Raw genomic sequence first — 143,637 nt, 5'->3', positions numbered from 1 at the left:
CATATTATTATTAATACAGTTTGATGAGCACAAACGTATGTAAATATGTCGTGTGACGTCTCGAAGGTTGTTTGTCCTGGATGTTTTATCATCACACAGGTTTGTAATTGATGTTGAGTTGTATAATTTCTACCAAAGACAGATCAGGACCTTCTTTTTTTCCATACAAATGGCTTCAGTTCTTTTTTTTTTTATGTTTAAGTGCATGTATGTATATTCAGTCTTTTAAAAAGAATAATAAATGATTTGCTTTTGTGTCGTTTAAACTTGAGGGAATAATTCTGCATGTGTAATGTATGTATTTTTCTCTTTGTGGTAAAGCTCCAGTGTCTTTATGTAAGCATCATAATTTACATGATTATAACTTTTGTGCTATATGTCCTAATCAGTGGTTAAGCTGATAAAGCTCACTGCTTTACAGCTGCCTGCTTGGCCACGCCCCTTCAAACCATCAGCGTTAAGGGGGAGGAGCTAAAACTAAACACTCTACAGCTCTATCTGTACAAAGTGAATGTGTTCACAAAAAGGAGTCACAATTTTTTAAAAGATTTACAAAATTGAAATTCTGAACTTCCATGTAAGTACTGCTTTCCCGGTTTCCTCCAAACTCCCAGAAACATGCAGGTAGGTGGATTGATGACGCTCGGGTACTCCGAGGTGTGAATGTGTGTGTGTGTGTGTGTGTGTGTGTGTGTGTGCGTGTGTGTGCGCATGGTGACCTGCAATGGACCATCTAGGGTATTCCCACCTCGCCCCAGCGTTCCCGGGATAGACTCCGGATCCACCACAACCCTGACCCGAAGATGTGTGTAAAAACTGCATAGATTATTTGCTGCTTGAAATGGTAAGGAGTAAAATGTTCACATTTTTATATAAAATCAGAATGCTTTATTACACCATTAGAGGTGACTTGATTAAATCATATTTACCACAAAAGCAAAAAAATTCCTTCAGGCATTCCCGTCTGCTTTGGGAAACTCTTTTCTCCAGACGTGCTCCATTTTCGTCATGTGAGCTCTGGAGGACTTTGAGAAGGTGCTTTTGGCTATGTGAAGCGGCACGCTCTTGCCGCTCAGATACAGCTTGTTGGCGCACGCAGGAATCCAGGAGTCCGATCCTTCAGCATTCCGGATGCTCGCAAAGGCGAAAATGTATCCGGTCATGAAGGCGTCAAAGCCGGCTCGGTGCGTTCCTCCTTCCACCTTCCTCTCATTGGCTTTAGGACTTTTGTTTGTTGCGTCAGGTGTCAGATCATGTGTTTGAGGAGCATCACTTTCGTTCTTGTCAGGATCACTGTGAGACTCTGCGGCTGGGGTTTCACTGCTTGGCATCTCTTCGTCATGAGCTGCGAATTTCCCATGAACTTTTTCATCTTCCTTCTGTTCCTCTTTCTCTTCACCATCTTCATCCATATCCTCCACGTGAGCCTTCTTATCCTGCGGCGGCCCGTCTTCCTCCTCTTCTTCCTCCTCCTTTGCAGCCTTCTTCTTCTTCCTGCGCTTCCTTTTTTTCCGCTTGTCCTCTTTGCTTTTCTCGTCCTGCCGGATTATGAGGTCTGTGTCATGTGACATGGGGCAGCGAGAGCCACTGGGGCACCATCCGTAAGCCTGCCGTAACAAACGCAACAGGAACAAAATGACCTTAGGATACATAGAGTTTAATTTATCATTATGGATATGAATTAATTTATTCATAAATCATTCGCCGGCGCATTAAAATCCAGATAGATCCGAAAACTCCTATGTTCGTTCCCGAGTCTGTGTAAATGTACATATAAGGAGACTCACAAAAGTGAACCTCGATTTATTGCCTTCAAATCGTATAATCGTCTGTGAGTTTTCTTTTTATATGGATTACGCTGGAAAGTTTATATCACTTATTTATTTTAGTTACACACTAATGTAATCAACAATTTTTGAATCTTAATCATTTCATGTTATGGATTGAAAGAAAACGATCCAAAACAAATCAATAAATTAAGACAGAAGTATCTTGAGTTGTTGTCGTGGAAACACAATGGCAGATTAGGTCTGGTGAAGCTTCTGGGGCTTCTTCTGGACTGTGCTGGAAAAAAAATCTGAAACTTTAAAGCTTTAAGCTACTGAAAGCAGAGAGCTGAAATTATAGCAGCTGTAGAGAGACTGCAGAAAAATCAGTGCCAGTATTATTTTACATAAAAAGAATTGTGGATTCTGATTGGTCAGAAGATTATTGCTGGTTAATTTTCTGTAACAGCAGAATGTTACAAGCGTGAATTTCATAGGCCACTAATCAGCCTTTTTAACGACTATCGACTAAGAACTCTATAACGCCTGAGAGGAACTTACCGAGAACTGAATGCAGATGTTCAGAGGTCCATCACTGCTGTGGCTGTCGATGCAAGGCCTGTAGTCCACGTAGCTCTGCAGACGGCCAGTATAATTACAAAACTCCAGAAACACATGAGGTCTGTCCTGAGCGGTCTCGATGGATCTGCTGTTGTCCAGCTTACTGAAAACACAATATACATATGGCTCAAAATCCACATCATAAATCCACTAGAGCTCCAGGAGAACATTTACATCCTTCATGAAGCAAAGAAGCTCTGTACGTTTCTAAACAAGAGCTCTCGGTTTCCTGCAGACTTCACTTTAAACGGCGTTCTTGGCTTTTTCTTTACAGATTATAAAAAAAAAAAAAAAAGTCAAGAGTCTAATAGGCTTCATCCTTTGTAAATAAAAGTGGTTAAAATATACCTTGTGTTTAAAGTGTATATGAAATCAAAACTGGAGCTTTCTGTCCGATTCTCATTGTTGTAAACACAGATAATGACAAATATGTGTTTTGGAAATATTCTTATTTTAATTTGAAACCAGTTTTTTTTTTTTTGTTTTTGTTAAACAGGGTTGGTTTTTTTTTTTTTTCCATTAAATAATGAACATACCACTTCTTATATGCGTACTCCAGGTAAGACGCTGTGAAGCGTAGTTCGTACTCGGTGGCGTATTTGGTGTCGTAAATGCCGGCGGGGAACATCTGCGACAGATCGGCGGTGAAGGTCCCCAGTTTCTCGGGCAGGTGAGCGTAGAAGCACTGGTACAGGAAGATCATGTCGATCAGGCCGTTATGGAGCACCAGAGGCTTGTTGGCTCTCAGGAGCTCCACGAACAACGTACGCATGTTCACACCCTGAGGTTCTCCACCCTAACACACACACACATTCAGTTTGTTTAGTTTCTTGAACAAAAAATGATACTCTTTCCCATTTAGCATTTTTTTCCTCATCTCAAATGGCAAACTGGGAAAAATTTGGGTTTGATTAAACTTTAAACTCACTTATTGTCTCTTTCTGTCTATGTGTCTACATCTCATTCTCTCACTGTCTCTCTCCCTCTCACTCTCTTTCTGTCTCTCTCTGTCTCCATCTCTCACTGACTTTCTCTCTCTCTCTGCTTCTCTCTCTCCCTCTCACTCTCTTTCTGTCTCTCTCTGTCTCCATCTCTCACTGACTTTCTCTCTCTCTCTGCTTCTCTCTCTCCCTCTCACTCTCTTTCTGTCTCTCTCTGTCTCCATCTCTCACTGACTTTCTCTCTCTCTCTGCTTCTCTCTCTCCCTCTCACTCTCTTTCTGTCTCTCTCTGTCTCCATCTCTCACTGACTTTCTCTCTCTCTGTTTCTCTCTCTCTCTCCCTCTCTCCATCTTTGTCTCTCTCTGCTTATCTGTCTCTCTCCATCTCTCTCTTTCTTGATTTGTTTGTGTAGCTCTCACTCTGTTTTTTTGTCTGTACCTCTATCTCTCTTTTTCTAATTTGTCATGCAACATTAATGTCACATTAAATGTAACTATGAATGGATAAAAACATATGATTTTCATATTTATTAAAAGACAGCATATCATAATTATTGACAAATCACTGTGGTATAAGAGGAATAAAACACATCGGAAAAGCAGGACAGAACGACACGCAGCCTCTCAGCCTGCAAGCCACTCGCCTTATCGTTGCCCTTGTCGTAGGGGACGCCCTGAGCGTACTGCTTGTTGAAGTCGAAGCCGTGCTGAACGAGGAACTGCACTGACTGCGGCTCGATGACGTACTCCTCCGCACACAGCAGCGTCAGGTTGTACACCTGAACCAGGTACGTACTGTCCGCCTACAGACAGAGTCAAAAAACCTTCAGTTACACAGAACACCAGCAGCTGAACAGGGTTTAAACATAAAACACTCACTTTGCCTTCCAGTTTCTTGTAACAGGCAAGTCCCAGGGACAGAATAGAGCGAGTCCGGGCAGCGTGGCATATCGCCTTATAACGATCCTCAATCGACCTACAGGAGGGAAAAAATGATTCAAGTATCGTCTGAAAGAAGACGTCTGTTTCTCATATCGCCTCTAAAATGTAACGCAAGTCTACGTCACCCAGAATCTCCATAAATACACGCTCAAATTATAAATCTCATAATTTCTAAATAATAAACTATCATAACTTCCTGTTTTTTTTTAAATTCCATCTTTCAGCAAAATATTGCATCTATTTTACAATCGTTTATTTAAAAATGACATGACGTCTCAAGCATGTACAGTATCTACAGAAAAGATTTTGAGCCAGATAGACTTCTCTTATTTGTTATCAACATTAGCTTCATCGCTGCAAGAAACTCCAGACACAAAACCCTTGGCTGTGTGACCTCATTTAAGGTTAAGTGGAGAATTGTGTAAATATAGAACTATATATTGGTATCATTTTCTCAGCTAGCTGATGATTGTTTAAAACATCAAGAGGGCTAGTGATGACAGCTGATTGAAATAAATCGTTTGTTATTCTAATTTATCTTCATATAATTTCACAAAAATAATCACATCTCCATCAGTACTTTGTTTTGGCTAAAAAAAAAAAAATTAAAAAAAAAAGTGTCATATTGAATACACGTCCTTAAAGGAGCCGTCTGTAATTTTTTAAAACACTCCGCTGCTGTTAATTGCAACTACGACAAAAATATTAACGGGTCTTCCTCTTTCCCTTTATTAAAACTACTTATGCATTATGTGCTACCTTTTGCAGAAGAAAAAAACATCTTTTATACACATTTGTATAATTGTGCTTAATAATCATAGTATTTTTTTTATCTTACACTATATTACCAAAAGTATTCGGTCACCCATCCAAATGATCAGAATCAGGTGTCCTAATCACTTGGCCTGGCCACAGGTGTATAAAATCAAGCACTTAGGCATGCAGACTGTTTTTACAAACATTTGTGAAAGAATGGGCCGCTCTCAGGAGCTCAGTGAATTCCAGCGTGGAACTGTGCCACCTGTGCAACAAATCCAGTCGTGAAATTTCCTCGCTCCTAAATATTCCACAGTCAACTGTCAGCTTTATCATAACAAAATGGAAGAGTTTGGGAACAACAGCAACTCAGCCACGAAGTGGTAGGCCACGTAAACTGATGGAGAGGGGTCAGCGGATGCTGAAGCGCATAGTGCAAAGAGGTCGTCGACTTTCTTCACAGTCAATTGCTACAGAGCTCCAAACTTCATGTGACCTTCAGATTAGCCCAAGTACAGTACGCAGAGAGCTTCATGGAACGGGTTTCCATGGCCGAGCAGCTGCATCCAAGCCACACATCACCAAGTGCAATGCAAAGCGTCGGATCCAGTGGTGTAAAGCACGCCGCCACTGGACTCTAGAGCAGTGGAGACGCGTTCTCTGGAGTGATGAATCACGCTTTTCCATCTGGCAATCTGATGGACGAGTCTGGGTTTGGAGGTTGCCAGGAGAACGGTACATTTCGGACTGCATTGTGCCGAGTGTGAAATTTGGTGGAGGAGGAATTATGGTGTGGGGTTGTTTTTCAGGAGTTGGGCTTGGCCCCTTAGTTCCAGTGAAAGGAACTTTGAATGCTTCAGGATACCAAAACATTTTGGACAATTCCATGCTCCCAACCTTGTGGGAACAGTTTGGAGCGGGCCCCTTCCTCTTCCAACACGACTGTGCACCAGTGCACAAAGCAAGGTCCATAAAGACATGGATGACAGAGTCTGGTGCGGATGAACTTGACTGGCCTGCACAGAGTCCTGACCTGAACCCGATAGAACACCTTTGGGATGAATTAGAGCGGAGACTGAGAGCCAGGCCTTCTCAACCAACATCAGTGTGTGACCTCACCAATGCGCTTTTGGAAGAATGGTCAAAAATTCCTATAAACACACTCCTCAACCTTGTGGACAGCCTTCCCAGAAGAGTTGAAGCTGTAATAGCTGCAAAAGGTGGACCGACATCATATTGAACCCTATGAGTTAGGAATGGGATGGCACTTAAGTTCATATGTGAGTCAAGGCAGGTGACCGAATACTTTTGGTAATATAGTGTATTTTGTTATCCAATATATTTTACATACTTTCTCTCTCTATTTCATCTTATCTATCCTGTACGCTGTCTTTGGGGCCTTTAAAAGCATTTATAAATAAACTTCTATTACTATTATAACTTGTATATTAGACTGGGGGCGGAGCTAATTTCCGGGCTGGAAAAAAAATGTAAACAGAAGCCTGAAACAAAGAGTCTAGCCAAATTTATTGCATGGCAATATTACCGACTGCGTTTTCCCCAAATGAATCTTAGAAATTAGATGATTGTTTTAGGTCTAGGAATTTTCTGAAACTTTACAGATTGCACCTTTAATACTCACTCTGCTAGAAGAGCTTTCCTCGCTCCAAGACCACTGAGCTCCTGGAAGAAAGGGACACAGGAGGTACAAAAAAAGATGAGGGGTTAGTGAAGGGAAAAGTATAAAAGTGTGAATGATTTAGTGAGTGTTTAAGGCTCACCGTGTCCAGGGCGATGAATGAGGAGGTTTTAAAGGCGAGCACTATAGCAGGCCATAATTCTTTAAAGTTATTACTCTGAACATCTATAACAGGAACAACCAGTGAGGAGCTCATCATTTACTGCTTATTAATTAAAATAATAATAATAATGATGATAATGCAGCACAGCCACTATAGTGACTTCTCTGACATCTGTCTCTTATTAAAGCTGATTAATTTCAGCAAATGCACCTTTACTATTTAATATAAATAACTGTTTCCTTGCGAGCCCCTGACGCGTGTGTGTTTGTTGTGTCTACATTTTTCTAAACACACATTTTAGGATTATAATTATATACTTCTTTTCACTTAAATCTTCTTCAGAATTTAAAAAAACAAATAACAGCTACGGTTTTACTCTACAAAATAAATAATAACCGCCTCCACGCTTGACTTTCTCTCCATGTGAGTTTCGTTTGTTTGGTCGTTTTTCAAATCCCAAACCACACTTTGACCTCAGAGTGCCCTACCTAGGGCGTAAAAACACGGTCTCTCTGCACTATATAGCGCACTTATGTAGGGATTATGACGCCATTTGAGATTCGCTCTGGGGTCCGAAAGAAAGCAGACTGCGTTAGATGCCTTCACTTTTTAAATGAAACGAAACAACGTTTTTAAAGTCTGTTAGTAAACATTAATAGTACACTGATAGTAAAACGGTAACGAAGACTCATTGGGGACGTGGCAAATTATGAACGTTTATATTTTCCGTCATTAAAAAACATTTGCTTCAGGGAATAGTATGAACAACTAACAGCAAGACGTCATTAACATCGCCTGTAGAAGAAAACACAGGCGCCATTTTGGCTCAAAGAAACTCAGGGTTGCACTTCTTTGCAAAGGCATATTTGTCTTGTTTAGCTATATATAATCTGACAAATGAGTTTGTAATGCATGTTATTAACGACAACAAAATTTTGTGCTCTTTTATGCAAACGATTATATGCCTGACAGACAGAATATATTTATCTAGCGACGTGTCAGGGTGTTATTAGCTAATTGTTGCTAACCGTTATTTTTTTCCTAACTGTTTTCTGGGAAGTGCGATATGATTGGCTAGAATTTCATTCACGTAAGCAGGCCGCCAATCACACGACGTTTCAGAGTACCACCACCCAATCCTAGCGCACGAGGGCGGGATTTGTGGGAATACGGGTAGAGGGGGGAATATCGCTAAGCTAATTTGGCAAAAACAATGGGTGGATGTTCTGCTCCGAATTGCTCCAATTCTACAACCATCGGAAAACAACTTTTCCGTTTTCCAAAAGATCCGATTCGGATGAGAAAGTGGCTGATCAACTGTCGACGGGACTTCGTGCCAACCCCATGCTCCAGACTCTGCCAGGCAAGTGGAACCATCAGCGGGTGGAAATGTTTTCCAGTCGAGAGCAAAAACCTTAGATGGTGCAACACGTCAACTCGTCCGCCATATTGGAAAGGTCCAGATTAGCTCACAAGCTAATGCAAGTCAATGGATAGGAAGCGCGCATGCTTTGATCAACCGACTGTAACTCGAAATATGTTTAACTTTTTTTTTTTTCTAAAATTGCTTCATAAATTTCTATACATCGTGGGTGTTATGAAGTTTTAAGTATACAGTGCATATAATGTACTGTCATTCTTTTTTGTATATAAATGTATTATGTATTAAATATTAAATGTAGGAACAAAATGATCAAAAATCAGATAAGACGTGTTAAGTCACTTAAAACGCAGCTATAAATCCGCATTAAAGTTCACCTTGAATAGAAAATCCTAACATTTTCTGAGAAAACCCTCGAAATTCAAGTTGACCCTTCCAAGATGGCTGCACTGGTGACGTGTTTAGCATAGGCTAATATGGTATTTAGCTGTCATAATAATGCTCATTCTGGGCTTGTTCTGGAATAAATCTTTTCTCAATGGTTTGCAGGATCATTTTGAGGAGAGCCAGTTCGAGGAGATCGCCAGGTCACCAACAGGAGGAAGGAAACTGAAACCCAACGCAGTTCCCACACTGTTCAACGTCCCAAACCCGCCTTCGCCCATCGCCCAACACACACACTCCACCCTCCCACTGAAACCTGACCCAGGTAAAGGGCTTGCTTTCACACTGGGGCATGTGAGGAATTAACAAAAAATTAAAGAAATATATCAGATTTATCCATTATATCATAGCATCTGATTACGACGATAAAACCAGGTACTACACGCTAGAAGCAGTTGAAAGTGCAGCATCAGTATGTCAGTTACAATAAATAAAGTCAAAAAGAAAAATAAAACAAAAATTAAAAATATATTTAAGTTAAAACAAAAAATTATTTGTGCATAATTTGTACAGTGTTATTACTAAAATATTCTCTGAAGTCAAAACAAAAAAAACTAGCAAAAAATTCTGTACGTTAAGAAAATCATCTCCCGCTCAGGTCTCAGAACTGTAATGCTGAAAAATGATTGTTGTTGAATTCAGCAGAGAAAGATTTGAAGGTTGGGGATCACGGTTACGCTCGCCGGCAGCCCCGAGCGGAGTTTGAGGAAGACGAGCTGCAGAGAGCGGAGGAAGAGCGGCCATGTTCTCTGTGCCAGCACTATAAAACCCAGCTGGAGCAGCAGCAGCAGCACACGGCCAGGCTGCAGAGAGAGGTCCGCTCATTTACAATTTAACTATAAAACAAAAACCATAAAGATGCCCTGGATGAAAGAAGTCAGACTCACTGTGAGCGGCAGGAGCGACAGCCAATCAGAAGAGAGAGTGAGAGAGTAAACAGAAAACAGAAGCGAGAGAGTGAAAGAGTCTGATATTAAACTACAAGAAGAAAATGGATTCAGGTGTGATGGAGTTTTAGCTTGAACGGATTTATAAGACTGTTGGGGCATTTGTATCTTTAGCCAGTTGTTAAGTTGTTTTAGCTAGCTGGCTAGTGACTAGCTATTGATGAGTCTGATATTTCTGGAGCAAGAGCAAGTCAATCAGGTCTTCTCTTCGCTCTTGGTGTGTGTGATTTTAAAAGTTCTGTGTCTGTTTATCTTCGAAACTGTTCTAGTTAGCACGCTTATAGTCCAAGTAGTGGCTAAGCTGTGTTTTCGGTGTTTTTATGTACTTTATGCATTTAAAACTGTTATATTAGGAGAGGCAATCAAAGCTTTTGCTCACGTTTAGTGTGATTTATTTCTACTGATCTCTATCTTTTCACTTGCAGCTCTGTTTTAGCTATTACCAGCTAGAGCGTTTTTCACGTTATAATTTTTATTTTAAACTCGGTCATATCAGGCGACTTATAACCGATCAATTAAAAACTGTAGCACCTCCGTAAACCAGAAGGGACGACGAGAGCTGCCGGTAATTATAATCTTCAGAGTCACGAATACATGGGAAGCGTCCCAAACCACATTCTAACGTTCTGTTTAGCCTGTTAGATAGAGAAGGACGCGGAACATCGAATGTTAGAAAATGTTCTTCTCTATGTCGCTTGCAGTGACGTTTTACTTACCTCACACCTTACATCCTGCAGCTTACGTTTTAATATTATCTTGATGTTGTATGCGGTAATGTTTTGCACACAGCATCGTGATGGTATTAAAAAGACGTTCTCGAGTGACTGTGATATTACGGTTGAATATAATATTGTCCAGTACACGCTCATGTTGTTTTTTTTTGCAGGTGGAGGAGATGAAGAAGCGCTTGCACAGGCTCAGCAGGATGGAGAAAGGACTGCAGATGTTCCTGTACGAGGACCAGATCCGAGCTCTGACCCTAACCAAGCGCTCGCGCCGCGCCGTCTGGTCCCACGAGACCGTCCTGACCGCGCGGAGGATTCGCTGCGCCGTCGGAGTGAAAGGATACGAGTTCCTGCGAGAACTCGGCTACCCTTTGCCCTCATACCGGACCCTCTGTAACAGACTCGAACCCAAAATGATGATGAGCACGAGCATGCAGGAGGATCTGGCAGAACTCGGGCTGGGGATCATCACTGCCTGCGACAGTCCGGATGAAAACGGGACAAGCGATGAAGGACTGATCGGGATGATGACATAAGACTGGCTTGTTGTTTCTGGCTTGAGAGAGACAGAGAGAGAGAGAGAGTGTGTGTGTGTGTGTGTGTGTGTGTGTTCTGTTTTTGACTGAAACTACTTCGACTTACCATATCAGCACATGGGCTTTAGCAGAACATTTGAATTGTAGATTTATTTGTTTGTCATTCTGTAAATGTTTATTTATTGTACCACGGCGCTGTTGAATTCTGGATTCTGATTGGTTGGAAGGTGTTGATTAATTTCCTGTAACAGCAGCTCTGACAGTAGTGCAGCTGCACATCACAGGTGTGTTTATAAATAATTTGCTCGTTCTAATACGTTATCGTCTCTATAGTAACAGCTCTTTCACTGGGACTTGTACAGCTGAAGCTCCACATAATACACATTGTTGAAGTTTTCTGTAAGGAGGCATTCATTTAACATTTATGGAAGGAGTCTCCAGTGTCAGCGCTCTGTAACAATCAGAGGTAAAGCTGTAGCTTTAAGTTTTCCAGCATCTTCATGACAGAGTAGTTTACGTTTTATAAGAGGGGGGAAAAAAGAGAGGCTTAACTTGTTTCACAGACATTAAATGTAACTATAAGTGAATAAAAAGTATGATGTCATTTTTTTATGAATAAAATCTGTAATTGTTAGTAAATTGCTGTGGTTTAAGACGAATAAAACACTTCTGTTATAGGAAAATAAATCATTTCATTGTGGTAACAGTAAGTCCGCTTCATCACACAGAGCATTGTTGATTATTTTCCTATAACAGCACAGTATGTTTTATTTCTTACATAAAAAGTGTACACTGTTTTCTCTTTATCCCAAACATCGATCAGCAAAACCATGTTTGGTGTCTGGAGTTTGCTTCTTTAGTGACTTGTTGTTAATGACTCAGAGGTTACTGAAGAGTTCAGGGAACTGGAACTGATTCACTTTTCCCCTCATATCGATCAAACGTGCTGTAACACGAGGTTCTCACGTCACACATACGCCACATACGTCACTGTTTCTGTTTAGAGCTGAAGGTGTACGAAGGGGTATAGTAGCATCTGTTCACAGTTTTAACAAGAATAAATAACACAACACTGAAGTTGTAGAGCAGGGGGTAATTATTCAGTTAGGAGAAACGGATAGAAGCGTGCCATGGTAGTAAAATAATCAGCGATGGTGTGAAGCGGAGCAGAGATTACAGGGTCACATGGATTTTTTTTTCTAATAAAATGCAAAATGTATGAAAATTTCCAAAATATAGATAACATGGTTGACAGATGATCATCACAAATAGGTTTTACACAAAATAAGTACAGAACACTTACCTGCTCTCTACAGATTACTTTCCTTCTAAGAAAATGATGTCATTCCTCCAGAAGACAAGATTTCGTAAAAGAATGGATGTTAAGGAGGCGTAACAAGGAAAAATAAATAAATAAATAATAATAATAATAATAATGGTAAAGCATAAATTATAAATAAAGAAAGTAAGTGAGTTGACAGCAAATTTAAGGATATACAGTATCAATTTTTAAGAGTTATATTTTTATTTTAGCATTATAGAATAGAATTATATTTGAATTATAGTTGTCTTGTTATATTTTATTTTTATTATATAATGATCGAATATGATAAGGACAGGTATGATTACACAATAACTGCTGAACTTTTATATTATTCACAAATTTCATTACTGGCTGAAAATCATTAATGATACATTTTATATTTAATAATACTATTACATTTGTCATTTGTGCACTTTATTAAAGGAAATACACTACAATGTTTTAGAAATACATCATAATTTATAAAAAAAAAAAAAATAACTGTAGAGGTTTTTCTGAAATTTTATGTTTGCTTTTGAGACTTTTTTAGGATAATGACCCACCAAAAAATTAGAAAGAAAAGCACGTGTTACTGTACACGTCAACTCTGTTACCCGGGTTGACCTTACTGATCATCGGTACTGATCGGTACTTGCAGTACTTCGTAGTCTGGTTATAGCACACATCTGTGATTAGAATTCGAAGCATGCTTGCATAGGATTTTGTGTAGGCCTTTGTTTTTCACAACCTTCCACCTGATGAGATTAGCAAATGTTTAGCTCAAACAAACAGTGACATGGTCAACTGTCCCCCTAAACAAATGTACAAGACAAATCTACATCTGCCTCGGATCTTTTACACTTACACTTTCATCACATTTGATGTATGATATGAGTTTTAATCTTCGCCCTTTTTTTTCGTTTTTACACAGTTCTACTCTCACCAGATCAATGATCACGATAAAGTATTGAAAACAGATTTTCCCTGAATGTCAGGATCCTGGTGTTGTAACAATACGAAGCCCCTGAACTCCTCCTGTATTGGTTCAGTGTGTTTGTTCAGGGGAAGTTGGCCTTTGCCTGGAGAAGGCTTTAAAAACTTCGGAGTAAACAGACGCCACTTGTTTTTCTCCCAAATGCAGAGCAAGTGAGATAACCGAGGTATGTACTCAACTCTCTGTTTGATCTCATACATATAAGCATGCAAAATGGCTTATTATGGTACTTTTTAAGAAAATGGCCTATTTTTTCATCTATCTGTAAGATGCTTTTATAAGTGTCTGTTTCGTAGGGTAGAAGTCGAGGGATTTGAGCTCACATCCTTCCGTAGGGAAGGGACAGCCACAGGGCCATGTGGACACTGTTAGCTCTGTGCTTGGCCTCGCTCCCGGGCCTGCTCTGGACTTCATCACTGTTCGTGGAGAGGGACAGCAGCCAGTCAACCATCTGTAAGCTCGCACCACACTGGGAGATCGATGGCCACTCTCCCATGAAAGAGCTGATGGGAAAGGTGGTGGTGGTAGCGCTGCTGAAAGCCAGCTGACACTTCTGCCTCACGCAGGCTGCTAAGTGAGTTTGGATTAAAGTAAATTATCTAACTAGATATTAATAGTGCGCACACTGTTTCAATTCACGTACTACATTTATGTTTATACATATATAACATATTAATAACGTGGTGTTGTGTAATAAATCACTTTACACTTTTCTGATCCCAATAAATAGTAAAACAGTAATGTTAAAGATTAAATGACTTTTTTAGAATTCAAAGGCTGTTCTTTTTTGCAAGAAATAATAATGATAATAATAATAATAATAATAATAATAATTATTATTATTATTATTATTATTATTATTATTATTATGATGATGCACAAATATTATATTATATATAATCCCACTTTTAATTCTCAGTTATCTCAAAAAAGGAATTTGCACAAAAAACTAGATATTAAGTGATGAACAAAAACAGTCTGTATTACAATTTTGGTATTAAATGTTTACAAAACCTTTTTTTTTAATCAAGATACATTTATAACTTTAGTGTATATTATATAAAGTGTTTCCCCTTAGATTAACCACAATATAATTTTCATCCATCCTGACTAGGTGTTGTAGGAATGGGGCTTATTTTTCACAGGAAAAGCTTGGCATTGATGACATTATGTATAAGCCTGTTTAATAGTATGATATTCAGATATTTTTTATAATCTCATACACGCCAATGTTATTCAAAAAAATATTCTTACATAATTTATCAGGGAAAATTTTCTAACATTGGCAAAGGACTCACAATTTTGCAGTTTAATGCATAAACATAAAGTTAATATACTTTATAAAAATGATTAACCTAGTGAGGACTTACAGAATCATACATATTGCATAATAGTTCAGGAATTTAGTTTAAATTGCATCCTGTCGCAAATAGCTAATCGCAGGTCCATTCCTAGCTTTCCAGTTTAGCAGTTATTTTCTCTGGATTATAAACAAGCACTCTGCATAGGTTCTGTACTTTTATTTATTCACTGTTGGATTTATAATACGCATTTCTGTTGTTCTATGAATTTGTAGGATTTTCTCCTTTTGCCTTTTTATTGTTTTAGCTTTCATTAAGTAATGATATAAATAAACATACCACATATCTTTAACCCTTGGTATCAAAAAGGAGCATAAGCAGGCGTAGCCAACCTAATAGCCAACGGTTATTTACATATTTTGAATAAATTAAGATGAAGTGACCACATGAATGAGTATTTGCCTTTTAATTTTTCTATCCACTCTTCTTCTTAGATGTGAATGATTTCTGCACCTGTGTTAATTTAATCCGATCTGTAATGGAACGTTGTTGTGACTATAGGCTGGGAGACCTGCGTGATAAGCTGGAACTGGGAAACCTGACCGGCATTGCGTTTCTGATCGTGAACGAACAGGATGCTCACTCCAGAGCCATGTACTGGGAGCTGAAGAGACGGGCAGCAGAGGGCATCCCCGTGTACCAGCAGAGCCCACTGCAGGCCGACGTCTGGGATACACTGCAGGGGGACAAGGACGACTTCTTAGTTTACGATCGGTACAAGTCAGACATGAAATTATAGAAAGTTTCACAGCCTTTCCAAATTCTCATTTTGTACCTGGAAATCTGTCTGTACTCGATGCAGAGCGTGTGATAGTGATGTGAGCTGGTTAATCATTCACATAAAGCCAGGCCTGACATCATGAGGCCTCTTCCCGAATACTCACACCTCTTTCCTCTTTCTGTCTGCGTGAGCAGATGCGGCCATCTGACGTTTCACATCATGCTGCCATTCAGTTTCCTGCACTACCCGTACGTGGAGGCGGCCATCAGAGCCACGTATTTCCGAAACATCTGTAACTGCACGGTGAGCACATCTCTCTGGACATCTCAACATCCAGGATGTGATGTAATGAAAATGCTAATCACATTTCCTTTTTTTTTTAAATAGCTTGATTCCAACTCTACTCAGCTAGCTAGCAGCAATGTGACCACAGGTAGAAGTTTAGAGCAGAACACGACTGCAACCGAATCACCTAACAGCAACAATCATCATTCCCACCACCACCACCACCACCATCATCATCATCATCACATTCACATTCACCATGACCACAGCCAGAATCGTTCCTCCCAAAATCCAGTCATCACACAGACCACCAGCACAACGACGGGGGAGGAACACACTCACGATGACACAGAACATGAACATACCCTCTTTTTTTAATACAATTTTTTATTTTCATGTCACTGTATGTGAACAAATAGAGTGAAATAACATGCCTCATTTATTATTATATAACACTGAATTGGTAGCTAAGTTTCCTTTGTTAGGAACATTTGCCTTGCAGCTCCAGTATAAAATAAAAAAGCATACATAAACACCAAAAAAATTATCAGGAGATTAGCTATATTTGTGATAAAGGAAAAGAAATCATGCCTGTCATTTATTCTGCTTTAAAAAATTTTGATGTAGTTTCTCAGCAAGTCTATAACCAGCTTTCAGGAGGAAAAACATCACTGAAGGATCGTTGTGAATAGTCGCTCCTCTTGGGCCCCTCCTCATTGCTCTTAATGAAGCATGCACGTCAAACCCGGCCTGGGTGTGTGCACGCAGATGCTGAGCCGAGGAGTAATCATGTGGAGCACCAACACACGTTCTGTCCAAGATGGCTGCCTCTGAGAACTGAGGTTTCCTATTTAGCTGAACGAGGAACTGAAATCGACACGCTGGTGGTCAGTTATTATATTGTTTTATACGGGATCTCTAATTATATGGAATAATCTGAAGATGCATTGAGAGAAGGGATGGTATGTCATATGTGTTACAACACAAAATTATATATCTATATTGTTTTTTTTTTAATAAACAAAAGACTAGGAAAAATCCTTCTAATAAGTCCAATTTAATGTTTCCTTTTTTTAAAAAAAAAGTAAATACCGTAATGTACTGATGTAATCACACTGAGAATTTTTTTTTCTTTAATAAAAATATTCTACATAAAATCAAAAATGACCTGTTTATTCAGTCCGCATATTTGCAAGTTTTTGTATTTCCATTTATACCACAGTGCTGCTGAATTCTCAATTCTGATTGGTCAGAGGGGGTTGATTAATTAGTGCTGGCTGTACAGAAAATCACAGGATTATATTAATTAATTAGTTTCTATAGTAACAGCTCATTCACAGAAACTTGTACTCTGAATGATCCATATAATCTGGGACTAATCATAAACAAATTATTTATTTATCAAAAAAAAAAAAACAACAACATATCACTGATATGGTGACGTTTCTTATAAGGAAATGTTTATTTAACATTTATGGAAGGAGTCTCCAGTGTCAGCGCTTTGTAACAGTCAGAGGTAAAGCTGTAGCAATATGTTTTCTGACAAGGGAAAGCCTTCAGAGCTACTATAACATAAATGATAACAGGAAATAACTTGATTTGCAAACGGTCCATGTAACTATACATGGAAAGAAAAAAGTATGACCTCATACTTTAATTTAAAAAAATAAATAATCATTGGCAAATTGAATAGTAACATACTAGCATACTTGCACAATTGCAATCTCTGTGCTGTACTGTGTTTTTCTTTTCATTTCTTTAGCTCTATTTCTCAGTGCTGTTTATCCTGTCCTGTGCTGCACATCTTTGTGTATCTCCTGCTCTAACACACACATTTTAATCTCATAAAAGGATTAATGACACAATGATTCTGGTGCATTAGAGCAGAAAACAAAATGTGCAGTCCAGGGACACGACAGAACTGGAACTGGGAAATGTGGTGAAGTTCTTCCTGTAGCTCTCACTGGTCATGCAGTTCTACTTAACACCACCAGGTAGTGTCTTGCATCAAATATCCACCACTGACTTAATTAATACACTGAGTGTCTCTCTCTGTCTCTCTCTCTCTCACTCACACACACACACACACTCTTTCTCTTTCTCTCTCTCTCTCTCTCTCTCTCTCTCTAGAAAACAATAAGAAAACTGCATTAGACGTACATTAGCCTACTCAATACTGCACTATTATGATGAGGACGTTCTGTCTATTACACACTATCTTCTCATATTACTGCATTATACACCTAATTGTTAGTACGCAAGTATGCTAGTATGCCGGTGTTCAAGAAAGTTCCCTAGTGTGCAAGTATATGAGTATGAGTGTACGATAGAATTCAAGTATGCAAATAAACAAATATGCAAGATCAGGTATAAGTATATATGCTAATATGCATGTGTGTACTAGTATTCAAATGTGCAAAGTATGGAGGTATGCAAGAATGGTAGTGTACAAGTATGCAAGTACTACACAGATAGGTATGTATGCAAATATGCCTCTAGGAATGTCTACCAGCATGCAAATAGGTATGTGTGGTGTTCTAGAAGGCAAGTGTGCTTGTGTTTAAGTAGGAAAGCAAGCTAGTTTGCTAGTGTACAAGTATGCATGTATACTAATATGCCAGAACAAATAGGTATGTATCCTATTATGCGTATGTGCTAGTATGCAAGTGTGCTAGCATGGAAGTGTGTTAGTATGAAGGTGTGCTAGTATGCCAGTATGCAATATGCTATTATCTAAGTGTGCAAGTAGGCAAGTGTTATAGTATTCTAGCAATAAATATGCTAGAGTGCAAGTATGCAATCTGCCAGGATGCAAGTGTTAATATGTAAATATGCTAGTATGCTAGTATGTATATGTGCTAACATGCATGTATGCTAGCATCTAAGTGTGCTTGTGTGCAAGTATGCCTGTAAGCAAGTGTGTTAGTATGCAAGTATATCAGTATCTTAGTATGCTAGCATCTAAGTGTACAAGTAGGCAAGTGTTCTAGTATTCTAGCAATACATCTATTCTGTACTCACTGTGTTGTGTTGGCCAAGGACAAAATACACACTACCTGATCTCCAAAACTCTTGAAAATAGGTATTAGAGATTTTACTGAAATGATTCTTCGCTTGTCAGAGACAGGTGTGTGAAATAGTGCACTTACTTTTCAGATAAAGTGAAAGTGTGTATAACTATCAAAACACTTAAAGAGCTTCAGGGCAGAGAGATTTTTTGTTTATTTTATTTTTCCTCCTGAGCTGTAACCTTGCTCCATAACACACTGTACAAATCCTTTTAGCACTAATATTATCCTGCTACTGCTGTATACACCCCTACACACACACACACACACACACACACAGCAACTGCTATTATTTACAGTCAAGTGCACTTACTCTTAATGTTCAGTATAATCAGGGCTCGAGTTCTTGTACATACTGTGAAATATGCACATATATTATACTGTTTATACATACTGCATAAACAAAAGTAGAAATTCTTAAATATTTGCATTATTTATTTAACTGAATTTAATTTATGTTTATCAGTGATTAAATTTTACTATTTTGGATGTAATTTTAATTTTTTTAAAACTAAAAATTCTAATATGCTAACATGCAAGTGTGGAAATATACAGCTGTGCTACTGTGCTAATATGCTAGTACTCAAGTGTGTAAGTATGTATGCACATTAGCCTCCAAGTATGCAAGTGTGCTGCTCTGTAAATGTACTAGTATTTGAATGCTCTAGTATGCAAGTGTGCTGGTAAGTATACACGTTAATATACAGGTCATCTAGGATGCATGAATGCTAGTGTGTAAATATATACTAGTATTGCAAGTATGCAAGTATGCTATTATGGAAATTTGCTGATATACTAATATACTAATATGTAAGTGTGCTAGTAAGCATGCACAATAGTATGTAAGTCTGCTAGTATGCAAATATGCATGTGTGCTAGTGTGCAAGTTTGTTAGTATGGAAATGTGCTAATAAGCAAATATGGAAGTATACAAGTTTGCTAATGTGCTTATATGCTAGTATGCAGGTGTGCTAGTAAGTATGTACTTTAGTATGTAAGTCTGCTGGAATACTAGTATGCATGTGTACTGGTAGGCATGTACGTTAGTGTGTAAGTCTGCTAGTATGCAAGTACGCATGTGTGCTAAGGTGAATTTAGTGTAAGCTGGTATGCTGGTATGCAAGTATATTAGTATGAAAGTGTGCAAGAGGTAAGTGTACTTATAGGCTACTATGCAAGTATGCAAGTACACATGTTAGTGTGCAATGATGCTAGTATGTAAGTGTGCTAAAATGCTAGTATGAAAGTGTATTCGTATGTATGTACAGTAGTATGCAAGTCTGCTAGTATGCATGTATGATAATGTCCAGATGTACTGGTGTGTAATTATGCAAGTATGGAATTGTCTGTCTATGAAAGTATGCAAGTGTGCTAGCATGTGAGTAGACTAGTATGCACTAATCAAGTACAGTGGTGTACAAGTAATCTTGGCAGAAAAGTGAGCAAGTGTGTACATACACTAGCTTGGATTTATGATCATATAGTAGTATGCAAGTATACTAGCATACAACCTGATGCTCTGAATCCTTTTGTCCATGATTATAGAAAGCAGAAACCACATCAGCCATGTTGTTTGAGACACTGAACAGTGATACATTTTGAGGTGAGTGTGTGATGACTTAGATACAGTTTGCCACCAGTTTACGATGCTAAACTGGTAGTTCTAAGCTTCCCTTATTTGTTAGCAAGATTAGCCTCAAAGCCCCTGTGTAAATGTTCCTTTGTGAACTCGTTTATCTCTGCACCATTTTCTGTTCTGAAGGTGTGAGGGATGAACCACACACACACACACACACTCTCTCTCTCTCTCTAAGTGTAACCCCTCACCCTCACCCATCCCCCATCCCCTGCATCATTAGGGACCTCTGTAACGCTCTAGCGATCAGACTAAATTGAAATAAACCCAAGTGGACTTTACTTATCTAATCTCCTCACCGCCATGACACTTCATCTGTCTCACAAGTCCTAGGATCAGCAGCATCCAATCACAGCTTAGTGAAGGGTTTTGACCTGCCCACATCTCCACTGCCTTTCACACAATCTGTGTGTGTGTGTGTGTGTGTGTGTGTGTAAGATAATGTAGAGAATGAGGCACTCACTGTCTTTTGTCTGTCAAATTATTCAGCATCACTAGCATGTAAGAGTGCTAGTGTGTCATATACTAGGATGTAAGTGTAGTATGCAAGTGTGGAAGTATGCAACTATGTGCTAATATTTTAGTATGTACATTACCATGCAAGTACACGTGTGCTAGTGTGTTAGTGTGCTGGTAAGTGTGTTCATTAATATGCAAACATGCTTATGTCATAATATGGTAGTAGGGAAGTATACAATACACAAGTATGCAAGTATACATATTTGCTAGTGTGGAAAAGTATTGCGAGTGTGCAACTTAAAGTATGCTACTTTTGGTGTATACTTTGGAGCATACGGTGATGCTGCTGTGCTAACATGCAAGTGTGGAATTAGGCTATACAACCATAATTGGCTAATTTGCCAGCAAGTATGTACAGTACATTAGTATGCAAGTCTGCAAGTATGATAGTATGTAAATATACTAGTATTGTAAGTATGCTAGTATACAACTATGCTAGTATGCAAATGTGCTGGCAAATATGTATGTTAGTATGCAAGTCTGCTAGTATGTATGTATGCTTACTGTATGCTTACTGCAAGTATGTATGAGTGCAATAAAAGTATGCTTGAATGCTAGAAACTGTGGAAGTGTGCTAGTATGCATGTGTGCAATAAGTATATACATTAGTATGCAAATATGATTATTAAATATGGTAATATGCTAATAATATGCTAATATTCAAGTACCCAATTATGCTAGTATTCAGGTATGTTAGTATGCAAGTCTGATATGTATGTAAGTGTGCAAGTATGCAAGTAAACTATGCTAATACGTACATGTGTAAGTACGTTTGTTAGTATACAAGCGTACAAATAAAGTAGTACTTATGTGTAAGTGCTGTAGTATACAATTGTGCAGGGAGCAAATCTGTTAAATATGTACATGTGAAAGAATGTAATTATGTTAGTATGCATGCCTGCTAGTGTGAAAGTGTGCAAGTATACACTAGAATGAAAGTATGCTAGTAATGAATTTGCAAGTAAACAACTAAGCTGTTCTGTTTTCTTGCATGCATGTAGGTATAGAAGTATGATATGAGTATGGGTTATGCTTTTAAATTTTTATACTTTTGTTGACTTCTGAATGATGAATGAGAAAGAAATAACGTGAAAAAAAAAAACTGTAAGAATTTTTGAGAACTGATTTTAAAAAAAACAGCTTGATAATGAACTTCGTGTCAATCACGTATCTGGTGACTGACAAGCCGAGCATCTTGCTTATTTTTTCCAGTGTGTGTGCTGCTGTATGGAGGAGGATAGTCAGAGAAAATAACCTATTTATTATGTTGAAGAACCCTGCAGCTGTGCTTGAAAAATGCAGCTCTAGCACCTGAGTGGCATGTGTCACAGCAGGGCTGAGCTGCTTTTCCGGAGGAGGAAGGTAATGATACGGAATTGCTGCCAGGAAGCTGCTGGAATATTTCATAGACTTTGTCCGAAATGATGCTGGCTCTAAATGTCAAGTGCAAACTTGTGTTTCTGATGGCCTCTCTGTTTTCTCTTGAAAAGCCAGCAGAGTTCTTCAATTCCCATCCTGTGTATGGTTATTAAACCTCCACTCTCATGCAGCATGAAGAATTCATTGCACGCAGGTGAATGCTCGAATGAGCTGAAAGTCTGAGAGACCTCTCCTGTCTGTCGAGTTAACGAAGGAGACAGGAGTCTCTCTCTGTCCTGTCACACCACTGACAGAAGGTGCCTGAGGAGTTTTTTTTTTACGCCTGCCTAAATGCGAGTGTCCCACAATGCCGTCGGCGGTGATTTACAATAGGCCGCCCGCCTGCATGAGTCCCGGAGTTGTGCGCGGTAAATAGCTGACAGTTCTCTGGGTGTGCCGCTAAATGTCACTTTCCCCCAGAGATGCCACATGAAGGCCGTTCCTCAATGCGGCTGTCACTTTAAGTGTGGGCCATTCTTTGTGGCCGAACCCTTTGTCAGGGTGTGTAGTGAATGTCCTTCTCAAAGAAGTGCTCTCGAAGAAGAACAGCACAGGATGAATGTCTGCCAACCTTCCTACCTCCTTCCCTCACTCATTCCTCCTCAGTCGTGATTTTATTTTACTTATTGTGTAAGGAAAAGAGCCCAGTTCATAGACAATGAGGTGGATATATATATTCAATTTATCAATTTATTAAATTTTATTTGTATAGCGCTTTTAACAATGGACAAAGTGTACATATATATATATGTACACTTTGTCCATTGTTAAAAGCGCTATACAAAATGGCAGCTGGCAGAAGGTGTGTGTATATATATATATATATATATATATATATATATATATATACCTTCTGCCAGCTGCCATTTTCGCCAATGGAGTAAATCCAACTAGAATACTTTGTAATGATTTTGCAGAGTTTTTCATTTACTATACTAAGCTGAATCTGAAATGTTTCCCTATTAGACACATAGTGCACTACCTAGGCCATAGTAACCATTATTTCATACTGTGTAGTGCGGTGCACTGATCTAGGAAGTAGGGCACTGGCTCCCAAATGGTTCCCTAATGCACATATATTGCCCTAGGCATTTTCTCTTACCCAGTGAAGTGCAGTTATATAGGGAGCAGCGAGCCATTTGGGATTCAACCATCCTCAACACTGCAAAGCCTGGAGTTTCGAGTTATTTCCCCCAGTTTCCCTGGAGAATCCCAGACTCTCGCTTGAAGCTGCAATTACGAATCACTCAGAGGGCCTGGGTCATCTCACACTGGTCCTGGTCAGTAATCACACACACGCACACGCACACACACACATACACACACACACTCGAATCGTCAAATGGGATTTAGGTGAGGGGCAGCTTTCAGACAAAGACTGAGTCCAAATTCAACTTAGTGCTTAGTGAATTTCTCTCTATGGAATTAAAGAGACCTGATTTGCCATAAACAGGATTGGATTTAGACCGAGATACGCTTATAGCATAGCAGATAGTTGTGCATTTATGGATATGCTTTCACTGAGGATATATGAAACCTCCTTTGCATTAAATTAAAGAAAACTCAAAAAGTCGAGGTTGAAGTCATTTCTCAGATATCGTCAGAGGGGAATTTGAATGCAACTAAGAGATGCAGCTTACCTGGCCTATTTTTTTAAGGATGAAACTGGTATATTGTTCTCAGCCTTCAGTATTCCATAATACTGAACCTGTCAAAAAATTACCAAAAAAAACCCAAACAATTTAAGCAAATGGCAGAAATCAAAGGCACATAAAATGCAATTATGTCATATAGAAATTGGTCTGTTTTGTTGTTTTGCAAAGTATCTGAATATATACAGGTACATCTAGAATCTGTTCATACATTGTATTTAAAAAAGAACAATCGATGATGTAATAGTTAGCAGGTTAGTAGTAGTTAAGTGTAACGTTAGTTAGTGTAAAATAGGCTAAACCTTACAGCAGTTAATTATAAATCACCAGTTATAAATCAGCACATTTCATTTGACTTTTCACCACACTAAGGACCCTAGAATTTGAGATGAAGTTAAGGGTTGCTGTTGACCTCCTATTTCACTTCCTGTTTCCTGCTTCCTCTTTTGTACTTCCTGATTTTTGAGAGTTCATATATTTCTAGCGTTAATGTAGAATTCAAAATTGTTGCTTCCTGTCTTGTATCCGGATGGAGATTCTCCACCTAAAAAAATGTATGTGTAAACACATCTGAAATAGATTTAAATCTGATCATGTCAGCAGTTGAACTGAGACAAGTTTTAGCCACACGTTATACAAGTGTAAATGTGTCTCTCCAAACCACATTTACCAACCAAAACCCATCTCAATAGGTGACACACATGCTTCATGTATGTTGAAGCTGGCGCCTTTATACATGTTAGAGAAATTATAAACACCATGAAAAATCAAGAGAGCATTTGAGAGGCATTTGAGACATATTCAAAGATGGTTTCCAGCTGCAGAGGCAAGGAAAACAAACATGTAGAGGTTATGGGTGAGTCACATGATGTTAGGATGTGGTGTTACGGAGGTGGAGATAAGGGCTAGTGCACTGGGGTCGCTGTGAAAACCATTTCATCATGGATGGCAGGAAGATGTGCTGAGGTCTGGGGTGATGGTGTTACAAAAACAGTGGACGGTAAGCTTCCTCTCTCTCACACACACACACACACACACACACAAGCTTAGCAGGCCATGATGAAGCACTCATTTTGCACCCTAGTGACACTAGCTTAATGTTTTCTCTCCTCTGATTGATTGGGGCCCCAAAAGGCATCATGAATGTACATATCTTCAGCAGCAAATGTTATCATATAATATAGCATTTATCCACTGGATCAAGTTTTCATACAAAATACCCTAAAACAGAGATGCAATCCATTCCAAACTCTGAATTAAATCAAACCATGGCTCTCAGGGAGACCTATGATTTGAACTTAGCATCGAACCTTAACCATTAAGCTCAAACGCTGAACTTCAGCTTTGAAGAGATCCAAATCCTATGCTAATTAAAGATCTAAGAGATTTAGTGTTGATCTGTTTAGGTGCCTAAACAAGCTCGTTCATGCGTGACTCTCAATTTATTCATTGATCATTTATCTCACTTGGGACCTCCCTGAATGCTGTTTGGGATTTACCTTATTTATTTGTGAAAGGGAGAGCCCCATCTGTGGGAGAAGGCAACCATTTCAGCGCTCCCAAACAAGCCACTATCAGCATCACTGAGAGCTTATCAATCACCCCGAGACCTGGCGGAGCGAGATTTATGGGTTTGGTCAGCCAGAGGAAGGACTGTTTGAGGAGGCAGGAGGTTTATAATAAGGAGGAGGAAAATACCAAAGAGTGAGTAATAAAAATGGATTCGGTAGTGATGCATGTGAAGTAAAAAAAAAAGAATTACTCAAGATGCAGGTGATCTTAAAGGAGGGTCATTTGATTAAATTCATTCAAATTGGCTTTGACTCAATTTCCTGTATTCACTTACGTTATAGCAGCTATAAACAGTCTTTTTCCTCACCAGCCTCTCTTTTTTCCTCTCTTTAGTTATTAAGACCATAGCTACAGCTAAACCACAGCTACATCTTTACCTCTGACTGTTACAAAGCACTGACACTGGAGACTCCTTCCATAAATGTTAATATATATACAACAAATATACAACAAATATACAAAATTAATCAATCACTTTCTGACCAATCAGGTTCAAAATTTCAGCAGTGCTGTGGTATAAAAAGAAAAAAAAACGATTTGAAAAAAGCTATTTGAAAATTAATATTGTAATTTTATAATGTTGTTGTTTTGGTTGTTTTTTTTTTTCAAGTCTTTTTGGCTTTTAATCATGAATGAATATCACCAAACACCAAAAATATGCTTGCTTAAATTCTAAAATTATACAGATGTAACTAAAACAAATTACAATGAAATAATAAAAAAATATTAAACCTCTTTACGTCTTCCTAATAAATTTTTTTATTTGCTTGTTTTTTATTATTATTTTTTAAATAATATTTACATGATTGTAAGACATTTGAACTCATATTTAATAAATATTGGTAGCCCATTTTGAAAATATTTCACAATGCATAAATATCACAACAGAAAATCTTCATCAAGGCTTAAAAAGCACAGAATTACATATTCAAAGTGATAAATTTGAAGACACAATACAGCAGTGCAACATGTTACACAGTACAGTGATGTGTGATTATATATCTGTAGATTATTGTGATAGAATTACATTTGTAAGATTCCTACAGGCAGCACTGAAGATCTAAGCCAATGTTTTTCCCAAGCTGTGATAAAAGGTCATTTTTCTGAACAACAAATGTATGATTGCTTACAGATTGGCTCGTGTTGTGTGCACAGTTTTGGTTGGAGGTCCTCTTTTGCCCAGTGGCTCCATTTCTCTACTCTTGGACTAAAAATTCTTGTGGACCCAGAAGACTTGAAGCTTTAAATATGCATGAGTGTTGCAGCGAAGTTTCAGATACAGGGATTGCATCAGTATGAGCTCATTCTGCCTGGCCTTTGGCTGTCCCTTGGCCTGCACATCACGAGGGATGTTGGTCTATACAGTTTCTTAAATTTGCATTGTGCAGTCCCCCAAGAATCCTGCTGTTATTTTGATTTTTTTTTTCCAAAATTTGTCGATTGTCAATTTAGTATGCACATTTAGTTTGGGTTAAAACAAAATGTATGCTGATTTCCCTTTATCCCAAAGACGGTCAAACAGTGTAGGCCTGTTTGCCATTTGTGGTTCATTGAGGTTAGTCAGTCATCTATTGTATCAGATAGCCAACCTAGCTAGTTGATGAGGCTTCTTACATTTTGTTATATTTTAATATAGAGTTATTGATGTAATTAGGTTTTTAGTTGTGATTTTATTTATTAACTTTATGTTTTATTTACTACTTATTTTATGCTGTAAAGCACATTGGTCAGCTGCTGCTGTTGTAAATGGTGCTATATAAATAAATTAAACTTGAAACTTGATATAAACTGAGTATTCTGAGCATTTGAAGCATTACAGTGGTAGACTGTTGGTCGAGAAGATATTAATGAAGTTGTGCCCTTCCCAGGAACACTGTGTGTGAAGCAGGAATACAGTCCATCACTGGACACCATGCACATACACATTCACACCAAGACTCAACTAAGTTCATTATTATTGTGCTCAATGCAGAGGGAATATTATGTTTGCCTGCTCTCCATGGAGTAGCTTGTCTATATGCTGACCTCTTTATGCTGGTCAGGCTACCTCCGTGTCCTCCTGCTTTGCATTATTCACAATGAACCAGCCATGGCAGACCATCTCTCCAGGGTCCCCTCACACCTCCATTCGAAACTTCTCAACAGAGCACACATTCTCCAGGCTCACATACAAAGGGCTTCATGCACATGCGTATTTCCCAGGTCCCTGACAGTATTAAATATTAATGTTGGTATAATTTCTGAGGGTCCCAAGGAGCTGAGGAATGCAGGCCCTGCAGTCATTGGTGAGATATGTGTTTTTCCCAGTGGCAAGACGATTGTCAAAATCAATTTGGTATTGAGTAGAGAAACAGCTTTGTGTTTGAAAGCTTATGACTTTATTTAGGCTGGAGACACCGCATACATGCGTTCCAGTTGAAAGCGAGCTGTTTCGGTAAACCGCATTTTTGGCCAGCTGGTAAAAAGGAGGGACGAGGTATAGATGTACCCTTCAAGGTACCTTATTTTGGGAAAATTTGAGGGCATTCTGGCTTATATCCTTCTCAATGAAGGCAAACCCATAATTTATTCTCCAGATAAGAGTGCCATGAGAGTCTTATGTACAGTACAGTATGTACTAGGGTTTGCACGACTACTAATTTTTACTACTTGACCAGTAGTTCTAAAAAAAGTAGTTTTTCATAGTTTTTCATCTTTTTTCATTGTTAAAGCAAAAACCTATTGTTTTTGTTGTTCTTGTTTCAGGACATCACTATTTTAGCCTGTTTTATTTGTGCAGAAAAAAAGAGTATGTCAAACTGAACTTCAGTTAACAACCATACACAGACTACAAATTAAATTTCCAACTTGTTTAGGACAAAAAAAAAAAACTATAGGTGGAATTCCTTTAGGAGCAGGCAGAAGAGGAATTAAAAAATATGAATAGTGACTACTTCACTAGTGTATGAAACCCCTAGTATGTGCCAAGTTGCTAATTTTACACCGGCTGGCGTTTCTGTGACATTTCTACTGAGTCAGTTATGGCCAAATAAAAGTCTGCCCCTTCGAGACAAACAGCAGTCTAATCTCACCCAAATGCAATGTATGGCCTCTTTTTCATAAAGTTGTGCTGTACAATAAGTGTCTTGTTTGTCATATAGCTAGCTAACAGTCATTTATATACTTGTATTTGTGTTCGTAGGTGGTCAGAATTCGTTTAGCACTACTCCTGTTGCTAATTCATGGTCCATCCTCAGGTAAGACAGCATGCTAAAAGTTATATGATGACACTGAAGTGCATCCCAAATGCAATGCCTGCAGAAGCTACATTTTGGCTAAACACTTGCCCTATTTGAAACTGCCTCCAGAATAGAACAGAGCTTCTGTTTCTTGCTTCTTTGTGCTTACAGTATTAGAGCTGTGTTGATTAGTGGGGGTATGGTGTGTGTTTGTGGAGGTGCTGGTCTTGAGATCAAGCCTCCATAAAATGGTGCAACCACTGCTCAGAGTTTTCTGCACATTTATTCTCCATTTTGGCCACTGTCATTCATGTGCTGAGCACCAAGAACCACTTTAACATCAAAGCCTTGTGCACATGGCCGCCTCGCTTGTATGAGCATCCTTTTGATTTTCTGTTTCACTCTCTTTTGCACTCTCTCTCTTTTCCAAGCATCCTTGCCCCCATCTTTTCGGTCACCTGGCGCCTAACGGAGGGCTGAGTTCTCCACCCGAGGCCGTCGTGCCACCGAATTACGTTGCTGTTCCACGTTATTAGATGTGACACTCCAGTGAGATAATGGAGCCTTTCTTCATCCCCATTTGAAACCCTAATCACATTTCTTTGATTAATAGGCGTTGATCTGCATATCAAGGGCTCTTGTTAATTTACTCCAGCACAAATCCCCCACCCCTTCTTTACGATGCGCTTTTGAAACAGATGAAGGGGAGAATAAGAATGATATAGATATCTGTTCTCCTCATCTCCTCCCTCCTTTGCGTGCTGGGATGAGGCATCTAAATGCAAAGGCTGGAGGTGGAGGATGGTCCTGGAGTGATGAAGCTTCTGTCTGATGAGGTTGGATTGTAGACATACAACATTTTTTAGCCACATCATTGCTGTACAAGTATTGTATATCCAAGACGGTGGTGCGAGTAATACCGCAGCCTCTTGAATGTTGGACCACAGTCCTAAAGGAACTATGGTAAATTAAAATAAATTAAAAAGTGTAAATTTCACTTAAATAGTACCTTAGTGTCTTTTCATACAACAGAAAATACTACAAAGCCCCTTTCTAGTCGCCTCTTGATATAATTTTGCAGTGCCTTGCACAATAATTCTGCTGACTTGGTTTATTCCAAGTTTGTTCTCTACTCCCTTTCACTGTAGGTGGAGTGTTTTAGCGTACTCATCATTCCAGAACCAGGCCCTCATAGTGACCTTTCCAGCTCGGTGGAGCCAGTCAGGCCACAGGAAACCCAGAGCTACACCTAGCTCTGCCTGGGTCAGTAATAATACTCAGTTTATGGTACACAGAGGGAGGCAGTGCTGTGGGTGAGTGACGTCCGTTTGACTTTTTTGCAGCAGTTTCTCAGTGTTATGCCCATGACATGTGAGGAATGCATTATTTGAGTGTGATAAGGGGTTTCTGAGCCAGCAGTGTGGCAATGGTGACCACATACGGATACTTGGCTCATGACTGGGATGGTGAGCATGAGAGGCTCTGGAATTTCTTCCAGGCCCATGGGAAGCTGGAGAGACATTTTCATTCCCAAGGCTGAGACAAAGGGGAGGTGTGGATCCACCCGTGCTTACGCTCACACTGCAGTGATTAGCTAGCTCTCTAGCACAAATCATTACTGCTTCTTCTTGTTTCATACTCCATCATCCATGAAGATGCTCCCTGGAATTTTCAGAGTGAAAAAAATGAATGGCCACATTGTCTCTTGAAAAGGCATTAAGAAGAACTTCTTGAGAGCTCTGACTGCTGGCATAAAAAGACCCTGTTTGTGTCATAAGAAAGGGCTTCTCTGCGTTTTTACCTTGATTGAGAAAGACTGGCTACCAGCATGAACAGCAAACAAACAAGCAAGCAGAAAGGCATTGATGGTCAACTAGCATATCAATAAACCAGGTCTAAGCTGTCATTCTTCAGCAAGGTCGCTTGATCACTTGAGTCAGGTGTGTTGTCTGAACACAGTTTTGTCCCCAAAAGACCCTTTGTGCAAAAGATTAGGGACTGTTACCTTAAGCTGTGATAAAGAGATTCCTATCTTGCCCAATCAGCTAACAAGGCATTGTTCTTTCAATCAGTATAGCTGTTAACAGATGTTACCTTTAAATGATGTCTCTCAGTCTGTCCCTCTTTTATACACATGATGTTAATACACGGCTCATAGCCAGAGGCACAGTAAGTTAATTAACCAGCTCATTTCCAGAACACCTCTGAGGAACTTAGAAGCTAATTTATGGGTTAATTAATACGATGGGCTAAAGGTAAACATCATAAGAATCAATTTACCAATGCCGACAGCACCAGGGGATACGAGACTACCTGCTCCTCTGCAGATGAAACAAGCGATGGGCCTGAAGCTGCCGAAGTGGAAGATTGTTCTGAAATAAATGGAGGGCTGGCTCAGTTGGCAGCTGCATAGGCAGCGCAATCACAGCTTTGTCAGCACAGACAATTAAAATCTTAAATAGGCAGTGCCGCTCAGTCAAAGTGGCCGTTGTCTCAGGAAGAAAAAACTGTCATCAGGACAGGTGCCAAAGTCCAGGTGTGGCAGATGGTCCTCCTGTATAATGCCAAGAGATGCCTGTCTGTCCAAGATTAAACATCAATAGAGACAAAATTAGATAAAAAAAATGGGGCTCAATGTTCGAGATGATAAACAAGCTGACTTGTTGTCTTCTTGCTTGCAGAGAAGATGGCAGTGTTGGTGTTTTTCCTTTAATGCCTGAAAGAGATCCATTTCGGTGATGAACTACAGGGCTCCAGAATTGTGATTACAATCATGCCGGCTAAATCACTTTGCAGTCAGAGAAAATAACCTGCCTAAGATAATGAACGGGTGAGTCTTTGGCTTGATTGGCACTCCGAGTATGAATAACCTGGAATTATTCGTAATAACCATGGTAACCGAGTGGTAATTGCCAGAAAATTCTCCCGTCTCAGAGCCATGGTCGGAAGGGGTAGAAGAGAGGGAGAAATTAGTCCTTGCGCTCAGTTAAACCTCCATTAATTGTATGCAGTGTGTGTATGTTTATTTATGTCACAAAGGACACCACTGCCTCCGACTCTCAGGGATTCTTTCTTTCTCCCAGAATGAAGGCAATTAGCGTTTAGGCTCGTGAAATGTTTTTCCCGCTCTTGCAGAATACAATTCAGATCTCAACTAATCCATAGATAAAAGCTGTAGAAATTATGTAAAGTGTCGACATTTAAGTCTTCGCATATGAATGCCCTCTCTTTCCACTTTCCTAATAATAATACACAGCTTTACTCTGTGAGGAGGTCCTGCAATTTTAGGCGCTCAATCAGCTGTGGGTAGAAGAGATGCAGCATTCATGAAATCTTGTCTCGCTGAAAAAGCAGATGGCCAAGAGGAAAATCTACACGCTCAAAGGGCTTAGTTGTTATACAATGGCTCAACCTGAAAGCAATGTGAGTAGTGCCATATAGGAGCGTAACACACACTCTGCTCTGTAGATCTAATTTCCAAATTCGGATGAACCTTGTCCTGGAAGCATGCACCTTCTTTCGACTGCATGCCGAGCTCAAAGGTCATAACAGAGGGAGGTGAAGGAATCTTGTGATTAATAAAGATACCATGCAAATAAGCATTCTCTTCCCTCGGTATGAGATTTGAGGCGCAGGAGAATGGCAGGCACGTGCTGAGTGGGAGAAAAGGAATGACACAGAGCGAGGTAGGGAAAGACCAATGACGCTGACAATCTCAAAGAGCCTCAAATGTTCCTGCTGACTTGCTTTAAACCTCTCAGACTTCACGATCTTTCGGGTCGCTTGAATTGTTCATGAGGCCAACGAAGAGCAAGCCTGAGGCTAATATTCCTGATGTTGTGGATGGGGCCCAGGGTCTGAGCTGAGGCCCTGCAGGAGCCCTGGTTCTCTCTAGGGGACAGTGCAGGCTTTTGTTCTCCTCTCATGCCTGGCATTCCCCACGCAGACCAGCCTCAGAGGAAGCCCGCGTTGACGCCGAGGCACAGGAGCCTTTTCTACTCAGCAAAATCCAGCCCCTGGGCACAGCCCATTCAGAGCCAGCACTCTAAGATCTCTTTAATTAAGTACGACCAGAGCAAAACAATGGGAGTAATACAAGGTGGCTGTAAGGTGCTACCAGCATGGCTGGAAGGAGAACAGGGGGATATGTGTTGTCACTATACTGGGTTCAAAAAGAAACTTTTACATCTATAACTCCCCAAATCAGCAACATTTTGCTGCCATTGTTTGCCTCCATTTTCTTTGAAAAATCACAGCAAATCAATTCAAAGTTCTTGACTGATCACTTTAATCTAATGATGGGTGTGGTCTCTTCCAGGATGTCTCCCTGCCCACATCCACAGGGCACAAGGGCTCACTGAATGATGTGATGAGGATGAATATAATGTGAATCATATACTATGGCCTTGACAGGCATCAGAACTCAACATCTTGGATTTTGGAGTGAACACCATTAAAAAACCAACTAAGGGAATATGTTTTAGAAGAACAGTGTTCATCATTCTATTACAGTTCCAGAGATGTGATCAGCTTCTCATGGCTTGTGGTCATCCAGCACCTTACTAACACACTTTATTTTTTGTTGGTAACTACTGTACATAGTAGTTATAATAGCATAAGAAGTACAGTAAGGTAAACTAATATTGCTGTTTTAGCAACAACCAGCCAACATATAAAGATCAACCTTTAACAGACAAAAGAAAGTGAAGATTCTCAATGTGGAGTCGATGAACCTTTTTATTGCCTTCTGTCTCCATAGCAGGCCTGCAGCCTGTCTGTGATTGGCCCAGCTGGAAAAAAAAAATTGGAGCAGACATTTCATGACTGGATGTGCGCTCCCTACAGAGGATTTGTTTAATGGAAATTTGGTGTAGGGAACATCCCCCTAAGGTCCAAAGCTGGAGCAAATCACAGGGATGTGTGCAGTAAATGTGTGATTTTACCCACTGCTGGCACACTATGCCTCCACCAAAACCAAAAGCTCATGACACACACATACACACACACACACACACACACACACACTTCCTGTATAAGCTTCAGCTGACCTTGTTTAGCATCCATTTCGTGCTCTGTTTAACTGAAAGAAGGTTTTATATTTTAACTGTGCTAAGGATTCAGCTTCAGGTGATAATGTTTTATAATGTTATATACTCTAAAGGTGGCCATTTTGGTTTTCAACTGGTACAGCAAGTACAGGAGTTTCAGGCACACTTTGACCCCTTGACTCAAAACATAGAAGTTAGCATGATCTCTTTTCCATAAATCTGACTATCCCATCACTGGCAACATTAACATTTTTGCATCCAGCAGGAGAACAAACATTCAGGATTGGGGATTTAAGAGGGGACGAGACATGAAGACCGTGAAGAGGTGAATGAGCGAATACATCTGATGTAGATGGCAACAAGCTCCGACAGCTCGACAGAGGATGGAGGAAGGAGCTTATTTCATGGCTGATTTGTTTTAATATCTGGTGTAACGGCAGGAGAGCGAGCATGGGGTAGAAGGATGGAGAGAAAGAACGAAAGGAGGAGGGTGACAGAAGGGTCAAGATGAGAAGAGAAAGAGAAGGGGGAACGGCGAAGACGGTGACGATCTGAAGGGACAAGTTAGACATACGGGGGAAAACAAGTGAGGAAAAGGAAAGAGGCGATGAAAGAAAGTAGAGTTCCTCGTTTAGCGTTCCAAAATATCTCTGTTTTGTCCTCCCAAAAGAACAAAGCGGCAAAAGTACAAAACATGACAAAACATCTGTCACAGGCTTCAAAAAGCATGTCTCACTTCTTTTCTCACAAGGGAGCCCAGAGGAGGAATTCAGATTTGACAGTGACAGGAAAACGGAGTGTGCCAAATTTCCAGAACTTTCTGAATACTTCTGAGGTGTGCAGCTCTCTGAAGCAGGACTAAAACGATGCAGGAAAGATGTTCAGAGATCATTTTTTAAAACTTTCTTTCTGCATAACCTTGTACAGTATGACAACTTTATTCAAGTCCAAAGTCTTTACTTGCTCCTTTTTGACAGCTGAGCTTCATGCAAGTGCATAAAAACAGAGGTTCGTAGGAAGCAAAGCTGGAAATTTAAATTCAAATGGGCTTCCTTCCCATTTCTAAGCAAGTTTTTGCACCAAGAAATTTTTACATGCAAAGCTCAACACAATATATAACAAACCCAGAGACAGTATACACTGTAAATTACAATATATCTTCTGTATGCACGCTTTGATTTTCAGCCCATTCCCATAGATGAAATAGGTTCGTGGTGTTGACATGAGCTTGCATTTGTCTCTCCTTCATCATTTTGTTTCATGTGTAACTGAGCTTTTTGGAAGGACTGTAAGTGCCATCTTTGTTTATCTGTGCCATGGCATAGAGCATGGTGAGGGAAAGCAAAGTGGCGTTGCTCATTTGATGCTTGAATATACTCCAAAAACAAAGAGGCAGGCCTTTTTTTCCCACTGATCCAAGCGCTGTCCGTGTCACAGGCCTGCGTGCAAATTGATGGTGTCATTATCAGTGCAGTGATGCCACTTATTACTCATGTCAAAGTGACAGCTGGTCGCTATGGCACCTGCTGCGCCACTCGGTGCCAAGTTATTATTCGGGATGATTAGTGACATCACTCTTTCAGCTCTGCTTTCACAGCAAGGCAGGGTAGTAGTGGAGACAAAAATTTAGTTCCAGTCCTGAATCTATCCATGCAAAAATCGATTAAAAATCTCGGGTTAAATCTGTAGAACCCAAAAGCTTTCTTCAGTTTGTCCTGCTGGAGAAACTATTATCTCTAGAACATCAGAGTAAAACTATGTTTTTGAACTAGTACTTATCCCATTTTTCCTAAAAACAAATTGAAAATGAACATTTTACATGTACATGAAGAAGCCATTTAAAAAAAATAAATAAAAATACTGCTACAGTGGAGATTCCAAAACATAAAAAATATGTTTCAGAAAATCAAGTCACACCAAGCACTTTTTTACTAATTGACTAACGCATTCACTAGTTGACTAATACATTCACTAGTTGACTAATACATTCACTAGCTGCTGCTCTGGGAGCTGTCAGCTAGTCAGTGCAGTGGAAAAAAACGTTGAGGTAGGCGGTAAAGAAAGCAGCCTAAATGACCTTTGTTAACTGGAAAATATGTACACATTTATTGCATGCGATTTATTTATTTTCATCATTAACAGTATAGCCACAAAAATGAAATGAAGCTGGAAATTTATTTTGTAAACTGTGAAGGGCTAGTCAGCTAGTAAAAATTTGTAGTCAATTTGTAGAAAAAATCTATTTCATTGCCGATGTGTCCCCATGATGTCCCACTATAATGTGGCTTCATATAGTCAAGTCACACAAGCAGCAAAAAATACTTTTGATTTTCAAATTTACATCGAAGGCAAACAACTTCCTCATCACCAGAGTAAAACCAATCTTTATTTCATCTGCATTACTGATCCTAATAAATCTAATCGGCAGGCTAGGATAGTAAGTTAGCCGATACTATGTGCTCTGGCCAGCACATTTTCTTAAAATAAATAAATAAATAAATAAAATAAAAAAATAAAACCGCAAATGTGAAACCAACTTCATAAGAGACATAAATAGCTGCTTAGAGCCACCCAGCCACCAGGGGGTCCCGTATGAAATGGGTTATGATGGCTGTGTTGTCAATAACTTTTGATCATGAGGAAAAGAAACTGTGAAGCCTAACATAGATAATTAAAGATTTAAAAAAGAAATCTGGAAACTAAATGGTGTTTTTGGTGTCATGAGCAATATTTTGCCATTTGTTTTGGTATTTGCAGAATGGAGGAAGAAAACATTGATTTAGTCTAACTTAATTGGAAGCTTAAAGAGTTATGTCGTAGCTAGTGATAGCAATCACAGAACTTTTGATAGCTGTTGCTATGAGTTAGCTTCTGATAGTACAGTACAAGAGCTAGCAAGCAATGTTAGCGATTTTACATTCTGCTGTCATTCCATATGAAATCATAACAAAAGTATAACTGTGCAACCCCAAACGGTCACATATTATATAGTATGTACTGTATGTATGGCACTTAGCCTCGCCGGCTGTCACATGCTAAAGTTTGATGTTTGCTGGCCTGAAAATTTCTGTAAAGCTAGATGGAATTATACTAATGAGCGATTAAATGACTGTTGGAAATATGACAGTGAATTTTTTTAACAGCTATTTCTTGTCAGAAACAAAACATTAAGTAAAATCAGTTTCAAAGTGTGTAGAATACTTGTACGCAAAACATAAGAAAACAAAGGATGTGAGTATTTGATTCAGACATGACTTGACCCCTTGCTATTGTCCAAATAAGCAGCATTTGTTGTATTTGTTGGGACTTAGTAGAGAAGTTTCAGATTCAGGAAAGTTCTGAGCCTATTTCGAATGTTAGCCTTCATAAGCGATAGAACAAATCCTGCCTGCATAGCTCAGTGTGAGAGTGTGTTTCTTTGTGTTTATATGTGTGAGTGTGTATGAGCTGACCTTGGTAGTTCATGAACCAGACTCTGAGTCACTGTGAAGTAAAGAGAGAGCCTGCTTTGTATCCAACCACCAATACGCTCAGATATAATCAGCTCTTTTCACTGACGGCTCTCAGACATTTGTTAATGACGGCATGGTGCTGTGCTTCCATTCAGATTTTTAAAAAGATTCTAAGAAGTGGAGTTTAACTTAAAAAAGTGCATTTATACTCTTTTTAGGAAGTGAGAGTGCGTATGTAGACAGTGTGTGTGTGTGTGTGTGTGTGTGTGTGCCTCTCTGGTTCCTGTGTCTGAGCTGCTCCACTTAGCTAATGGTCCTTGCAGTCTTTTCCCTCCATGGTGTCATTATTCTGCCTTCCACATGGCTGGCGCGCTAATAAACACACTGTGAAATGCATTATGGGCCAGGGAGAAATTTGCGGGAGCTAAAGCGTGCCTTCTTTTCTCAAAACAGTCCAAGCTCTTGTGCTTATTGTGTCTTTCGAGCGGAGAAGGCTTTTTTTTAATCATCCGTGATTGGAAAGTCAGTGAGGCCGATCTTTTCTCCATCTGCTTTGTAAACAGATCTGTTAAAATCTTTTGAAAAGCGTGAAATGACTCTTCTGCTTGTAATTCCTCCTAAATGAAGGCTTGTAACCCGCCTTCTGGTTGGAGCGATCGCTGCTCTGTCCACTTCTGCCACGTCTGAATAATGAGGCCTTAAAATGGTGAGACAGATCTACCTCTAAGGACGCTGATGGAATCAGAGCAAACTTGATTCTTTTGGTTTATTTGGTATGTAGTGTGGTTTGGTTTCACACTGCAGATGATTAAAGGAAGCAAAAATGAAATAAAAAATATTTTCTGAGGGAGGTGTAGGGCTAAAAATGTCCTCATAAAAATCTTTCATTTGTTGGTCAGAAATACAATGATGGAAAAAAGTAAGAAAAATGTGAATAGAAACATCACAAAAACCACCCGAGCACAGAGAACACAGAGCCAGCGTTTATTTTCTCTTTTTGTTTGTTGGCCCAAATCTTCAGAATGCTTGAAATTTCTGCAGCTCTGTCTTTTGGCTCGGTTTAACAGCTCACATCTACAAAAAATGCTGCAGCCCAAACATGTGACATGTTTGATTCACTTCCTGCAAGTGAGTCGATTCAGAGTCGCAATCAATATCCCTCGTTCAGATGCTCACAGACCGGTTCTTTTGGTCCAAACCTGAATGTGATTGCTGTGATCTTACCTGCCTAAAGGAGCACAACGATGGGGAGAACACACTAGGGTTCTGTTCAAACTCAATAAACACTACATATATGAGAGAGGACCCTAAAATGAATGGAGTCCTGTATCACACATGAGTTATCTATATGCTCTTCCCTCTTCCTTTTCCTATCGAAGGTTCTTTTCCATTCTCAACCTTCGTTCTTGAGCACGGATGTGAACATATATGTAGATTTCCATGATAGGATGCACAGTTTTTTCTGGAAGCTCCTGGAAGTTCATCCTGTTCACTGCAGTGGAAAGAGGTGGTGTTAGAGTGTGACATATAGGCGAGGTACATCGAAGGGACATTCCAATGTCAACATAGGGCATTTCCTGCATGCTCACTCACAGCCATGTCAACAATAACACACAATGGCTCTGTGTGTCTATGTGGGAGTGTGTGTTTAATGGCATTGTGGAAAATGGGTCCTATGAAAGATGGGTACAAAACCTTTAATTAGGAAGACTGATGGACACTGACACACCTTACTTACCTCATGTTATCAGTCATGACCGGGGGCCATGAATAACTGCTCTTTTCTTTTCTTTATCCCTCTTGTTCTTGTTTCTAACTCCATCTCACCCATTTTTTTCCATCAGTCCCGTTCTCTTTAATAACACATACAGACTCGGTCATTAGTGGACCGTGGTGTGCTTTGAGGCACATAATAACACCCCAATGCGGGAGCCATCTTTACGGAACAAAGGAGCAGGACGGTGCCATCAGTTTCTCGATTGTAACCAAAGTTAATTGCTGTAGAGGATATTCCCAGTGGTTGCGCTGGTGTAAAACTGATACTTCAGCCGATCTGGTACAAACCATCTGGTGGCTTCTCCAACAGACAATGGTATAACTTGATGGGGGTTGATGAAGACCATTTGGCCATGCCCAGGGTATCAGCTTTTAATGCAGTGGTCCAGAACACAGGACAGGAGAGCTCCTGAGGTCTGCAAAAACTCACGGGGGAAGGGCAAGCGGCCAAAGGAGCATCATCCGGAAGGAGCTTCTTATGAATAGTGTATGATTTATGATCTTTAATATACAGTGCTTTTAGAGTGCCACTGGTGCACAAGTTTAGGTACAGATAGATTCCCAGTGAATTTTGTGAATTTCTGTACAGGTGCCTTTCTTTGTGCGGAACTACTTCGTCATCTAGGACAGAGATACTCAAAGTGCTAGACAGTAATTAAATGCAATTTCACAGCACGGTCTGATTAAGGACTTGTGCCATTTCGTTCGTGAGAAACTCATTAAGCTCTCCGAGCTCTTGGACAAGTGTACTTTTGCGGAAAGAGATGCTGAGTGCCTCGATTTCTCCCCGTCTACCTCCTTAACCGCAATAAGCATAGCAAAGAGGTCTGAAAAAAAACAAGCACACAATAATATGAACTAAAACTCTTGCAAATTAAGGACTCCAGGCAGCAACCGTGATCATGCTGACAAGAGTTTGTCATGCTAAGCGCTTTTCTACTGACATGATGCTGGGGTCTAATCAAAAGAAGTGATTCTGGGTGGTAAGATCAGTTTGGTTCCAGCATCAAATTTTAATTGTCTGGAAGCAAGAAGCAGTAATGCTGGAGCATAGGGATGTGGCTATTTAGTCACCAAGAAAAGCAACCTGTGTTATTTTAATGACATCTAGTGAAAACAAAGATTCCTCTTGAAAATTGTTTATATCATAACTTTAAATCAGTGGTCCAGGGGAGAACTAAATGCTTTAGTGGCACCTGCAATAAACTGAATGGGAGCTACAACACTGACGTTAATGTTAACGAAACTATCTTTTAGCAGCTACACACTTAAAATGCCTAGCTAAGAGCAATAAAAATGTAATATATTACAATGCATACTATATTGATTGCTCATTTTTATTCTCTGTTCCATTATTCTTCTATAACTAACAATTAAAACAAGTGTTTATTTATAGCCATGTAAGGAGTTTGCAGCCTAACCAGATCAGCTAGCATTATTGCAACTAGCAAGCTGATATCACTAGCTACACTATATGGCGAAAAGTTTGTGGACATCTGACCATCACACCCATATGTGGTTCTTCCCCAAACTGTTGCCACAAAGGTGGAAGCACACAATTGTATAGGATGTCTTTGTATGTTGTAGCCTTACAATTTCACTTCACTTGATCTAAGGAGCCCAGACTTGTTCCAGCATGACAATGCCCCTGTGCATAAAGCGAGATCAGTGAAGACATGGTGTGTTAAGGTTGGAGTGGAAGAACTCAAGTGTCCTGCACAGAGCCCTGACCTCAACCGCACTGAACACCTTTGGGATGAACTGGAACACCGACTGCACCCCAGGCCTCCGCACCCAACATCAGCACCTGACTTCACTAATACTGTTGTGCCTGAATGGACATATCCCCACAGCCACGCTCCATAATCTAGTGGAAAGCCTTCCCAGAAGAGCGGAGTTTATACTAACAGCAAAGGGGAACTAAATCTGGAATGGGATGTTCAAAAATACATATGGGTGTGACGGTCAGGTGTCCACAAACTTTTGGCCATATAGTGTATGTTATGAGTAGCTACAATTATGAGTAGCTATGTTACAATTGCCCCCAAACACTCACATATTTATCTTATATCCTTGTAAACTCACAGTTATATCGTAGTTATAACTATTCCAGCTGTAGCTGTCAGATGTTAGCCTATAATATGAGGCTAGCGCTGTATATGTCTCAACGAAGAGTCTGACAGCATAGTGTCTCGTCAGAGTTAAACATTACTGGCGATAAAGTCTATGGGCAAACCCTCTCAGGTGCTCTGAGGTCAGTTGATTCAGTTAAATAAAGTCCACATTTCACTGTGCAACAGTGTTTTAGTTGAAAAGAGAAATTTTAACAGAGGGCCCAAAATTAGCGTAATTACAAACTCAGTGATTTAGATAATAGTTGTAACTATGAAAAGACCTTCATGTAGTATCAGGTTTCTACATATACAAGTTTCTGTGACTTGGGCTTCACACTTCCAATGACCTGGAATTGTATAAATCCTTTTTTCAACAAACCCACGAGGCTGTATTTAGCCACATGGACGTTGTGAACACAATAACATTTGATCGTGTCGGTTGACCATCTGTACATTGAAACGATATTCAAAAGAACTACACGACGAATCTGAAGCTAGCAGCTGTGTAAGCTAACCTTCCCCCCAGCTCCATTCCTCTGAGGCTGGACTCTGTGTGTGTTTGTGGCTAGCTCTCAATGCTATCATCAGGAAAAGCCCCAGGCCTCTGTGCTTTTACACTCACCGCTTCAACGGCCATGGTTCAGTGTGGTTGAGGAGCTCCAGAAGCTCCGGTTTCAGCCGCGCCGCCCTGAACGGCAGTCTGTCAGCAGAGAGAGAGAGAGCAGGGAGGAGACCTGGAGAACACATAGCCTGGCAGGAGGCTAACAATGACCGCAGTTAGAGTCAATACAACCACACAAAGACACTTTGCTTAAAGAATAGTCTCATCAGTGTCATGGATTCTTCCTAGCATGATTGATTAGTTGGTTTATAGCTTGGAACCTTCCGGGCTAACCAACTAATATAAAATAAACTGTGTATGATCTAGAAAATTTCATCATTTGGCCTGGAAAGAGGAAAGTTTTAGCCAAGTGTATAATGGTGTTAGTAATGTATCACTAAATGAAATATAAAATAATTATGAAACCAGAGATTACTTGGTAGCCTCATTAGCATTCAAGGTTTCCAGTACAGTGTTGCAGATATACAAGGCTTGGCCAGACTAATTCCTGCTGCACTTACTTAATCAGAGAGCTTTGGAGAGCTGAAGAGATTAAAGGAAGAAAACAGAAACTTAAATAGAGTTGCAAAGCCACTCCAAGGGAAAATTCAGGTAAGCTGCCAAATCAAACAAAAACCAAATTCCAGTCTCAGCATGCGTTGCTGTTATTGCGAGTTTTTGCAGTGTGGTTAGAATTTTTTTTTAAATCTCTCCCAGAACTTTAAGAGCTTAAGATTAGGTTCTCATCTCATCCAACCTTATCTCATTATCATTCCTCCAAAGCTTTGCCCTTTTGCTGGTATTTACTCTATTGTCATTTCGTACTTATTTGAACATGCAAATGAGGTGCGATGGAGAGCTGAGGCATCTGCCTCGCTCAAAAACACACATCGTGCTTCTCAGGAGTGGCTCCCCCTCCCTCTGTGTTCACCCAGAGAGTACTCCCATCAGCCACCATGGCAGCGTGGAGGCAAATGAAACCCAAAGGCCTGCTGTGCGTAAAATCGCAGCCTAACACCATTAGAGACATTCGAGCAATCACACTCGCTGGGCCCAGGAGAGACAACAGGAGTTTCCACTCGGGCTGTTTCTGAAGCCATTTGGGGCATTTTTTCTGATGAGTGTCTTCTATGAGCCTCAGCCATTTCCTGTCTTGGAAAGGACAGAAGGAAAGCATGAGAGAAAAACATGGAGAAATAAGATATTCCATGCTTATTTGTAATCAAATAAGCAACAGCAATGACAACTCACTGATGTCCTGGGTGTTGTAGTCTCTCATGGGTGTGTAAAAATATCCCATTTGTTGATGAATAGTTAATGCATAAGGAATAAAACCCTCCATATTGTGCTGTTATAGGAAATCAATCAGTAATGAGATGGTGTGATGAAGTGGATTTACTGTTACCACCCTGATGTTGATTATTTTCTATAATGTTTTACTCCTCTTATTTCTCTCATTTATTCCATAAATGTTAAATTATTTTTCACCATATCAATGATTATAAATGTTCTCTTTGTTAAATAATAACATGCTAATTAATTAATCATTTTATTATTAGTATTAGATTATGTGGCGTGTCCGCCATACAAGTCCCTATGTAAGTTGTTACTATAAAAATTACAATGTATTAGAACAAGCATGTTAATATAAACCAGATATAGAAAATGAATCAACAATTTCTGACCAATCAGATTTGAGTTTTTAACAGTGCTGAGGTATAATAAACATGGACTATCCATTCATATTCATCTACTTCAAAATAAGTGAGCGGTCTGGATGGCTGTTGGGAAATTCTATAAACACGATGCATTTTGATGAGAACACACTGCTCAATCCATGCTGGACATTGGCAGAGATGCTGTTTCTTTTTTTAAATCCAAGCCAAGTACTATTGGTGGTGAGGTTCATAGGAAGTAAACGGAGGTAGGACTACCAAAGCCATGCGATTTGTCTGATGAATTTGATGGACGTAGTTGCCTGGATTTCTCATTTAACCACATCAAAACACTTTTTTTCATATATAAAACAATGAGAAAATCCTATTTCAGTTGAATTCACAATATATCGTCACAAGTCACATGTCACTTTGTTGCTTGTTAATGTGAATACATGGTTATACACTGAGTGTCAATGACATGTAGGTGTGCATCAGCATCTTTAACAGCCTTTCTTTTTCTTCTTTATATCCCTTGCAGCTACATCCCCCTTCCCAGAGGACATGCTTGTGGCTTTTGGGTAAATAAGGCTCTAACCCAGCCAATAAAAGAAACTGGCCTTTAGAAAACCACCATCCGTCACCTGAGATCCCTGACTGGTCAGTCTTTCTGTTTGTGCTGGATCCTCTCTCACTCTCTCTCTCTCTCTCTCTCTCTCGATCTACTCCATCCTGGACCTCTAAATGGCTCTGGGCCAGAGGAGAGAGAACAAGAGAGGAAGAAGATGAAGAATTTGGGAGACGCGTGAAGAGTAGCTAAGAGCTTCTGTCACCTCTGGTGTGAACAGCCCAAAGATGTTGGCTGTGTTTTAAATTAAGCTTCTGTCAGACCAGGAAGTGAGACATGCACACTTGTGGGGAAAAAAGCCTTGTGTGGTAAAATCACACCCTCTAAACGCTCTAATAGAACCCAATACACAAATGTCTCACGCAGCACGGCGCCTCAATAAACACCGTGCTGTCAACACAACAAACGCTTGGTCTGGAAGGAGCCTAGCACAAAGCTTAGCTGTCAGCTTAAACTGTTCAAATGAGAGAGTGAGAGATACGGAGAGAGAGGGAGAGAGAGCGAAAGAGAACCTGTCACCACAGGCAACAAAAGGGGCTAAGCTTTATAAGTTTTGCATGCCAAACTACATGCTATCTGCCCCATTGTCTGCTGCAAAAGTCTGTTGTGGTGAGACCAGCATGCCTGCTAGGCATTAGCAGAGCCAGGCGGCGTGAAACAAAAGGTCGAGGTAATTCCTTTTCTTTCACACATGGGCGAGTTTTGCTCCCCACTCAAGCCTGACTCTGAGTCACTTTTAACAAGAGTTAGCGCTCCTGATAGGCTGGAGACAGCAAAGGCCCCCGAGGGGAGGAGGGGTGGCCGCGAGCCTCAGTGAGATAAAATCAAGCACTACAGGTGTAGCTGGGTCCTTTATCAACACCGCCATTGTTCACCGTGCCAACTGCCGCTCGGCTAAAACCCACACACCTACACACACAATTTCAAAATCACCCTTCTCCCTCCTACTCGATCACACGTTCCCACCCCAGAGGGATCGACATGACGTGCACCTGAGCTCCGAGCCCGAGGCTGACTTGACATTCTTAGACACCGTGTCATCCAGAAGTGCCGGAATGAGCCTGCCAAAACCTAACACGGCCTGCAGGAAGGTTAAGGAAGAGGAGGGGCCAAAGCTGTTGACATTGGGGATGTGACAGGAGTGCATTATGAGCCCTAGCTCTTTTAACGCACCCTTGTTGACTTCCTCTGGTGACTTAAAAGTGTTTATCACCTACACTCTTGGAATCCTCTTTGGGGCTAACGGCTCTGGATTTTTAAACCATTTCTGTTTTAGGGTTCTAGATAGACTCTTACGTGCTCCCCTACAAAGGACAAAGCAAGGGTCTCTCACTTTAGGGTGCTAGAACATTTTAAAAAGTGTATGAATGTGTACATGGTTCCACGAAGGTTTTTTTTTATTTATTTCTTCTGCTTGAAACTGTCCTTGAAAGGCAAACACACTGTTATAATGCTCTACATAGAACCTTTAAGTATTCCCCTAGGTGGCCAAATATGGAGTAGTGTGTACACTATGTATGGTTAAAATGGTTCCTTTTTTTTTTTTATGTTTTTGTATCGTTAAGTATTAAAGCTTTTTAAATGGATCCTACATGGAAGTGTTAACACTTTGTTGTATGGTTCTAGAGTCTTAGCAGTGTGCTATCTAGCTATTCAAACTTCACTATATGGCCAAAAGTTTTTGGACACCTGACTGTTATGCCAAAATATGCTTGTTGAATATCCCATTCCAGATGTAGTTCCTCTTTGCTGTTATAATAAGCTCCACTCTTCTGGGAAAGATTTCCACTAGATATTGGAGCGTGGCTGTGGGGATTTGTGTTCATTCAGCTACATTAGTGAGGTCAGACACTGATATTGAATGAGGAGGCCTGGGGTGCAGTCGGTGTTCCAGTTCATCCCAAAGGTTTTCAGTGCGGTTGAGGTCAGGGATCTGTGCAGGACACTCGAGAACTTCCATTGCAATCTTGGCAAACCATGTCTTCATGGCGCTCGTTTTGTGCACAGGGGCATTGTCATGGGTGAAAGGAAATTGTTATGCTACGGCATACAAAGACATTCTATACAACTGTGTGCTTCCACCTTTGTGGCAACAGTTTGGGGAAGAACCACATATGGGTGTGGTGGTCAGGTGTCTACATACTCTTGCCATATAGTGTAGCTATTAACAGAATGGCTTGGGAAAAAAAAATTAAATTTTTTTGCAGTTTTCCAACTTACTCCAAATGCAGCCAGTCAGCCAAGGCATGTCCAACATTTGCTTCTTTAGTTTTGCAATGGAGCTACGGCTTTGTTAATTTTGAAAAATCAACTGCTAAGTTGGTTGTGCAAGATGGCGGCCCCCATAAATAACATTCCAGCATTCGGTTATATGGTGACATTTTTGTTCATATTTATAGACTACAGTAAGTCCCGCTGTGTCCTAAACCACGTCAGTGAGTCTGTGTGACATCACTGGAGAACTATATGTGGTTTGAGGAAGATATTTACAGCAAAGATTTTGGGAGAGATAGACTTCTATTACTTGATAACTACAAGTAGCTCGAGTGTAAAACTGAAAAAGGTAACATCAGACAGTGAATAAAGAGGGGAATTTATGCCTCGTCTACGAAATCCCACTTGAGCTGATGATGTAATGCACCAGCTGTTATGATGGTGAGGTTTAACCAACGTTGACAAAGCGTGTTAAAAATAGTCCTGGTGGTAAGAATGTGCTGTGCATCCTGTTAACAAACACCAGAAATCATTTTTGAACCTGACAGCAAGTTAGAGGAGATCATTTATTTCCTTTCAGTGGATGAGGATTGTCAGAGATGTCTCATGTGTCAGAGCCGGTGAATTGTGCCTTTATCTGAAATAGATGGACAGAAGGATTGTGATGGGTGAAAGAATGCAGGCCCCGGCATTGTCATATAGTTATTCCCAAAGAGACTTTGATGGGATTTTTCTTCTCTGCCCATCAATCTTTTTCCAATTACCTGTCTTGTCTCGCTGAAATCTATCATAATCGTCGCCTTGGAAACTGGTGGCATCCTCCATTAGGTTTTGGTCTATTGTTTGATTTGTGTAGACGTGGCAACCTGGGGTTTATAGAGTGCGCCGCCTGTAATGATCCTAAATGCTTCCTTTAAGAGAAGGAGACACTTCATTCGCATCATCAGGAGACTGACAGATAGTTGCTTCTAAATTTAAGACTGAAAAAATCAATAAAGGAGTGTTTAGGAGTGTGAACATCACACATGAAGCATATTCATATCCATACAACAGCCGTTAATGGAATAGTTCGTATTTTATACATTTTCTCATATTCCCTTTAACCAAGTGTTGTTTTGATCAAGACTTTTGGTGTTTTGAGTCTAATTTTTCTTCAGGTTTGGACTAATGCTGTGTTCCAGGCAAAGTTGCAATGTGTAATTACTTGTCTACAACCGGTAAAAGCCACCTAAAAACGCCCACTCAACTTGCAATTGCAAATAGTCTTCTCAACTACCAGTTCCTTCCCTGTTTACAGAGTGACGTCAAATCAACATGGCCGCTCACACTGTGAACAGTGTAAACTACCCCTTCTCTACTTTTAAATGAGTTTATAGCAGTATGGAAGCTAGATCAGGTAATATACAGACACAGTACTTGGTTAAATCTATAACATTGACCATACTAATCACTGTTTTTAGAAGGTAATCATCAACATTAGAGTTATCACTAATGTTAGCCAGCTAGCTTGTAGCTAAGCTACTCGCTATTGTACTGTACTGCAATTTCATTCCAAAATATTGCATACATATTTGAAGTTCACTACAGTAGAACAGTACCAGTAGCCTGTAACTGTAAAAGATTTACTTGTTCTGACAGAGCAAACAAACAGCATGCTTTTGTGGAGATGTCCATGTTTTTTTCAACATGTGGGACTTTAAAAGCACATAAGTGGTCTTTAATGTCCAATTATATACCTTAAATTATTTTTAAAGGTCTACTATATTCACTTTTCCACTTGAAACATACATACTAAAGTTACAAATAGTACCTACAGTGACAGGTTTGGTACTTTTTTTTCTGCAAGAGTGTATGACACACTGGACAAAAGGATGTCACAAAGCAAAAAATATTATCTTCTTCCTACGCACAAAGTTTGGTGTCACACCACACCAGCATCAGATTCAGACAAAGGGCGTGACTTAAAGTTTGAGGGTGGAGTTGTACTTTACAAGTGATTCAGATAATGATGTTTTTTTTCTGATTTTATGCAATTTTATGAAAATGTACAAATTGTGTTTGAGCTGAGTGTTTGATGAGTTAGGTGTTAAACTAGTGGTTATAATCATCTCTTACTTTTTTAGAAACAGGCCTGATATGAAGCAGCTATTCTCATTCTTTCAGAAGCCTCTGTTTTAGAGGAGTTTAAAGCATAAACTCCTCTGTTCTGAAGATGTAGGAAAAGTTACAGCTTTATCTCTGACTGTTACAAAGCTCTGACACTGGAGACTCCTTCCATAAATGTTAAATAACATCTCCTTACAGAAAACTTGCACCATATTGACAATTACAAATCCGTTTATGTGGAGCGTCCACTGTGGAGCGTCTGACTGGAGTCCCTGTGAATGAGCTGTTACTATAGAAACAATAACATATTAGAACGAGTGCATTAATATAAACCTGTGATTTGCAGCTGAACTACTGTCAGAGCTGCTGTTAAAGAAAATTAATCAACACTTTCTGACCAATTGGTTTTGAGAATTCAAGAACACTCTGGTATAAGGGATAAATTATGATTTTTTTCTTTAAGGACACCCCTGTACTGAGGTTCCAAGGTACTTTGAGGAGCACTGAATGTGACAACACCCCTCTTCCACACACACACACACACACACATACAGAGGACTCATCTCCTGTGCGGCGCGCTGTCAGTTCGTCATCTCTCACTCGGTGCGCTCGACTAGACAGCAGCGAGCATGCTGGGATATGTCAGCCAGCAAAATGGAGTCTTCTCATTAGCTCTCCCCACACCTGCTGTTTCTCTCTCCTTAAGAGTCACTGAGCAAACAAACACAAACACACACACACATACACACACATAAACAAACACCTATACAGCTGGATACCTCAACAAGTCAATGTAATGGCACCCTGCTGATGTGGAGGCTCAAAGCTGCAGATTCCAGCCAAGTTCTCATCACATCACTTTGCTTCTGGTTCATCAGAATTACACATTCAAAAAGAGATATACAAATAAAAGTGGAACTATATTATCATCTGAATCACTCTTACTATACACATCCATCTTGAAACCTGAAATCATCCACATTTACTATAATGTGTAAAAGTAAAAAAAAAAAAAACTGGGAACTTGCACACTGGATGCTCCACATAAACTGTTTTAAAATGTGTATAATCATGATATGTTGATGCTTTCCCTAAGGAGACATTTAACATTTTTGGAAGGAGTGTCCCTCTGCATTTTCAGATTTCTGCCACGGGAAAGTCTTCAGGACATGAAAAGCTGCATTTTTTTGTCATATTAACTTCAAGAGAGAAAAAAGAGAGGCAGGTGAAGGAACGACTGTTTATAGCTACTATAATGTAAGTGAGGAACAGGGACTAACTTGTTTTGTGGACATTCCACAACATTAAATGTAACTATAAATGCATAAATGTATGACATGTCATTCTTTAATAAGTAAAATAGTTAGAGTTGGGAAATTGCTGTGGTATAAGAGGAATAAAACGCTTTAGGACGTGCTGTTTCATCACTCTCATCACAGCACCCTATCGTTGAGTGTTTTCCAATAACACAATAGCACAACACTGGATGTTTTATTCCTTACTTATTAGATTATTATAAGATATGTAGATTGGTATTCCTTTTTCTAGACATTTTTTAATAATGTCAAGACTGAACTTGTAGAAAAGAAAGCAAAATTTTCCAACAATTAAATAAGAGAAATCCAAGCTTGAAATTAGTAAATATCTCAAATTATTCATTTTATCTCAGGCTTATTAATGTTATATTTGTTTTATAATAATCTAATAGTAAGAAATTTTTGAAAATTTTGCTTGTATTCAAGATACTTTTACTTTATTTTTTAAGCGTCTCTCTCAAGAGAGCAACAGTGTCACCTTGGCACTAGTGGGATTTAAAATCACAGTCTACTGAGGTTATACAGTACAAGAGGAAAAATGCATAGTGATTCCACATAAAGACTTTTATATAGAATCAGGTAATTCTTTTGAATCAGTGCCAAAACTTGAACCACTTCCAAGTTTGACTCATCACTTTAAATTGTATTGTATATGATCCTCCAACACAAAAACCCCAAATCTCCTTTAGAGACATGTAGTTCAGAGCAAAGGCATCATTGATTGAGATTACGAGCCAAAGGCCACCCATTGTGGTGAGAGAGAGAGAGACAGAGAGAGAGACAGAAAGAGAAGAGTCTCTTTTCACTTCCTTCACCCCACTCCCAGCTGGACTCCGAAACTCTGTCTTCAAAGGTCTGAGGAAGCTTTAAAGCTCCCTCCTGTGTTTTTTTTTTTTTTCTTGGAGGAACAATGAGGTGAAGGCGTCTCAACAGGCTGAGAAAAAAGCAGCTTGTTGGCTGGGGAGCTGCGAAAGGCAGGGGATCGTCACGAGAAAGAAAGACACGACAACAGTGGCCCGCAGGAGTGTCTGCCAAGGGCCAGGGAGGTGAGAGGCCCTCACACTTGCTCGCCTCTGTGTGTATTTGTACGTATGTGTGTGTATTATGAAGTTGTGAATGGAAGAGAAAGAAAGTGAAATAGAGCCTATCTGAGATGTACGGGGAGGGGTTTGAGGCTAAATTTTAAAAAAATGTTCCATGTATATCATATACTATTCTCACAAAGAAAGGGAAAAGGAAATCATGATGAGCCCTTTATGATCACATCTGTTATGCCCTATTCTGACTGGATTAGTTTTACATGTGGAGTTGTAAAATGTAATTATTTCAGGAGTATCTCTGGGATTTCAGTTTTTTTTTTTTTTTAGGGACCACGTGTGCACACATCTGGAAAGATTACTAGAAAGATATGAGTGTGATGGTCAAGTGTCCACATACTTTTGGCCAAATAGTGTACATCCTAATTACATGTTATGGTCATGTGACCTACCAAGCACAACTTACATGACCATGTGCCCTACAGAAAGCACTTATAATAAAAAAAAGAAAAAAGAAAAGTACATTTATAGTACGTCCAGCAAAATCTAGAAGCAAGAATTGTTCAAGATCAGGAAGCGAAAATCATTTTTTAAACAAAGATATGAAAGATTTGAAAAGGAAAAATCTAGGCTGAGATTTATATTCATATAGAGACACTCATTCATATTCATATCCATACCCATAATCAGCAACTTATCATCAGACACCATTCTGATTACCAATGAATTTTTTTAGCATTAATCTGGCCATGAGAAGAAGAAAAAAAATGTACATGCCCTAGGCAAATCTATTGTTAATATCGGCATCCTGATGATGTAATATAAGCAGTACTTCCTGTAGATTTCTCGTCAAAAGTGATGAAAGTATGTCCTGCGTTGCACAATAAAATTATGCAATGCTGAGGTGTGTGTGTGTGTGTGTGAAAAATGCAGGTCTACATCTAGACAAAGGGTCTGACAGCTTACACTAACTTTACAGACACATTAGTGGATGTTGATTTGACTGTTTCAGAAAGACAGAGTGTTTTTAAGGGTGTGAGTGTGAATTGAATTAGCAATTCATTGCCCTTGATGGCTTGTCTAGGTCAATGACCATGTTTCTCAAAGCTAAAGGACTTTCAGCTCTTTGTGAAAGGTGATTAGGTGACATCATAGGTTGACAGGAAGCGGCCACTCATCCTGTCAAATGACAAAACAGTGGAAAAAAAAAGCCAGTAGGCCTAATGATAGTCAGCGATAAATAGCTGATAGATAAAAGTCTACAGGGTGACATTATTAATAGCCTAGAGATGAAAATGAAACATTTTAAAAAGGGCAATGTGGAGCAATGAAGGATTCATTCAATCAACCTTATAAATTGAGAGGAAACTGCATATCCCCGTCAAACATCAGAGTGCATTATGGGTACATCATTTGGACACTGATATGAATATTATCTATTATTTTTTGCACATAATCACAACTTCCAAAATACTGTATTCTATACTGAATAATGTGCTGTTTCGGACATTTATTTATTTATTTATTTATTTTTAATAATACCCAGAGTGTGATGGAATAAAAAAATAAATAAAACAGCAAACTGGAGGGACAGCTAACACTTAGGTCATTGCATGCAGTGTGTTATTATAAAGATTTTTTTTTTCCTAAGAAAGCAATCTTCCGTGTTTTTTTTTTTAAGCCATGCCCATATAAGGAGGTCCGGATACGCCAAGGCAGTGGAAAAAAAAAGACTGGCTTTAAATACTTTCAGTGCCAATACAGGACGAAGACCATTGTTTATTCCTTTCACGCGCTTGTGCGCGCGTCGTGTGTACTGTAACATACGAGGTGCAAACTTCTGACCCGGAAGTACGATATTTACAAGAGGTATCCTCACTGAACGTGGCATAAAACCGAAAGAGTTATTTACGACGGGTTGTCGTGAGCCTGTCAACTCGTGCAACACGAGCGCACACACACACACACACACACACACACACACACACACACGGAGTCCCTGCGGAGGCTGAGCGTTGGTCTGCGCGGCGCTGCGTCTGGATTGGCGAGCGCGTTTGTTATTACTGGTGACGTGTTCTCCGCCGCTCTCGCCCCTCCTCCTCCCCCCCACCTTCCCCGGGTCCGTTCCCGAGCCACGCTCTCGTTTTCTACGAAGTCGCAGTGTTCCAGTCGGTTGTCATGGCGGAGGGACGTGGCGATCTACCGCCGCTTCAGCCGCCGCTCCAGCTCGCTTCGCCGCCGGCCAGCAAGCGGCCGTGTCTGCGTCCCGCTCCGCGAGGTCCAGGTCCGGGGCCCGGGCCAGGGCTTTCCAGCGGGCGCCCTCGCTGCCCGGAGTCGTTGCTGGACTGCGCCGCCAAGGCCGTAGCGGAAAAGTGGGCCTTCGAGCGGGTGGAGGAGCGCTTCGAGAGGATCCCCGAACCCGTTCAGCGCCGCATCGTCTTCTGGTCCTTCCCGAGGAACGAGCGGGAGATATGCATGTACTCGTCGTTTCAGTGTCGCGCCGCGGCGGAGGAGTCTCCGTCCACTCCGGGGAGCTCCGCCGCGACCGCCGGATCCGCTGGAAGTCCCGGAGCCGCGTCCAGCCCGGCGGGCAGCTCGAGCTCCACGGGCGCTGGCGCGAGCGCAGGAGCTGACGGACTCCCTTTCCGGCGCGGGATCCGCCTTTTGGAAATGGGCTGCGTGGAAAACGTCCTGCAAGTCGGTAAGTGCGCGTACTCTGCCTTTACACGGGCCCCTTTTGTTTACCGAATTCTCGGAAATGGGTCAAAAAAAAGGGCGCTCCTGTTTCCGAAGTTTCTGGCGACCATACAATCCAATCGGAGCCAGTTTTTTTTTTTTCTCAGTATTTTTTTTGGGGAAAAAAAATCCTCTCGCACTCTCAATTCACTGCTATTAGAATATTTTTATTATATATCTGAATCTAAAAAGAGACGTTAAGTCGGATTTGCAGGCTTATGGGTCGAGTTTCATTTGCTGCTGATGAAAGACAGGCTTTTAAAGATTAAAGGGCCGCTCGTCCCGGTCCCGGTGTGTCCCATCGCACTTTTAAACTGATATATTTAATGCATAAAGGTTATGTACGATCCAGAAAACACCACGATGTGCAGTGTGTGCAAGTCTGAAAGCCTATAAACCCGACATTTGAGCTCTCACAATGGGCACTCCATTCTCTCCCTTCTCTAAAGAAAGAAAGAAAAAAAAAAAACAACAAACCCCTATTGTATAATCTGCCTCAGTGCTCCGAGGCTTATACAGTCCGAGTTGTCTGTTTTTCACAGTTTTCACCGACTCCTCGAGGTAATCTAGTCAATATTATTATTTTTTTTTTACTACTGCATCAGGTTATTTCAGATCTCTGACTGTAATAAAGTCCGGTTAATGCGCTTCAAATCCGGATCTCATGGCTTTTGTTTATTTGCTGCTTCATCAGGACAAAGGAACCGGATCTGTCTCAATACTTTCACTAAAATAGCACGCTTATTCTGCTTTTCTGTTGGTTTCTATCGAAAATTGTGCATGTTTGTAAGGAAAAAAGGGTTTGTTTTTAGTAAAATTGGGCTTGGAATAGCCTACACAATGAGCTCTCCTCCCCCCATGATAGGACACAGAGCTCTCTCCCATCAATCAGCGCAGGAAGAAAGCCTCTCCTATAATGTGCTTTATTTCAGACAAAGAGAAACCACAACAGATCCATTCCTCTTACATGTATATATACTATAGAATGCATTCATGTTTGTGCTTTTGTTGCCTGTTTATGCATTTATTTTGTCCTTTCTTGCTCACGCAGGCGAGCCGTCAGGATAGCCGAGACACAGGCTTAGTCATGCACTATGAGTGTTTCAGTAACTAGATTGGTGGCAGCAGGGAAACCCACGTGAACAGGGATTTAAATCTATGTAGAATATGTGGAACGATGCATACATCAGTAGAAGTCGTGCATATCTTCTGCACGCTTGGCTTCTCAATTATGTAGAGATATGAAGAGTGTCTATGGTTTGGTGACATTGTTGCTGTACAACAACAAATACACCTCATTAGTTCAAGATCAGGGCTAGTAGATTTCTCACGAGTCGAGAAATCACCAAGCTAGTCATTAACGGTGTGACTATTAATATTGTAATAATTTAGTTTTTCCCGGAGTCTTGTGAGTATTCTCAGTGCTTTTATACCCTTGAGCAAATGCATTGTTACTCAACAAATCGTATACCGTGAAAATTTCTTTGAGTATCATGCATCGTGATGATATTTTTTTGCTGTACCGCCCAGCTCTTAAATATCACCTGAAGCTACTAGCCTGCACTGGTGACGTTTGAAGCGTTTACCCCAGCGTGTGGTTCAGACCCAGGGTTATTTGTAGGCTGTGCTGTCCAGCGAACACAACCCACCTTTGTGAGTCAGCCGGCTTTAGTGTGTGTTTTTGTTTCTTGAAATAGCAGTTATAGGATTCCCCAAATCCCCATTACACTTAGGTGTTCGCAGGCCCATGAAAGCATACATATAGCTGATTGAATAAAGAAGCCGTGACCAGTTTATTCTTACAAAGCTCTACTGTGTTCCTGCCTATGTGGAAATGCGATAACTTGGCTGTAATGCAATAACACAGGCACTTATTTAGCCACCTTGAAAAGCCTCGTTCACGTCTGCTCCATGCATTATAGGGAACTTTAAATTTACTTTATTATAGGGAAAGTCCACTTTCTCAGGAGGAAACTTCATAAGCAAACATGGAGGTGCTCCGTTAGGGTTATGGTTGTTTACTCCAGCAAACACGATGTAGTTGACTTAACATGTATGCATAATTATGTTTGTAGTGAAATGGACTGTGTTCAACTTCCTGCAAAGACAATTTAGTAGTTTAAATGAGGAAATCCTTTAAATCTTTTTATTTACTTTGCTATTGTGATCAAGTAAGGTAAGATCCATTACTCCAAGCCCCAGCGGCTTCTCTTCAGCAACCTGGGATTTGAACGCACAACCTTTCGGATTACATGGTGTCGATATTACAATATTATGAATTGCAATACATTTTCAGAGAGTGTCCTGCATGTCATCAGTATTTTTTACATCAACATCCGTGTTTCTAGTCAGCAATAGATAATGCAAATGAATCTGTGTTATGGCCATGTGAAAATTCTCAAAATGACATAAGTGATTCTGGACAAATATAATATCCTCAGTGCGTTGCTGTATTTAGCATGCGTACAGAAATAAAAGAGCACTAAAACAATAGTGAGATATTGCAGTGAACACTTTAACTTGATTGGGGTCATTGCAATGTGTGAAGTAACTTTTGTTAATTAACTTGAGCAAAATGTTTGTTTCATCATCTGTCCCAAAACGAGTGTTGTGTGCGGCCATGCTTTTGTTTAGACATAGCTCTAAAACATGTGACATACGCCCTGTACATCATTTATTTGAAAAGAACAAAACATTTCCATTGCCCTTTTTGCATCATCTTTATGAAAGGACTGACTTTTTTTCAGGCTTTTTTTTTCCATTTAGGATTTGTTTATTCACACTTTGGATGGAAAACTTTATAACAACACATAACATTATTATTACTTCCAGCAACATGAAACTGTCTGAACACTTTTGCATTTCTTTCTGTTTGCTATCAGTTCTGAGCATTTTTAAGTTCAGTATGCTTTATTCTGATTTTTCAGAATGAGTGATATGATATTTCTATGATGATGCATTTTGTCATATTCATTTTAATAATCCTGACTGACTCTAATTAGATGTAAAATCTATTTTCTCATTAACTGGTTCAATTTCTTTTCTAGACATTAAATAAAACCATTTTTAAGCCCACTGGGTTTCATTGGCTTATTAAAAGCTCGTTTTAGTTGCACATTGCGCCACTAAATTTAAATATTGCACACATCATGAAAATGTCCTCACATGTCGCGATGAGATATTTTTGTCATGTCGCCCATCGCTGCTTTGCGTGGTTTTATAATGGTGTGTGAAGGCGTGTGCTTGTGTGAAATGCCCTCTACCCCTTTTTTCTGTCAGCAGAAGACGAGACACACTTAAGTGCCAGAAGACTTAATACTTGTTTTTGTTGTTTTTTGTCAGGCCTCATTTTTTGGTCCTCCCCTCTTTGAACCTGGCAGTCACAAAGGAACCGCGAACGAGGTGCAGAAAGTCACTCTGATGTTTAACGCCTACACAGGGCCTGGGGTTTCACACTACAGCCTGTGCAAGGAAGGCAGCTTCGCTCACAGATGTGCTAGAGTACTCATGAGTGTGTTAGGCATCTCCCATTTTTCTAGTGTATTCACTTGTGCTTGGCCCCTAATAAGTGTGCTAGGCATCTCACAACTGGTCTGGTGTACTAATAACACATGCCTCCCATGTGTCTTAGGCGATACAAGAGGCCTTATGATATCTCATAGGTGTGCTAGGAGACTCACAAGGTCCTCAGAAATATTAGTCAGTTCACAAGCTTGCTATGCAACTCATCAGATACTACAGGTGCACTAAGCTACTCAGGAGTCTCCTAGGGCACTCGAAGTGTGCAGGACGACCTTCAGCAAGTCCCAGGCTTCTCGCAATGATCTGAATCAAAGTGCACGTTTGACAGCTTTTCAGGTTTCCATAGCTAAAGCAAGGACCCTTGACGTACCGTTGTGTTGGTGTGTTAATCAGAATAATTAATTCCAGAGTGTGTTTGCGTAAGGCCCCTCCCCCACGCCTGGCTCTTCTGCTAGAAGAGCTTCTAGCTTTGAGTCAGCCCTGCGGATTATTATGGGTCATGCTTTGTTACCCAGCTGTAGAAACTGCTCTTGTTTTCAAATAGAGGAGGAGGCAATGTGTGTGTGTGTGTGTGTGTGTGTGTGGGACGGGGGGTTGTTAAGAGCACAAAGCTGTGACGGGGCGTTTTTATGGAGCCTCCTACAGAGGCAAAAGTTACACCAGGATCCCAGAGGGACAAATCCTCGTTTACTTCCCCCGGAGTTTTGTCTTTTTTAGCGTCTTAGAGCTTCAGAGCTATCCCGCCCTCGAGCTTTCCGCTCTCCTGCTCAATCCTTGGATTTTGAAGGGCCTTTTCGGTATTAGTGGTTTCTTTGGGAATGCGCAAAACCACAGCGGTTTGGGTGTGTGTATGTGTGGGTGCATGTTTGCTAATTCAGCTAGTCTTCCTTCATTTTATCTTGGTTTATTAGTTTTAATTTTAAAACACACAAAATGCTGTTTTCTTTAGAACATGCTAGCAAATCCTGCAGCACATTCTTGTTAACATAAGCAGTGGTAGACTGCGACCGATTCAGAAAACAACTTCATTTTAAGTGAAGGTTTGATCAAGCGCATTTTTCCTATTTTCCCCTCCGGACGAACCACAGTTATTTTTGTGCTTTCTTTTCAGGGCAGTTATGAAAGAAAACATTTTCATATGAGTGAAAGGCAATAGCTACCGGGCGTCTGCTCTATGACAACTCTGTGACGTCTCCTGCCCTCCGTCTCCTTCCAGCGTGAGCGTCATTTCGGTCTTTGTAATCGGGACGTGTCTCATTTAGGCCCACGCGAGTTCAACAAGGGAGTGCTAATTCTGCACCGTCTTTCAGAGCCCGCGACAATGTTTAATCAAGGTAATTAATTCCATGCCTGCGAGTCTCAAAGAAAATCAGTTAAACAAATCGTCTTTTTTGCACTTATTAAGAGTCGGCGTTGAAGGACACGGTCATTAAGCACCTTTTTCTTCTTCCAAGTCTTTATCAAAGGAGGGAAATTAATTTGAAAGTAGCGAGGGAGACAGGTACCTCATCAGCACAATGTCAGAGACTCAGTGAGTGAAAGAGGGAAGACTTCAGAGGAATTTTCTTACTGAAAGAGGATAAACTTGAGAAGTGAACTTGAGAGGGACAGAGATAAGTTGATAATCAATTATACAATATTTTGCAATATTTAGTGCACATGGTATTGTTATGGTGGACTCTTCAAATCATTGCCGCTACCCTCGTGAATTATTTGGGACAATGCTGTCCCAGATCGGACAGTTACAAAGTGCTGGCATTGGAGACTCCTTCCATAAACTTCTAGTTAGAAACATAATAGAAACATAATCAACCTTCAACAGTGCTAAATGTAATATGACACATAATTGATCAGTGGTGTCCTCATGTTTGGGCCATTACCGTGAAGCTAGCTTTATCTCTAACACTCCATAATGGGGGAGACTCTTGGAATTTTCTAGACTCTTTTCCTCCCCTTGCTGATTAGATAGAGTGGTCACTCCCTACTAGGGGCCTACGTTCCCATCCCTGCCCCTCGTCTGCCTGGTGCCCCTTTCTGTCCTTTCTGAGGACCTGTTCTGTTGAATATACAAACAGTCAGATTGTCCTTCAGCCTCAACAGTCCTAATAAAGTTTCCTAGAAGCTGTTTTTTCTTCAGTCTGCTGAGATTATATTTTTATATCGCAGTCATTTCCAAACATTTTACAAGAGTTTAGCGTACCTTGATTTCGTTCAACATGAGGAATCTTAGGCAGATGTCCTTGCATCAGTTTCCAAATGTGATGCTGTTTATCTTACCCAAAAACACTTCATATTTACGCAGCATACTCTTGAATAGAAAGCATTTAATCTGTAATGTGGACTGAATACCGTGATGTATAGTAGAATAGATGATTATAAACAATAATTTCTTTTGGAAGTTTATTTTTATCGACTGCCTATTTGTCCAATTATTCTACATTATTCTCTCCCAATCTGTAGTCAGTTCTCACCTCAGTCTTCATGAAGACTGCCGTTCTTCTTGCATGGTTCCTTTCTCTTTACTAAGAAAGCATGCTTACATAATATAAACACATTTGTCTGCAATTGCCTAACAAATGCAGTAGAATTCAAGGGGGGGAAAAAGGAAAGCTATTTACATATAGTTTAAATTTCCATCTTCCAAATTCCTGTTGTTTTTTTTCCCCCAAAGCCTTAAATCTACCCAACCTGTGACTTTGCTTCAAAACTGCGCTAATTTACGGCTACATCCATGTTTGTGTATGTTTATGTAATGTAATGGTTGGTTTGTACTCATTGTAAGCACTGTATAAATAAATAAAATATTTTATTACAGTTTGGTGGTTAAGTAAGAGTGTGTGTGTGCGCGCGCGTGTGTGCGCGCTAGCGCCCGGAAGGTTATTAGTTCAAACTCCAAGACTGGTTGAGGATTACTGTTAGCTCTCCCTACTGTTAGCAAGACCCTGAAACCCTAAACCTTTTTGCTTGGATAAATACCGAATGAAAATGATCACTAAAGCAATTCGCCCAAACTAGAATGAGACAAGGGAGGGGAAATGGGAACCAAATAGGGGGGGAAAATGAGCATGGATAATACGCGAGGCGCATTCAAGCAGGTCGAGAACAGAGACCGGAGCTGCACTTTGGCTTGAGAGGAAAAAGAGGAGAAAAGGCTCTCCATCTGGGGCTGTAAGACTAAACTGGGGAGTGCAGGAAACTCACGCCGCCCTCCCCCACGGCAGCCCCTTTCATCCAGCTGAGATTTGCGGCGAGGTTTTTTTTTCCATCTCTTTTCTTCCTTCTGTGGCCAGTTCACATGGAAACTTAATTTTCTCAGTCTGGACGAGGGAGGAAGGATAATGCACACTGGAGATGGGGTCAAATATCCTGCCAGAAGGCAAAAGAAGGGGGAAAAAGGGCCCCAGTCAATGGCAGTTAGCACCGTGCAAACCTCTATGCAAATGCCACACGGCTGCTTTAGACGTGCATTTAAGATAGGCTGCGTTTAACTCAGGAGGGCCATGCAAAGCACCTGAGCTTTCTGGATTGGGTTAACTAGTACATGCATTTTTCATTGTGTTTGAATAAAATACAACTTGTGGAAACAACTGCAGCTTGTTTGCAGGTCAAGGAATGTGTCGCTGGTAGTATAATAATATTTTTTTATCTTTTTATCGTTCTATAGGTTCTGTAGCGCTGCTGAGGCGTTTACACGCAGATGGTGAAGGGCTTCCCTTTCATGAATATTTAAAAAGCCACCACAGGGTCCAAGTGGCTTGCTAACTGACGTGTAAAGGCGACTGTTTAAGTGTTAAGGGCATGTGCGATTTTAATTAAGCCTTCATTAATTAAGATTCAGCGTTGCACTCTATATTATGATTATGGACACAATCTTTCAGTATAAGTAACTAACGCTAAAGCCCTTGTACAAAGTTTCATTGCGATTATTTCCAATCAAATCCTTTATTTAACATCTGGAACCTTCACTTGTGCAGCCTCGAGTGTGAGAGTTCCCTACTTCACATGCACCACAAAATGGAGGTGCCTTTTGTTTGGGATGGGGCCCTATGCTTTTAAAAAAACGAGAATGAGGCCAAACCAGTCTCTCATCATCTCTCTGTGAAGCTACCTGCTGACGTTGACGTGCGACAACCAGTCTGGCCTTTAAAACATAAACACACACCTCCACCCTGAGGTAAACGCACATTAGCGGCTTCGCCTCAGAGGCACCTTGGGGGCCCCCTTTTCTTCAAGGAGGGCCGCGGAGGCAGCTAGGAGATTTCTGTAGCCACGCTGGCACTGTTGGCACACATGCTCTGTCTCGAATGCTAAGTCACATGTACAAAGCATTATTGCTAGAACATCAGGACAGATCTCAAATGCTTGAACGCCTGAAATCATGATAATTGAGTGTTAATGTGGTGTCGTCTGATGAGCTGTAGGAATGGGTGTTTGACTCCAAGTATCTGTTGTGGCACTGAGAAATGGCTGTGAGATGGTTTACAAATGTAACAAGTTTGTACAAAAATTAAACATTCAAATGACTGTGTAAATAAAAAGTATAGTAAAAGTTCTAGTAAGTAGACCTATTTAATACACTTTAATGTGTACACAGTAGTGTCATGTTAGCCAAAGTACAGGAAGCTTAGGAGATAATACATTCTTTAATACTATATGTGTTGGAAGTCCATAATTTATTCCATGAAAAGTGTATAAGATGAATTGTCTTGACTAAAAGTGTTTACTAAATGTGCCTTGCTTATTCACCAACAGTGTTATCATGATTGATTTCAGACCTCTCGGTGAGTCATGGTCTTTTGCGAGACATTTGGCTTGACTAAGAACTACAAACTGTGTTTTGTGTGCTCGTGTCTGTGTGTGTGTAAAACGTGGAAGGTTTCACGCTTTCTTTTTAACCACACAAACAGCAGTTTTCCTGCTTCATCACCTCTGCACATGCTCACACTTAAACTGCACGTTTGGTGTGCCGCTCTGTCAGATTTGACTGTTAAACAGGAAAAAACACGATCACGATTTCAGAAGATGAGCCACGTGCAAACCTGAGATCAGGGACAACATGTAGCATCAGAAATGAGCAATGCTAATATTTTGATGCTTTGAGAGAAGCTGAAACCAATATCTAGGTGTTTTTGTGTGTGTGTGTGTGTGTGTGTGCGTGTGTGATTGGTGGTGCTGCAGATGGCCCGATCCTCCATTACGGTAGATTAGGTTTAAAGTTTAGTCTTTTCATCGTGGCCTTCATGTCTGTCAGCGCTAGCATATGAGAGGAGTAAAAACGGCATGAGTCCTAAATAATGAAAAGGCTATTCATGAGGCGGCCGCGCGTTCTTACCCCATTTTACATGGTGCGATTGGACGTCACCCCACCCTCCTCCGTATTGTATGAAATATTGATAAAACTGAGGATGGTATGAGTCTGGCTAGCAGCGTGGCTAGTACAATATAAATATCAATAGCCCTTTCTCTCTGTCCTGGCTCTCTTTGTGCCTTTCAATTTCAGCCCTATCTGCCAGCAGTGCTCACACTGATATGGCCCATTACACACTCGCTTTTCTGAAGCAACCCAGGAACAGATGACTGCGGGAAAACGGGTGGAGAGAAAAAGAAAGACAGAGGGAGGGTAAGAGGGTGAGCGAGAAAACAATCAAACTGACACATGAAAGGTGGAGTAAATAACTAGCAAGTGGAGAGGGCGAGTGTGGATGTAGGGAAAGACAGAAAGAGACACCTCATTAGTCTTGGAGGCCTCCTTGACTTTGGGGCTGGGGGGCTGACAGTCAACACGTCAGGGCAGCAGACATGTAGGGAGGGGGCTCCCCCTGTTCTCTGTCCTCCACCCACTCTCACACATATTCACACCTCCCCCTGACTCTCCAGCTTGATTAATATAGGCAGCAGCCATGGGGCTATACGTCTGGACACACACAACCCCAAACATCCCCACTCCCCTTGCAACTTCCCTACAATTCCTCCTACCCCTCCTTTCCCAAATCGACAGGCAGACAGAGTGGAAATGCAATTCATCACATCAGCGACAGCCAGCAATCCCTCGGAATCGGACTCCTGCTCTCTTCCGAAAAACGACAGCTATAATAGGTTTAGCCAGCTGTGTTGCACGGAAGGAGCAATAATCAATTGACTCGCTCTGCGCTTGGTGTCTTCATCTATATTGAACCAACGTAGCATCCATTTCCATTGTTTATGCCTCATATGGATGTGTAGCAGCAGTCATCTTCCTTCACCTGTCTTGACTGGCACCAGAGTCATGTGTAAAGGAGAAAACAATGCTCCAAATGCACCATGCAGTTGTATAGGCCAGGGGTGGGGTAGGGGTGTTCTAAAAACGGGATTGTGTTCCTGGTCATGGTGTAACAGGATCAGAGCATGGGGCAGCCGTTGGGCGATTGTAGGAAAGAGAGTGCATGAAGAGAACGACAGAGGACAGAGTTCTTCAGAAAAGCCCTTTCGTACTTTCTCAGCATGGGCACTTAAAAATAAAAGGGTTCCTCAAGAGTTCTTTGGATTGATTCTTTGCATTGGTTCTTTGCTTCTTTCTTCCTAATGGTGTGCTATGGGGAACCTGTGCTGTTGGGTTTTATTTGAGAGTCGACCGAAGAACCGTTTAGGATGCTATTTGTAATCTTGGGGTCATCAATTAAAATGAACTATGTGAGTCATGCATCATTGCATAAAGTGTTAAAGTCGAGAAGAAGAGAGATGTCCAATGTATCAAGTGTTTGCTATTCAGGAAGCTTCTTACTGATATTGTTTTTTGTACAGGCCTGCATTTACAATCTTTATGATCTTTAGCATGACTGATCCAAAGGCAGCGTATCAAGGCCATGTTGTGAATAAGGTCTCTAGTCTGACTTTGATTTAAGGTTCTCCAAAGGAATGTCCATTAGCTGCTAAAAAGTTTTGGAGAAAAAAAAATAATCAAGTTTGCTTTGAGTTTTCTGTTTTGTCTACTACATTTTAAATTCTAATCATTGCCTGGTCTAAATTCTCTTCAGAACTAGGAAGCAATAAGCAATTTTTTTTTTATGCTGTGGTAGCACAAAAAGAAGCGGCGCCCGGCGTCAAAGCGTTGAAAGTGCACCAGCTTATCTTAAAGATAAAAACAAGCCCGCTACAGTGGCGTTAAGGCACAGCCCATGAAAGCCGCAATTAAACATTATCTGATGTGATTCCTTCAGTAAGTCTCATCAGCCCTAGAGGTTTTTTTCTTCTATATGTAACAAAGGTCTTTCAGTTAAGATTTGAAAGACAAGATATATCCAGAGGCAAAAAAAGCTGCTTGAGTTTGCAGTAAGGCAAGAAATGCAGAGCTGCTTTGTACAAATGCATATCATGCCATTAATGCCTCTTGTAAAGCTAAGCAGTAGTCCTCTTGTTTCCATAGCCTTATGAAGACTTAATTTACGCAAGCGTACACCCTGACACTGACTGTGCAGATTGTCATGGTGGCTGCAGTTTAATGTTTGCTTCTTCACAAAGCTTATTACCATTCTAAAGATATTACACAGTAATGGATGTGTTCGGAGCCGACTGACCTGCGCCTGCTGCACAATTTGTTTTCATCAGCCTGTAAATGGTGGATCATTGTGGCTGTGACAGGAAAGCACAAAGGCTTCCTAATGAAAGCCAGCATCCCTGGCCATGTCTCATCACTGTGCGTGCTCTCTGCAGTCTGGAAACAGGTGTGCTCTTGCTTCCAAGGTTTCATTTAGAGAGTGATTTAAAGGAATATTCATGACCACTATCTTTCATCGTAGGCTTTTTCTTATGGGAAGGAGGGAGCGAGGGAGATTGGGGGGAAAAAAAGAACAGAAGGTGGGGAGAGAGCAAATCAGCAGGTGATTGAAGAGGCCTTTCTCGGATAATTCATTTTGATTGGAACCTTGCTCTCTCATTACTATTCTAGGTCCAACACAGAGAGCGGCCTTAACCGTGCGATCCTTGCCATTAAAAGTTGTCTAGCTCGCATTTTCTCCCTGTTCGCACCTCAGCTGCAGTGTCCGAAAGTTGAATCGTAACCAATTTGAAACATTCCAGCAGATGTACTTCCTAACAGTATCATCACGTTTGCTATGGGCCATCAAAAGGTCATCGGCAGCTACGAGTCATAGTTTCACAAGTCCCTGAGCACTTTTACAAACAAAACTGCATCAGCCATCGTGTTGAATCATATTTTTACCCAGTGGGTGTTTGCTGCATGTGGTTTCCATGAAAAGCGGCGCCTGCACAGGAAGTCAGCCTCATAATTCTTTTTCTTACAGCAACAAGCGCTTCCTCTGCGGTCTCCTTTCGGCTCTTCACCTGTGTCATACTTTCTTTCAGATGATTCAGTTGCTTTTAGTTTGTTCCATGATCAGTCACTCTTATAAGATAGATGTTGTCATCCTTTTGGACTTCAGTGTATGATTTCTGTATAGACTTAGCCAAAAACGATGAACAGCAAAGCCATATAGATGATATATAAGGTGAATGTGGTTAGCAGCACCTGGCTTAGCTATTCATTCAGCATTCGGAATGACTAACATGTCATGAACACTAGGTTCCATTGTGTGAGCCAAGTGAGTTCCAGGATGGCATGTAAATTGAGGAGGTTGGAGCTTAACAGATTATTACAAAAGTGCTGTGCTGGGAACTCCCCAACTAGCTCCCAGTAAACTATGTCATCAGAACCCTTCAACTGACATGTCCATACCTCAGACCCCAACGTCCTTACCAAAGCAGAAGCAGGTCTCTCTGCAGCTCTGGGGCTCCGAAACAGTCCTTAGGGAAGGCAATAAGCTACTGGTTCGCTTCTTCTCATGTTGTTACAAAATTGCAAACCAAGCTAGGAGATGAAAAGAGTAATGCCAACTGAAGATCTTATTTCAGTTTTTCCTGTCTGGAGCATAAGCTCTTCTATACATAGCAATATTGTCTGTGTGTGTGTTGCTGGGGTTTTCCCCCTCCTTTCCCTCGGGTGCTCCTGTCTCATACAGTTCAGCCCAATTCAAACATGGTGCATGTGTCATAAACACACACCCCAGCTTTGAAGCCAGAAGAATGGCACAATAGATGACTGGCCCTCCATTCGCCTCCGTTGACAACCTAGAAGCCCCTTTGTGCTCCACGAGCTTTATGCTCATGTTCAAAGCTTGCTCTTCACTCCACTTAGGAAGGATTGTGTTCCAGTGTGTTGGCTGAATGCAGGCCTGGTTCAGAGATAATTATCTTTGATATTCCTTTGCAAGATGTCATGGTTGACAGTAGAGTATTGTTTTGCCAATTTTTGTGTTGATGAGATCCCATGAAATACACTTTCTGGGCATTTTGCTGGAACTCCCAAGACTATTTGTGAATTGTTCCGATCAAGGTTCTTACTAGCTAGTTTACCTCACTGACAAGCATATGCAGACACCCCAAGACTTGTTATTGAAAAAATGTTATTTCTATTTAGCCCTCTCAGTGACGAGACAGAAAAGTCCCCCTCCCCGTGCCTCTATTAACGCCTCTTTCCCAAACCTCAGTCTCTGCATTATTAACGAGGTCTCTCCCAATTAAGATGGATGAGCCTGCTCTTTAGGGTATTTGTTCAGGTAAGATCTCTGATTAGCATATCTGATAGATCTGCCTTCTCATGCTGATTAAACCCTTTCCTCGTCCTGGGGCAAACTTAAAAAGAAAGAGCCTTGTAAATGAGGAAAATCTACCCCCGTGTGTAGACACACGCAAACATATACAGTGAACTGAGGAATACTGAAAATGTTGTATCTCATTTTTACTTATCCTGTTTAGATAATCAGATTAAGGATCCGAGGTGGTGCTTATGGTTTCTAAGGTCAAATTACGGAAAAACCCTTCAAACCTGACTAAACCTGACTAAAATCCTTAACACAAACTGCTGCCTTGAGCGGGCATTCAAGGACACGCAAACAGCACCCAAACCAAGATTGATGCCCACGTCCTGCAGGATCAGAGCTCAATGCTGCGCCTATAACTCAAACTCTGTCCACACAATCAGAGACCAGATCGAGACTAATGGTCCGTGCGGTCCAACTGAGCCTCACTACTGATGGATGTACTTTACTGCACTTAGCACAGTGGAGACTAACAGTTAAAGAAAATAAACTTTGGATACATATGGATTGTGGGTTGGGTTCTCAGGCAGAAGTTAATCCCTGGCATATGCTAAAGACAACAGAAATTCTTCACTGCCAGTATGATTATTACCTGACAGTCTGTGGATGTATATGAGGTCTGATGTGTATAGTCATGTTGATGGGTCCTGTCTGGGACTTTTAAGCTCTTACCCTGGTTGCAGAAAACAGCTGTATCTACAGCAGCTAGATACAGACAACAGAGTCACCCTGTACTAGCTTCCCAATTTCTGATATAGGATCAGCTTTTATCTTATTCGACAGGAAGGTCTGCCCTTTTATCTTGATCAACTTGTAAAGGAAAAAGGCACATTTTTCATTTAGGGATCTTGTTTTTGTTTCTGCAACTTGTTTTGTTCGGACACCCTTGGTGTGCTTGGTGACTGACTGACAACTTTGGTGTTGGTGGAAACATAGCTCAGCGTGTTGTAGGGTGGAACAATGCCATCCTGCTAGGATTCATCCAAGGGGATTATATTAGGCAGAGGTTCTTTCCTTTCTTCCTCTTAAAATACTTGCTCTCCTCTTCCGTCTTATTTGCTGCTTTCTTTTTCAGTCCTGTCTTTCTTTGCGACATGCTGTGTCCGCTTTCCGTGTAGACGTTATTTGATGTCCGTGCTCACCCTGTCCCCTGGAGAGACTCGCTCACACCTCCAACTCCTCTCGTAATTGAATTGCCCTCACCTTCAGAGAGACATCAGACTCATACTCTCTCTCTCTCTCTCTCTCTCTCTGCTACAATAGTAAATCCTGGAGTTTGGATTGTTGCCCAGTTTTCTCCATTGATGTCTTCCTCCCTCCTCCTTCCTCTTGCTTGCACACGCACACACACTCCAACTCAAAGTCCAAACACTCCTCTTTTTGTTGCCTTGGTGAGGGAGGCGGCGAGCCCATGGAATTTGAGTAATGCATTCCACTGGACCGCCTTACGCACAGTTACATACACAGGCTTCCTGCTGTCTCCCCAGTGCCATGGCAGTGGTGCGTGGGTCATTATGTTTGGCACGTGGCCCTTTGTAGGGGGCATCCCGGGACCCTGTCTCAACATGCAGTGCCATGGGTATCAAGCAAAACTCCGTAACCGTTGCTCCCTCCATAACCATGACTTCCCAAAACTGATGCAAGATCAGCATCACAAATAGACCCATCTTTGCATTCCATTCTTCTTTCCCGTAGTGGTTTATGGTATTTTTACCCGCAGCATCATAAAAAAAGTTTCCTCAGAGCGGAAATGATCATGATTGGAAGTATGAGTTGGAGCGGAGGCGGGCACTGACGCAAATATGAAAACAAAAGCCACTGTGAGGTTACTGAGAGTGCAACTGTTTAACTCTTGAGTTTATTACTAAGTGCTTTGAGTAAAATACAAAGGAGCATGTTATAACATTTTGTGATACCTCCTTCCTTTCTCTTTAGCCACAGTAACCAACTTGGCGTTAGGCTGGCCATTTTAGCATGTAGTGAAGCTAACGACAAAGTAGCTAGCTTAAATTTCTTTTTTTCACATTTGATATTAGTTGCTTTTCTAAGTAAATGCTTGATTGATGCTTTCTAAATGACAGATTTTTTTATTCTAATATTTTATTTTATAATTATCTCAGTTAATGTTAGTGCAGAGTAGTCTGGTAACATAGCTTGCTTTGTTTTAATTGGTTGTCTGTCTAAACCATGACTGCAATGGGAAAATATTTTGGTAAAGCTCCTACACAGAAGAATTCACATCTTTCCCAAGAGGAAGATATGTCAAGACATTTAATCTGCCCTTGTGCTGGGTATGCCTAGTGTTGTGGAGATTCTGGAATGTTCTCCTGTCTAAGAGATTGGTTTTTCTTCCTCAGTTTACCTCAGCAATTAAAGGTGCCTTTCACGGCTCCTGTTTTCCATTATCGCAAAAAGTTCTGGCAGTAGTCACATGTAGCAGAATTCCAAAGAGAGTATATTACATGGTTGTGTCTGTGTGTGTGTGTGTGTGTGTGTGTGTGTGTGTGTGGCTAATCGTGCAGTGTCCGTGCACTCCTCTACTTCACGGTAACAGGAAACCCTGCGGCCCAGCCCTTCAGAGCACTTCAGCTCAGGGTGTGTAGAATTCCATCCTCCCTCACGGCACACGAGCTAATGGGCCAGCCTGGTCTGTGTGAAAGTGTGTGAGTGTGTGTTTGTTGCTGCTGGACTGCCCAATGTTTGCCTTAAGGTCTGCCAGGCCCTGCTGAGTCCTCTAATCCCAGGCAGGGAAAAGCATGCACGCACACCACACACAAACACATACACACACACACTCCACTTTCCCCTGGCAGAGCAGGCCAAGGAGGGGCGTCAGGCTTCTCCTTCACGACTGAATGAAAGCACAAAGTTATTCTCTCCCTCTTCCTATATGTAAGGTACCTGGCATGTTAGCCTTTTCCACACTTGTCGTGCCAGGCAAGGCAGGGGCCAGCTGGCATTGCTCAGGCTTTTGTTTTCCTGCTTTTCTGCTTCGTGCCAAGTTTTGGCTTTGGGATACCGACGACCTTGATGTGGAGAGTGAAATTTGTTGAGCTGACTACTTTGTTGCTGTCATGGATAGCCACACCAGCTGTTTTGGTGCATTCTTGCAATCTCACTATTTATATTTTCCATCCAAACATGGTGCCAGTGATAAGCGGATTTCCAAAAAGTTGTTGTTTTTCAGAGTATAACACAGGATGACGTAATCAAAAAAGACCCAGCCAGTCACCTGGAAATAACTTGAAATATCATTATTTTCCTGAAAGAAATCTTTTCATCACCTTTTATTGCATTTACTTGAACAATACGCCAACTATTTCCACCTCCAGTGCCAAGCATTTTCATATGTGCATAAGTTTAATTAGCATAAGAACAGATGGCTGAAAACCCCACAAGTGACTGTCCTATATTATTCCCCCTGGAGGTAATGGGGTCATCCTGTTCAAAGGTTCTTACAGGTTCATCAGCCACCTTCCACTTTGTCTCTTCTTTCCTTGTCCTTCACAGCTGGCTTTGAGTCGAGAGCGTGAATATTCATGCCGCCGTCCCTGCTTACTAAAAGCATTGCTTAAATCTGCATAATTTGGCTTTAAGTGACTTTCAGATGGCCTTTTCCTTTTGACACTCGACAGAGAAGGAGCTGTACTTGGTAATCAAGCTGCCATTGTAAGGCAGGCCCTCGCCGTCCAAAAGCTCCTCGAAACGCTGAGGCCGAAGGCTGCTTTTAAACCTTGTGGATGAGTGTCCAGGCACTTAAAGCAGCTGCAGCCTCATAAAGCTTAAACGAGGTGTAATTGTGCATTGTAGGGAGTGCAAGGTTGTTGGACTGCATTGTGTGCTTTCACAGTTGCCACACTGTAACCTTTTGTCTGTCACTATAAACGCATGTCTTTGATTCTTGTACAAAGATCCATTCCCAGTTCAGTGGTACTTACAAAGATTTGCCATTTTTGATGTCTTCTAGTGTTTTTTAGTTTGCTTGAACTCTGATTGGTCAGGGACGATGAATCATCCTATTCAAAAGAGAGCCAGCCTTCTTAAAGATGTGACCTTGTGGGTCCCTCTTGGCTTGCCGTAGAGAAGAGCTGTTATTGGTGAGCTGTTCTTTGGAGAGCTCCAGGGCTGCTTGAATGAATGGCTGCTTGGCAAAAGGCCTTTCTTTGTGCACAGAACCCAGCGAAGGCGCATTGTGTGGCATTGTTTACAGAGCATTTCCCATTCTTCTGTATGCATGCACATGTGTGTGTGAATGCACAACTCAAAGAAGTCTTAGCTGTAATAAGGTGTTTCTTTTAGAAGCCTTTCTCAGAGGCTTTAGTTTTAGAAATGGGCCTGACCAGGTTATCAGTCAGCACTTTCAGAAATTCCCTTTGGTCTTAATGTTTTACTGCGGCACCTCACTGTGGTTACACACATGGTTGGCAGGAAAGAAAAAGGTCAGTAAGCTGTGACAATGAAACCCCTTAATGAATAGATTTCCTTCTTCAGTGCGCCGGCGCAGAGATGACATCAGCTATTATGGCCGATGCACAGCGGACCATCTGCACACATGCATTCGGGTGTTACGAAGCAGCTTTGTCTTGCTCTGCTGACTTTATTAGATGAGAGAGGCATGCCAATTATGGGGGCTTGGGCCAAATTTAGGGTTTTATTAAAACTCTGCAAGGGTGGGGCTAGTGTGGTGGTGATGATGTGTCTGAAGAGTGCATGTGTCTCTGATGATGTGTCTGAAGGGGAGGGATGCTCCAAAAAGGACACATATGTTTCATAATCAGTCTGAGTCTTTGTTCTACTTTTGCTTGCATTGGTTGGAATGTGACAAGAAATGGCCTAGGGGAGAAACCGATTACGAGAAACTGCTTTCAGAGCATGTGATGATTCCAGTCGAACAAGGACCTCTTTGTGAGCATGTATCCAGCTCAGTACTCATCTCCTTGCACCATTAACTTTGCCCATAATGCCTCTGAGGTAGAAGCGTTTGTCAACAAAAAGCTACAGTCATCAAAATGGATCTAGGCTGTTCCTAGATGATGGGCTTCTCACTGGCATTAGGCATAGGCCATTATCAAATTTTCACATAGCAACGAGTGATTGATTTACCACAGTTTACAATATTACCCAGATAGTGTATTTGACTAGATTTCTGGCACCATGTATTTTCACTGTATTCCTTCAGCTAACAGTTAGAGGGTAAGAACATTTTCCTAAAACTAACATTGGGAACATTTGGATTCCAGAACGTCCAATTTTTTCTCAGGTGCTCCAAGTGATATTTGATCTAGCATTTATAAACATTCCTACCACCTTACCAACATTGTATGATTTAGGTTTTATTATAGGTTTGTTTTTCACATAACCTTTGTAGAACATTCTCATACAAAAACTTTGTTAGCTTGGCTCATTTAAAAATAGGACCTTTAGAAGTTCTTATACTGTTGTCCAAATGGGAGAGACTTTATCTCATCAGGAGTGGTGCTTGCCCAGGCAGCCTCCTGAATGACAAAAATTTGCAACGAGACATTGAATATTGCAATGCATTCTCCAGTCAAATTTGTCTCACCCTATCTGGCATCAGTGTCATTGCCATCCTCTTGTCCTCTCCTCCAGGCCCCTGCTTCCAAGCTGACGCCTGCTCACTGCTGTTGGCCCTTTTGCAATCGACAATAGCAAGCCAGATCCCAGCCCGAGGCCTAGACGGCCCCGCAGAGACAAAAATAGGAGGGTGGGAACCCAGAGAACAGCGGGACTGGGGCAAATAAAGCAGGTCAGGGACAGATTAAGGGAGCATGGAGGACAACGCAGGGGTTGGATGGCACTGCTGTAGGAGGGAGAGAGAAGAAGGGAGGGAGGGCACAGACAATAGAGAAGCTTGAGAAGTTTGGAACAGAAAGGAAGGGGGGATGAGAGTTGGTAATTAGAGATGAGGCCATCAGCTGACTATGGAAGTAAGGCACACCTTCAGGGTCTCAACAGGGCTGTGCATGCTCGCTTTGTGTGTCTGCTTTCCCCAACGCCCCCCTTTTCCAGCCATATCTTTTTGTTGTCCTTGTCCATATGTTTAGCTTGGGTTGATGAGCATTTTATGCACAGAGGAGCTGATTGACAATGCTGTTGTCATCATAGCAGCTTTTGAATGCTAGCAGCCAAGACGGTCCACTTCCCTCACACTGTTCCATGAGTTCGGCATCACGTGTGTGCTCAGACAGGGGGAGGGAGAGCAGGAGACAATAGTTAACTTTCAGAAAGTCGTTAGCAAATGTTTGGACAAGCCCTGGGCACATATTGACTTTTTCTAACCTTGTAGATGTAAAGTTAAAGTACACAACGCTGTACAGGCTTCTAGGTGTTTCCGAGGCGGTGTTTATGCTCGGATGCCTGTTTTACAGCTGCGGGGCAGGCTAAGGTCCAAAGTGCTTGTAGGAAACAGTTAAAAAGATGGAATGCAGTGGGAGTGGACTGGCTCAAAGGTGTTCATGTTAGCTAGCATAGTGAAAGAGAGAGCCAGGCTTGCTAAGAAAGTGCAAACCTTTGCAAAGGTACTTGAAAGCTACAGTACTAGATGGAGGCTTTTTGTGTTGTACAGTGTTAGAAAAAAGGGTTTTAACATTATAAAGGGAATATAACTTTAAAGGGAATCTTTTCTGTAGTGCGACTGGCTGTGCAGAATGAGTGAGCCTCTGAAGCTCACTCCAAAGGCCCATTGTATCTTCCCACTGCTGCTTCCAGGCAAGCAGATGGTTTGTACACGATCACATATTAATACCGGCTCTGTTTGGGGGAAATGAGCAGCAAAAGGCCAACATGTCATAAAGATAAGGAAGCCATGCTGGACAGACGCATCACTGTGGACCTATGATGCACACCCAGTGATAGCAGCAGTCATTTATGGACCAAATGAACCAGATTAGGGCATAAACATAAGCAATAACCTTTAGGACCTGTCAGGTATTTTTGCAAAAGTGAGACGCCCTGTGGCTGGAAAATTGGTGGTGGTCTTTTTCTGGAGGAAATGCATGAGCAGACTGGATGACCGGGCCACTTCCTGGATGTCCTTGTTCCATTCCATTTGTATGCTGTCAATTGTCAAGTATAAATCAGGGGAGTGTTTGGAGCATCCTTTAACTGTGTCTGTGTAAAAAGAAGTAGATCTCAAGGTGTCACTGAGCAGGAACTTAATTAGCCACGCTCTGCACCAGGCATCCTACTTCCCATTTCAAAGACCCAGGGTTAGCACACCGTGTAAAGGGCCTGGTTGCATATTCAGCGCCCTTTGAGCGCCAACGCAAGAAGACCTTGAGACAGAAATACAATGAAAGGATATCCTCCCCCCTTTTTTTCCATGGTTGCTGCATGGTTTCGGTTCAAGAGCGTCCGCTTTTATCTGCACTGGGACATCCGGTCCTTCTTACGGCCTGCACGATTCATCTCCCCTCTACCACCCTTCCATATTCCATATTCATCTTCTCCCCATGTCTCCTTTCATTTCAGGACTCTCGAACCCTCGGCAGGTTAATTAGCAACCAGATAATAAAAGCTCTTCAGCCAGGCTGGTTGTGCATCCAGTGCTAGATTTATTTTGGGACACCATCATTTGCTGTGTAATTAAATCTTTCGTTTCACTCTCAGTTACAGCGCATGCATGGTCTGAGTTAGACACCAGTGGCTGAAAGCAAGGCCGCTTAAGGCCCACGGATCAGAAATCAATTGCGGGTGATCATGACAAATGAGGCGCAAGGCCTGGCGTACGGGAGCCGTCATGAACAAATCAGCCTTTTATCCAAGCGGCCATCAGGGCCCAGCTCTGGCCTCAATGAGTGGCTTTGTGCGTATGCGCGTCTGTTGTGTGGAGATAGATAGGTGGAGCGGGGGGTTGGAGGGGGGGTGCAGTGTTAACCATATTGCTGCTGGGACAGATGGGAGGTGGAGTGGAGGCAAAGGGAGGGGTCTGGTGGGTAAGAGGAGGGACCTCAAAGTCCTTCCTGTTAAGTCTTTGTGGCTTTAAGGGAGTAGGACTGGGTTGCCATTGGCTGATCTGTTTCTGCGTGGGTGTCTTTGAAGGCCGGCAGATGGTGCCAAGGGAGTGTGTAGTGTGGATCTCCTTTCTTGTCCTCTCCTGTTTCCCAATGAGCGCCGCTGACTGCAGTGGTATCAGCCCCCACAATCCCCCCTACAAACAGATGGCCAACAGTGCGGCCTGCTATAAGCAACTCTGTTAGCGATGAGAATTAGCGGCCAGTGCCAATAGATTAATTATGATTGTTAGAAACGCACACACCGGGTCTGACGAGGACGCCATGAGCATTCAAGGCAGTAACAGTTGCAATATGTTGTTTAAAAAAAATAAAACATATTATGATATGTTGTACATGTTCTGATATTTAGGTTTGTTAATAAAATTTAACAAACACTGTGCTTTTAGTAATATTTTAATGTTGTCTACAAAATGTCCACTCAGCTAAACATCCAATCAGCTGTTTGATGCAGTGAGTAGCTTGGTCTTGAATAGATTTGTTGGATAATAATTGTGGTTCGGAGAGAATTAGCTTGTGGCTGGATTACACTGTTGTAGTCTCATAGCTTATTGCTGCAGCGTGGCATGGAGATTAGATCCAGGCTCTGGGTGGGAAGGGGAGGGGGATTCTCCTGATGATTGTTTTGTCTTCATTCCTATAAGATTTGAATTTTGTATGCAACAAAGTGCATCTGATTCAGTTTAGCTTCCCCTGATTGGACTGTTTACTAAGCATTGGCGTCATCTCATTTAGAATCAGCCTTGTGTATCTTAAACAAGCCAGTCAAGTAGGCTGAATGCCTTCCCATGAAGTTGGTTTTGTGTGTGTGTGTGTGTGTGTGTGTGTGTATGAGCACAATGACCCACATTAACTGGAGCAGTGTCATTATTCCTCCAGGCTGACACTGCATGGCTTATTGTGATCAACACTGGCATTCCATCTGCTTAGGACATCTTCCCTGTTTCCATCTCTCTCTGTCTGTTTCTCCCTCTCCTTTGTCTGATCCGTGCCTGAGGCCTCCTCTCAGCCAGGTACCGAATGATCAGAAAAGACCTGGTAGAGAAAGCAGCCAATATACACACACACATACATGCGTGCACACACACACACACACACACACACACACAGGGCCTCAGAGGTCAGTGTGAAAAGAGCAGCCGTGGAGAGGATGGTAGTGAAGCATGTACTACTGCAAAGCAACAAAGGCTTGTAGTGAAAGGAGAAGGAGGACCTTTAACATCATCTACATCAGGCCTGCCCCTCTCACGTCACATGAGCCAATGAGGAACGCTTACAATCGCATATAACATTTGAATGAAATCCTTTAAATTTTATGTATATGTAGCAGTTGGGTTTATTTTTTTATTAGTAGAGTGCTCTTAGCAATGTTATCAAGTGCATCAGTCCCAGTGAAGGAGGTGTGGCCTCTGTGCATCAGTCCCATTGAAAGAGGTGTGGCCTTTATACTTCATTCTGAAGTGTGTATGGCTTTAGTGTCTTGATCTCTGAGAAGTACTTGGTGGCAATGAATTGTGTTAAACTAGCATAGGCGAAGGAAGTGGAGCCTGGTTGATAGAGGGTATTGAAACTTGACAGCCAGATGACACAACTTGACTGTGTGTGTGTGTGGTGCAGTGCTGTAAGATTGGTGGAGAATATTGTCCTCCGTGTTAAGGAGGCTAGTAACAGGCACAAGGACTCCTGCAGCGTTGCAGGTCTCCCAAGACTCCCTGTGGCTTGTTTTGCAGTGTCACAGTCTTTCTCTCTCTGACACACACACATACACACACACTCAGTCTCAATTTCATTCTGCTTGCCATCCTCCTGTCTCTCTAGCTCTTTCTTGGTCTCGTTTTTTTTTTCCTCCTCCTGGGCAGATGAGAAGTCCTGAGTCACCCTCGGCGTATCTGATAAAGAGCAATTTAGCGGAATGGAGTCAGCAAGGACAGCGCGAGGAGGAGGAGGCAGGCAGGAGAATGACTCTTCTTAGAGCACTTTCCTTGTTCACAGCCTTCAGCCTTCTGATTTACAGCATTTCAGTGAGCGATAATGCGCAGTATTGTTAGTTTAACAGACCGTGCTGTACGCTGATTGTGGTGGAGCTCTGTGTTCATGTGATTGAGGTGTGGGTGTTATTCGGTAATCTACAACAAACTAACTTACAGCCATGATATGTTGTGCAACAGCAATCTGAGCATTTCAGAATTTTTAAGGTTTAAAACGGTTATTGTATTTCACAGACACTTGAAATTGTCACCTCCCTGCGTCTCATCTGGGAAGACACTCTTTGCTCCAGCGTTTTTATTTTTATATTTTTTGCTAGCATTTGTGCTCACAAGATAAAATTATATGTCCATATATGTACAAATTTGAAGGTGCATTTCCCAGAGAAAGTAATCCCATCAATAACAGTATAGCGTGATTAAGAAGAGATACTGGTATCCTTCCGAAGTTGATTATTTTCCAATAGCAGCACATACTGAAGTGTTTTATTCGTCTTATATCACAGCAATGTGCTGTAAAGAATGACACATTGTACTTTTTATCCATTTATATTTAAATGTAATGTTGTGGAACTTATTTCAAGGTACTGTCAGAGCCTTTGTTTTGCCATCTAATCACCATGATCTGATTCCGCATTCTCAATCCACTCCAAGGCCAAAGACACTTTGAAATGGAAAACACGTTGACGTTTGCGTGATTTGCATTAGGTGAGGTGTTTCAATCTAAGTTTGTGTCTAAGTATTCATCCAGCAACCTTGCTGTACAATGCCTACCACAGAGTAAGCAAAAGGATAGCATCTTGCCATTATGTGCTTCCTTTTATTTCATTCTAGCTCTCTCTTTTTTAGCAGTGGCGTCTCGGTTCTTCTCAGCGCAGCACGGAGGCCACACAAGGCTTAAATGCTCGTGCATTAGACTGAAAGAAATGCCCAGGTCCGTAAAACCACCTTCTGCTCTCGTCTTGTGCGTCTTTGTTTCCGCTCAGTTCTGCTTTGATGCAAGGCTAGCCCCTCTCCTTTTCAGCCTTTTATCAAACTGGAAACAGACATCACCATAAACTCGCTTTAATCAGGTGCCTCCGCGCTTGCTGGCTCTGCCTGAAAGTGCTCGGCAGTAAATTGGACGTCGGATTTGTTTTCTGAAAAATCTCAAGGAGGGGTGGGGCGGGGGAGGACGCCTGCTTAGGAGAACTCATCTGGAAAAGCCTTTTGTGGGATTTGGCACAGCTAAAGACAGCTTTGCTAGGTCTAGTTAGACGTCGGCCTAAACCGAGACTTGATGTTGGCGCACACAATATGTCAACTTGTGGGCGCACACAGGGAATATGTATGAGCATGCTTTTGTGTATATATAGGATATGATTTAGGTCTGTTCATATTTCTTTGGCTTCTGTGGACGTGTAATGTTTTGGTCCATGTACAAGTACTGTAGTTTCCAGAATGGAAGTCACTGCCTATGTATGGAAAAATTTCAAAGACATTTTTACAAAATGTCTGCCTCTGACACTATACTGAAATCATTATGTAGCATTGTTTAATGCTAAAACCTTGTTGCTTTATTTGTAAAATGACTGATGCTAATGATAATTTATGCTTGCACAGATATTAGATGTTCAGTAACATATCTACAGGTTTTAATAAGGTCAGAATTCAGGAAGGTTCAGAAACCTTAATACTGTTAGCAAGAAACATTTACCACATAAGGTGGTAAACTAGCATAATTTCTGTAGAAACTGTAGATATTGCTATCACCTAGATAAGATTAGAGCCTATACCATGTTTTACAGGGTGGATTTTGGCTTGATGTTGCAGTAATCCACCCCTTGTGTTGATAGACCAGTCTGGGTTGCCATGGTGTAGTGTTAGGGTTAGAGTGATACTATAATCCTCATCGTAGCGCCCCCATTGTCCATGCCCCAATCATTAATATTTCACCAGTCGAAGCCTGGACACAAGCTGTCCCATTGGCTACCCGTATACCCTTTCTTTCCCTCCTTTACCCCTCAGTCTTAAGCATATTTGCCCCACATTTTAACCCCCATATCCTTGGGGACTTGTTTGAGGATGAGACTTTGCAGCACCCCTACCCATGTGCCCCAGCATTACAGAGTGTGTTAAAACTCCAATACACTCTCCCCAAGGATGAATTCACAACCCTGGCCCATGGGGAGATGGAGGTCAAAGGTTGCAGAGGATCTGCTTTCCTCTTGTCTTACCAGGACATGCGTGTCTCTGAGCTCTCCTGGGATTTTTTTTCTTTATTTTTTTTCTGAGAGGATTGGATGACCTTAATCCATTACTGTGTAAGATCAGTGCAGCCCGGGTGGTGGTTTAGTAATTGCTGGATCCCCCTCCCCCCATCAGGCAGGGATTCAGTGACCGCATATAGTGCACTTGAGACTTTAAAGCTGAAGTTTGGAATGTTTTAAAAGTGTGTCTAAACCAGTTATATATTAAAATCCAGTAACTCAGAATTATGGTTATATTTTTATGGCCCTGAAATGAACTCCACCTGCAAAGGTATAAAAGGGCTGTAAAAATTACAAAGTGCTTCTTTAATCCTGACTACTTTTTGGCTCATGAAATTAAACTGTCTGCAGTAATGGTTTATATGATAATACTATATTTAAAAATGCTGTATACCTTTACATTTTGTTGGGCATCTTTTTACCCAGCATGCATTGGATACTCTTGGGTTTCTTTAACTTACAATCACTTGCTAGCTTGTCACCAGAAACTGCAACAGTATCTTTTAAAGTGTCTATAATATAAATGTTTTTTCTTTCGATCCAGATATGGTTAATGACACTAACACTCTTTTATCCCTCTCTCTGTCTCCCTCCAGGTTTTCACCTTAGCGGAACAGTAACAGAACCGGCCACACACTCAGAGCCCGAGGTGACGCACCGTGTGGCCATCAGCTTCGACCGCTGCAAGATCACGTCAGTGACATGCGGCTGCGGCAACCGCGACATCTTCTACTGCGCCCACGTGGTGGCCCTATCGCTGTACCGCATCCGGCGGGCTGAGCAGGTGAAGCTGCGGCTGCCCATCTCCGAGACGCTCTTCCAGATGAACCGGGACCAGCTGCAGAAACTTGTGCAGTATCTGATCACGGCGCACCACACTGAAGTGCTGCCCACGGCGCAGAAACTCGCCGACGAGATCCTGTCCTCCAACTCGGAGATTAACCAAGTGCACGGTGAGGATCACGCAATTCACAAATTCAAATCAACTTTACTAAGTTTGATGGCATTACGAAGTTCCATCATTACCACTTTCAGATGTGGATTTTTTTTTGCCTTTGAGTACGTAAATATTATGAAAATCTGAATACCATTTGAATAGTGAAATTTGTTCTGACAGTATTTACACATTCAAAACAGTTTCGCTGGCATGACTAAACAGTAAAGCATTTCAAACAGTAGGTAAAACACACAAATTTCAAGCCTCATTTTAACATACGTACCCACTTTCGAAGGTGAGCTGTGGTATCTGCCTTACAACATCTTTAACGATGAGCTAGGGCTCTTCCCAGCGACTCGCCAGGAGCTACAGTCTGAGTGGGGAATCTAGGAAATGGGATGCAGCCTGCCAGGAATCCGGTCATGTGAGGGGTTCTTTTCAGAAGTGTCTTTAAGTGTTTGCTCATAACTCGTAACCGTTTCGTTTTAAGACCCTATCGGGGAGCCGTGTTAGTTTTAGCTCTGCCAAGTGCGGCTCTTTAGGCTGAAATATCCCTGCACGGTTTATGTTAGTGTTCTGAGCTCTCACCAGTCTCAGAATTAGTTTGGAGGTGGATGGGTGAGGGAAAGCAGACCTCTTCTTCCTCTTCCTTCCTCCTCCAGTGGAACATTAAAGCCAGCCACAGCACACATGGCAGAAAACCTAGCCAGGAAGTGCCCTCTTTCTGTCGGAGTCGACTAGGGCGCTTATCAGCCACTCACCAGGAGTTGTACTGTGATCGTGGAATTTCAGGAATATGGTCACATGACCAGGGCTGATGAGAACCAGTGCTAAAAAAATGAACTAAGTCAAACCTTTCAGTCAAACCTGTTAATAACACAGTAATAATAATGTTAATACTTTCTCAAGCAGTAAATCCTTATTTTTTTCTTCTCATGTATGCAGAATAGTACATATAGTGTACATTTTCTCCTTGTACCTTCCTCAGAAGGTATGTATACATTTATATAAAAAAATAATCTTATGACCAGATGTAGAAAAAACAATTGTGTCCAATATATTACAAAAGTGCCTTATTAAAATTTGGTCTGACTTATAATTAGCAATGACTTTTTATTTACAAATATGTTATTAAAGTTTTTTTTTCATATAAATAGAATTTGTCCTGATTAATTAGAAGGATTAAGAAATTCAGAAAGGCAATTAAAAAAAAAAAACTAAAGTTAACAAGTGGATCTTAAACAAAAAGAGAGAAACATTAGCAATGTAACTGCTTGGTTAAGAAATGGATCTTAATGTCATATCAGCCACGTGTTTTTCTGAGCAACTGTGCAGTAGATCAGTGTTATATACGACACTGAGGAAAAAAAATGTGATTTTGAAAACTTATCATATCGATCTCTTCATGTGTGTTTGTGACTATTTTTGGATATAAAAAGCAGAACTACTGAAGTGTGTGTGTGTGTGTGTGTGTGTTTTAAAGCGTACCAATGGGGAGTCGATTTAAAATGAACTGATGTCTTAGAAATGGTGATCTCTCTTGATAAAGTGATGAAATATGAAATCTTTAATGCTTTCCATCTCGCCTGTTATTTCCAAATCAGAGTGTGCTCTTTGCTGAAAGCGTAACATTATCCAGAGAAGCACAGTGAAGAAAAACTCTGCTTAAGAGCATTTTTATGGGGTGGAAATCAAGTATTTTGGCATTATTTGATCTAAGTGGTGGTGTTACTGCAGGGTAAGAGAGTAAGTGTGCTGAGTTCACAGAGAAACTTTTTGTAGCACGAACATCATAAATCTGATATTTTTTATATTTTTTAAATATTTTTGTAAAGTCCATGCTGTGCAGTGAAATGACATGTTTGCAAATTTTTAGTCTAATTGTAATGTGACTGAGTGATTAGGTACATTCTACGACTGCACAATACCCATAGGTGCAGAACCTCGTGTTGCTGTCACCATAACAGAAATGGCAGAATTCAAACATGCTGATTGTTTCTGAAACCTTGTAATTGGCTTTATGAACATTGCTCTATCATGACAGCTCTGACAGAGGGATTAATATCAGGACTGCAGTGACGGTTCAGCTCAGGAAGTAACACTGTGCAAAACAATTACGGCATCACTAAAGGAATAAAAATAAAACTAACCGCAAGGCACAAACTGAGCCATATACTAAGCTGTAGAACTGCAGAAATGCCAAACATTCTGGAGATTTGGTCTGGAAATTTGGAAAGAGTGAACATAAATTCTAGATGTGATACACAAAGCGCTTTAAAAACGTTTGTATTTACCTTTATCATTAGCGTACTTCTGACCAGTGAATGAGAGTTTTACGAGTACGTTTTCATCCCTACATGCCCATCAGCTAATTTTGTCTGCAACATTACTGGAACTTGCGCAACATAACAACATGTATGTATCATTGTATATCTAAACAAATAGAATTTATAGGTGGGGTATCAACAGCGATTTTTTATTGAAAAAATCTGGTTCTCTAAGTTTCAGATTCACCATTGTTACAGTAATATACTAGTTCAAAAGGTCCAGAATGGTATGCCTGTATTTTGGACTAATATTTTCTGTGTGTGCGTTTGTTTGTTTTAGGGGCCCCGGACCCCACAGCAGGAGCCAGTATTGATGATGATAACTGCTGGCACCTGGATGAGGAGCAGGTACGCGAGCAGGTCAAACAGTTCCTCTCGCAGGGAGGCTACTACGGCTCGGGAAAGCAGCTTAACTCCATGTTCGCCAAGGTGAGAGACATTAGTATGTATGTGTGCGTGCGTGTTTGCGTGTGTGAGTGCGTTTGCGTGCGCACGTGTGTGTGCGTGTCTGCACATCAAGTGGAAGACATGCTCGATATTAAAGATGCTATTGTGATAAATGATGGCGCTATAAAATCCTGCAAGGACTATTTAAATCAATGTGCTTTAATAAAATGTCAAGCAGCCTCTTATTTCCAGTGTGTGTGTGCGTGCGCGTATCTGTCTGATTCAGCTGATGAATTTGGACATTGTTACCATCAGCCTCTATGCCTGCTGTATATATTCCACTGCTTCTACGATTTTTAGGCATGTGTTGATAATCGATTATATGACGTTGAGCGAATGTATCATTCATGATTGGTGTGTGTGTGTGTGTGTGTGTGTGTGTGTGTGTACAGGTGCGGGAGATGCTGCGCATGCGGGACTCGAACGGAGCGCGCATGCTCACCCTCATCACGGAGCAGTTTATGGCTGACCCACGCCTGTCGCTATGGCGACAGCAGGGCACGGGAATGACGGACAAGTGTCGGCAGCTGTGGGACGAACTGGGTGAGTTGTCGCGTCTATCTATGTGGCAAGAGTGTACAGGCTAATTATGACACTATAACTTCATTCAGTTCCATCAAGTGTGTTGTGATGTACTGAAAATACTGATTAGCATGAAATTAGCTTGTACTTAGTATGACTAGAAGCTAGGTGAACAGTTAGCTTGATCTATTGTGCTTAACACTACGTGTAGTTTACTATTACTATTGCAGAGCCTTGAATCGCAACTACATCCTCCTTAACTTATTTCCTCGCTCTTAAGAGCATCAAAACGTTAATGTACGTCAGAAAGCAGTATACACAGCTGACATGAAAGGAAGTGCAATGCTACCCATCAAATATGGCCACAAAATCAATGGCCTTTCTTTCAGCCTGCTTTCTATTGATCAGGCCATTTGCAAGGGTAGATTGGCTTCCTGAAAATGACTGCTGGATTACAAAGCTCCGCCCCTTTTCTCTTCACATGCAGCAACATGCATGTTAACCAACATGACATGCATGCTAAGACTTGAGTCCAGGTCAAACTGATGAAAAGCAAAACTTCACTCCGATTGGCCAAATGATAAACCTGTCAATACTATCAACCAATAGGAGAGGCGATTTGAATGTATGCCTCTGTTTTATTGGACATCTGGGTCACAGTAGGATCGATGCACATATGTGAGTGTTTTGGTCATGACAGTGGTCTACTCTTCCAGCTGTGTGTCTCTGGAGCTTATAAAAAATCCTCTTCTGCTCCACACACCTCCACTGTTTGACAGTCACACACCAGCACCTACTCCATTACACACGGGCTTCTCATTTTTCCATTTCACTTTTAAAGTCCCATTAAACGCTGCAGGCAGGCAGAGTGCAGTTCCCCCTCCTCCTCTCTGCCTCGGGCTGTCTTTCTGTTCACTCTGTCCTCCCTCTCATCTTTTCCTTTGCCCCTTTATCTCTGTTCCTCTTGTGCTCTCATTTTCCGAGACACTCCTCAGTAACAGTGCTCTGTTCCATCTCATTGTTCCACAGGTGCATTGTGGGTGTGCATTGTGCTGAACCCTCACTGTAAGAGCGAGGAGAAGAGCGCATGGCTCAAACAGCTGAAGAAGTGGAGTGACATGGATATCTGCCCGCTGGAGGACGGCAACTACGGCAGCGAGCTTCCCAACATCACCAACGCCCTGCCCCAGAGCAACCTGGCACACGGTGGGCATCCAGAAAGCACAGATTAGGGCTTAGACCGGCACTGTGTTTAGACATTAAACTCAATTATACCACCAATTCTGATTTGTTTGACAGCTGTGTAACTGGAAATCACAGGTTTATATTAATTAATCCGTTATTGTTTCTATAATAACAACTCATTCACAGGGACTTGCATGATGGGTGCTCCACACGATCCTAAAATAACCCTAAGATAAACGGGTTTGAAAATGCATTTTACGTAACAAAGAAAATGTATAATCATAGATACGGTGACATTTGCTGTAAGGAGATGTTTATTTAACATTTTGCAAGGAGTCTCCAGTGTCGGCACTTTTTAACAGCTTCAAGAGAGAAAGAAATTGTTTATAGTTATTATAACATGGGTGATAACAGGAACTAAGTTGTTCAACAGATGTTCTGCTATGATAGATGTAACTGTAAAAGGATAAAAAATACTGTCATTCTTTATTTACTAAAAAAAAAAAAGAAATTGTAAAATAATTCTAACTTTTCAACCCAAAGCCAGCTGAAAATCACACACACATACAGGGTTCTGACTCGGTGGTTTCTCATAGTGTGTTCCCTGACTGACATCAACTCTGCCTGTCATGTGTGTTGTAGACTCATTGGCCAGGCCGAGACGGACAGTGTTCACTCGTGCCATGGAAGCATGCGACCTGCACTGGCAGGACAGCCACCTGCAGCGAATCATCAGCAGCGATTTCTATGTGTCGCCCGCTTACCAGAGAGAGGGAGAGAACCTGCTCTTTAACCCTCAAGGTCTGCCACTGTGGCTGGGTAAGACAGACACACACCCACAGCACAAGCGCGAACACGCACATATGTGGCCGTGTCTAACAGTGTGTCACATGACCTTTCTTGCAGATCATGTGCCTACTGCATGTGCCAGGGTGGATGCCCTGCGTTCCCATGGTTACCCAAGAGAAGCCCTACGATTGGCCGTGGCTATCATCAACACTCTCCGGCTTCAGCAGCAGAGGCAGCTGGACATTTACAAACACCAGAAGAAAGGTAATACACACACACAGAGACTGGAACATGACCTTACAGCAATCTTTATCTGCTTGGCATCATACCAGGCCTGTAGAAGCCAAAAACCTACAAAAGCTGCATTGTGCTCCAAACTGAGCAGGTTTAGCTTATCTCCTCATGTCGAGCTACAAGGCCTTAGTGCATCACACAGGTTGTTTTTGTGTTTAAGTGTTTAGTATCGAACTAACGCCAAGTCCAGATGAGGTGTGTTGGGCTGAGATTTGAGTACTGGGTACCTACATTGAGCTTTAATAACACATTCACTAGTATTGCATTAATATTTTAGGAAGCAACACTGTGTGGTTTATGCATGTATGTATGTATAAATAAATAAACAAACAAACCCAAGTAATATCATTAAAGGTTTAGGACGTATATCCTATTGTATCACAAGGTAAAGGTTTTATGCAATGCTTATGAATGTGTAATAAACGCACTATGTAGGTGTGGGTACTTTTCAAATAAATTGTTACCTCATGTTTTTCTGGTTTTGAATTGGTTTGCATGCTAAATCATGCTTGATTGCTACGTTATCCTTCAAATCTAGTAAATGTGGACAGAGAAATTTGGCTACCTAACTTGACTAGCTTGCTAAATTACTTAAGGTTACTTGCTTGTGTCTTAACAAAAAAATGCAGATATAAAACTGCTGATGTGTCTTCCTGAAACAAATGATTTTGGTATGTTTACATCATCATTTTAAAAGTTGGCCTGTGTATGTGTTGTCCAGTGTTAATCTAGTGGTTAGGTAGCCAATTTTCTCTATAAATACTAGCTAATTATGTTAGCTTGTTAGATTAGAGTATTTGTTTGAGTGAGCATCAGTTCAGCGAATAAGTTGCATGGATATGAATATAAAAAATGTTGTAGATACAGAAATGTAAGGGTTTTTTTTTTTCACCAAAAAAAAAAATTTAAAAAATCTTTGCTTCTGATAAGAAAATGTTAAAAATGAGTGAAAACTGATGAGTGTCTATGAGGGGGGCACTTACTTTTGGAGCTTCAGAATTGCACCCAAACCATCTGTCACATATCTACAACTCGAACATATTGATGTGTTGAATCTGGAGTTAACACTAAAATGTGCAGCGTTCACTGTTCTGTGTTTTTAAGAAACAGCTGTTAGATTAATTGTGCTGAGCCTTTTATCCCCCATAATTCATTTGTGTGTGTGTGTGTGTGCACGTGCAGAGCTGCTGCAGAGAGGAATGACCAGCACTACTAATCTGGAGGGCTGGGTGGGCCACCCGCTCGACCCCATCGGCTGCCTTTTCGCCACTCTAACAGAGACGTGTCGGGTGGAGGATGACAATGCCATGGATACAGGAGGTAGACTATTACGGGCTGGCAGATGGGGGAGGAGCGTGTGTGTGTTTTGTGTGCTGGTAGGAATTAGATTAGGCTTCTATAGCCTTTCACACCTTATAAAACACCACAGCATTGTATTATTGTATGTGTACTTGCGTGTGCATGTGCGTGTGCGTGTGTGTATGGTTGTATTGTAGCCGTGGGGTCACTCTGACGACACGGTGGAGTAAAATGTATAAAATCAATCAGCGTTTGCATTCTATACATCGCTCCAAGCTGCATTGTTGCCTTTTGTGTTGCTATTGTGTGAAACCAACAGGGAGCTATTGTGATTTGGAATAATGCAGCCAAGTGGTACTGTGTGTGTCTGTGTGTGTCTCTGTGCTGGAGTGTGTGAGGGGTGTACGTAGCACAGCCCTTTGTTTGACTCCCATCACACATTTGGAAACATCTGGCACTTTGTAGCACAGTGGGTGTGGCATAAAAGCTCATCCAATCAGAAACTCCTGAGCATTAACAACAGCTGGAGTGTGTATTCCAAACTCAAACATCTCTCCTTCTTTGGTTTTCTCTCTCTCCTCTTTTCAATCTCAATCTCCCTCGCCCACTCTCGTTCCCTCTTACATTCCTGCTGTCTTTGTTTTTTTTCTTCATTCTTGTGCGAGAAAAACTTTTTGATCTCCAGACACTCATTCACACCTTCATAAGCATACTCTGTCCTTTCTAATAGATGTGTGAATTAGCAAATCACATTCGTTTGTCACTTAGTAGGCGTCCTCCAGGCCTTCACTGTGTGTGTGTGTGTGTATGTGTGTATATATATATATATATATATATATATATATATATATATATATATATATATATATATATATATATATATATATACACACACACACACACACACATGTTTTTGGTGTTGCCTCACACCATCTAATGCAAACACAGGAATCATAGCCAGGATTTAATAGCTGGTGCTGACACTTTTATCAAACAGATGGTGTTTTTTTTTTCCCCAGGTTACACTCACCCACGCACACACATACACTTATACACACTTTCACATACATACATGCCTTCATATTTCAAACAAATTTCAGATATATTTTTTAAATCCAAATCTGAGTGTAACTTGACAAAATACTATCCAAACCTTATTAGCCTTAATTCCTTAATTTACTCTTCTCTTCCAGATTCCGGTGATCCCAAGCCCCCTGTTTATCAGCATGTGCCCGTGTGGGGCTGCCCGGATGCCAGTGAGTCGTACCTGGCCTTGGCGCTGGAGGTAGCACTGATGGGTATGGGGCAGCAGAGATTGATGCCCGAGGGCTTGTATGCCCAGGACAAGGTGTGTCGCAACGAGGAGCAGATTGTCGCCAAACTGCAGGAGCTGGAGCTGGATGAGCTGCTGGTGCACACACTCCGCAAGCAGGCCATGCTTCTGCTGGAAGGTAGGAGTTTAACTCTGGCCTCAACTTAGCGATGTTTAACTCGCAGATACGTTGAATTGTGACACTATTTCTTCTGTATGTACACAGGCGGTCCCTTTAGCGGCCTAGGCGAGGTGATCCACAGAGAGAGCGTACCCATGCACACGTTTGCTAAGTACCTGTTCACTGCACTCCTTCCCCATGACACAGACCTGGCCTACAAGATCGGCCTGAGGGCCATGAGGTGAGAACTTCATATAGAGTGACCCAACCTTCTTTAGACAACTTTCTGGAGACAGTAGGTGCAAGACCCTGTTAATGTGTAAAAAAAAATAATAATAATGTTGAAATAGCATTGATTGAAATTAGCATTAAGTAATTACAGCAACAACTGTAAAAAGCTAAAGTCGATTTTTGTTCTTGGTGCTCCATCGTATGAAACCGTCACTGTGTAAAAGAGAAATGCTCTCACAGGAAGAGCTGTAAAAAGGGAACAGATGCCCTAGATGAGTTGAAACATTGTTACAGGAGAAAAAACAGTACTGTGTGGTCATCTGACCTTCCAGGACTGTACATCTCTTGTGTAATGGTGCATCAGTGTTTGCATGGAGTCTCTGTGGGCCTTTATTACTGTGCCATCACTAATCCAGGCCCAGATCCTCCCGGTTCTCGCTGATACGCGATCGATCGATAATGTTGCTCCCACTGCACTCTCAGACACGAGCAGTAGAGCACAGAGCTGCAGTCTCGGCTCAAAGACTGAGCTAATTGAACCCTGAGTATCGCTGTTGTCTGGATGTCCACAGAGATGGACTGTTGTCAGTTTAAATGCTGCATTTTGGGAACATCGTTAATCTATAAACTAACAGAAATGTGTTACTGCATTACACAATGTAAAAGCCAATCATGTTCCAGTATACAAATGTAGGCCATGCTTTTACATCGGTGTATCATTTGAGGGGACGGCTATGTATGAGTGGGGGTGTCTTCAATTTGCATATAATCTGGATTTATTTTAATGATGCTATATAACTGTAGAGTTTTAACTGTTTATCATCAGTTTCTGATCTCTGGGTAACTATCACAAACTAACTGAAACCCCCAGTTTGCTGTTTTTGTGTGTATAAATAAGATGGCGCACTGTTTATCATGGGTGTTAATCTGTTGTGATGTGTGTGTGTGTTCCAGGTTGCCTGTGCTAGAGTCCACAGCTCCATCAGGTGATGTGGGTCACCCGCACCACGGAATCTCTATTGTGCCGAGCAGATATCCGCGCTGGTTCACCCTCGGGCACCTCGAGTCCCAGCAGTGTGAGCTGGCATCAACCATGCTCACTGCAGCCAAGGGTGAGTAACACACAAAGCCACAGCAGTTTCATACATTTCACTTCTTCCACTGTATTAAATTAAAGTGAATTTTTGGCAAATGATTAAATCTACACAATATCCCTCTTAACCTCAAATGTAGAAAATCAGACATGATCCATTATACTGAGACCTAAAGACACATTTGGTCTGATTCTGTAGTTTTGCACTGGAGGTTTGAAGCTAATGTAACTAATGTTGTGTGTTGTGTTTTGAGCAGGAGACATGCTGAGATTGCGCACGGTCCTCGAGGCCATCCAGAAAAACATCCACTCCTCCTCACTCATCTTTAAACTAGCCCAAGATGCATTCAAGATTGCCACCCCCGCAGACAGCCCACCTGACATCACCCTGCTCAACGTGGCCCTGGAGCTCGGCCTTCAGGTGTGTGTGTGTGTGTGTGTGTGTGTGTGTGTGTGTGTGTGTGTGCGCGCACGCTGTTTGTCTTGTTTAGTCCACCCGTCTGTATGAAGTCAGTTATATCTTCTCATTTTGTTTCTTTGTAGGTGATGAGGATGACTCTGTCCACTCTGAACTGGAGACGCAGAGAGATGGTGCGCTGGCTCGTCACCTGCGCTACTGAAGTTGGTCTGTATCAAACTCCACCTATATTCTATGTTATTGTAAAATCAATACTGTGTCTATGTTATTGATTTTTCCAAAGCATTGTTTCTTGCTGGTTCTGACATTCCTCTTCTCCGGTTGCTTTGTCCTTCACATCCCTCTGTAGGGCTGCGGGCGCTGGTCAGCATTCTGCAGAGTTGGTACACACTGTTCACACCCACTGAGGCTACGAGTATTGTTGCTGCAGCAGTCATGTCTCACGGCACAGCACTGCGTCTCAGCCTGGACTACGGGCAGCGCGAGGAACTGGCGAGCTGCGCCCGAACACTCGCACTGCAGTGCGCCATGAAGGACCCGGCCAATTGCGCACTGTCTGCACTCACACTATGCGAGAAGGAGCATGTGGCCTTCGAGACGGCCTACCAGATCGCAGTGGACGCGGCAGCAACGGCTATGACGCATGCGCAATTGTTCACCATCGCGCGATACATGGAACACCGCGGCTACCCACTGCGTGCCTTCAAGTTGGCATCGTTGGCCATGGCACATGTGAGCTTGGCGTACAACCAGGACACGCATCCGGCTATCAACGATGTCCTGTGGGCATGCGCTCTCAGCCACTCGCTGGGCAAGAACGAGCTGGGCGCCATGGTGCCGTTGGTGGTAAAGGGTGTGCGCTGTGCCACCGTGCTCTCGGACATCCTGCGCCGCTGCACGGTGACTGCGCCCGGCCTGGCTGGTATCCCCGGCCGCCGCAGCTCAGGCAAGCTGATGAGCACGGACAAGGCGCCACTGCGCCAACTGCTGGACGCCGCCATCGGCGCCTACATCAGCACCACACACTCGCGCCTCACGCACATCAGCCCACGCCACTACGGCGAGTTCATTGAATTCCTGGGCAAAGCGCGTGACACCTTCCTGATGGCACACGACGGCCACGTGCAGTTCGCCCAGTTTATTGACAACCTCAAGCAGATCTACAAGGGCAAGAAGAAGCTCATGATGCTCGTGCGTGAGCGATTTGGCTGAGGAGAATATAAAGGACTCCCCACTCACTCCTCGTTTATTTAAGGCATTATTTTCTTCCTGTATATTCCGAGTATCCTTTATTTTTATTTTTTTTAGTTTGATACAGTTTGCGTTTAGTGAACAACCAACGTTCACGGATTTATTAGAACCTGTGGAGGCCAGAACAACCTTTTGATTTCGGCTTATGCTTGCTTTAGTTTAATACAGATGCAGAAGTGGCACATAAAGAGAAACCAAATGATAGGCGGAGTATTTTGAGCCTTTTCCATCGTGGTGATTGGTGGTTCTTATTTTTTTTTCGGCAAAGAGCTCAAAAGCTCAAAACAGTCATTCCGAAAAAAAAAAACACTCGCACACAGTGTTACAGTCATACCTCGATTGTATTTTAAGGAACAGCTTTAACAGGATGAGGCTGAGGCCTTGTTCCCGGGGGTAGAGCGAAAAAGCTAGCTGAAATATCGAGGTGTTCCTCATCTTAACGCAATTCTACATAACCCAGGAATCAGCCAAGCCGTGAACGCCACCCTCCCCTCTGTCCGCTCCTCTTGGTTTGTCTTTGCCCTTTTTCTCGCGTTGGGAAGAAAGAGAATTAAGGGAACGTTACTGAGAGCCACGCCTCCATACCTGAGAAGAGCACGGGGTTTCCTTCTCCGCCTGAATCTGAACAAAAACCTCATCTTTCTAAAGATGGCTTTACTTTTAGGGGGGGAGAGTTATGCAGACAGAGATTCCACATTAAAGCTTAGCATTATCATGCATGCAATGCTTCGCCAAATTTGCTGCCTACTTAGGCAACCTCTTGAAAGTAGTAACGTTTGGCAGTAATTATTGGCACATGACTCTATCAGACATGTTGTTCTTAGAGAAAGAAAATAATCAGAAACAAAAATAGTAGTAACTGTAGTTGTGTTGTTATACAAGCACTTGATTCACTCCCTCCCCTTTCACCTTGTCTGCATTAACAATTATATTTTCCAAGCATTAATCAAAATTTGGTTATATGTAGAGATTGAAAAAATGCAAGAGGACCAGAAAAACAAAAAAACAAAAATATCTTCCACATGCCACCCCCAGCCATCCCCCTACAAGTGCCCGCTCGGCTCCCAACACTTAGAATGCACTCGGCGGCTACGAACGGAAGGAAACCTGGAGAGAAAGGACAAGATGCTCAACTCAGTTCTCAGGGAATCACTTAAAGAAACGAAACAAAAAAAATAGTAGCATAAGCATTTAAGATATTGTAAATATGAAAGTGTCAATTCAAAAAATTGTAAAGTTATAATTATTTATGATAACTGTATGGTTTCTTTTTTTGTTGTTTTCTTTTCGGATACTTGAATTTGTCGCGGGCTGGGAATGTGACGGCAGAAAGACTTTTTTAAAAAAAAAAAAAAAACATTTCTCAGGTGCTCCTGTGAACAGTTCCTTTTTTCCTCCTTATTTCTTGTTATTTTTTGGTCTTTTGTACACTTTTTTTTTTTTTTGCAAGAGAAGCATGGTGTGTAAAAAACTGAAGGGAAGAAGAAAGAAAAGGAAGAACAGCCGTTGAACTGACTATGCAGAACCACTTCCTGATTTTTTTTTTTTTTTTCTTTAACCCTCTTCGGGAACGGACAGTTTTGGGACTTTTGCCTTTCGAGTGACTTGCGTATGTCTTTTTTTACTTTGAAGCCTTATCTTCTCAAAGTGATTTAGGAAGTCTGATTGCAGAAGGATGCCACGAGCTGCATAAACTAGGCCTGTGCCGATCTTAAATCGTCATAACCCAATGTTTGCTTAAGCATATTGTATTAAAACAGTACAGTGCTAAAGAATTATTCCTCAGACGGAGCGACAATTTTGTCCACCATGTTTTTCAAACTTTCATGGAAGAGAATTATGCGATGCTCCGTTAAATAAAGAAAGCATACGCTGCCTCACGCTGTAAAAGCGAATGTAGCAATGTTATTTTGCAGAAAATCCTGATATATTTTATAATTGATTATCAGCACATGCCTAGTCCAAACCCACTGGCTGTATTATTATGGAGGGAATTAGACAAAAGCTCTGTTTTGATATGATGTTGTCTCGAGACTTTTGAAAGACGCCGCTCTGGCTATATATGAGGAGACTTCAGTTTCAGTCAGTTTTGTTTTAAACACTCTTTTTCCAGTTCCGTTCCATAACTACCTTCAAACGATTAGCCACATAAGTCACATTTTTATTTATTTTTTTTTTAAAGTGAGAAACCTTCCACAGTCTTTCTCCTTCAAGCCGGACCAGATCAAGCCGTGATCAGTGGAAGAGCAAGCAGATGTTTTGCAGGTTTAGGGATTGAATTTGCCTTTTTTCCCTCTTGACAAATGCAGGACGATCGTAGCTGCTTGCTTATACAAACTCCACACATCCAAGCATCTTTAGTAGCTCGTCTAGCTGATCCAGCGGCATTGCAAAAAAACAGAATTCCTGTGGCTTTGAGTTTATTTTTTATTTCCTCTCTCTCTCTCTCTCTCTCTCTTTCCCATAACTCTTTAAGTGTCTATATGTGTTGACTGTACCAGTGTTCTGATCTGTCCCTAGAGTTTAGAAGGAAAAAAATAATAATAATAATCGCTGGTAGAGATTGTTCACTAGTTCATCTACTGTTTGAGTTCTGTTTTTTTTATTTTTATTTTCTCTTCTTTCATTTTTAATTTAAGGGAAAAGTGTTTGTCACCTCTCCGTGCTACTGAATTATGAAAAAGGTATCCAGTATTTGTTGCCACAAAAGTATAGTTCGACGACGTTTTTTTTTTCGTTTGTGCAACCTCTTGAGCTAATGTCTATAAACAAAAATTTATTACTATTTATGTAATGCTACTACCATTTTATATGATTTGTGTTGAATTTCAGTGCTTTTTCTATGAATAAAGTGTGAAACACGTCATCGTCTCTTCGTGATCTGATGGAAGAGCTTGGTTCTTTAGCTAAGTGACTTAAAATCATTTTATCAAAATAGTGGTGGTTGTTACATGTTGAATTCTTGAATCCAATTGGTCAGAAGCTGTAAGTCAAATCTCAGGTTTATACTGATTCGCCTATTCGAATATGTTAATGTTTCTATAGTAACAGCTGATTCATGGGGACTTCAGTGGTGGATATACTACATAATCTAAGCCTAATAATTTTATTTTTTTTTTTTATTAAATGTATAATTGATGATGTGAAACTTCCTGAAGTGAAGTGACTTGTGGCCAAGTATAATTTGTGCTCTGCATTTAACACACACACACACACACACACACACACACACACACACACACACACACACACCAGTGGGCAGCCTTTTGTTTTGCAAGTCCGACTTTCTATCCATTAGGCCACGACTGCCTTCCTGTGAGAACATGTTTATTTACCACTTACGGAAGGAGTCTCCAGTGTCAGTAACAGTTAAGGGTAAAGTTCTTCAAGGAATGTCTTAAGGTTTCTTGGTAACATGATAAGCTGCATTTTGTTTTATTAACTGTTTAGGGAACGACAATTTATAGGTGCTATAAGTGAATCCAGGAACTAACTTGTTTCACAGACCTGCAACATATAAATGTATTAGTACAGCATGTTGTTCTTTTAGAAAATAAAAAATTGGAAATTGCTGTGGTATAAGAGGAATAAAGCACTTCAAGAAGTGCTGTTATAGGAAAATAATCATGGTGGTAACATTAACTCCCCCATCAATGATTATTTTCCTACAATGGCATGCCCTTATGTGTTTTATTCCTTACTCATTTGGCAGGTGCTTTTTGTCCAAAGTAAATTAAGACTAGGACAATATAACATTTTCATATCACAATTCTTTAACGTTTATACTTTAAAAAATTACGTATTTTAAAAAAGTATTACGATACTGGCAGGTTCAGAAGTCCCTGAGCGCTCCTTTTTGATTAACTGCTGATTATGACCTTTTTTTTTAAACTCTCCTACAGTACAATGATTTCAGTATTAAGTAGTATATTAGCCTTATTGCTAACTTTAAACACTCCTTATGAAATACCTGATATGATTCCCAGTTCTTCATAGTTTGATTTTCTTTTCCCTTCGTCCAGGTAATATTACTCTGGTAAAGATGCTTTGAGGCCATCTGTACTGTAAAACATATTATAAATAAATTTTTAAAATAGTAAGAAGAAGATTAACCACTTCACAAGTCTACATTTCCTAAAAGCTCCGAGTTCACAACTCGTCACGAAATCATGAGGTCTCTCAACATGGCGGCGCTCTTTGAAGTTGGGGTTAGCGGTCGATGCTAAATGTAATTACAGTGTGATTTAAGCCGTACGGTTCATTTTCTTAGTAATTTACCAACACACCTGAGGGAAATGTCGATATTCTCGATGGTTCTGTTTGATTTACAGTGTGATTCCGCCTTTATATTGCTCGTATAAAAGACGTGCTAGCTCGCTAAATCGTTAAATCGTTAGCTAGCGTTGCTTAGCAACAGTGCTTTCGCGACTTGAACTGCGCGCTTATTTACTAATCTTTTAAAGTCAGTTCAACTTTATTTGTAAATCTTTTTCTTAAACCAACTGACACTGTCACAAAGCAGCTTTGTAGAATTGTACAGAGTCAAAATCAGTATGTATAGGCGTTTATTTTAGGCAGCGTTGACAGAATTAAGTTACTGTAGAGAAGGATGCCTGTGGTTCTTCTTTGTTTCTATATAAACAAAATCAACCATCCAAAAGTTATATTTTTTATTTCTGATTTTTTTAACGTCCCCCTGTGCTGCTTCAAATAGTTGCCAGTGTATCGGAGTGTACCCGTAATTTAAATAATTCACAAACTGTTTTTAAAAATTAAACACTGATGATACAAACCTGCATCAAGATGATACTGCAAAATGTTAACATGTGTACCTTTCTTGTACTGTGCTGTTTTGAAGCTGGAGAGAACTCACACAGGAATGACTGAGATCCAGTCGATAGGAGCAATACACTCCAGACCTGCTTGTACAAATTCCTTCATTCATCACTGAGTCCTGAACCGGTGTGTGTTGGGTCCTACAAGTGAGTATCAGATGCTGAAATATAGATGGGGCCAGCCATGTGTTTCCTCAGCCTGCTGATATAGCAGAACTGACATGTTGGGAGAAGAGGTAAAGAAAAAAATGGGTTTCCCACCTTGTTGTGAGTTTAGGACTGGACTGGAGCTATAAGGCTCTAAAAGGACGGGGATGAGGTCGAGGTCAAGGCTATGCAGAACTTGCTGGCTTACCTAAGCGAACACACGGCTGAACACAAGCAAGGTGTTCTTAATCAACATATCTAATGAATATTAATGTCTTCTGAATATTAATATCATATTAATATTTTTGTTATTGAATATTAAGAAGAAAACATGACAGAGTACAGACCTACAGCTTTTAAACTTGAAAATAGCTTAAAATTTCCCTACTTTAGTGGACTCTTTATTTGCTTTGGAGGCCATGGGTTTATGTCAGAGAATTAATTATAGAGATAAAGAATACCATTACCAATAGCAAAACTAGTTCTTGGAATTAACATACTGAAGCACGGTTGATGCTCAAATTTAATTTGATCAGAAAGTGTTGATTAATGGTCTATAACAGCAGCTTTGGAAGTAGTTCTGGGTGAAAGGCAAATTACAGTTTTGTTTTAATACACAGGGAATTGTAGGGTGGATGTTCCACATAAACGGATTAAACAATGTGTGCTTGTTGTTATGGTAAAGTTTTTATGTAAGGAGACTGTTATATAACATTTAAGGAAGGAGTCTCCAGTGCCAACACTTTGTAACAGTCAGAGGTAAAGCTGTAAGTTTGTGCCTATTGTCCTGTTTTGGTAGTTGTTGTACTGTCTTGTGCTGTTAGCATGTTCACTTTACGTAGTAATGTGTAGTCTTTTGTAGTTCTGTGTAGTTTTATGTAGCACCATGGTCCTGGATGAATGTTGTTTCATTTCACTGTGTACTAACTAGCTGTATATGGTTGAAATGACAACAAAGCCCCTTGACTTGACTTGAAGTTTAAGTTTTCCGATATGGGACAGGACAGGAGTTTGCGTTTTCTCAGTAACATGACAGACTTATAATGGCAGTTGTTGGGTCACCAAAACATTTATGTGAAATTGAAAAATTGACAGTTTTGGTTTAAGAGGAGCCCTTGTGTGTCTGTCATGCTGTTTGGAAACATATTCATCTTATATCTAAGATTAACTAAAACTTTACAGTTCATGACATTATTATTGGCAGAATGGCATCCCAGGGTAGTGTTGGTCCTACAATACTGGTATGCCATGGATTAAATACTTTTCTAGAGTTTCAATTTAGCAGTTGCCTAAAGCATGTTGATCTGCTATAAAGCGTGGGTTCCTTCTTGGCTCTTAGGGGAGCTGATTTGCGCAGCTTTGTTCTGCCACTGTGATTTTTCCTACTATTCTTCTTTAATTGGGGTGTTGGATTTTAGCAGAGGAAATGCTCAGCTAGAGGAACTGTGGATTACAAAAAGTATGTCATCAGTGTAATATATGAAAGCAAGAATTGTATGGACTGTAGAAACAAACAGCCACCTATAACTCAAGAAGCTTCAAGAGTTATGGATTATTGTTTATCCACAGAGGCACAAACGCCAAGCTTCTCTGTTTCTCACCATCGGTCATGACTTTAAGGACCTGTCATTCCCTTCTCCGAGCTCTATTTTGCGGTGGAGCCATGAGGACACGTCCAAACTCCACCTCACCATCCCTTTGCGCCCTAATATTTCAAATCGATCCCAGACCAGGCCCTCTGCGTCTGATAAAGCACTGATAGTGCCAGGGCCTGACAAGTGATGTACAGCATGGTGTCTGCTGCAGCAGATTGGATTTTCAGGCCCACTGATTCGCTGAGAGATTGCGACTGAACCCCCATAACCCCCCTCTGTCTCTCTCTCTCGCTTATCCTCCTCATGGGTCCTTAAAGGAGACCTTGGGGAATCGAGCTTTTCTGAGTGTGGATTCATTGTTGCAATTAAAAATAATGTCCGGAGCCCCTTGAGGTAACTCGTAACGTGTATGTGTGTGTGTCTAGAAGGGATGAGGTACATCCCAGCCTCCCAAATCCCAGCTGCGCCCTTTGGAGTGACAGGGGCTAGAAATGCTACGGCGCTAATCAGCAAATTGACTGCAGCATTTTTTTTTTTTTTTTTTTACAATCAAGGACAACAGCATTCCATGTGGACAAACTGCAGCTGCCTACCATTTCATACACAATGGCCGTGTGAGTGTGTGTTTTCCACCCCCATTGTGTACAGTTGAGATGTTTGTTCAGAGACAATAGACACCTAGAGAATGAGATGCAGCCTATTCGCATTGGCTTTGTGCACCAGTGGCAATCAGGGATATGAAAAACAAATATGATTCACGGGAAGGACAAAAAACAAGCAGATTCCGATGACAGAGTCAACACACAAATCCTGAACATGATTGAAACGTGTTAGGGATTGCAGATTCCATTTATTCAGATAAAACTTTGTTTTTCAGGATTGACACCCCCTAGAAGAGGTCACATGATGTGTTGTGGAACTCCATCTCAAAAATGAAAACAACTGGATTTAAGGATTAGCGCTTTCTCGGGTGTTTATGTGCCTGAGGGAAAAGCATCCACTGGGATTTTAATGTACCAGGCATGTTTGATTGTCCTGCAACCAAAATATTTTTTTTGTTTAAGTCCTGGTTAAACACATCTAAACCTCTGTTAGCATAGAATGTTTTTTAAATCCAAAAACATCTAAAATATTTTCAGTAGATCACTTGAATATTCACTAAAACAGCTAAGATAAGAAAGCTTCTGATTTCAAATCCCTTGAAAAAATGATTTGGTAAACAGTATTAAATTGACACAATTTTTGATCAGCTAAACCAAGAAGGCATCTTGGGAGGCATGTTAGTGTAGCGCATTGTGTTGCCAGCTCACAGCTCCATGGTCACAGGTTTGCGCTTGATCTCAGGTTACTGTCTGTATGAAGTTTCACGCTCCTCCTGTGTCCGTGTGGGTTTCATCCAGGTTCTCCCGTTTCCTTCCACCTCCCAAAAACATGCCGGCAGGTGGATTGGATAGGCCGCGGATTCACTATAAATGAGTGTTGTCTTCTTTATTTCTACACGGGAGCTAGGATATTAGTTTAGTTAATAAGTCATAAAAATCTATCTTAATATTTTGCAAAATAGCAAATATGTATATATGTACACATTTAAGTTTAAAGCAGAACTTTATCATCAGTCACTTTGAGCCTTTTTTAAAATTATTTACATTTTTTTTTAGTTCTACATTTTGGGAGGCGGGACCTAGGGGGCAAACTGATAACAGCACTAAAGAAAATAAAGATTTTGTTCCTCTAATGTTCCAGTGTTAAACTACACAGTACCATTTTGTTCATGTTTATAGATTAAAGAATCTCACTGTGTCCTAAACCATGTCAGTGAATGTGGTTCGAGGCAGAAATGATTTTGGATGAGACAGACATATAGTACTAGCTTTAATCCAAACAGGCAGCAAACTGATTTGACTGATCAATTACATTAGTGGTAATCGAGGACGTTGTGTAAGTATTTTCCACAGAACTGTTTCTTTACGCCTTTGTGCTTGGATTTGCTTCTGACTCACTTTTAGATAAAAGTATCCATCAAATAAATAAATACATGAAAATGTGAAATGTTTCCATGAAGATCTCTCTCTATTTGTTTGAATATAAAATCATTTTATACATATATGAATAAGAACACACTTCATTTCTGCCTTTTAGACTTTTTTTTGTTTGGTTCAGTCCTGATTGCAAATCACACATTGGTCACCAAAACTCTACAATACAATCTGAACTTTGATGGTCATCATACATCACTACTGATTAAATCAATATCTCATTTTTTTTTAAACAGGACCGGCATAGTCATGTGTGGTTCTGATGTTTCTTGCTGTGTCTGCTCAGATGGACTAGAACATCTTATTTATGGTTGAGCAGCCGGCGGGAGTGTGTGTGCACGGCCTCCACAAACGCGCCCACACTCTCAGGATCCATGTCAGGGTACAAACCGTGGCCGAGGTTCGCGATGTAGCCCCTGGTGCCAAACGCCTCCACCATCGTCTTTACAATCTCAGAAATGCTCTCCTAATCACACACACACACACACACACACACACACAGGTTTATATCTGCATAGGTTTATACTGTGTGTTTCTTCCTAAATGTCTAGTTCTGATAATGCTTATTAACCACTACTACATTCTTACTATTAACCAAAATAAAAAAACAAACAAACAAAAAAACTTTATATATATACATATTTTATATATATATATATATATATATATATATATATATATATATATATATATAGATTTGCATTTGAGCCATGAGGCTAATTTAGCTAACAAATAACAGGAGCTGCCAGCATCCAGTTACATCATGCAAGTTGCATGTATAAATCATTACAAAAATAATGACATTGCCATAGAAAAAGAGAAAAAAAAAGTCTCAGATGTGCAAGTCTCTCAGCATTCACCTAAAAGAGCTGTCTCAAAGAGCTGACTCAAATATGTGACTCAAGGAGTTGACTCATTTACAAACGACACACCACCAGCGGTTAATAACCTTTTTCATCATGACCTTCACTTCTAATATGAATGGATGCTGACATATACATGTACAGTACAGCAGTTTGAACCGTAAATAAAAGTATTGGCACCCCACATTGGAAAACAAACCACACAGAAACTTCTAACTGATCAAGATCAAGGTCTTTTCAGACATCATTTCAGTGTGCAAGTTTCCATACACTAGTGAGCATTTATTTAATACATTGCCATTTTTTTGTCGGTTTGAAATGGCATCGAGACTCATCCGAGCAGGGGAAAAAATGTGAAAAAAAATTCCAAAATTAAAAAAAGATATTAAAAATCCAGTCTCCATCTCTGGAAAACTTTGAGTTGTGCTGATGAAGCTGTGATCATCAGAAAACAACTGAGATTAAATTGTTACCTTAGTAGCATACAGTGCACAGGGGTCCATGTTCCCTTGCAGACTGACTTTCCCTCCAGTCCTCTGCCTGTGAAACACACACACACACACGGGCGTAAACCCCAGCACAGTATTTAGGGGAAACAGAAAAAAGAACAGGGATGTACCATGATGCAGGGGTGACTCACCGTGCCGCTCGAGGGTCACTGGTCCAATCCAAGCCCACCACCTCATAGTGGGACTGGGAGAGGTCCTCCAGAGCGTAATGGCCGTCCTTCGCAAATACAATCTGATTCAAAGGAAAACAGGGCACCATTAGTAGACTGAAACCCAACATTTATGCAATACTGACACCTAGTGCTAAAGATTAGCAAGTGCACCAAGTTTTTGGAAGAGCCAACATTGCTGACAAAGAAAATAAGTAAAAAAATAAATAAATAAAAAAATTTACCACAAAAAACAAATTTCTTTGGAAATTTCTCATAGCTTATTTCTCATAGTTTTTTCTCTTGAGATGTGCACCATTCAAAAGTAAGAAAACAGTGAGGCAAAGGGCTGGTGTGACCGCTACTTAATATTTAGCAGCTCCTCCATTTTATTTAACCGACCAAAAAGACCAAAGTCATGCCTTCTTGTTTTCAACTGGCTTACAAGACCGTAAAAAATTGTAAATGTTCTGGCTAAACTGTGGATGTTGGCTTCTTTAAAGTGAATAATTTGGCTACACATGAAATTTACCAAGCCAAAAAAACCTTCTGTGTCTAAATGGTGCCCTACTTCTCTTTCCTACAAATGGCAAAGTGCATTCTGGGTATTCTGTCTTCTGTGTCATTCGGACACTAACCTGGGAATTCGCCGAATGAGAGCACTTGAATATCCACCTCCAAAATAGTGCACTATGTAGTGAATAGGCATACCAAGTGTCTTTTGAAGCCCGGGTTTGATCATTTAAGCATTCGATTCTATTCAGTTGTATTTGTAAAGCGCTTTCATCATAGTTAGAGAAATCCGGACGTAGATTTAGATCACAAATGAGCAGTTTCACTGGTGACAGTGGTGAGGAAAAACTCCCTGAGATGACATGACAAAGAAACTTTGAGAGGATCCAGACTCAAAAGGGAACTCATCCTGTTCTGAGCAGCACCAGTCTTCAGTTCGGATAATACTAAGGGAGCAGACGTCAGACTTTTTACATTTAGGATAAGAGGAAATATGTGGACAAACAGAAGACTGAAGACACTGCACCCACCATGGGGACGTTATCCAGTCCTGACTCCTTCAGCCTGTCCTTTACTCTGCGTGCAATGTCCCTGAGGTATGGCAGAGCAAACATTTTAAACTCCACCGGGCCCAGACAGCCGGCATGGGATTCAAACACCTGCAGGGCCTGAAGAACACACACACACACACACACACAGACACACACACACACTATGGTCATCATCATTATGTCTACACAGGTGCCAACATTGCTAACGAGAAAATCCCAGCAACCACACTGGTTCAGGGTCAAAGACAACACGAACACAACAGTAAAAGTCCAGTGTAACCTCTATTTAATAATTAGCTGCTCCTTCATTTTTCTGTTGGCTCACAAAAATGTGATTTGAACATCCACAGGACAAATTTCACCTATATATAGCAAAAGCAACTGCTACTAGAAGGAAATGCATGTGTTTCACATCCCACATTCTTTCCCTTTCAGTGAATTAACTTTTCTGTCGCAAAAGAAGTAAACCATGCGGCCAAAGTTTGAAGTGAGAAAAAAATTGTTACGTAATTCTCAGCACATCCATTCTTTAAACAGACCAAAAATCCTCATTTCAACAGTCTCAACTCCTCGTTTTTTTCAAGGTTTGAGAATTCACAGGTCAACGTTCACCTAGGTAAATAAGCACAAAATGTGAATTTTATGAAATTGTTTTTCTGCCAAGAGAATTTTGTGTTCGCTCTGAACATGAATATTGCTTCAGCTGAAAAAGCAAAAAAGCATAGTTCTCAGGTGTCTCCTGTATCGAGTGAAATAAACATAAATACTATGATTAAACCTCAAATATTCCAAAGGCACATCTTCATCTACTCCAGAGACTTTGTGGATCCTTTGCTGATGTGCCTTAATAAAGCCTTACATATTAAACTATTCCACCCAAAATGTGGCCAAATAATAGAAGCTAATGCAAAAAAAAATTACAATTACTGCTGTAATGATGATTATCGGCACAAATTCCAATTCAGATTTTCCAATTTTCTATTTAAAATATCTTTAAACGTATAAGAAAACACTCACCTGAGCGCCGGCTTTGACCTGGCCCAGCAGATACTCCACGATAACGTCAGTGAGGCGTTTGAGGAGTGCATGACTGGCCTCAGGGTGCCTGTATAACCAGCGCTTTGCCTTCGAGTGGGTGGTAGAGCCTCCGCCTTCAATCATGTAGGACATCAGAGTCCACTGCACATTGGAAAAAAATATGGAGGGATAAAAGAATTATAACGATATCCTTGTGTAAAACGAATTGTGATAACCGATTACATCACACACACGCCCTGCATCCCGTCCCATGTGTTCAAATGTTACAGCAGGGCTGTCATGCTGCTTTCCTATTTTAGTTCCACCCAGATTACATCATCTTATAGCCCCGACTTTGCAAATTTTGTGTTGTCATTAAAAAAAAAAAAAAGAAAAACCTATTAATCACACAGTAGAACTGATTTAATTCTCGTTCACTCACTGGTGCTCCGCTGAAGCCGATGAGAGGAACTTTGCCTTCCAGTTTGTGCCGCGTCAGTGTGATGGCCCTGAACACGTAGCCCAGCTCAGACGCCACGTCCACTTTGGACCGAAGTCTCTGCAGGTCATCCGGCTCTTTCAGAGGCTCTGGGAATGTCGGACCTTTTCCTGCTACCATCTGGACATCCATACCCAGGGCCTAGGGACACAGGCACAGACACACACACACAGTTACTGAAAGTGTCTCTGAGCTGAATTCAACAAAATTTTGATATATTTATGTTGCATTACTGTACCAGACATGTTTATTAAAATTGTGTTGAGAAAGTAGGTTTCAGTTTGATTTCTGTTTTTAATGTTTTTATTTGAGCGTTTAAGGTAAGCAACATCTTACCTGTGGCACCACCAGGATGTCTGAGAAGATGATTGCAGCGTCGAATGGGAATCGTCTCAGCGGCTGTAGGAAAATAAAACGTTACTAATTTAGCTCCAAACATCCATCTCAGTTTTGGGTTTTAGGTGTGTTAAAGTTGCTGACCTGCAGAGTGAGCTCACAGCAGTCTTCCGGAGAGCGGCACGTCTCAAAAAAGTCCTTCCCTGCTCTGAATTCCCTGAACTCTGCCAAGAAAAGTCATATTTTTAAATTGTCATTGTGTGTATACATCCATAAAGCGCACAAACACACACACACACACGCACACACACCCATGTTAGTGTCACTGCTGTACTGAGAATAAAAAAAAAATCACCATCCAAATAATACCACGGTGCTCCTTTTATTCCTTTAGGAAGGGGTAAAGGGGTACAGAAACATTGTGCAGAGTAACAGATGGGCTACAGTCAGAAATTAATCTATTAATTGAACTACCTGTTGATTTCAGCTAATAAACTGTCAACTTGGACAAAATCTAGTTAGTAAGTTACTAAAGTAAATATGTTAAGAAATAATTTAGCTAGTAAGTAGGTAAATAAGTAATTTAGTTAGTTCATGTTAGTAAGTATGTAAACACATATGTTAGTTAGTTCATACATAAGTAAGTTAGTAAGTAAGCAGGCTAGTTACTTAGTAAGCAAGTTAGTAAGTTAGTTTGTAAGCAGGTAAGTTAGTAAGTAAGTATGTTACTTAGTCAGTCAGTTAGTTAATAAGAAAATAAATAATAATGTAAAATAAGTGACTAATCTTTACTTGTGTAGCACTTTTCTAAACCTTAGTTACAAACCATCACATGTCTTACAAAAATAATACACATAAAACAATAAAAGTATACATAAAACAAAGACCATTTATATGAACATTTATATGGCAGTGGTGGCTGAACGATTAAGGCTCTGCGTTACTGATCAGAAGGTCGGGGGTTCAAGCCCCAGCACTGCAAACTGCTGCTGTTGGGCAGTTGAGCAAGGCCCTTAACCACATCTGCTTCCTAGCAAGCTGGGATATGCGAAGACTACTACATTTCATTGGCTCTGTACTCATACTCTGCACAATGACAATAAAGTCGGATCTTAATCTTAATGACACAATATAAGAAAACATGTTGCACACGTACTAATATGAGAAAAAAAAGTGCTGCTACTAAGAGCTACTGAAAGCAAGACTGTAATACAGGGTTTTAAGACATTTCTTAAAGATGTTCACTGAATCTGATAACCTAATGTCAGGTAACGGGGGAGATTATTCCAAAGGGTAGGGACACAGACAGCACATACACAGGCCCCCTGTTCACTTTAGCTTAGTGCTTGGGGTAACCATGAATTCAGAAATATATTCAGCAGCTTCTCCAGCCTCTCTGTGAGGCCTGGTACATGAGCACGAGTAATTTAAATGAATCACGAAATTCAGTGGTAATCAGTACAATCTGTACACAAGACTATAAAGAAAGGTACAGACTGAATAGACAGGGCAGTCTAACAACACTGACCTCAACATGGAACCTGCTACGCTATTATTCAGACACACGTGTGTACCTGGCAGGTAACGTCCCGCTTGCCGCATGCACCACACGGGGACATGTTCGACCTCTTCACCTCGGGCTGCTCGCAAAAACGTGTCATTTTTCAGCTCGGGAAAGTCTTTTGGGCTGTGAAGGGAAGCAGTGCTATTAGAAACATGCATGATTCGAACCCTTGACTCCTACAGTGCAGCGAGAGAGTTATCATCTCCTGGTTCAGCTGCCTCTCCCTCTTCTTATTGTAATCATAATCAACACCCTTTACAAGGGCAAGGTGGAGTGAGAAGATAAGACCTTCTCACAACTCAGAAATAACGGTTCAATTCCACACAACGTCACACTGCAGGCCTGATCAGGAATAATGTACTATAAAGAGAGCTCTTTATTCTCATAGACATTATTAGAACATCTAATAGATAAAAACTAAATCACATCAGACATGAATACAAGCACAATCTTCACACTGCAAGCCCTGATCAGATCTAATGTACAAGGAACAGAGCTTTTTATAGTCATAGACATCAACATCTAATGGGATAAAAACTAATTTTATGCCCTGATCTTGTAAGTTCTAAATAAAAATGTGATCTTAATCTTATTATTATGTCCAGACTTCATAGTTATACAATGAACTTCTTGTTTTGGGGCCTTGTTTACCTTTCTTTCCAAATCCAATAATCAGAAGGTAAGCAAATCTTTCTTAGCGCTACTATATCAATAATAATAATAATAATAATAATAATAAGGCTGTCATGTGACTGATCACTCAGGATGAGCACTGATCTCTCAAAAAACTATTTCATCATCACTAGATAGCTGTATATGCATTCATTTCCATCAAATTCACACACAGTGACAAATTTAACACATTTTATAAATGTATCATGCAGAATGATAAATAAACTTACAGGATATGATTGTCTTTATCCATCGTGCAAAACTAGTCGAAAGATCTGCTCAACAGCGTCTTTAACTACATAAACTCGCTCCTAAAACACAGCTGTATCCTAAATATATCCCTAATCCTTACATGTGCACTACGCAGGGTATGGAATAATGGTTTCAACACCCTACAGAGTGCACTACTTGTCCAATAAGAAGCGTTTTGTGATTTAAACGACGTTACGCCTCCAAGCACAAGGGCGCGGCCATCTTGAAACGGTCACATGACCACGAGTGGGCGGGGCTATTTGTTGTAGATAGAGAGGGCTGTCTGGAGTCAAGATTAGATTCATTTTTTTAGTTAGCGTTTTATATAATTGTCAAACGTTATAATACAAATAAAAAATAAATATTATGATCTAAATCTAAATTAGTATAATGGTACCTTATGTTATTATTATATAATTGTAGCTCGCAGTTTTATGTATATTTTTAATCTTGTTTTAACATCAGACATATAAAGTAATTTTTTATCCTGGCCTTTTTACAGTTATTGTTTTTTTTAACGTTTCATTTTATAATTAATTTTATTTTTTTCCCATGATTTGCATTACTAATATACAGTATGTATAGCTATAAATATTAATTGTAGATTATATAATTACAAGTCATGAAATTTAAGTCATGCATCATGATAATCATGAAATATAATTATGCATTTTAACCTTTAACATTTTCTGTGTAAAGTTTTTAATTTTGGGTCAAAAATTAGCAAGGCAAAGCAAGTTTATTTCTATAGCACATTTCATACACAAAGGTCATTCAAAGTGGTTTACATAAAAGATCAAATGAAAGTTATGAAATTAGTAGCACTAACAGTACTAATAGTACTAATTTATGTAATATCAACACCTTTGTGTTTATAATTATTTATTCTAAATCATTTAATTATGGTGCTTATCATTAATAAATTAAATTTTTTCACAGAAATAAAAATGCTGTATAAATATTCTTCTTATTTATTTATTTATTTATTTTCAGTTTATATCTCTCATAAGCAAGTAAAATCAGATATTAAATTGCAGTCAGATTCAAAGTTTAATCAGTTTATTAAAAAATGTACAGCACATTGATATCAAAACAGCAGGTATAATATTTCTACACAGTGAATTTATGTACAGCAAACAATCTTACAAACAATATTTAAGATTGACAGACAAGTAGATTTAATTACAACTGAATAACAACAACAGCAACACAGGACCTGCATTAACTTAAAATATTTCAGCATTCAGAACAGTTTCAGCATCAGTCTCCCTTAAAATGATTTTTTTTATACTTTTTTTTTTTATTATTTTGCAGAACCATGTGTTCCTGTGTTCCTACTCAAACCTCAGTGCATCATGTACTTCATACTATACACTATTCACTTTTCCATGACCTGTATTAACACAACATTAAAATGAATACAGAACTTGATGCTCTTGGTTAGAGTAAGCCATGTAAGCAGGCTCACACACACGCTCCAGCCTCTAAACCTTTAATGTTTGACCATGAGCATCCCAAGAGTTATCAAAAATCACCTCAGTGCAGTATTGTGATGTCTGTCATGGCAAATTATGCCTTATAAAACATTGATAAATAAAAAAAAAATCAAGTTCCACTAAAAAAAAAAACATTCTTCATGAGAAACTGCAGCTCAGGGTTAAACCATGGCCCCTGCTGTAAATGTTATATATTTTAAATATTTTTATCTAACATTTACAAACCATGGTAAAAAACAAATAGCTCACAAACTATTGTTTTGAAAAGGAAATTGCATCAAATCACATTGTCTTCTTCTGGTTAAATTTTACTCCTCAGATGATATTTGACTCAATCTGTCTGCCTTCATTTATAAAACTACACTTAACAAGAAATTAATATTACTGAATCATCCCTTTAGTGGGAAGCGGCAAGAGGAAGTCCTCAAGAGCAAGTTAAATACAGTATTGGAATGTGATTTTGTAGTAGGTAGTGTTGGGAATTCGGTCTTTTTGCAGTGTGTCATATCGTTGGACTCCTCTAACCAAGCAGATTTAACTCTTTTGGCTCTTTTTTTTGCTTTAAATTGGATGAAGATATTTTGACCATTCAGAATGGGTTTTTCAGATAAATAAATGATGGCATAAGTCACATGTTTCGGTGCTACTTCTGCTCTGTTTGGACAGGCTTTTTTGTTGGATTTACAGTAATTAACAAATGCAAGTGTCAAATATCAAAGTTCAGATGTTGAAAAAAGTTTTACATCAAAGAATTTTGATTAAATAACGTTGCAAGAGTAATGGTATTGCCTACAACTGCGAAAAAGAATTAGAAGAAGAAGAAGAAGAAATGGACCGTATATGCAAAGACATTAAGAGCTTTAGAGAAAATTAATGGTTATGGATTCTATAAATTAGTTGCAATTATAATACAGGCTAATGAAACAATGCTGGATTTTTGCTCACTGGAGATATCAGAAATTGCAGCCACTCTATATTTTTGCATTTATATTAATTATGTCCTGGAATTTTGCTCTCTGAATGTGCTGAATTATAAACTCATCGTTATCATAGCTCTATGTAGTTCAGTCTTCTTTAACAGTAGGATTATGATTATAACAGTCGTCACTAAAAATGAGAGGAAAATTTCATGTAAAATCACAAGTAGCATTTTTATATTTTTATCATTTTACAAGCAAGCAGATAATACTTCAATTTGAAGAAACTGTTTTGATCTTGCTTAAATGTAAGCAAGCTGGTAGATGCAAAAAATATTATTCCTATTTACATATATACATGATTTCTTCCCAATGCATCGCTGTTCTTCTGCTAAGTATAAATAATGTGGGTGCAGCGGCGTGCAAGGGAAGCACAGGAATGTGGCTCATGGCTGCTGCTGGTACTGGCCCTCAGTGGCCGTGTAGAAGTCATCCAGGACGCTCTGCATGTAGTCGAAGGTGGGTCGGTCTTCAGGTTTATTTTTCCAGCAGGTGTTCATAATGTCGTACAGTTCGGTGGGACAGTTTTCAGGCCGGGGCATGCGGTAGCCACGCTGCACGGAGGACATGACCTCACTGTTGCTCATTCCTAAGGAGGAACATAAAATGAAAAGTGGGGAAAAGCTAAGCGATTTCTGATGAACTAGTCATCTCTGCATTTTCTGTCTCTTGCAAAGTCATCTGGTTTGAGTATATCTGGATGTCTTCTATTTGTTCCTATATATATATATATATATATATATATATATATATATATATATATATGTATATATATATATGTTATATATATATATATATATATATATATATATATATATATATATATATATATATATATATATATATATATATCTCCCCTGTATATACACAGGTTTTTACTATCATTTTGGGGTAAAAATCAGGAAATTGTATATTTATACTGCCTATTTCAGGCTTATACAGTAGCAGCACACTCTGCATGGCTTCCACTGAGTGCAGGGATGAAAATCTTGTGAATTTTATATGACCATATACAGTACAGTGGTAATGCATGTTTATAATACTTTAGTACAGCATGTCAAACATACGGCCCACCCATGGCGGTTCTAATACGCCCCTAATGATTTTTAAATCCATAACAAATCATCTTGTAGAATGTAATTGAATGGAATTATTTTTTTTAAGAGCCATATGTACAATATGCAATATATGCATACACAACATTCTCATATTTTCTTATATTATTGTTTACAGGGTCATGAGAATTGTGGGCCCTTAAAATGGGGTCAAGGGCCAACAAAGTTTGAGAACCAGTTGACACTTTTCGATGCTGCTCTTCTCCAGCAGAGGGTGATGCAGCATTAAAAGCTTAACTTCCAATTAGTCACCACTGAGACATAAGTAACAACATTAGAATATTAGTCAGTGATTCACTCAAAACACATTCATTACCTGGATAAGGGATTTTCCCGTACGTGATTATTTCATAAATGAGAATCCCAAAGGACCACATGTCAGACTTGATGGTGAAGGAACCGTAATTTATAGCCTCTGGTGCAGTCCATTTGATGGGGAACTTTGCTCCTGTAAGACACATTTACCAAAAATCAAGACTCAGACTATGACTGTTGTAAAGAGGAAAAGAAAAAACTCTCAACCTCTGACACCTGCAGAGAGGCCTTTCCTTCACCCAGGATGAAAAATAAACACAGCATCACATCAAATACACACACAAATACTCACACACACACACACACACACACACACACCTTCTCTGGCTGTGTACTGGTCGTCCTCGATGATTCTGGCCAAGCCGAAGTCTGCGATCTTACACAGCAGGCTCTCAGACACCAGCACGTTGGCGGCTCTCAGGTCTCGGTGGATGTAATTCTTCTTCTCGATGTAGGCCATGCCTTCTGCTATCTGCATACATAATCATATAATAAAAACTGTGTAATTATGTGTGTAATTGTTGATATGGTGATGTATTCTGTAAAGAGATGTTTATTTAACTTTTATGGAAGGAGTCTCCAGTGTCAGCTCGTTGTAGCAGTCAAAGGCAAAGCATTAATTTTAAGTTTTTTGACAAGCTAAGTTATTTTGTCATAATAGCTTCGAGAGAAAGTGAAGGAACAGCAGCTGCAACGTAAGTGATAACTATTTCATGAACATTCCACAACGTGTTATAAAAAATGTAACTATAAATGAAAAAAAGTGGTCTTATAGGAAAATAATCACCTTCAGGGTAGTAACAGTCACTCACCTTCAGTTGTTGAATATTTTCCTACATTATTTTATTCCTTACAAAATAACTTCTTGTTTTTCATGAAAACGATGTGTTTATGTGTTTGTAAATGAATATTGCTTATGTTGCTCAATACATATGTAGTATCTAAAGTCTATATGGCATAAATGGGACAGCTGTTTGTGCTGTACATCAGGATGTTCAAAGCCCAGAATTTACAAAAAGCCACTGCTGAAAGGCACAAAGACTCATGACTGGACTGGACTCTGCAATTAGACTGTGTCTCTCTGAATAAATGAATGAATAAACATTCTGAGAAAACCACTGATCTTCATGTTGAAACATGAGTTTAAATAATTTCCAGCCAGACCAAATCTAACCACTGTTTTATTTGAGCTCAGCTAATGCAGTCTCATCTGCACAGAGACACAAATAAAGTTTCTCTTCTCCTTCAGTGTCCCCGTTCCCTCTCGGAAAAGGGATGTACAAGTCGAAAGCTTGGTTTCACGAAAAGCAACGCCAAGCAATTTAAGAGAAACCTGAACGAGAAATCTAATTCAAAGAATCATTCCTTCTCTCTTTTCCTTTCTTAGAGCTTTCTGAAAAATCAGTCTTTAAATTCATTCATTCAACAGAGTGTGAAACTAACAATACAATCAGGCTCTTAGCTTCATCAGTTAATAATAATAAAACTGGGTCATCAAAACGCCTTAATATCTTTTAGAAGCACTTGAACTGTTTAAACGGTTCTTCCTCCAACAATGAAACACTTTCTTTGGTTACTTTAGAACGAAAAACTTAAAGTTCTGGTTCCTCTTTTTTTAATGGAAATAGTGACATCAGCGTTTCCAAATACTGCACGCAAGCACACCTCAGATGCCCAATGTTACAACACAAGAGAAAAGAGGAAGAAGACAAAAGACAACAAAAAAAATCCCTCCAAAGAGCATTCTTAGCATTCTTTTTTTTTTACCTGAGCAGAGAAATCGATCAGTTTGGGAAGTTGTAAATTGGAGCCGGCGCTGCTTTTCAAGAAATCCAACAAGCTGCCTGGAAAGAGAAGAAGAAAACAAAAGAAAAACAAAAATCATCAACCCATTATACAGATATTTACATCACCATAATGGCTAACAGCACCATCATATATTATTATATACATAAGGAATGAAAAGGTCAGGAAAATAATCAACGACGGGGTGGTGCGATGAAGCCGAGATACCGCTATCACCCCATAGTTGATTATTTTCCAATAACAGCACAACATGTAGTGTTTTATTCCTCTTAAACCACAGCAATTTGCCAACAATTATGTTTTTTATTTATTAAAGAATGACATGTCATACTTCTTATCTGTTTATAGTTACATGTCTTGTTGTGGAGCATCAGAGAAAGAAGTTTCTGTTCTCATTTACGTTACAGCAACTATAAACACTTGTTCCTTCAACTAGCTCTTTCTCTTTCCTCTTGAAGTTAGTAAGACAAAAAAAACCCTGCAGTTTATGTTACTGAGAAACCACAAAGTGTAAACTCCTCTGTCCTGAAAATGTTCCATAAGACTCCTTCCATAAATGTTAAATAAACATCTCCTTAAACAAACCTTCACCATATCAATGATTTTTAAAAATCTGTTCATGTGTAGCGTCCACCATACAAATTCCTGTAAACGAGCTGTTACTATAGAAACAATAATGTGTTAGAACTTTAATATACTTTAGTATATTAGCACATTAATATACTTGTGACTAATATCCAGGCTGTGCTGTTATAAAAAATTAATCAACACCTACTGACCAATCAGAATCGAGAATTCAACAATGCCGTGGTATAAATCTGGATACTATTCAGATTATTTTATATTTATTTTATATGTGATTTAAACAGAAGTGTGTGTGCTTATCCAACAATACCATTAGCCATGAACTCAGTGATGATGTAGATGGGCTCGGATTTGGTGACGACGGCGTACAGGCGAACGAGTCGGTCGTGCTGAAGCGTCTTCATCAGGTTCGCTTCCTCCAGGAAAGCCTCGACTGACATGGTGCCTGGCTTCAGCGTCTTCACCGCCACCTTCGTGCTGTTGTTGTAATACGCTGTGAAAACATGAAGGGTCTCAAAGGTCACCATCTCCTCTTAGGGTCACTCTTTCGTTTGGTTATAGACAAAGATGTAAAAAATGTTAATAGCAGCTGGGGAATTCCCATGAAACCCAGTCAGGCGCATAACAGCCTGTTTCAGCAAAGCTACAGGACTTTGCCCATGTTTTTTTCCTTCATTAGGTTACATAATGCTCTTGGTTAGAGTAAGCCATGTAAGTAGGCACGCGCATGCACACGCACACACACTCCCACACTCCCTTATTTCTCAATACTGGTGAGTCAAGATAGAGAGATATAGTATGTTTTAACTGAGTAATATCATGAGTGTTGTCATCTCTCAGAACATTCCGGTTAACATGACCCCTCCACCATGCTTTTCCTGTACACACATTCTACGCTTCTGAATTACTGGAGCTCCCATCCTGCGACTAGCATTGCAACTAGCTAGTTAGCTAGCATAAGACTGTAGCAATGGGTCTCTTGTTTATAGTAACTCCTCAAACTCTCTGTTTATTAATCGGTTATTCATCTACAAGCACGTTATTCAGTCACTACAGTCAAATTAATAGCCAAAGTACATCATTACAAGAGTTAAGACTTTGCTAGTCTCATAACTGAATTAGCGACAGAAGAAAATGCCAGACGAGCTCTTTTGAAAAGCAGGATGATTATTTTGTTATAGTTAAATTAAAAATGTTATTTAACTAAATTAAGAGGTGCCTTATGTAGTCTGTAACATGACTGACCATTACACTAGTGTTAAGCAACTAGCTAGCTAGAAACTTCTAATGCTTTTCCACAGGACAGTGTGGCTAAATCTAATCCAAAACTAATTAGAAGTGACGATCAGTGCTAGGTACGATTAGTAAAATACTACTTAAAATTCACAAATATGTTGTCTTTCATGTTTTTTTTTTAAAGATTATTCTGGGTAAAAATTGGCATGGTTCTGTTGCTCGAATTTCTCATACGGTAAAATATTCAGCATGAAACACAGAGACTCAAATGAAGCCAGGGGTGCCAATACTTTTTAATTCTAGCAAAAAGAGACAGAAAGCAAATTTTCAGAAAAGAAAAACACAGCGTTTTCTGTGGCTGTAAACTCAAATGCTATTCTGTTGGGAATGTAGTGCACCAGATAGGTTGTACTATGTTATACACTATGTAGTGAACATGTACAGTGAACATGAAGCCATCTGGGTTCCTGCCTATCTTAAAGATTTTACATGAGATTAAAAATATGGGATAGAAATGTATTATCGAAAATATTATTGTGGGTAAGTAAATTAAAAAAAATCTGAAATGTTAATAATTTAAAATAATTGAAAATAATTGAAAAATAATTTCAAAATTATTTTAAAATTGTGATTTTTTTCAAATGAAAAAAGGGAAGAAACTTTGGCAGACATTCACTACACTTCTGAGGATCACTGTGCTGTTACTGTTTAGTACAAAAGCCACTTTTGCCACAGAATAATCAAGATATTTCTGTGATGACTGTGATTGACCAATCAACAGTTAGCACTATTTCTAGCTCCACCCACATGTTGCAATTCGGTTTCCTTTGGTATGTGGACAAGAAGGGTAAACAAATTTATCATGGGTACTTAGGTTCGTTGGCAGAGTTCACAACGACAATAAAATTCTGGTTAAATTATCATCCAGTGAAAAAGTTTATAATTGAGTACGTCTTAGCCTAGAGAATAAAGAATAGCTAATTTGCCACTACAGCTAGCGTAAAAGCGTAAAAGAAAGAACATATGTTAAAGAATAAACCTTACTGGGACTGTTTAACTAAGAGACCTGTACAATTATACAGAGCTGCTAATGTCATAGCCACACAGGCTAATTTAAGTGCAATGAATAGGGGCCCAAGCACCATGGGGGGGATGATTACAGGAAGCAGATTTATCGATTCAGCCACCTGCAGATCTGGCATTGCACCGGCAGCACATGTCATGAGGAAACATCTTGAGGCCTTGAGTACCATTTGTATATTTGCAAAGTCGACCGCTTCCTGCAATTCATCACGTCTGCCATGAGGGAAGAAACGGAGAGAATAATAATGGAAAAATAAATGTGAATGCAAATCCACTGACAACCACACCGCAGCTTCCCTCTTCGATCTTCCAGATAAGTGCCAGTGGGTGCAGGCGCTCAGCTCAGAGGCTTCAGTTTGAAACAAGAGGCATTTAACTAAAGCTAATGACTGTCTGTGCTGTTCCAAGTCAAAGCTAATATGAAGCATGCACATCAAAGAGGACGTATAAGAGATTTTTTTGTAGTGTGATTGTGCTTTAGGGTAAAATTAACCAAATGAACACACAAGATCTGATGCTCAATTGAAGATGCAGTTACTTAACTCGTTTGTTAGGTTATGAAACTTTACTAAAACAGGGAGCAGTTCCTGTATTTTGTCACACTGAGGTAAAATCCTCAACTCACCCATCCACACCTCTCCGAACTGCCCCGCCCCGAGCTTCTTCACCATCTTGATGGACTCTTTTGAGATCTCCCATGCATCTTTATCCCATGGTTTCTGGGCTTTTGGCTTTTCACATGGCCTCTCGAGTTTACGACACAGCCCATCTGATTGCTCTGTGTCAAAACACACATAAACACTCATTAAAGGGAACTACTACTACTACTACTACTCCTACTACTACAGAACCATGTCTGCTTGTTATTATAAATCAAACCTGGTTTATTGAAGTGCTACCTACTGTGGTAATGATGGATCATTTTCACAATATCTGGGAATGTGATTTTGGGAGAAATGTAGTAGCCACCGTTGTCCAGACTCCGGATTTTGTAATGTTTTACAACGTCTGAACCCTGAGGACCCACATCTCGGATGGACAGCGAGTAGCTTCCTGTAAAAAGGAATGTCAGAAAATGTTGGAACCGGAAAGCTTGGTGTCTGCATCATCTAGTGGAATAACGTAATAGAAATTTGGAAAGTTATGCTAAGTTCAAATGAGCTTGTGTTTACTGTGGTTATGAGAAGACGACCACATGAACTTCTCACTCTTGTGGCAGGCTCAATGCTAAGTGTATTTACAGTATGATTTTAGCCATTTGGAGACTTTTATTAGTAATTTTCCAACATATCTGAGAGAAATGTTGATATTCCTGATAGTTTTGCCTCTTTTTCTTTATCACTAGATCTTTACATTGTTTGTTTTAAAGACTTACATACATCTTGCAAATATATATATTTTTTTAGGTTGAGAAACATTTCACAGCACATCTTCGTAGATTATCATTGTAGTATAATTACAGTGTAATTTAATCATATGGAGACTTCTATTAGTAATTTACCAACATATCTTGGAGAAAGGTTGATATTCCTGATAGTTTTGTCTCTTAATCTTTATCATTAAACATACATACGCTTTTGTATTACTAAACACTGTTCATATAAAAGACTTAACTGTTAGGTTCTAGCTAGCTAAATCATCAGGCAAGTTATAAATATACATTGAATATAAACAGCTCAAGCTCATTTTTGTAAATTAGCATTGTGGTATACATTTTATTTAGACAATTTAGTAAAGCTCCATAAACCTTTGGATGTCTCGCTCTCTCGGATGAGGTAGGAACCGGGTTTGTTAGCGGGTGCTAGCAGTTGTCTCTCTGCATCTTTTCTTGTGATATCTTTGAAGAACCATCTGAAAAGCAGCAATAAATAAATAAATGGAACACCTGGAAAACTATCATCCAAAAAGGTTTAGCTCCTATGAAAAGCTAATCCTTTGCTAGCAAACTCTTTCCTCCAAAGTGAAGCAGAATCCATTTCCAGCATACACTTTTATTAGGTCAGGGTTTTTGGCTTCCTAAAAATGTTCTTCTTGGAACCCTTGCTGATAAGGAAACACTCAGTCTGGTGGGTTCTACATAGAACAGAGTGACAACCAAATAAAGAAACCTTAAGGGTTCTGGATTCAACCTAGCTTAGATTTGGGAGTCTTTCTTAACATTAGCTCTTTAGCAGGCCTTGGATTTGGACTTTTATTAGCATAGAGCCACAATGCTAAGCTATGACTGCTTCATGTAGTAAATGCCCATATTCCTGATTAACTGTGTCAGGTGTAATAGATTTGAGATGAAACTAAATAAAAACCACACTTAGGATGATAGTAAATGCGTTATTAGCACTTACTCCTCTGTCTCCATGGTGTCGACCTGGGCGACGTAATTGGAGGGGATGAAACCTTCTTTCCTTGTGCTCAGAGATTTTGCCTTCCACCATTCGCCATGCCTGCACAACAAAAATAATGATAATAAAAATTAATAAACTGATTGTTACAAAGCGCTGACAATGGAGACTACTTCTATAAATGTTAAATAAATGTCTCCTTACAGAAAATCTCACTATATCAAAGATTTTTTAACCTGTTTATCATTAGTCTTAGATTATGTGATGCATCCGTCATTCAAATGAGTTGTTACTAGAGAAACGATAACAAATGCATTAACGTAAGCTTGTTAAGTCACAAAAAAGGAATCAACACCTTCTGACCAATCAGAATCAAGAATTCAACAGGACTGTGGTATAAAGCGTAATGTTCAACATACACTCTGTTGTAATTGTGGACATATCAAAATATCTACAAGGACAGCAACCAAAGAACCATTAAATCTTCCAGATGTTACAATTTTTTTCTAAGAGTGCAGGTGAAAAACTCTAGTTTTATTATTAAAAACTCAGCAGTTAGGAATAAGTCACGCTGTACACTTACTCTTCAAGAACCTTCAGCTTCTCCCCCTTCTTAAATCCCAGATCGTCTTGATGGATCGCGTCGTACGGGTACAGAGCAACGACTATTTTGCCATGTTCCTGTTGCTCTTTGGGAGAAAAGAAAACTGGTTTATTACATAATCTGTGAGCCATTTTAAAGGGATGTACTAAATATTAATCATAGCAGTCATTAATCATAGCAGTCAAACCTTCCATTTGTTGGAATCTCTGCCCAGGTAGGAGTCCTGATGGAGGAGCATTATTCTGTAATTGGAGAACCAAGAATGAAAACCTTAGAGAGTGAGTGTATAGGGACGTTTTCACACTTGGTGTTTTTTTGTTTGTTTGTTTGTTTGCCTGCCTTCACTCTGGCTTTGGAAGAAGAAAATCAAGAGGCACTTGTCTGACTTGTGTGAGTGACCGTATAAACGATCGGCAGAGTTGAACAGCAATCTTTATTTTATAAAGATTCATTTCAATAAATCTAATCTAGAGAGGAAGCTAGGTTAATTAGTTAGCTGACACTAGCTGAAGCTAGCCTAGCTAGGACTGTAAGAGTGTTGCGATGGTTATAAAGTGTGTGTTTCGTGACATACGCTTCCAGAACAGTCACACAAACTTCATGTTATGTTTCCCACATTTTTCACATGTAGGGAAAATTTATTTAAATAGATTTATTTATTTTGACAGGTTAATGTTTCACCTGCAGGTTTTCACATGTTCACTTACAGGGTGTAACATGAACCTTCACACGTTTTTCACATGTGATCACATATTACTTATACAATCACATCTGAAATTATATGATCACATATAAAATATAATGTATAGGATTTTTCTGTCAGGGTATTAACACAAAAGATGCTCCAGCATCTGAAAACAAAAAACAAACAAATTTAAAAAAAAAAGCCAAGTGTGAAAGAGTTCTTGCAAGTGTGACAGGTCTCTAATAGAGAAATGTTATTTCTCAAGCACTCAATTCTTATCTATAATATACTAATAATATTTTCACGCTCATTCCTGTGACATTCATTAGACTGAAGTGATCTTAAAGTAAACGTCTGTAGAAGTGTCAGCCATAGTGAGAAGACTTCTCCCGTCCTGACTCACTACTTACTATAGTATGGGGTTTAGGGGAGGTTGGATCTCTCACATATACCGTTTTTTCAGGATGTACAGGCTCACGCTTCTTCACACCAAGCGCACCTCCACTCTGCTCATCGCCAAGCTTGGATTTTTTACAACCCATGATTTCTGTCAGGGAAGAGAAGAAGAGAGGAGTCAGGAGACACACCTTAAAGTGACACTTCAGACAAAAACAATATTTTTATGATCATTTGATCTGCCTGTATAGACATGAGTCTATAAGTTTGCTTCTTCAGTTTTGCACTGGAGTTACGAGGCTAATGTAGCTAACAAGTAACATGAAGCTTATAGCTACCGGTTTAGCACTGTGTCTAATTTTGGATACACATAACACCATTTGTATACAAAGAGTTCCAGGAAATAGCAGAAAGACAGAAGTCATAGAGAATGAGTGTGTGTGTCCTGAGGTGTCCTGACGTCCCATCCACCACGATCCTGACCAGAATAAAGCTCTTACTGATGATGAATGAGTGAATAAATAAGTTAATAATTATTTACCAAACCTTAAACCTTAAACCTTAGTTTTAAAAAAAATGTAAATAGTTAATACATTAATAATTACTTAATTAGAAAACAACAGATATTATTGAAAGATGCAGTCATGTAGATTAACTGATATGGTATTTATTTTATGCTATGATATTTTTATTTATTTTATCTTCTAATGTGTATGTAACTATAAAGCAGGTCATTATTCTAGATGACAATTTTAGATGATAAGTTTAATACATTATTTCTGATTTTATTTCTGTAAATAAAATACGATATATTAAAATTGTGTGATTTAATAATTAAATTAATAATTCCATAAATAATTAATAAACAGCTTCCAGATCTCGTCTTTGACTCCCATACAAATCAAATTGATTATAATCTGAGTCACGTCCTTTTGTTCATGTTTACAGAAAGCTGCCTGTGATGATTTAGACATAATGCCAAACTGGTGGCTATAATCTCCCATTAGCAGTTAGCTACATTAGTCTTCTAGCTTCAGTGTAAAACTAAAGAAGCAGCCATGTCTTGGCTGATTAATCCCATTGAAAGTGAAGGAGGAAATATTTTACATCATTATTTGCTGAACAATCACTTTACACTTCCTCTAAATATTGTCCTCACTTAAAGACCAAACTGGGAGAAAATAGATACACTGCTCTCTCTCTGTGTTTACACTGATTACATACAGTGTATTTACTGATACACACAACAAGATCAGGTGATAATGGCTCTGAAGAAATACTTCAGTTCATTCAATGGATGTAGAGTGCTTTACATAAGTATTCACCCCCTTTTTGTTTTGTTCTGGAATAAAAATTTATATTTACAAATCAAAAAAATAAACAAAATTGCATTAATATTCACCACCTTGACTTTAAAAGCTCTAGAGCAGCCCACTGCTTTAAGAGGTAAAATAATTTCCAAAGTACATCTGTGTGTCATTAAAGTGTTACACAATCTCAAGGCACTGCAAGTGAGTTATAGTTAGTGATGTATTCCAATCTCGCTGTATTTCAGTGTTGTATTCCAATCCTAACGTTCAGATAACAATCAAATATTGACACACTATAAAAAGCCCTCAAGCTGTAATGAACTTTCAGGAAATCTTCTCAAAAAGAAACCCAAAACACCGCTCTGTTTATCAATTAATAGGCATGGCTTAATCAGTAATGAATACAAGCCAGGAGAATGCAGGCAAGGTGACCTGCCGTGTATAAACGTACAACAACAGGTATGTGGTGTTAAAGGGTAATTTTAAACAGCTTCCTCCTGGGGGGAAAAACCAAGAATCTCAAGCACAATGCAGACTAAATTCATTCAATCTTTCTTTCTTTCTTTCTTTCTTTCTTTCTTTCTTTCTCGTTTACCACCTCACAGGAGAAGGCAAAACTTGATTGGCTCTGACTTGCCCTTCCTCGTCAAACTTTATGACAGCAGAGCCTAGAAGAGAGCATATAAGATCTCCGTCTCCCTCACACTCTCACTGACCACTTTATTAGGAACACCTGTACACCTGTACATTCATGCAATAATCTCCCACATATCAGCCAATCAATCATGTGGTATAATGCAGATACAGATCAAGAGCTTCAGTTAATGTTCACAGTAAACATGTGAGGTGAAATCATAATGACTCTGCTGGTGCCAGACAGGCTGGTGTGAATATTTCAGACACTGCTGCAATTTTCACTCACAATAGTCTCACAACAGAAAAAAAAACCCAAAAAAACAGTGAGTGATTTGCATGATGAGAGAGGCCAAAGAAGAATGGCCAGACTGGATCAACCTGACAGGAACCACTCTTTACAACTGTGATGAGCAGAAAAGTATCAATATATTTTTCCATGTTTTGGTGAACATGTGTTAAATGTAGTCTTTGATTATCAGTGTTAATTTTGTTGACAAAAAAAGAATAATGTCTGTTAACAATTCAGGCTTCTGCACAAAATATATGACGGAATGTAACAATTACCTCTGAAGAGAAGTGAGACAAAAATGTCAGAACTGGTCAAATGGATTGAAGTGAAACTTTTATCCCTCATAGTTTCACACTAGGAAAAGGTCATCATTACACGAAGGAATTAAGACGAGCTGTGCTTAGATGCACACACAACAAGAGCAAGCCCCTCCTGTCCGCTGTGATTTGTGTGTGTATGCTAAAGCTCCATATTTGGAGAAAGATGGTGCCAAACTCGACTTATTCAGTAATATTAATAACCTTTTTGACAAGAGTGATGTGAGAAGTGTCTGTATTATTCGGCTAATATAAAACTAGCTAGCTAGAACTAGCGTACTTTGACCAACGTCAATAAAATTAAAATGACTGTTGTGAAGTGTATGCAGAGTAATAAATGTTCTCATAAACATGCTCATTAGAGTGACAATATTAAATGCGACCACATCCTTATGAAGGATCTACTTCATGTCACAGCTGGGTGAGTTTCAGCCACTGCAGAACTTTCACATAGCAAACACACATCAAAGCAGGAGGAAGTCCTGACTAAGCCCATGATTGAAATGTGCATTTGTAAAAATGCTATGAAATTCCATTTAAAGTGGAATTATAGCACAACTTTAAGGTATATGTTACAATTATAACACAAACCAAACCACACCCAGATGACATCAAGAGTACACAAAGATATTCTGAGCTTAGAACCGTTAACTAGTCACTCAGGAACAACAAAGGGTTGCAAATCCCTCATGTGAGCGAAAAAAAAGGGTCCCACATTTTTCTAAAACTTGTCAATGAGCTCTTTATAATACTCTCCAATTCAGCAGAATGAATCCTAATCGTATTTCCTAATCCACATAGCGTGAGAAAGTGCAAAATCATTAATCAGAGTTCAAGCTGGAAAGGTTGGAAAAACGTTGGCTGGTCTGATGAATGTCGATTTCTGCTGCGACATATGACATAGATTGTAGGGTCTGAATTTAATGTTAAACCATGGATCCAACCTGCTTTGTGTCAGGAGTTTAGACTGGTGGTGGTGGTGTAATGGTGTGGGGAATGTTTTCTCAGCACACATTGGGATCCTTAATGCCAACGTGGCATAATTTGAATGGTTGAATATCTGATTATTGTTTTAACTGGAAATTATTGCAGTTGCGTTTGTGAAACGTGAAAAGGACATAATGGGGAAATGTGATTGGGGGAAAAATGGTTAAAACTTTCAGTGTTAGTGACTAAAACAATAGCCAAATGATTTTTTTATAGACTAAAACTAAATCCAAATTAGCTTTCAACATGAACATTGAACACTGCTCTCAGCTGTGCATACAGGATTGTTAGAGAATCCCAAGTGATTATCTAACAGGTAATGTCACAGTGCTGAATTCTTTCATGTAACATGGCCAGGTTAAAGATCTGCAGCTCTCATCTGTGGTTGATGCTGTGAAACCTATTTAGTTTTTTTCTCTTGGCAGCTGTGGCTGAAATGCCTGACTTTGTTTTAATGGTTTCATTTTGTGTCAAATTTAAGGCAGGGCTTCATTTTTACTAAGTGCATTACTTCACATGGCCTAATGCAATACATGTAGGCTACGGGTCACAGTTATTTCAATGCAAATCTTGTGTTGCTTAGCAACCTGTGACCTTGTTTCCACCACTCTTTCTCACTACTTTCTCACTACCATTTATTTTTCCAAGTTAAAAAAATATACAATGTCAAATTATATGTGGGTCAGTATGTAAATCTCAAAGTATAACTTTAAAATGCAAACTACTGGCAATAATGCAGTTATTAACACAGTTAAATATATTTTATTTCCCTATATATATATATATATATATATATATGTATATATATATATATGTTTTTTTGTAGTTTGTAGTTTGTGTTATATGTAACCAAGGCATGTACAAATTATGTGTATTTAAGGGTAAAAAAATTCAGAAATGTGTGTCAGTGCTGGAATCAGCTGGATGGTGGAAAAGTGAGACTGTATTTTTAGAAAGTTATCAGGAAGCTTGTAGCAAGCAGCATGGCCAGATCAGTGCGTGTGACAGTGCAGCAGGCCACCAAAGCTGCGTACTTCCTCCTTTGACCATCCTCTGTGTGGTTTTCGAACAGGAAGGAGTGATCAGAGCGAAGCAGCCTGCAATGTTCCAGAATCAACACAGCGGTTGCTCACACATCAGCCTTGTGTTCAGTGCTAGCCACAAAGGTCCTGAGTGCAAATCTAATTATTATGGTCATTCTGACTCAAGTTAAGAATGAGATCAAGGTTTTGGTTTTTTTTTTTTAACTTTTATGGGTTCTTCAGCTTGACTCACTGATGTTCCCCTTTACTTTAGAATGTTTATTATATCACAGTGCTGCTGAATTCTTTAATCTCATGTCTAATAATCAGCCTAATAATTATAAGTCTTATAAAAATTGTAATCATTTGCAAATTGCTGTGGTATGAGAGGAATAAAACACTCCAGGATGTGCTGTTATATGAAAATAATCAACTTTGCAGTGGTAATAGTAGCTCTGCCTCATACACCACCCCGTCTTTGACTATTATCCTATAACAACATGAGATGGAGTGTTTTATTACTTATATAATGGGGGCTTGTTACCAAGGCAGAAGAACCTTTGACCTTATTTGACAACATTTGATAATTTTTTCAAAACTAAACTAGCAGAAGTGACCTTGTATGTGACCTTGTGGTACAAAGTAGATTTCATTTTGAACACACATTTGATATGTATAACTGTTTGTTGCTCAGAAATTTCACTCACACATATCTGATTATAAATAATAGCTATTACATTCTTACCATTTAGTTTGTCACTCTGGGAGAACCCTGTCACTTCCAAAGAGAATGGCAAGTTAAAACAACTTTTAGGAACCTAAGAACCCACAGCTATCCAAAGTGTATGGACTTCAGAGTCCCTTAACAGAGTTTCCTCCAAAATATAGACATTAAGGGTTCTCTTTCAATGACGATTTCAATTAAAACCCCTTGTAGGAAGTGTAGAACCCACAATCAGCCAAACAGAGACTTAAGAGTTCCCTTTCAAAGAGGATTAAGAGTAAAAACATCTTACACCGAACACACAACCAGCCAAAGCCCAAAGAGTTCACTTTAGGAAGCTAAGAACCCACTACCATCCACATGGAGACTTAAGCGTTCCCTATGATAGATGGTTCCAAGTAAAATCAATTTTAGGAGTAGAAACCATAATCATCCAAAGTGTAGAGACTTAAGGGTTCCCTTTAGGAAGCTAAGAACCAATCACATTCAAACTAGAGACCTAAGAGTTACCTTTCAGAGAGGATTCAAAGTAAAAAACACTTTTAGGAAGCTAGGAACTCTTTAAATATCCAAAGAACCACTGAGGAACCCTTTTGAGGAACCTTTTGAGGAATGTAACCACCCTAACCTGGAAGTTCTTTTATGAGAAATTGAACTGCTGACCTCCTACAGCCCAGCGGTTTAGTATCTATAGTCAGATAAGTTCTGTTACTCTGTGGGTACACAATATGACTTTTAAACTGGCTCCACTATAGATAAGAACGCAGGATCAGCAGAAGAGAATCGGCAAATTATCTCCTACTCTAAACCACTATTCAGTTCAGAGTCCACCAGTCAGTTACTGCATTTTTATTTTCAAAAAGCTCTATGAAGTTGTATGGACTATTTTCCCCTTGATTTTTTTTTTTTTTTTTTTTATAGAAAGAGACAAAACGCACACTGTTCCAGTAAGAACACTAATGTGCTGGTTAGGTGGTTTTACTTCCTCAAAAATCTCCTTCTGGGTTGTTCCACTGTACAGTATTTTCCTTAGCAATGCCTGTCACAGCCGGCATCTGATTTTGCGAAAGTACAAATTTACACTTATTAACCTCTTGAGATAAATGTTTGTTAATGTGACTCATTAAAATAACATATAAGATAGCATATGGAAAGTAAAAAGGAAAGAACAAAAGAAAGCTCAAGGAAGTGAAAACCTCTGTCTATTCTAGAGTAACAAAAATACTGGGGCCACTTCCTGTTCTAAATATTCCTATCACGCCTATCAGTGCACTATTAAGTACTTTACTTTAGTCCCTTCACTTAAGTACCTAAGTTTACTACCTTCTGTTAGCATTTTGTCCTTCTGTGGGAACCCAAAAAATTCTAGGTAGAAAAATTTCCTAGTGGAAACTATTTGGAAATCTAGAATTATTAATCATCCATACTCCAGTCTGAGTATGATGCAAGAGGCAGTAAGGCTCAGCTACAAGAACGTAGCTATTTATTGCATTTCCAATGATGGCTTGTGTAAACTGTGTTACTCACATGTTAGGGTTTAAGTTTCTGTAAGGAGATGTTTATTTAAAATTTATGTAAGGAGTCTCCAGTGTCAGCACTTTGTAATAATCAGAGGTAAAGCTGTAACTTTATGTTTTCCGACATCTTCATGACAGGGGAGTTTGCACATTGTGGTTTCTTGGTAACATGACGAACTGTGTCTTATTAACTTCAAGAAAGAGAAAAAAAGAGCCTGGTGAGGGAACGACAAGTTGCTGTGGAATAAGTCCACTAAAACGCCAGGACGTGTTGTCATAGGAAACTAATCAACTTCATTGTGTGATCACCAGGAACTCCACTTCATCACACCACGTTGTCATTGATTATTTTCCTGTAACAATGAGTGGTTTATTCCTTACTTATTTATGTTTGAAGATATTTTTAAAGCATTAAGTTATATCATTATGACTTGGAAACAATGTGGTTTTATAAATCCACATAATCAGAGAAGTGTGAGTGAAATTTGACAAACATGACAAACTTTCCAAGAGAAACACAACAATGTTCAACCTTATTTGGGTTGATGGTATATAATAATTAAAAAAAAATTGACTAAAGGTTTGTACACACTCAGAAAAAGAAACAGTTCCATTTAGAACCTTTACGGGTTTAAAGCACCTTTAAACATTACTTGTAGAGGTTCCCTTTCAGAAAGGCTTCCAAGCAGGACTCTGTAATGAAGCTAAGAACCCTTCACTAACCAAAGAAACAGTGAGAAACCCTTTTCTCTAGGCTTTTCAGCTTAGAGATCTGGCTTTTTAGCACAAGAACTTTCAATTGAATTGTGTAATGGTTTAAAATTTCACTTATATGACTCTGGTTACAAATCACAGGTACACAGATTAACAACCCACACTTTTACACTCAAAAATTTCTAGATTTCACTCTAGATTTCCACTAGTAGCCCCTAGTACGTGAGTTTTAAGTTTGTCCATCTGGGAAAACCCTTAAACCTTGAGTTTTGTCATTCAGAAAGTTCCAAGTAGACCCATTGAAAAGCGCTTTTTTTTTAAAGTGTTCCAGCCCCACATTATGCTGTTCATCGGGCTAACAGAAATCATTTCTGACAGTCATCGCCCAATTCGCCGATTCTAAATTCGACTCGAAATTTCTAAGATTAAGGTTTCTGCTTTGAAATAGCCTTTACTGTTACAGTTTGCCCACAAGAAACATGTCGGAAAAATAATCCTAAGTGTTCTATGTGTCTTCTTTTGAACCAAACTTTCTACCACCCTAGATCTAATGCAGTAATGGAAGTTGAACCTCTTGGTCTTTGGACAGAACTTCTGCTGCCGTCTGGTTCTTTATGGCACTAAAGGTTTAATGTCGCTATAAGAATCCATTTGAAGAAAACACCTTGTTCTTCTAAACTGCACTGTTGAGCTTTAAAGAAAAAAAAAACAACAAAAAAAAACAACAAAGCCCAAGGAAGTCATGTTGTGGCCTAATTTAATTATTTTGAAAGATAGAGCAGTGGTTCTGAAGGTGGGGTCCGTGAAGCACAGCCAGGGGGTCTGCGATTGTAAATTTACATACACTGGTCGAAATAACAACTTAGTGTCATCAAACTTCTTATAATTATTATGAAGTTCTTATAATTATTAGTGTGTTTGACTGCTCACTTGAACTGAAAGAGCTCAAACCTAGTCTCAATAACTACAAAACAAGTTGGACTGTAAATAAAGTCAACTTGGACAAAATAATAAATATAAAAAGACAAAATGGTTTTTTTATTGCATGTATTTACATAATGTTTATGAAATAAATCTGCACTAACGTTTACGGTTAAAGGTGTCCCTGGCTACAAAAAAGTTTGAGAACTAATAAATCATATCAGTCAATCAATGAAGACAGATAAAATTCTGCTCTTTATAATAAAACACTGATTCCTACTCTAAAACATCTGCTTTTGTTGTGTTGCTTAATTCATCAGAATGAGGAAAAAAAGTGTGGACCTTTATCACAAATATGAAGCAGTGAGATATTATAGAAAATATACACACACACACACACACACACACACACACTCAGAAATGTTATTTTACACCTGTCAAATGTCAAATACAGCTTTGAGCTTAAAAATAAAAACTTTTAGGTCCTTTTTTTAAAGATCCCCAATGAAGCAAGACCCTACATTTGCTTTTTTGAAACAGTTAAACAAGAAAAATACTGAGCCATTAATAAAACTGACTTTAAACTACTGACCTCCTGCCTTTAGTTATAAATCCATCAATCAGTCAATCAGTAAATCAGTCAATATTCATTACACTGCTGTGGAAAAAGCAGAATGTGCGCAAAACTTTGCGTATAATGTGTCGCTCTTTTCCAGCTCATTACTGCCAGAAAAGCAAAAAGTTCTGTCTATTTTCACACAAAAGCCAAAGAAAAAATGTCTCTGCGTCTATAAAGAAGTAAAATAACCCTCAGGCCTACCTGTGAGGTGTGTAGTTTGAGAGGTCCAGCGCAGTAAAAGGCGGGTCTGGGTTTTGGGAGCTGCGCCTCATTGAGCCGCACCGGAGCGATAAAGAGGAACTGCAGCGCGCGCTGTGTTTTCTGTTACACTGCAACTTCCGGGTAAATTCATCGGTTTTTCATATTTGCATAACAGAGCAAAAGCCTGAGAGCCGAGTCTCTGAGATCACACGTGTTTACCAAGGTTACTACTTTGTTTGGCCAGGGATCATGTTACACCAAGCCAAGCGTTTTTTTTTATTATTATTATTTGTTTTTTTTTTTTTTTTTTTTTTTTTTTTATTTAATAACTAACATAAAAAAAACTTACAGTTAAAACTGTTAGAAAACAATGACTACATCCGGATTCGAGTAGCATCATCATCATCATCATCATCATCAGTAAATTATCTATTATTCTCTGGCACTATTAAGTTTCAGGACTTCAACACCCAAGCAATAATAATAAATTAATTTTTTAATTGATTGGTTAATACATTAATAGCCACAGCTCATTTTACACCAAACATAATGGTCTTTTTATAAACTGTAATAATTAATATATAAAAAGAGAAGAGGTAGAAACAGATAAAGAAGAAAAAGAATAAAAAGAGATAAAACACATCATGTAAAGAGTACTTTATCTATTATTCTGGAGCACTTGGATTTAAAGGATTGCATTCTTTTATTATTACTATTATTATTATTATTATTATTATTATTATTATTATTATTATTATTATTATTATTCACTCTCACGCTTACTTTCAGTAAGCGTTTTTTTCTGATCAGTGTCGTGGTGAATCTGGAGTGTATCCCAGAAACACGGGGTTTGAGGCAGTAATACACCCTGGATGGGACGCCAGTCCATCACATGACACCACGCTCACATGTTCACACACTCACTCACACCTAGGGGCAATTTAACATAACCAGTCCATCTACGAGCTTGTTTTTGGGAAACTGGCTGAAACAGGAGAACCTGGAGGAAACCCACATGGACACAGGGAGAACATATGGATAGTCACCTGACTCTAAGAAACTGGAGCCGTGCCACACTGCTACCCACTGTGCCACTTTTATTAGAATGTAAGATATAAATTTATTATTAACAAAAAAAATCCATTTACACACCTCTGATTACAAATTGCAGGTACACTCAGTCTAGACCTACGCTCAAAGATTTCATCTAGTACCCTAAAGGGTTCTTCGGCTCGTCGCTCTTAAAGGTTGCATGCAGAACCCTACAACACAGAGGTGCTGTATTTCAGAAAAATAGTCTCACTGTCCATCCAAAGATCTCCTGAGGAACTCTTTTTCAAAGAGCACATGTTCAAACCCCATTAAGATGTTCATCAGGCCAGCACACAGTGTGTCTAATCAAAGATTCCAATCAAAGACAAGAAAATGATCCAAGACTTCTATATTAAAATAACCCTTTTTGTTCATTTTACAGTAATGGATGGATGGATGGAATTTAAAGGCACTGTTGATAAAGTCAGACTGAAACCAATAAGACATTTCCTTATTCTCTACACTAACACAGCCATAGTTATTTCTATTTCATAATATCCATTGTTATTCATTCCAAGGGGTTTTAACAGTTCCAAATGTCCTATTGGCATCCCTGTTCTATTGTTTTATTTGTTTTGGGTGGATTTTATTTAAAAAAAAAAAATGCAAAACTGCAACCACAAAAATTTTATTGTAATTTTGATAACGTTAGTGTGATTAAAAAGTTGCATTTTTAAAGCATTCATAAAACACGAGAACAAATGTGTTTATGTATATGAAATAGAAAAATTAAAATATGAACAAATACTTACTTTGAAAATAAAAACACACGTTGCTTTGGCTGTGCCACTTGGACCGCTGTGCTGTTATTTTTAGCCAAATTTACTCAGAAGAAGATATAAATAAAATATTTGAAACAATGGTTGCCATTGTGCTATTGTGCTGTAAAGGTTGAACAATATTTTAGCCGATTTCCTCACACTCACACACTCCTGCTGCAGGGTTATATGGTGTTTAATTTTGATCAACTTTGGAAATAGGAAAGTTGGAAGCAAATACGCAGATGTATGACTGCTGAAAAAACATGAATTTTTCATAGTAAAGATGCTAATAGGACACACCACACACTTGATGATCTTTAATAGAAAAACATACAGATGTACAAAGACATTAGGTATCATCTGTAAAAGAAATGATTCATCCTAAAACAGTAATTAGGCAATAAAACTAAATAAATAAAGACAGTATATACACTGTTACACAAAAGTCAGATTTGGAGGACATTAAAAAGTTCAACTATGAATCTGACTTGATTAAATTACCAAAATATGCAGTTATGGTTTTCAGTTTGTTATTCAGGAAGTTCTGCTCCACTTCCACTTTCCCACCAGGGCCAGCGAGAGACGCAATCTACAGAGAGTGAAAGAGAAAAATATTTTAATTAAGTCTAATCATCTGGAGCTGTGAGTGTTCACTGAGGCACATTAGGACACAACTCACAGATTAAATATTAAACTGCAAATAGCCAGAGTGGCTTCTGCTGCTCAGGCGAAAGATGACACAAAATATGATAAAGTGGGAACATCAGATTTCACTTGCAATTTGCATGTTTATCTATTCGAAAACTTTACGTGGGATCAATAATTGGATGTATGAAAAAAGATTGTATAAATTTAAAGCAACCAAAAGTTCAAAACAACATGATTTACAGCTGTTTTGATATGATACATGATTAAGAATTGATCTTATATTTGTCTCTCTCTCTATGAATATGATCGAGGTCTCACCTGCTCCATATCAGCATTCCTTGGGAGAAAATACACAATGTTTTCTGAAATCATCTTGGCCAGCCTGAAAACTTCAAATGTATGAGCTGGTTAAGGAATTTCAGCATTATACACACTGTACTGATCAAACAACACACAATGACCAAGTGGCTTACCACGATCTCAACAAAAATCAGTCTGATTTTAAAAATTCTGTTCAATCCCAGGAAGCTACTACACTATAATTGGGGTGTGCTGCTGAAAATTATCAGTGACGGGGAGCTATTGCTATTTTGCTATAACAGCACATCCTGAAGTGTTTTATTCCTCTTATACCAAAGTCATGTCCCAACTGTGACAATGGTTTTATTTATTAAAGAATGACATATCTGTTTATATTTAGATTTAATGAAAAAACAAGTCCGCTCCTGTTCTCACTTACGTTATAGCAGCTATAAACAGTCATTCCCTCACTGGACTCTCTTTTTTTCCCTCTCTCGAAGTTAATAAGACAAAAAACAAAAACAACAAAAAAAAAAAAACAAGAAAACACAGCTTACTGAGAAACTTCAAAGCGCAAAATCCTCTGTCCTTAAAATGTCGGAAAACTTAAAGTTACAACTTCACCTCTGACTGTTACAAAGCGCTGACACTGGAGACTCCTTCCATAAAAACTTCACCAAATAAACAAATACACATCTTTTATTATTATTATTTTAAAAAATCTGCTTATGTGAAGTCCCTGTGAATGAGCTGTTACTATAGAAACAATAATGTATTAGAACCAGCACATCAACATAATCCTGTAATTTGCAGCTGCACCATAGGAATATTGCCATAGTGCTGTTACAGGAAATTTACATTTACATTTACATTTATGGCATTTGGCAGACGCCCTTATCCAGAGCGACTTACAATAGTGCTTTGAAGTCTATCAAATCAAGGAAATGAATCAACACCTTCTGACCAATCAGCATCGAGAATCAAACAGTGATGTGGCACAAATAGTTACATATAATATGCACAGTATTAAAGAAATGGCCGCCTGAGAAGCTAGCTGGAATTATGAGCAAAAAAATATAATAGTGTGCTAATGCTCTTGACAATAATAATAATAATAATAATAATAATAATAATAATAATAAAACACTAATCAGTTATTGTGGTATAAAAACGTAACCATAGTGACTGGTTTTAAGTAAAGGATATCCATCAAGGCTCATCATGGTCTTGATGTTGAAGACGTCAGCGTGGAGATACTTGGGTCCCCCCCATGGTGGGCCGAGGAAGACTACGTCAGCCCGGAGCTGCGGCGCCACCTGCAGAAAATCCGCCTGGATGAAGTCGATCCTTTCACTAACTCCATACACTGCAGCGTTGTGCTGTGCGAGTGCTAATCGCACCGGGTCGATATCGATGGCGATCACTGAGTGACGTCAAAACACAAAGATGAACAAATTAAACTCTACATCTCAAAAGTGCTGGATTTGTCATGACCTGGTATATTGTGCATTGTGTGGAAAACTGCTGTACCCATGTTTCCAGTGAGGGCAAACTGAATGGCGTTTCCTCCCACTCCACAGAAGGCATCGACGATGACCAGCGTCTGGGATGCAACCTGCACTCTCTGAGCAATATGCTCGGCTATCTTCTCAGGCGTGACAGAAAACCAGCCCTCTGGGGAGAAACCACACACATTTCCAGAGCTGAATCTGATCTGCTTAGTCAAACTGAAACTATTAAACTACAGTCACGTGAGTGAGAATATTTACTACATCAAAGCAAAAGATAAATACTAATACTAATATTACTATAGATTATTTCCCATTTCTGACTTGGGGTGACTGCATGGTTTCACCACTACGAGGCAGTGAACTGCTGAATGGATTGACAAGCTGTCAATCAGGACCTCGTTTTAAAGCCCAACAGTCAATCTTGACTATTAAATCACCAAACTCAATAGAAGTTTAAGTACAAATTTGCTTCATGTTTCCGTGATGAATTCTAGCCTCTCAGACCTAGATTCTCACGAAGCTGTGACGTGATGGAAAGTTTAACAGACTGTGTCCTCCTGCTTCTCTATGCACATCAACACCATCTGTTTTAGGTTCCACCAGACATCTCCGATTTTTCCGCCTCTTGTCTTTCTCAGTCCTTTGAGAATAAAACACCTGCAGCGAGCCAGCGGTCTCTGACACAACTTCCTGTTTACGTCTTGTGCCCTAAACACACGGTGGCGCCATATAGGCTTTTTCAAAGCACATCAACAAAACATCCTTGGAATTATTATTTATTATATTTCTTACTATATTATTTCATTACCAGTTTCCTCAAGTATTCATATTTATTATATTATTAACTTCATAAATATATTTCCTTTGGTGCTATGCAATTCTTTTCCCTTCTATGTGCAAGTCAGTACAGTGAAGTACAGTAAGGCATGGCCTCTGGGCGTGCTAGTCTCAGTAAAGAAGGCGGGGCCTCTGCGCTTGTCGCTACAGTAAAGAAGGTGGGGCCTCTGCGCTTGTCGCTACAGTAAAGAAGGCGGGGCCTCTGTGTTTGTCGCTACAGTAAAGAAGGCGGGGCCTCTGTGTTTGTCGCTACAGTAAAGAAGGCGGGACCTCTGTGCTTGTCGCTACAGTAAAGAAGGCGGGGTCTCTGTGCTTGTCGCTACAGTAAAGAAGGCGGGGCCTCTGTACTTGTCGCTACAGTAAAGAAGGCGGGGCCTCTGTGTTTGTCGCTACAATAAAGAAGGCGGGGCCTCTGTGCTTGTCGCTACAGTAAAGAAGGCGGGGCCTCTGTGCTTGTCGCTACAATAAAGAAGGCGGGGCCTCTGTGCTTGCTTGTCGCTACAGTAAAGAAGGCGGGGCCTCTGTGCTTGTCGCTACAGTAAAGAAGGCGGGGCCTCTGTGCTTGTCGCTACAGTAAAGAAGGCGGGGCCTCTGTGCTTGTCGCTACAGTAAAGAAGGCGGGGCCTCTGTGCTTGCTAGTCTCAGGAAAGAAGGTGCGGCTTCTGTGCTCATCAGTCCCAGTAAAGGAAGGTTTAATTTTTGTTAATTAATGTATTAATCCATCATGACTGATAACATGACTTAATCCTATGTCAAAAGGTCTTAAAATCACAGATTCGTATTTTAATAACTGATTTGTTAGGTTGTGTTTAAAATTAAGTGTTATCTCTTATCTGTTTAATCATTGTTGGTGCAGTCGAGCCTAAAAACGCTACTGACTTCCAAAATGGCTACTCAAAAAAAACCTGGTGGAGCATGTGACTGACACTTCAGTGGGATCTTCTCAAGATCCAATGGAACAATACGAATGTTTCTTTTCTGCAGGAGGCCTCAATGGCTTACTCTCACCTGAAAGTTTGCATCATTATTAATTCACTACGCAAACGTCACAGATGTACGTCATGTCCATCCCCAGGAATTTCCTGTGATTCTAAAGAGAAACTCTGATCAATTGTGCTTTTACACACAATCTTCAATAAGAAGAGAAGATAAAAGCTCTGACGTCTGATTTCAAATGCTCAGTGGGTGCCTGATGATCTGAGCTCTGAGAAACTTGTAATAACATGTTAGTCACAGAGCTTTGGAGAAACAGGCTCTTGTACAAATACAATCTGATAAACGTGACTGGTTGTTAAACATTGCTCAGAATGGAACAGCTCAATTCATTGAAGCTAATCAAATTTTGCTCTGATTAATATCAATTACAATGCAGAAATAAACAGCATTCAAAGAGAATTTAATTAGAAAAAAATGAATAAATAAAATAGTGTGTATTGGGTAAAAGGAGTCAGTGGCACCTGTATAAATCCAAAATAATGAGATAGCCTCTGTGTCTCAGTCACAGTGAAGGAGGCGTGGCCTATATATCTGTCAGTCCCAGTGAAGGAGGTGTGGCCTACACACCTGACATAACAATATATGCCAGTAATCACTTTTTTTATTACCAGTCTCCCTTTTTTTATTCTTGTCATCTTTTCCTCCTCTCTGAAATGCCGAATATCACTTTCCCCCTTTCTCATACCATTTAAAATTGCTCAATCTCTTTCTCTGCCTCCAAATCTCTCTCTTTCTGTCAAAATCTCTTTCTCTGCTCTGATGCAGGAGGCGTGAAGGGCTTTTTGAGTAACGTCAGCACTTCTCCCTGCAGACACAAGCAGTTCATCAGGCGATGCACTCCTGGCCATACCACACACCCTTTCTCTCTCTCTCTCTCTCTCTCTCTCTCTCACACACACACACACACACACACACACACACACACACCTGTCACTATGCTTTCTGCACGCTGGTTCCACACTGGTAATTCCTTAAAAATGGGCTCTTTTGCTAAAATCTATAAAGTCAGACCCCCATTACTCTTATGACAGTTCCGATATACTAGACTGTCACAGATTCATTATTTTAATCTCTCTCTTTTTTCATCTTTATTCAGCAGTATCTAACACTGACACAGTATTTAACCTCCACTGCAGTCTCACTCATCAGACCGAAAATGAATCCACATCCAGTCAATGGCCTAAAACAACTCTCCAAAAGCGTGAACGACTTCTTAAATAAATTTATCTCAGCTAGCTTGGGTGAATATGTTAACCGAGTTTTCATTCATAATAAAAAATTGATTAACATCTGGGATACAGGAGTAAAACAGAGCAGCAAGCAGCAATAACAGGGGGCCAAGAACCAGGGATGAGTTGTGGAGTACGAATGAGGCTGACAGTATAGATGTCAAATTCCATCCATCCATTCATTTTCATCTTACCGCTTATCCTACACAGGGTCGCAGGGAGCCTGGAGCACAAGGCAGAGGACACCCTGGACGCGGTGCCAACCCATCGCAGGGCGCAATCACACACACATTCACACACTATGGACAATTTGGAAATGCCAATCAGCCTACAGCGCATGTCTTCGGAAACTGGAAACCCCTGAAGCACAGGAAGAACATGTAAACTCCAGAGGAGGCGGGATTCAAACCCCCAACCCCAGAGGTGTGATGTCAAATTACTAGTTTCATTTAAAAAAAAAAAAAAGATTTAGAGCTTAAAGATATGTCATTTGGAGAGAAATGCGAGTATTGTATCTAGCTACATGGGCAGGATCAAATACCAAACTGGGAATATTTTCTATCAGAATATTATCCACAATTGGATTTTTTTTCAGTGTAACTGTATTTTAAATAGTTTTGGACATACAAATACAACAAAGTTGCAGGCACTGAGGTGATAAAAGAAAAAAAAAAGTTAAACTTTATTAGTGAAACTTTATTGCCAGGGGATGTTGGGGCCTGAACAAATATATAATAATATGAACTAGATATCATTTTTTTTTTGAACTGTGAACTTCTGCAAGACTTTTGTGTAACAGCAGAGTAATGACGGAGAACTTTAATCCAGAAAGGTTACAGCTCAATAAATAAAAAAACATTTCTATAAAACAAGTCTTTTAACGAATAATGTGGTTATTTTAGAGCCCTCTGCTGGCTGCAAGCCGAAATGCAATTAAAATCATGAGTTCCGTTTCCACCAACTAACCCCATCCGTGTGCTAGGTAAAAGGGGTGAAGCTGAGCCGCTCTATCCTGAAGGGGGTGGAGCTAATTCCTCCGGTGGAGAAATTTAAACAGAAGCCTTAAATAAAGCAACTGTCGATACACATCTGATAACCTCTGATATCAAAATTAACCCTTGGTGCTTGGCCCCCTAATAAGCACCTATTCCAAAATGCATAATGCTATTTAATGGAAAATAAAAATGTAAAAGTATGTTAATCATAAAAGTGCAATGCATTACTAAACTTTGCTCTGACTGACCGTGATCCAGTTTAACGCCCTCATCGAAACGAGAGAACAGGCGATAACGCTGAGCCCAGTACTTGGCCAACTCCGGCTCAGCTGCGATCTCAGGAGGCACGTCCACTTCCACTTCCCGCCTCCTCCACCTTCTAGCCTTCTTCTTTTTCTTCTTCTTTGAAGACTTCTGGTTCTTGGCTGAAAAATATAAATGCATTTAAGCAAATTAAGTGTCTATATTATTTTAAAATATTTCAGTCATAGACTAGCGGTCAGTTAACATTATAAACATTTATTCACATAAAACTCAAAAATCTGGTAAAAATCTTCGCAGAAATCCTGTCAGGTTACCAAGCAAAATACGTAAAAGGACATCTGTATACATGAATGGTAATGACTTCTTTTTTTTCCTACTTGAAGTCTAATGACATGCCCCCATTCCCACACCGGCTAATCAAATGTGGTGCATGCTGACCTCCATTTTCATCTTCTGGAGCATCAGGAATGAGGAAGTCTGGGATGTCCAGAGGCACAAGTTCCCTTCCGAGTTCCTGCTCCTTACTGTCTGAAGGAACATGTGTTTCCTGCTCTGGTTCCGTTAGTGGTTCTGGTTCCAGCTCGGTTATGACCTGCTGCTTGCTGAATTGTTCTTCACCTTCTCCATGCTGTCCAAGCTGAGTAGTCTCCCTAAACTCCTCCACCTTTTCTTCCTTACATTCCTGTGGATTTGGAGCGCCGTGTCCTTCTCCCGTTCCATCCAGCACTGATGCTGCTGTCTTCTCCGAGTCATTCCCAGCTTGGACCGTCTGGAGGAAATTCTGCACCTAGAATGAATAAGGTAAGTAAAAATATGCAATGAAGTTATGAAGTGCCTGTCAGTCACTGAGGAGGCGTAGCCTTTTTGCCCATCAGTCACTGAGGAGGCGTGGCCTCTTTCCCTCTCAGTCCCCATGAAGAGGTGTGGTCTGTCAGTCTTCCACTTCTCAAAGCATACGCTTTGTTTTAATTAATACTTACCTGGAAGCTGAGCCGAGCTTCATTACTATACTTTCTTGATGCGTGTCTGTGTATGTGTAACAGAAATTACTTTCTGCGTCTTACTTTTTGGAGAGTTTTGTTGATCTTGGGCTCTGCCATCTCTCCGTCCTCAGTAAAGAACACATGCTTGTTGATTTTGCAGGTGGCTTTCTGTCTCCACTTAGCCTTCCTCCGAGTTCCCTCCTGCGTTCTCCGGAACTTTAAAACACTCACAAACCTGCAGCAGCACAAATACTCCATGTAATTCTGAACACACAAGTGTGTAAGGGCGTGCACGGGTGTGAGAGGGTGTGTGGTTCTCACTTGTGTTGATGGCCGCGTTTGAGGCCCAGACTCTCCCACGCTTCGTCAGCAGGCATCTGAGCGAGTTCATCGACGTCTAGCTCATGACTGGGGAAAAAAACACAACCTCCAATTTACAGCTAATCTAATAAAATGCTAACATGGTTAAATATAAGTGATCAGTAATGGATATGTTACACAACTTGTTTTCATTACCTACAAGTATGGGGATGCATTTGGTTAGGCTTTAGTAGAGTAGTAAAGCTGAAAAAAGGAGTAAAGCTGAAAAAAACACTACACACTAAATACATATAAACAATGGTTTACCTCCTTTTCGTTTTTGCTTTTCTCTCTGGCGGCTCGTCCTCATCACTATCATCCTCCTTTGAGCTGCTCTTCGCTGGCTCGCTGGCTCTGTTTGGCTGAGTACTGGACTTCGGTTTCTCATTGCTTTCTGGAACAGAAAGCGTTTTAAATCAGTATAAATCTGTACATCACTGGGACTGACAGGTACAGAGGCCACACCTCCTTCACCGAGACTGACAGGTACAGAGGCCATGCCTCCTTCACTGAGACTGACAGGTACAGAGGCCATGCCTCCTTCACTGAGACTACAGAAACTGAAGCCCCCTTATGCATGAGTGGACTTTAATGCAAAAGGGGCGGAGCTGAAGCATGAAATGAAAATGAGGCCCGGATCCATGGCATAGCAATGAAATTTTATGATTATTATATGATTGTTACCAGTTTATACACACTTTTAAACATTTCAGACTGCACCTTTAATATGTGGAACTTACTCTCCGTGCCGGTGCTGCCCGATGAAGCCGGTCTTTTCCGGTCTCCTCCTTCATGAGGCTCATTAGCATAACTACAGTGCAAAATTTTATTAATACCATCATGCTCGCATTTCTCTGTGTCCAAGTTTAAACTGCTAACGAGCTCTGTGATGTCAGCTGGGTTTTCGCCCGGAAACCTCTCCGGTTCTCCTGACATCTGATAACAGCAAGTGGAAGACTTGTGTCCATCTTTCTCCGGTTCCATCACATCCAGCTGTTCATGGTGTTCCTCAGCATGCAGTTCCTCGTCTCGAGCAGCAGCAGTGCTAATCGTCTCGTCTGTAGTCCAGCCCTGAGAAGCCCAGTAGCTAAACTGCTCCCAGTAATATCCATACATCTGATTAGCATGCTCCTCCCACTTTTCCCTCCATTCAGGACACGCCCATGGAGCCGGAGGAGACGCGGTGGAGAACTCTGTGTGTTTCTCCACCCAGCTCGCCCACAGCAGGCTCTCTCCGTGCAGATTCCAGTACTGCAGCCAGGCATGCTGGGAAATAAAATAACAGCCAATTAATACACTGGATTATGAGACAGTCAGAGGCACAATTTCATTTAAATGCAGTAAGAAAGGCTGAGTGATACAATGATATGAATTTCATGATAAATTATGTCACAATACACCTTTAGGAGATATCTCTTTATCGCATTTTTTGTGTTTTCCTTTTAAACAACAGTTACAAGCTCTGACTGCAGGCAGTTTATTCAATGGCAGAATTTTGTACTCAATCTTTAAAATTCTCACGTTTTTAATTGTTTTATTCAATATTCTGCTTTTCAGTGTTAATCTTCAATGTTTATATAGCAAATAAAAAGAAGTAGTATTGAACTTTTCACAGACAGATTAATAGACACAGATTATTGAAAAGACAGACAGACAGATTAACAGACAAAAAGACAGACAGATTAATAGGCAGACAGACAGATTAACAAACAAATAGGCAGACAGACTAATAGTTAGACAGACAGACAGGTTCACAGACAGACAGAAGAGGGATTAGACAGCTGGATGATCCGTCTGTCATACAGACAGACAGAATAAGAGCCGGACAGTCAGACAGATAATCAGTTAGTCAGATAAACAGACAGAATAATAGACAGACAGACAGATTAATGTTAACTCTAATGTCAGGGTGTAATTACATCAGTGTGAGACTCCGGCTCTGTGCAAGTCTCGTCCACAACAGCCTTCACCTCCTCTTCCTCACACTCTTCCTCCTTTCGCTCTTTCTGCCCATGCTCTTCCTCCTTTCGCTCTTTCTGCCCATGCTCTTCCTCCTTTCGCTCTTTCTGCTCACGCTCTTCCTCCTTTCGCTCTTCCTCCTTACGCTCTTCCTCCTTTCGCTCTTTCTGCCCATGCTCTTCCTCCTTTCGCTCTTTCTGCCCATGCTCTTCCTCCTTTCGCTCTTCCTCCTTTCGCTCTTCCTCTTCCTCCTCCTCGCCCATCAACAGCTCCGGCTGTGAGGTTTTATAATAATCGGAGTTCTCCCAGCGCTCAGTGCTGCTCTTCTTCTTCCCTCTGTATCCATTCTTGCTCTTCACAGAGCACAGGAAAAATATTAATACTGCGATTATATCACAAATGACAATAAAAAGATTTGGCAGTAAAACAGACCCAAACTCTTCCTCATTCACATAATTCTATTAAAAAAAGAATACAGATGAAGACGTACTGCACTTCTCTGAAGTGAGGAGCTGGCGAAGGCTACGGGAAGCCCCAAACTGACCATGAGCAGGGTTTCTTCATCCAGCACCGTGTCCTCCTCTTCCTCAGAGCAGCTGGACTCCTCATCTTCCTCATCCTCCTGATAGACTGCATGCAACAGAAAGTAAACAGGGTTGAGAGCTTAATTCATCTTAATTCAGTAAAAATAACACGAATCTTGGCGCTTACGCACCTCGCGCTCCGTCGTGGGTCTGATTCAGCAGAGACTTGATATCCGATCTATACAGCTCTCGATCACTGCAACAGGAAAAGTACAGATGACGAACATTTCTACAAAATGGATCGAGGTCTCATCTTTTCATTAAAGTTTCATTTTGTCCATATCACATAAAATAATATGATAATAATAAGTAGCAGTGTAGCATCTATTTTATCTTAAAGAGTAATTACACTAAATTATGTGCAGCTCCATTACTCTAATAATTTGGTCAGATATATTTTAATTTTCTGCAAAAAAAGGACAGACAAGTGATGTGAAAAATACCATTCATATTTTTAAACTTATTTGTAAATAGGCTAGCAAGATGATTTGCCAATAACTATGATACGTGTAAATAAATCTTCTACATCATCACCATCAAGCAAAAAATTTGCTTAATAACACCAATGACATTAAACACAAATATCACACACACACACACACACACACACACACACACACACACACACACACCTGGATATACTATATGGCCAAAAGTTTGTGTACTCCTGACCATCACACCCATATGTGCTTATTGAACATCTCATTCCAGATTTATTCCCCCCGTGTTTGCTGTTATAATGAGCTCCACTCTTCTGGGAAGCTTTCCACTAGATGTTGGAGCGTGGCTGTGGGGATTTGTGTTCATTCAGCTACAAGAGCATTAGTGAGGTCAGGCGCTGATGTTGGGATGTCGAGGAGGTCTGGGGTTCAGTCGGTGTTCCAGTTCATCCCAAAGGTGTTCAGTGGGGTTGAGGTCAGGGCTCTGTGCAGGACACTCGAGTTCTTCCACTCCAACCTTCACACACCATGTCTTCATGGAGCTCGCTTTGTGCACAGGGGCATTGTCATGCTGGAACAGGTTTGGGCCTCTTAGTTCCACTGAAGGGAAATTGTAATGCTACAGCACACAGAGACATTCTATATAATTGTGTGCTTCAGACTTTGTGGCAACAGTTTGGGGAAGAAGCGCATATGGGTGTGATGGTCAGGGGTGCACAAACTTTTAGCCATATAGTGTACACTGAGAGACAGAGAGACAGACAGTGTTGTGTGTCTCAGACAGACAGTAAATCTGCTCTTGTATCAGTAAAATATAAAGATGGGTTTTCATGCATCAGAAGTTTGAGGTTTGAAATAAATCCTGAAATACTGCATTAAGGTCAGTTACATACTTCACAAAAGCTCTGGAGCAAAAGCAGTGGATCGTCATTTCCTCTTCTGCACCTTGATGAAAAAATATATCAGCTACTGGACCTGGCTGCCACTTCACATGACTGATCATCCTGTCAGTCTCTCCAGTGATAAAATGAGATGAGCTTCCTAATGAGCGGATTCCAGAGCAGCCAATCAGAACACACTCTTCATTAACGCCGGCCTGACGTCATCACCTCGCGGAGAAATATTACAAATACAGCTCAAAATAGCGTAAGAAGAAAACAAACAGCTGAAATAATCAAAGTGTTACAGACTCTCACATGTTCAGAAGCGGCGACAAAACCGAGCAAGGAATTCTGGGAAAACAGACGACAAGTTAAAAGACTCCAGAAGAGCAGAGCAGCTGCGGTATTAAAGGAATCTTTGTAGCGGATTTAAAAGAAAAGATTCGTTTAAAAATAAATAAAAAAGAAAAAGAAAGATTTGGTTCCTGCTTGTAGATCTAGCAACAAAAACTCTTCTTGCACAGACTGAGTTAAATTTCAGCACTGACATCAAGCTTGATTGATTAATTGATTAAAGAATAAACAAACAAAACTAACTAACTAACTAAATACACTGGACATAGAATCATTAAACATAGAATTAAACATCAACCAAACAAATAAAATTGGATATAATAAATAAATAGATGAAAATAATCGTAACTAACTAACTAACTAATAAATAAAAGTAACTAACTAACTAAATAATAAAATAGAATAAAGAATATAAAATAAAGAACAAAAATAAGATCAAAAAATTTAAATGTGTTTAGTAGCATATCATATAAACCAGCTTGTGTATATTAATTATTCGTGTTTATAATTCTACCAATAATGAATTAATATACAATAAATATATTTAAATAAATAAAAATCTTTATGGGCCAGGCAAGGTTGCCATAACAGACGAAACTACATTGGATTTTTGTTAAACCTGAAAGAATCAGTGAGTTGAATATTTGAATCATTTGCGTTTACTAACTCTATGTATGTAGGATGAACAAAGCCGATGACTTTTGTTTTGAAGACACTGTTTGGAGAGGCGGCGGAAGTTGTTGGCGGAGGCGTTTCCTGTTCGTGTCACATGTAAAGAAAGCCGGGTGGGTAAACCCGGAAGGAAAACAGAGTAACAACAACAAAAACCGACAGTTAAATCACTTTTATTGAGGTTTCAGCATCTAAATTAGATGTGGAGAAGAAGCAGGTTGAGGGCGTGTTGTCGAAAAAAGAGTAAGTATTTAATTAGCATTTCTGTTTAATGTGTTTGTGTGTGTTTAATGATATAATTTGTGTTTAATGCCCCGGTGTGTAAGAGCTCGTCGGGACTCAGTGTCAGTGTATCAGTGTGAGTTATAATGACAGCAGTGTGAGTTTATTATCAGTGTTAC

General features: G+C 40.1%; 9 protein-coding genes across 18 annotated transcripts in view; 5 read left to right on the top strand and 4 right to left on the bottom strand.

Moving 5' to 3' along the window:
* tesk2 (testis associated actin remodelling kinase 2) overlaps positions 1-266 on the top strand; it is a 28,250-nt gene extending 27,984 nt beyond the window's left edge. For both annotated transcript variants that reach the window (XM_026941099.3, XM_053227667.1), the window contains exon 11: positions 1-266. This exon is cut by the window's left edge and continues 1,508 nt beyond it. The gene's annotated coding sequence lies outside the window, so the exon portion shown is untranslated.
* A 599-nt stretch (positions 267-865) lies between these two features.
* On the bottom strand, positions 866-10,629 carry toe1 (target of EGR1, exonuclease). Of its 2 annotated transcripts, none has more exons than XM_053227668.1 (7): positions 10,316-10,629; positions 6,668-6,708; positions 4,207-4,303; positions 3,972-4,130; positions 2,924-3,183; positions 2,328-2,490; positions 866-1,607 (listed from the first exon to the last, which is right to left on the bottom strand). In XM_053227668.1, exons 1-7 carry the CDS (start codon positions 10,466-10,468, stop codon positions 951-953), a joined length of 1,530 nt encoding a protein of 509 aa, XP_053083643.1. In that variant the 5' UTR covers positions 10,469-10,629; the 3' UTR covers positions 866-950. The 2 variants fall into 2 exon arrangements, with proteins under 2 accessions (XP_053083643.1, XP_026796617.3); XM_026940816.3 differs by lacking the exon at positions 10,316-10,629 and adding an exon at positions 6,807-7,404.
* On the top strand, positions 8,041-13,232 carry si:ch73-382f3.1 (uncharacterized protein LOC100151273 homolog). 4 transcript variants are annotated; one of them, XM_053227671.1, is made up of 5 exons: positions 8,041-8,190; positions 8,758-8,917; positions 9,295-9,467; positions 10,486-11,326; positions 13,095-13,232. In XM_053227671.1, the coding sequence occupies exons 1-4, from the start codon at positions 8,041-8,043 to the stop codon at positions 10,858-10,860; spliced, it is 858 nt and encodes a 285-aa protein (XP_053083646.1). In that variant the 3' UTR covers positions 10,861-11,326; positions 13,095-13,232. The 4 variants fall into 4 exon arrangements, with proteins under 4 accessions (XP_053083646.1, XP_026796619.1, XP_053083647.1 ...); XM_026940818.3 differs by having other exon boundaries at positions 10,486-11,144; positions 13,095-13,226; XM_053227672.1 differs by having other exon boundaries at positions 10,486-12,076; positions 13,095-13,223.
* selenop2 (selenoprotein P2) lies at positions 13,182-16,538 on the top strand. Of its 2 annotated transcripts, none has more exons than XM_026941304.3 (5): positions 13,182-13,323; positions 13,459-13,731; positions 15,020-15,232; positions 15,434-15,542; positions 15,627-16,538. In XM_026941304.3, exons 2-5 carry the CDS (start codon positions 13,514-13,516, stop codon positions 15,900-15,902), a joined length of 816 nt encoding a protein of 271 aa, XP_026797105.3. In that variant the 5' UTR covers positions 13,182-13,323; positions 13,459-13,513; the 3' UTR covers positions 15,903-16,538. The 2 variants fall into 2 exon arrangements, with proteins under 2 accessions (XP_026797105.3, XP_026797104.3); XM_026941303.3 differs by having other exon boundaries at positions 13,184-13,323; positions 13,454-13,731.
* A 35,766-nt stretch (positions 16,539-52,304) lies between these two features.
* zswim5 (zinc finger, SWIM-type containing 5) lies at positions 52,305-93,802 on the top strand. The gene is made up of 14 exons (XM_026941164.3): positions 52,305-53,256; positions 79,309-79,665; positions 82,257-82,405; positions 82,816-82,966; positions 83,975-84,151; positions 84,773-84,949; positions 85,037-85,183; positions 86,396-86,533; positions 87,706-87,963; positions 88,051-88,186; positions 89,131-89,288; positions 89,527-89,690; positions 89,813-89,894; positions 90,037-93,802. The coding sequence occupies exons 1-14, from the start codon at positions 52,734-52,736 to the stop codon at positions 90,897-90,899; spliced, it is 3,480 nt and encodes a 1,159-aa protein (XP_026796965.3). The 5' UTR covers positions 52,305-52,733; the 3' UTR covers positions 90,900-93,802.
* Positions 93,803-99,374: 5,572 nt separating this feature from the next.
* On the bottom strand, positions 99,375-106,706 carry urod (uroporphyrinogen decarboxylase). The gene is made up of 10 exons (XM_026941061.3): positions 106,455-106,706; positions 105,563-105,675; positions 104,133-104,212; positions 103,989-104,051; positions 103,596-103,793; positions 103,154-103,315; positions 102,116-102,253; positions 101,055-101,155; positions 100,888-100,954; positions 99,375-100,017 (listed from the first exon to the last, which is right to left on the bottom strand). The coding sequence occupies exons 1-10, from the start codon at positions 106,475-106,477 to the stop codon at positions 99,853-99,855; spliced, it is 1,110 nt and encodes a 369-aa protein (XP_026796862.3). The 5' UTR covers positions 106,478-106,706; the 3' UTR covers positions 99,375-99,852.
* Positions 106,707-107,518: 812 nt separating this feature from the next.
* Positions 107,519-128,493, bottom strand: lyn (LYN proto-oncogene, Src family tyrosine kinase). Of its 2 annotated transcripts, none has more exons than XM_026941059.3 (13): positions 128,371-128,493; positions 119,128-119,264; positions 118,220-118,274; positions 118,012-118,117; positions 117,432-117,530; positions 116,837-116,940; positions 115,993-116,142; positions 115,715-115,867; positions 113,081-113,263; positions 112,147-112,223; positions 110,698-110,851; positions 110,381-110,512; positions 107,519-109,538 (listed from the first exon to the last, which is right to left on the bottom strand). In XM_026941059.3, exons 2-13 carry the CDS (start codon positions 119,257-119,259, stop codon positions 109,336-109,338), a joined length of 1,548 nt encoding a protein of 515 aa, XP_026796860.1. In that variant the 5' UTR covers positions 119,260-119,264; positions 128,371-128,493; the 3' UTR covers positions 107,519-109,335. The 2 variants fall into 2 exon arrangements, with proteins under 2 accessions (XP_026796860.1, XP_026796861.1); XM_026941060.3 differs by having other exon boundaries at positions 119,170-119,264; positions 128,371-128,440.
* Positions 128,494-130,525: 2,032 nt separating this feature from the next.
* On the bottom strand, positions 130,526-142,636 carry tgs1 (trimethylguanosine synthase 1). 2 transcript variants are annotated; one of them, XM_026941306.3, is made up of 15 exons: positions 142,526-142,636; positions 142,223-142,438; positions 141,021-141,085; positions 140,796-140,935; positions 140,266-140,658; positions 139,087-139,612; positions 138,614-138,740; positions 138,308-138,394; positions 138,068-138,221; positions 137,442-137,790; positions 136,988-137,164; positions 132,702-132,845; positions 132,378-132,594; positions 131,190-131,268; positions 130,526-130,812 (listed from the first exon to the last, which is right to left on the bottom strand). In XM_026941306.3, exons 2-15 carry the CDS (start codon positions 142,330-142,332, stop codon positions 130,699-130,701), a joined length of 2,682 nt encoding a protein of 893 aa, XP_026797107.3. In that variant the 5' UTR covers positions 142,333-142,438; positions 142,526-142,636; the 3' UTR covers positions 130,526-130,698. The 2 variants fall into 2 exon arrangements, with proteins under 2 accessions (XP_026797107.3, XP_026797106.3); XM_026941305.3 differs by having other exon boundaries at positions 142,223-142,569.
* Positions 142,637-143,327: 691 nt separating this feature from the next.
* Positions 143,328-143,637, top strand: part of tmem68 (transmembrane protein 68) — a 6,380-nt gene continuing 6,070 nt past the window's right edge. The window contains exon 1 of one of the 2 annotated variants that reach the window (XM_026941307.3): positions 143,328-143,479. The gene's annotated coding sequence lies outside the window, so the exon portion shown is untranslated. Of the gene's footprint in view, positions 143,480-143,566 lie in introns of those variants that run through there. The other variant, XM_053227666.1, reaches the window with a different exon arrangement.

Source organism: Pangasianodon hypophthalmus, chromosome 21 (genome assembly GCF_027358585.1).
Source record: "Pangasianodon hypophthalmus isolate fPanHyp1 chromosome 21, fPanHyp1.pri, whole genome shotgun sequence".
Classification (NCBI taxonomy): Eukaryota; Metazoa; Chordata; class Actinopteri; order Siluriformes; family Pangasiidae; genus Pangasianodon; species Pangasianodon hypophthalmus.
This window is presented reverse-complemented; position numbering and strand designations above follow the sequence as displayed.

Coding starts and splice junctions, on each gene's coding strand:
- si:ch73-382f3.1 (XM_053227671.1), top strand. CDS start 8,041: ATGGGTGGATGTTCTGCTCCGAATTGCTCCAATTCTACAACCATCGGA. Junction 8,191..8,757: donor CATGCTCCAGACTCTGCCAG/GCAAGTGGAACC, acceptor AATGGTTTGCAG/GATCATTTTGAGGAGAGCCA. Junction 9,468..10,485: donor CGGCCAGGCTGCAGAGAGAG/GTCCGCTCATTT, acceptor TTTTTTTTGCAG/GTGGAGGAGATGAAGAAGCG.
- tgs1 (XM_026941306.3), bottom strand. CDS start 142,332: ATGATCAGTCATGTGAAGTGGCAGCCAGGTCCAGTAGCTGATATATTT. Junction 140,936..141,020: donor GACCCACGACGGAGCGCGAG/GTGCGTAAGCGC, acceptor TGTTGCATGCAG/TCTATCAGGAGGATGAGGAA. Junction 140,659..140,795: donor CCTCACTTCAGAGAAGTGCA/GTACGTCTTCAT, acceptor TGCTCTGTGAAG/AGCAAGAATGGATACAGAGG.
- toe1 (XM_053227668.1), bottom strand. CDS start 10,468: ATGAGCGTGTACTGGACAATATTATATTCAACCGTAATATCACAGTCA. Junction 6,709..10,315: donor TGCAGGATGTAAGGTGTGAG/GTAAGTAAAACG, acceptor CCTTTCTTCCAG/GAGCTCAGTGGTCTTGGAGC. Junction 4,131..4,206: donor ACAAGAAACTGGAAGGCAAA/GTGAGTGTTTTA, acceptor CTCTGTCTGTAG/GCGGACAGTACGTACCTGGT.
- urod (XM_026941061.3), bottom strand. CDS start 106,477: ATGGATAAAGACAATCATATCCT. Junction 104,213..105,562: donor AGCGGGACGTTACCTGCCAG/GTACACACGTGT, acceptor TTTTCTTGGCAG/AGTTCAGGGAATTCAGAGCA. Junction 104,052..104,132: donor GCTGTGAGCTCACTCTGCAG/GTCAGCAACTTT, acceptor ATTTTCCTACAG/CCGCTGAGACGATTCCCATT.
- zswim5 (XM_026941164.3), top strand. CDS start 52,734: ATGGCGGAGGGACGTGGCGATCTACCGCCGCTTCAGCCGCCGCTCCAG. Junction 82,406..82,815: donor TTAACTCCATGTTCGCCAAG/GTGAGAGACATT, acceptor GTGTGTGTACAG/GTGCGGGAGATGCTGCGCAT. Junction 89,895..90,036: donor CACCTGCGCTACTGAAGTTG/GTCTGTATCAAA, acceptor ATCCCTCTGTAG/GGCTGCGGGCGCTGGTCAGC.
- lyn (XM_026941059.3), bottom strand. CDS start 119,259: ATGGGTTGTAAAAAATCCAAGCTTGGCGATGAGCAGAGTGGAGGTGCG. Junction 116,143..116,836: donor AGAGAGCGAGACATCCAAAG/GTTTATGGAGCT, acceptor TCCTTTTTACAG/GAAGCTACTCGCTGTCCATC. Junction 110,513..110,697: donor CCAGTACACAGCCAGAGAAG/GTGTGTGTGTGT, acceptor TGTGTCTTACAG/GAGCAAAGTTCCCCATCAAA.